The 138,575-nt window shown below is 40.4% G+C and overlaps 3 protein-coding genes and 1 long non-coding RNA gene across 7 annotated transcripts; 2 read left to right on the top strand and 2 right to left on the bottom strand.

Annotated features, from left to right (window-relative positions):
- The first annotated feature begins 19,129 nt into the window (after nt 1-19,129).
- Nucleotides 19,130-120,426, top strand: nf1a (neurofibromin 1a). Of its 3 annotated transcripts, none has more exons than XM_041994272.1 (57): nt 19,130-19,365; nt 25,652-25,795; nt 27,838-27,921; nt 28,556-28,746; nt 30,163-30,269; nt 32,258-32,325; nt 32,479-32,554; nt 34,449-34,606; nt 34,693-34,866; nt 37,745-37,873; nt 39,212-39,286; nt 39,376-39,507; nt 39,769-39,906; nt 40,080-40,193; nt 40,808-40,887; nt 41,737-41,860; nt 42,379-42,625; nt 44,546-44,619; nt 44,799-44,882; nt 46,351-46,734; nt 46,910-47,049; nt 47,294-47,416; nt 48,134-48,217; nt 48,311-48,427; nt 49,886-50,067; nt 50,186-50,397; nt 50,850-51,011; nt 51,132-51,229; nt 52,017-52,152; nt 54,569-54,631; nt 61,789-61,947; nt 64,439-64,536; nt 65,166-65,312; nt 65,407-65,553; nt 68,671-68,781; nt 86,706-87,138; nt 87,239-87,579; nt 87,813-88,015; nt 88,499-88,692; nt 88,769-88,909; nt 93,249-93,528; nt 93,644-93,858; nt 93,993-94,054; nt 94,145-94,286; nt 94,915-95,016; nt 96,825-96,965; nt 97,490-97,616; nt 98,427-98,558; nt 98,924-99,059; nt 100,468-100,628; nt 100,714-100,836; nt 100,944-101,062; nt 101,150-101,250; nt 104,356-104,498; nt 104,637-104,683; nt 117,690-117,906; nt 117,998-120,426. In XM_041994272.1, the coding sequence occupies exons 1-57, from the start codon at nt 19,306-19,308 to the stop codon at nt 118,138-118,140; spliced, it is 8,325 nt and encodes a 2,774-aa protein (XP_041850206.1). In that variant the 5' UTR covers nt 19,130-19,305; the 3' UTR covers nt 118,141-120,426. The 3 variants fall into 3 exon arrangements, with proteins under 3 accessions (XP_041850206.1, XP_041850207.1, XP_041850209.1); XM_041994273.1 differs by having other exon boundaries at nt 46,354-46,734; XM_041994275.1 differs by lacking the exon at nt 54,569-54,631.
- LOC121645685 (protein EVI2B) lies at nt 80,762-83,299 on the bottom strand. Its single transcript, XM_041994285.1, has 2 exons — nt 83,162-83,299; nt 80,762-82,562 (listed from the first exon to the last, which is right to left on the bottom strand). Exon 2 carries the CDS (start codon nt 82,526-82,528, stop codon nt 81,338-81,340), a length of 1,191 nt encoding a protein of 396 aa, XP_041850219.1. The 5' UTR covers nt 82,529-82,562; nt 83,162-83,299; the 3' UTR covers nt 80,762-81,337.
- On the bottom strand, nt 85,157-90,976 carry LOC121645687. Of its 2 annotated transcripts, none has more exons than XM_041994288.1 (2): nt 90,710-90,976; nt 85,157-86,200 (listed from the first exon to the last, which is right to left on the bottom strand). In XM_041994288.1, exon 2 carries the CDS (start codon nt 86,192-86,194, stop codon nt 85,538-85,540), a length of 657 nt encoding a protein of 218 aa, XP_041850222.1. In that variant the 5' UTR covers nt 86,195-86,200; nt 90,710-90,976; the 3' UTR covers nt 85,157-85,537. The 2 variants fall into 2 exon arrangements, with proteins under 2 accessions (XP_041850222.1, XP_041850221.1); XM_041994287.1 differs by lacking the exon at nt 90,710-90,976 and adding an exon at nt 86,375-86,693.
- LOC121645690 lies at nt 110,199-111,252 on the top strand. The gene is made up of 2 exons (XR_006011492.1): nt 110,199-110,604; nt 110,725-111,252. It is a non-coding gene; the product is annotated as an uncharacterized LOC121645690 (long non-coding RNA).
- Nucleotides 120,427-138,575: the final 18,149 nt, after the last annotated feature.

Here is a 138,575-nt window from a genome sequence, read left to right on the forward strand (position 1 = left end):
TTGACCAACAAATTTCTGACTGAGCTGAGTTCAGCATATTTAATAAATATGCAACTGTCATGTTTAACATGTGGAAGTACATTCTGACATGCAGTGTAATGCTGATATTATTTTTATTTATTTATTTATTTTATTTATTTAGTGGGGTCATCCTCTTACACCCAAACCCTCTCCATTGTTAGTTGAGATGCTTTCTTGTTACAGTAATCGACATCTACAAAAAAAATCACTAAAGGTTTTCCATATTTAAAAGAAATGTGCATTCTGTATTTGCTAATATAAAAGTTCATTTTCAGTAACATGTCTGATGTTCCACATAACAGCCTTACATGGCTGTCGAATATTATTAAAATTACAAACAAGTGAGTAAGAATAAAACACCAAACTAAATCTGAGGTTTATATAAATTCCTTCATCCAGTGTTTTTCCACTTTTTCTGGACCTTGGTTTCCTTGTTTTCCTTTATTTTCCTCAGACATGATTGCTGCAGGTAGGTTTTATCTTCCCTTCTTGGTCCCCTTTTCCTTCGTGTGTGTTGTATGTTTTTGTCTCCCCCTGCCTGTCAATTGGAGTGTCTAGGCGTGGCGCCTGGATCACTAGCAGCCTTCCCAACACAGCTGCATTCCATCAGCTCATCACCTCACAGCTCAACTACCCTGTTTTCCTCCTGCGCTTCTTGCGAGATTACGGTTTGCTCTGGTCAGGTGATGCTCAGGCGAAGCGGAGCTCATGATTCTGGTTGTTTGCCTGGATAATAATCGTTTCTTTTGTGCCACAGTTCTCCTGTTATATGTCCAAGTCCCGCCAACTTACCAGGATATTTACTTGGAAATTCCCCATCTCCATCAGACCTATTTTCCTGGTCGCAGCTCTCTTGGACCACCCATTCTGTACTTGGAGAGCTCTGACTATCTATCTATCTATCTATCTATCTATCTATCTATCTATCTATCTATCTATCTATCTATCTATCTATCTATCTATCTATCTATCTATCTATCTATCTATCTATCTATCTATCTATCTATCTATCTATCTATCTATCTATCTATAAATGCATATCTTAGTTAGATCTTACTCAAGATTCCAGTTTTTAAATGTACATAACATATTTTTATTGTGAAAGTATACACATGTTTATGTTTTTTAAATTTCTAATGAATATGTCTACAACAGTCAACAGGAAGGGGGAAACATGGACTTCCTCTGCATGTTCTTCTATGAACAGGGAATAAAATGTGCCTTTTCCTATATTAGAATAAACCTAAATGCTCTTTAACTTTTCACAGGTGAAATTAAGTTGATTTTTCTCTAAACCTTTGAGTACAACCGATCAATGTTTAAGTATTTATTGTACATGTTCTATAACAAGATAATTCACAAACACACACACACATACACACACACAAAAGTGTCTGAACCATTAAAGGAGCACTAATGTTCTGGTTCAGTGATGGCTTGTATGTAAACAGTCCTCTTCATCATCATCTTCACATTTAGACATCATCAGACCAAGACCACACCAAACACACAACTAGTTGTTGAGACAGTGACATTTCTATGTTGTGGTACACCCACCACTTTGTTAGCTTTTCTTTTAATAACTTGTTTGAGATTCCACATTCATGATATCAGTTTTTACTTTTCTGTAAATTTCACCTGAAAGTTGAATATCCCTAACTTTTTGTGAGAAGTGTGTGTCTTTGTAAAATTAAGGAAATAAATCCCTCTTTTTTAAAAAATAAATGTATGTTTGTTCTCTCCATGGCAGTGTGAGATTTTTCTAGGTTTTCCTGCTTCCTCCCACAATCCAAAGATATTCACATGAGATTGACTGGTGATTCTAACCTCATTGAAGTTTTCTTGAAGGTTTGAGTTAGTTTTTCTTTATCCACCATTCCCCTTAGATGTCTTTAGTTTCCTATCTACTCAAAGCCGCCACCTGTTCCTTGTTGCTAGTCACCCCCTCCTTGACATCCATTCACCTAATCACCCATCCTATTATACATGCTTCTTAGTTTTCCTTATCCAAGGCCATGTTGCAGCTTATTGTATCAGTAGTCTTCTGTTTTTGCTTCAGTTTGTTTTATTCTTATGTTCCCTGGTTTTCTTGTCTTTGTTGCGCATTAAATTGATTTTTAATTAAACCTTTAAAGAGCCTTCTTTTGATGTTAGATGTGTTCTTTAACTCTGTCTCATTAGTAAATTCTTGGGTTAAATAAAGTTAAACTAAGATCTTTCTGAGTCCCAAGTTAGTTACAGCAAACACACAGTTAAGCTCACTAACTGCAGGGTACTTCTCTTTTGCTTTTACTTAGTTTTATTTGTTTTTATTCTCTTTGGGTTATTGTTATTTTGTGTTTTGTTTTATTGTTAAGAACTTTGTGATTTTTATCTTGAAAAGTGCTATATAAATAAACATTTACTTACAATCAGAGCAGGGGTAAGTCAAACTGTCCAAGAACCACTGATGATATTATAATCTCATAGCAGGGATAAATAAAGGTCAAGAAAAGTGCAAAATCTCTGAACCTTAATTTTATTTGAATTAGTAAGTTCCCATTTAACAAAATAAAAAATCAAGTAGCACTCGATGCTTTATTACATATGTTTGTATGCAACATTTAGTGCAGATGTTTTTCCTAACTTGATTCAATGGTTAAATTTACATCGGTGTTGTTTATGGTCCCTTCTTGGTAGCTGTTAGCTTAGTTCCTCCATCAGAACAACTCTGATCATCAAAAGCAGCATGGAAAAAATGAAAGAAGCAGGGGAAGACAAGAAAGCAAAACAGAGTGGAAAAAATTAAAATATTCTAAAAGTTGTCCAATGTATTAGTTTTTAACAATGGGTATAAAATATTCAAAAAGCCAAGTATAGTATTGTTTCTTGTTTGTTTGTTTTTAAAAGCTTTCTAAGATCTGTAATGTCTTTGAAAGACATTAAACATTAAAATATCCATAAATACAAAAACAAGCTACTAGAATTACACCCCCCCCCCCCCCCTTATTTTAACTATGATTGCAATGATTAAAAGCTTTTTGTTTATTTAATGTTACTGTGTGTAATCGAAGCAAACCAAATCAATACAGTAAAAATGTCAATTTATGTAAAAAATTAAAAATAAAAAAGGGTTTATTTTTTAAATGATGCATGATGTACAATTTACAGGCAATGCATACATTTCTTAAACACAATTTTCTTAAACAATGGTTGAAAAAGTTTAGTTACGTTTGTATTTATTTTATTTTATTTTTAAAAAGCAGTTTCAGAAAAATATTGGGCACAGAAAAATATCAGTGTGGTGGTCATAATCACATATTTGCAGAGAACAGGAAACCTGCCATCCAGAGTTGAAGATCTGCTGGAGAAAATGGATAGAGCGTGAAAATTATAAATCAATCTTTGAAAACAAGACTAACGGCCAAATATGACAGAACCAATGTAAAGACGAACACTACAGTGGACATTTGTAACCAGTAGGTGGCAGTATAACACAACTCACAAGTTTTCTGAAGCCAAAAACCATCAAGGAAGAAAAAAATTTACCTCTCAAATGTCCTCCTCACCAGGTGGTGGCGGTAACGCGCTGTAGCGTTGTTTGCTAAATGCCAATAAACACCAGCAGAAAAAGAGAAAGGAAAGCGAAGAAGAAGAAAGTTTTCTCTGCGTACATGGCACCCGTTTTAACGGCAGTATTCCACAAGCTTTCAGTCGGAGTGCCACGTTGATCTCCGCGAGGATCAGCAGGTTTGTAATTTATAAACTGTGCTGTGTCATGTCTAACGGTTTGGAGGCGCGGGTCTAAACCTACTAAAACTTTCCCCAATTTGGAGCTTGTAAAAGAATCGTCAGCAGCGCCACAAACTGTAATTTAATGCTAACTTAAACTGATATTAATGTTCACCAACTTACTGAAGGAAAACGTGACGCGTGCCAGAGATACGCCAAAAACCGTCTGGTTTACTACATTTACGTAGATAGCAGCTAGTTATGTCTCAGTTAGCGAATCAGGTAACTACCTAACTTGTAAGGTACGTCCCACCACCCAGCTCTGCAGAGCTGTGTCACCAGCACTGCTTGTAGGATCTCAAATTAACAAGAAAAGTTCAAATAGTTGTTTTTTTTTCTACTTTTGTGATTATTTTAGTTAGCTTATTATCACTATTTACTGCTCTGCTATTTACTGATTTCTGACATGACTTAAAACTCTCCGATCAGAAATATTTATCTATATTTTCCTTTGTGCCATTTTTAGGGAATTTAACATAATTTGGCATTTTTCTACAAGGACCTGGTCGGTCTGTTTATAAAATAAAGTGACTCCTTGCTTCTTCCCCTGTCAGGTACCTGCATAAGAGTGGCTCAGACTGGAGGGACACTGACGCATCATGAGGCAGCTCAAAGGAAAGCCTAAAAAAGAAACCTCCAAGGACAAGAAGGAGCGGAAACAGGCCATGCAGGAAGCCCGACAACAGGTGGCCACTGTGGTGCTGCCCACACTGGCCGTTGTGGTGCTGCTTATTGTGGTTTTCGTCTACGTGGCCACCAGACCTGGCGCTATTGAGTAGACGTCAAAGACATGTGAACTGTCAAACTGACCAGAGTTTGAGAAAATGACAGTGGCTGCACCCAAAGGATTACCTTCGGCATGTGACAGGTGTTCACAGTAGGCTGATGACTGGTCTAAAGCTTCCCCAAAGAGTGCCTTAGCAGGATTCAAGCTGCAAGAATAACCTGCCTCTTAGTGCCTTTTCTGGATGAATGAGGACAACGTTCCATTTATTCCCAATGCTTTTAGAGTCTAAGTCACGTAAATGATTCTACATACCAAAGCAAATTGTGCAAAAATTTGTCAGGTTTGACCACATGTATTAAAAAAAAAAAAGAACTGTAAAAAATCCTTTTACAGATTGTGAAGTAATCTATTAGAAATCCAGCACAATCATACACAGCTGGATTTCTTTATTTTCCGTGTGAATGTTAATGTGTTTGCTGTATAATCAACAGCCGTATAAATATGCAATTCTCTTAAGGTGCCTTTAAAACATTTGAAACTGTGTTAAAGTTCAGTAAATGTTTCTTTGTATGGAGCTGGAGTTTGACTTGTATTGTAGAAGTCTTAACAATGCACTTTTTATGTCTCTTCGTTGCATTGTATCCAAGTATTTCATGTGTGTCACAAAGATGTCAGGCCGAATGTAACTCCAGTCACCTTGTGGTCTTTTTCTGGCCTTTAATATTTAAGTTAATCTTAAACATCTTGATGGTGGAAGATGCTGAGTTTCCGTTTTATCTTTGCTTATTATCTAAAGTTCATGTGGGATTACCTTGGTGATGTGGGGGTTTAACTTGCATGAAAAATGTTTGAGCATTTCTACAACTGCTTTTACTTACTTTACTGTTGAAGACGACAATTTAAAAATGGACTTTTTTTTGCTTAGGATGGCTTTAAGATTTCCCAGTAGATCCTCACTGTAGCTCATTGTCACAGCTTATTTACAGACACATGAAGACTATTTCTTGCAACTGAGATGTACAAAGCTCTAATGTTGCAAAATAATCTCTATTATTCTTTTCTCTCTTTTTATTTAGTCATTTTTTCGAATGAACAAGTGTACAATACACAGGAGCCATCTGCAGCGAACTAGTCAGGCCCACTTTCCCTCAGATGTCCCTGGGTAAACCTCAGGTCACCTCCACATCTGTCCGTCTGGAATCCTTTAGGATCTCCTCGTTTTCAGGGATTGTCCACACCATCACCAGCATGCTCATTTAAATATGTACATGTACACACCGTCATCGCCTAGATACTTGGAGTTTGGAGTATTTTCTCTGTGAGATAACATTTTTTCAACAAGTTCACATTTTCATATAAAGGGGAATATATATATACAGCAGAACAAAGGAAGTTTACTTTTACCTCATCTAGCATGAGTGCAAGAAAAGTACATGACACTTTTAGAGTTATACAGTCTGACAGTAGTGGAGCTATGCAGTAAAACAAATTTTCCCATATCTGCCTTAATTTATCCTAATGGAATCTCAGAGAATAAGTCTTTCCACTTATATATTTCCAAAATCATGTTATGCCACTTTTCTAATGTAGAGGTATGTACTGGGCTGAGCTATCGCATAGTTGAAGATTTCTTACTCGCTAACAGGTTCAGACCAGTAAAATATTAGTATAATGATTTATTAATAATGAAAAGTAAAAATTATATACAAACATATATACTGATGTATATTTATATGTATGTATAAATATATTAAGACTTATAATTCTATGTATACATATATGTATGTATTCTAATCACATATATATATAGATATATATCATATAGATATATATATCTTACTCTATCTTTCTTCTTATTTGTGGACTTCTACTTTCAACACTGCACACACATGCATCGCTGCATCGCCTGACAGATCTTCAGGTTCATCCCACACTGATTTTATGGACACACCACCACAAGTGTTTTTGATTTCAAACATAAGTTGTCCTCTGGGTTGTGTTTTATCTCCCATCCTGTTCTTTTTCTAGAAAAATAACATCACCTGTGACCGAGAAGGAATGACTATAAATATGCAGATGGAACGGTGGCTCACCTGACAGACAATACAGCAACTGTCTGCATATAGTCAATTTTAGTTCAGACTTTTACCTAAATATTTCTGGAGTTAAATACTGCAAATTTTTTATTTATTTATTTATTTTATTTTATTTTATTTTATTTTATTTATTTATTTTTTTTATCGTGTCACTTTCAGTGATGCCATGTCACCTATTTAATAATAAAATTTATCCATCTTATTCTCTATTAGCAAACATTTCAAGAGTCTATAAGCCTCCAGAGTAATCTGTATTCTCAGTCTGTTAAACAGATTGTCTTCTGGTTTTTATGAAACTGGCCAATCACAGAGTGTTATACGCAGTTCAGCGTTTCTTGCTCAAAGAATCTCCTCTCATATCATTTATAGCACAGAGAAATGAAGGTCTCTGCATATACACAAACAGTTATCAGTAATTACATCATTAGCTGTCTACGCATTGTTCTTCTATCTGGTACACGCTGATCTGGTTCTTTATTATCCTGAGTATGAGTGAGACATCTTTACAATGACAATAACAATCATATCTATGAAAACATGAACCAAGAATAAGATCAGCCTCAACAGTTTCCATGTCTGATCCCAGCTGACTGCAGCTTTTTTTCTAAGTCTAGAGTCTGCTGTGTTGCTCACTCGATCTTCCACATCACATCACATCTTCTTCACAGGCTGATTCTTCAGTATTGCTTCAAGTTTTCACTCACCGCCAGTTGACATGCATCTTAAAATTAGAGTTTGTAAGAATTACTGACATCTAGTGGTGAAGATGGACATAGAAATTACTTGAAATGCCAAGAACAATTGTGAATGGAAAGTGGCCGTGACTGCACTACAGGTAGCTACTTCAACATTATGTACATGCATTGTCTTCTTCTATGGTCCTGGTCCTGGTAAGGTGTTACTTCTCCCAAATGGTGCTCTAGCCAGGGGTGGAGCCAGAAAATTTTCACTGGGGTGGCCAGGATGAAATAGTGATTATTGTTGGGGTGGCATACATGTCCCACTACATGGAGAGTTGGTGTGTGAAGCAAAACTCGGCTGCAACATCATGCGGCGTCCTGGAAGAAGAACTTGTGAAGTTTAGTTTCTCAGCTTCGTGATGCTGCTGGGCTGCGACGGCTCCAGAAATGTGCAAAATAAATTTCAATAAACAAGTTCGGAGTTATAGGTTGGAAAGTTACATCATGCAACTTTAACAACAACAACAACTTGATAACAGTAATCATGATAATAATGATAGCAATATGATGACGTCTGTAACCACTCCCCCAAATATTTAGGTTCCACCAAGATTAACCGTGCACCTCTACAACATTTAGAAAGCAGATAGTGGTGGAAGATTAAATGATATCTGGTGTATCTAGATTTTTTCCCTTATTTGTGCAGATAAAGTAAAGAGAAGCTTAGATTAAACAGCAGCTCATTTTCCAGATGACTGTACTGACTTTTAATACTTTGCAGAGAGGAGATGCTCAGCTTACAGTTCATTCTGTGTATCGTCAGGAATACACATAATTTTTTTTTCTGATCATAGTCTGATCACTCTATAAATACACACAAATATAATACACAGTCTCCCATCTGATATTATATACTATATATTAAATATTCTTTACTTATCTGTAATTATCTGCAGAGGCGACTCTAGAGTCTCCTGCAACATTTCCCAGAAGGCTCCCACCAGCATAAGATTTTTAATATCTTTATAGGCTTTTTTGCTAATATATTAAATTCCTCAAACACAACTTTTGGATTTTCTTTGGCAAATTCCACTATTTTTCTTTTATTATTAATTAAACAGGGAAAAATTACTTAACATGGTTCCAATACAGAATATTAAACGATGTGCTGAGGCTCTTTTTTCATTGTGACTCTTTAGGATTAAATTTACAGTATACAGTACATAAATAAATAAATAAATAAATGCAATTTTCAGAAACATAAAGCCACCTGGACACATGGAAAATATAAAATAAACACCTGCAGACAACACACAACTTACATTTATAAACTTTAACAGTGCATTATCTAAATCTCTTGTCAACAAATTCTAACTTAACATTTTTATCTTGACAGTTTAACTGCACACAGCTCTAACATTGATAAATAAAGAAAGAGTGTTGTCCAAGATATGTTTTTATTTTCAGCCTCACGACAGCCAGGAACTCAACATGAAGACAGACTGAGCTAAATTAGCTTCTTTATCTCCACTGCCTTGATCTCTTCTTTTTGCTCTGCCTGTTTTTCTTCTTCTTTTTTTTTTTTTTTTTTTTTTTTTTGTCCAGGACAGAAAACTTCTCTTCATTTTTATAAACTCACTCTCTCCTGTTTTGTTTACATAAGACACACCACTACATGCAGCAAAACCGAGGGGTGGAGGTGGGCACCATTTAAGAGCTTCTGCTCCGGTCCACTGTCGTTCATTGCAAAAGCTCCACAATGTCGCTGCTTTGTAGTGAGTCAAAGTTGGCTGGCACCTGGCAGCCTAAGCATTTGCCAGGCATGCCTGTTGGCGAGCAGTGACTCTGATTATTTGTTGTTTGGTTGCGTCTGACAGCTGCCACTCAGAGGGGAATCTCTAATTGCACCAATCACCTGAAGACATGATGTGTGCACAGTTAAAGTGTCTGGAAGTGCCGTCGCAGCGCAAGAATGGTTCTGCATGAAAAGAAAATAAAAGCAGAGATGGCTGTGATGAGATGTTTGGGGAGGCCAGGATTTAGCTGGGGGTGGCCACAGCCCAACTACAAACCCGGCACTGTAGTTTCAAAGTTGAGAGGGTTCTCACTTCACACACAGACTTGTTTGTCCATTCAGAGACGCCGTAGTAAAAATAAGGCACAAATATGGCAGCTGCCATGTATGTGGACTCATGATAAGGAGATATAAACGCCTAATTCTAAGAGGAGAAAAACACAACAGCTATTTTAGTAAAGCGATTGGATACCAACAGAAACACAGTTTTAATGATATATTACATTTTTCTGTCATTGATCTTTGACCAGATTCCTTCTTCCTTTAATATCTTTTTTATATTTATTTATGATCGACATTGCATCCTCTCCTCTATTTTTATTGCATTTTGTTATGAGAAACTGTAAGTACAGTGCCTTGAAAAAGTATTCATTCCCCTTGAACTTTTTCACATTTTGTGACCATACAATCACAAACCTGAATATATTTTGTTAGGATTTTATGTGATAGACCAACACAAAGTAGCACATAATTTTGAAATGGAACAACAAAAATGATGCATGGTTTTCAAAAATTTAAACAAATATTAATCTGTAAAGATTGGTGTGCATTTGTATTCAACCCTTTGTCTTCTAATACTCTTGAATACAATGCAGTGCAATCAACTGCCTTCAGAAGTCACCTAATTAGTAAATTGAGTCCACTTGTGTGTAATTTACTAACAGTATAAATACACCTGTTCTATGATTTGTTAGAGAACAACAGCGTCGTGTAGAGCAAAGACCTCACTAGACCGGTCAGCGATGAAGTTATGAAGACGTTTAAAGCAGGGTTAGGTTATAAAAACATATTCTAAGATTTAAACATCTCAAGGAGCACCGTTCAATCCATCATCCAAAAACTGAAAAAGTATGGCAAAACTGCAAACTTACATGGCCACCCAGCTAAACTGAGCGAGCAAGGACAGCACTGTTCAGAGAAGCAGCTAAGAGGCACATGGTCATTCTGGAGGAGCTGCAGAAATCTACAGCTCAGATGGGAAAATCTGTCCACAGGACAGTTATAAATCGTGCACTCCACAAATCTGACCTTTATGGAAGAGTGGCAAGAAGAAAGCCATTGTTGGGAAAAAAAAAAGGCATAAAAAGTCCTGTTTGCACTTTGCGACTAGCCATGTGGGGGACACCGCAAACATGTGAAAGAAGGTTCTTTTGGCCAGATGAGACCAAAGTTTAACTTTTAGGCCTAAATCCAAAGCGCTATGTGTGGCAGAAAATTAACACTTCTCATCGCCCTGAACACACCATCCTCACTGCGAAACACGGTAGTGGCAGCATCATGCTGGGGGATGCTTTTCTTTAGCAGGGACAGCGAAGCTGGTCAGAGTTGATGGGAAGATGGATGGAGCTAAATACAGGGCAATCCTGGTAGAAAACCTGTTGGAGGCTGCAAAGGAATTGAGACTGGGAATGAGATTCATCTTCAAGCAAGACAATTATCCTAAACACAAAGCTGGAGCTACAATGGAATGGTTTAGATCTAAGAATATCCATGTGTTAGAATGGCCAACTCAAAGTCCAGACATAAATCCCACTGAGCATCTGTGGCAAGACTTGATAATTGCTGTTCACAGAAGCTCTCGATCCAATCTGGCTGAGCTTGAGCTATTTTGCAAAGAAGAATGGGCAAAAGTTTTTGTATCTAGATGTGCAAAGCTGGTGGAAACACACTCCAAAAGACTTGCAGCATGCTGGTCTGGAGAAGCTCACAATAGAAGCAAAGAGCAGTTATGATACAAAAATAGCAATGTTGCATTAAGTCAAATTTTGATTAGTATGACTACAAAACATTTTCCACTTTGCCTCAGACCATTTAGAACACAAGCTTTGGCCCAGAAAAGATGGCGCTAATTCTGAATCATACCCATATCTGGTTTGCTCTTTGCATTCGTGGATGTGATGGTGAACTGTGTTATATCTTGAAGAGTTCCTGAGCCCATGATTTCCATGACAGATTCATGCCTGCTTTTCATACAGCATCACCTAAGAGATCTGCGTTCATTTTTGGCCATGTCCATTGCACACAGAGATATTTCCAGATTATTTAAATCTCTTTTAGTTATATCATTTACTGTAATGTTCAGAGTCTCTACAGTTTTAAGTTGAGGAATATTATCATGCAATTGTACCAGTTTGCAGATGCAGTGTTTACGAGATCACAAACCTCTGTCCATCTTTACATCTTCAAGACTCTGCTTCTTTAAGATGAGATGAAGATTTTTTCTTTATGCATGTAAGTATCACTTTTTTCTCCAGCCTTCTGTTCCCCCATTACAACTTTTCAGAGACAATTCTATATTACTATTTATGAAATAGTAAAATGTCTCACTTTTAATATTTGATGTTTTTCTACTTTCTTTTGTAATAAATATTGGTTGGTGGGATTTGCAAACCCTTGCATTCTGTCTTCATTGACATTTTAGACAGCATCCCAATTTTTCTGAGCTTTTCCATCTATATGTGCAGTGTTTTATCTTCATATGGCATACACCAGTGAGAATATTTGGGGGCAATGTGTGGGGGCAGTGTCTTACCCAAGGATGCATTGACATGTGGAGGAACTGGTCTTTAAATGGCAAATATTGCACTCTTTTTTTATTAATAGTGTGAGAAAATGAAACATCAAAATTCACATGACAAGCGTTACTCAGAGATTGGTCATGTGAATGTTCTTAATTTCTCTTCAGGTAAGAGAATTGTTGTCACTTATTTCTTATTGGAAATTTGTTACTTTTTGTAGGAACAGAAGCCTGTACACACACACACACACACACACACTCACACACACACACACACACACACACACACACACACACACACACACACACACACACACACACACACACACACACACACACGGACATCACAAAAGGAAAAACAAATTTAAAATTAGTATACAGTAAGTGGGGATACCTTCTTTTTCTCTTTTCTATAAACTTCCTTGTCAGTTGGCTCTTTTTTGTGGTCTTTGTTGCTTTTCTGCTTTAATTTGTCCATTTTTTACATTTATCTTCAGGTTGAGCTTCCTGTAGGCCTATAGTCTGCATTCTCCATTACATACATTCCTTCTAAAATCTGTAACCATTGATCTTGAGTAGGAGAATCCTCTTTACGCCATCACTATCTGTCTGTGAATTATACATTTCACAGACAAAATGGTTATTTGACCACATTTCCAAAACATATGCACGATTCGCAATTTTTAATGTTCTAATTTTAATTTGAAACATGTTATTATTAAACATACTTTTGCAAATGCAAAGAAAAAAAGACTTTGGTCACATTTGATTCTTCAAGGCAGAATTTCTGGGGTTTAACTGATTTCTTCAAATTCATTCAAATAATACTGCAACTAATAAATGCATATACATATATACATATTATATTATTCTAATAAAATTGTGTTATTGAATATTGAACTCATCTTTTTTGTGGCAGCAACAGCTGTTTCAGTAGGTTGAGGAAATGAGTTATACAAACCTTAGACAGTGACTGGACTGTAATCTGTACATGAACCAGAATCTTATTGGCTGCTCCAAAACACACCAGATTTTCAGTTAATCTGGGTGTTTTTTGGTTCCAGGCCAAAATTTCCACATAACTGCTCTGCTCTCTGCAAAAGCGTGAGAAAGAGAAAAAAAGTGGCCGATGACCAAATAACTTCCCTCGATGAAGGACAGAAAAGGTTTGGTATAGGCAACCAATTCCTCGCTTTACAGCAAGATGTTGTGTAGGCAAGGCAGGTTTATTTGTATAGCACATTTCATGTACAAGACAACTGAAAGTGCTTTACATAAAACATTAAAAGCATTACAGTGGGGTGCAGGAAGCACTAAAAAAGATCATTAAAAAACAAACTTTAAAAAGAAATTAAAGAAATTAAACAAAAACAGTAAAAACAGCTAAAATAGATAAAATGCACAAAATAAAATTCCAGTCTTGGGAATTAACGGTTGTTTTGATAAAAGGCAGCAAATAGAAAAGTTTTTACCCTGATTGAAAACTCCTGAGAGTTTCAACAGAACTGCAGTTTTCTGTGAGTTTGATCCACGTGTGAGGAGCATAAAAGCTCAACGCTGCCTCTCCATGTTTAGTTCTGACTCTGGGAACAGAAAGAAGATTTGACCCTGATGACCTGAGGGATCTGGTTGGTTCATAACAAACCAGAAGATCCTGAATGCAATGACAGGAAGCCAGTGTAAAGATCTGAGGACCGGAGTTATATTATCTACTTTGGTCTTAGTGAGGACTCGAGCACGACTTTTTAGGGAGGCCTGTGAGGACAGCATCACAGTAGTCCAGTCTATTAAAGGTAAACAAGTTTTTCTGACATTGTCAGATAAATGAAAGAAACTCAAGACAGCCAAGGAAACAATGAAAAAGAAAAACATTTCTTTTTAAATATAAATAACAGACCTACTATGAAAGTTTTTTGGACTGGGTGCGGCTACAACATCAAACTGAAAGTGAAAATCAGTTAAGGCATCTTACTGATTAGCGTCACGGCCTGGACAGGTAACCTTTATCACTGGAAAGTGAATAAGTTTAAGTTATCTTATCAAATAATTTCAGTGGACCATCCAGTTAAAACTAGCATTGGACAAATGACTGTAAATATCAAAAGATAGAATCTGTTGACAGTGACAGTGTCAGCATGCAGAGTATAAGTAATGAGGAGTGATCAGAGATGAGTGAGATCATACAAATACAACCACGCCTCTACGGAGGCTAAAGGCAAACAAGGGCGGCCCAGATACCCACGCAATCAGCAGCAATCTCGGAAAACAAATCCCAGCCACCCCACCGCAAAGACAACCCCGGACACACCCAGAGGGTGGCAGAGGAAGGCCCCAGCCGACTTTGCCAGGCACCCATCGGAAAGCCTGGAAACCCCCTCCCCCTCCTCTTCACAGTCCTGCCACCTGCAGAAGTTCTTGGATAATTTTGCCATCATGGGCTGTATCAGCCAGGAGGAGGAGTACAGCAGTGTGGTGGACAGGTTTGTGGAATTGTGTGGACTGAACCACCTGCAGCTCAATGTCACAAAGACATAGGAGTTGGTTGTGGACCCGTCTGAACTCTGTTGCCATCAGGGGTATAGAAGTGGACTCTGTGGACAGCTACAAGTACCTGGGTGTCCACTTGGACAATAAACTGGACTAGTGTCCTGGGGCAGCAGATTGAAGACAACTGACACAAACAGACTCAACAAGCTCAACAGGAGAGCTGGATTTGTCCCGGGAGTTGAACTGGACTCTGTGGTGGAGGTGTCCGAAAGGAGGGTACTGAGGAAGCTCCTCAGTATCATGGATAATGTCTCGCACCCCCTGCATGCCACACTGACGTCGTGTCAGTGGTCTTTCAGCTGTGAACTTAAGCTGACAGACCGTTGACAGTCCTGATACTGAAAGATACCCAGAAGGAAACAATCCCATCCAACTATTGGTCGATAACCACAACTTGGAAGCTTCTGTCAGGCACCATAGCAACTAAGATAAGTGAGCACATGGATCAATACATAACAGAGACACAGAAAGCCATTGGTAAAGGTACCAGAGGAGCAAAACACCAGCTGCTGGTTGATAGAATTGTCGCCCGAGACTGTGAAAGCAGACATACAAACCTGTGCACTGCCTGGATTAATGACCAGAAAGCCTATGACTCAGTGCTACATACATGGATCTTGGAATGCATGAAGATGTACAAAATCATCAACACTCTAAGAGCCTTTATTGCAAACTCAATGAGGCTGTGGCAGACCACCCTTGAGGCCAACTCTGAGCCAGTTGCACAAGTCTCCGTCAAATGTGGTATATACCAAGTGCTCTGCCTCTTCTGCTGTTCTGCATAGGCCTGACACTAAGAGTGAGTGCGACATTGACTCATTGATCCACACCACCAGGATCTACAGCAGGAACATTGGAATGTCATTCAGACTGAAGAAATATGGCCGGATGATAACAAAGAGAGTGAAGGTAGTCCATACAGAGGGCATTACACTCCCTGAGGGCAGAATAACAGATGTTGAGGAGAGCTACAAGTACTTTGGCATACCCCAAGCAAATGGCAACCACGAAGAAGTCACAAGGAAAGCTGCCACAGCCAAATACATGTAACAAGTAAGGCAAGTCCTGAAAAGTCAGCTCAATGGCAAGAACAAGATCCAGGCAATTAACAGAGGGAAGCCGAGGGCTAGTGAGCATCAGGGCAACTATCCAAGATGAAACACCCAAGCTCCATGAATACATCAGGAAGATGGCCCCAAGGGATGAAGCACTGAGTGAATGCTACAGGTAATGGAACCTGGAGGAGAATGAAATGGAGGAACCATCATGGGAGGACAAGCCCCTGCGAGAGATGTACCACCGACAGATAGCTGAAGTGGCAGATATGAACTATACCTACCAATGGCTAGAGAGGGCTGGACTGAAGGACAGCACAGACGGCCTAATCATGGATGCACAAGAGCAAGTGTTGAGTACCAGGACAATGTGTGTGTGTGTATGTAGAGAGCGAGAGAGAGAAGTATATTACTGTGTTAATATATCTTAATATATCTATCTATTTATTTACAAAACAATTGGATCATTATGTTTACATATTCACTGGTATGTAGTAAATGTTGACAGGCTGGACATCAAATGACCAGCAGAAGTCAGTACTACCAAAAGAGCTGTTAAATGGGACTTTGAGTAATGAGACTTTTAGCGAAGCAATTGGCTAGAAAGGCTCAACATATTCACTGGGCTTAATCACACCATCACTCCATCCCGGTTACGTGGAAGTACTCCCTTGTGATCGGTCGGTTTGTGATTGCTTCTTGTTGACTTTTTTTTTTTGTTTTTTTGTTTTTTTTTACCCTGTCCTGTCCAGCATCCTAACATACAGAACGGTGGTCTGTGTGCCATATTTTGCTTGACAGTTTTGCTCTACCAAGGGAGACATGTTATATACATGGCTGCCCTTGATATTTTTATTATTTTTATTGTAATCTTATTTTCTTTAGTCTTTATATGTCAGTGCTGAACCTGACAGGGAGATAGAGGAAGAGAGAAAAAAAAAAAAAAGGGAGAAAAGGACAGGATTAAAATGTGGAAATAACAGTTGTCTATGCTGCCCAGAACATATCACAAAAAAAAACAAAGAAACAACAATATAAACTACCACAGTACTACAAGATACCAAAAGAAAAATAGGATGATGATGATATGAAAAATTACAATAGTCATCAAACGTACCAACACACAAACATCAGCTACATTTAGTGAGAAGCGGATGGAGAGACGAGCACGTTTGTGAGCATGCACATGTTAACATGCATGTGTGGCCATGCAACAAGGAGGAAATGTGTACCTGCAAGGGGGCCGCGATCACGCCGCACCCCGAAGCATCAGCGGGGGACGGGGGGAGCCCGAGGCCCCAAAGGCCAAGCAGTTCCACAGAGCACCAAGCCCGGGACAGCCAAAGTAGACAGAGCAGCGGCCCACCCGGACCAGAGCAGAGGGGCCCCCAGACCGGACCACCGGGCAGCCCAGGGCAATGGCGAGCAGGCCCAGCGGGTGCCGGGCGCTGCGGCGCAGGCCGCACGGAGGGCAGGTGCCCCACAGGCCCAAGGGCCACCCTTTCCCCCCAGCAGAGCCCCACCCAGGAACCCGACGGGGCCTGACCGCCCCAGGCAAAACCACCGTGGGCCACGCCAACCCAACACCAAGGCTAGGCACCCCAGGGACAAGAACATGTCCGCAGGTCCGCCCCCCCCCCCCCCCCAAAAAAAACAAACCCTTTTTACCCCAACCCTTACCCATTCATCCCCCACCCCTCCCCACCCCCTCCCACCCCCACCAGAGGCAGCCCAGGGAGTCTAGGGCCTGGTGGGCCCCAGACCCGACCCTCTCCACATACACACACCCACACAACCACATACATTCTCCCTGAGGTCTCACCAGCCCCCCGATGCGGCACCGAGGGCAGCCCCAAGGGCAGACGGCGCCCAGTAGCACCCCGCACAGGACTCCAGGCAGGCACCGAACCTCCACCCCCCGCAGCCCCGAGTGCATCCCGGGACACGAGGGCGTAGGAAGACCCCCGCCCCCCTGCCCCCCAGCCTGAGTTGTGTGTGCATGAGTATGGGCTATTTATAATGCAATTAAAAACTGGAAGGAGCCATGAGATGGTGGTGGGTCCCACTGCTGCCAGGCAGCAGGACCCCCTCAGGACTCCCTCAGTGTGTGTGAGTGTGTGTTATGTGTGTAGTGCAGTACTGTTAAATGTGGTAGTGTCTAACATGTAAATAAAATAGGGGGGAGAGAGGTCACAAAGGGAGGGGATGGAGGAAGGGCCACCTCGGTGGCTCCTGTCCGCCCACCCACAGCCCATGTGCCCATCCCCCTGAGGCCCTAAATGTACATTGATGTCTAGGTTGTGATTAAAATCTAGTGGGGTGGGCAGTCGCAGGGGTCCACCGGGGGATCCCGCAATGGGGACCCCTCAGCCAAACCCATCGCCCCGACCCGCCCCACAGTGCCCTATGTGTAGTGTGTATGATGTGGGGTGGCAGGGGAGGAGAGGGGCTCAGGGCTTCTTGCTGACTTTGTGTGGTTACCGCGGAAGAGAAACTGCAACACGATGGCATAACCCTATGCTCGAGTGCAATAGCACATTTCACCTGCGTCAAGCTGGATTGATACTCAGCTGTGCCAAGCCTACCACACGCAGATGCCACGCAAGTATAAATCCAGCTTGAGAGCACAGAGTAGCTCCAGTGAACGCCACAGATTTTTCCTACTTGAGGCTATCAGACTTTATAATTCCTTCCCTTTCAGCCGCATGGAAACTTTAAAAGTTAAAAACTTACTATTATGAAGAATTGTGATATTTATCTGTTTGTAGCTGTTCATAACAATAAATTATCTGCATATATCTGTTCATAACCATAACATGTGCAATAGTCTATATTATGGGTAACATCCTTCATGTGCAGTATCTTTTTTCTTCTTCTTGGAAATAGTTTATCATCAACGCAAATGTCTCAGTTTGGTTCATGCACTTATCTATCTTGCTACTTAAGACACATTGTAGTTGTATTTATATTTCTTATTCTCTTATTGTTACTGTTCAGACATTTTTTAGTCAATAAAGTTGCTCATATTCGTATATATATATACATATATATATATATATATATATATATATATATATGTATATATATATATATATGCGGACATCAGTTTTGTTTGTCCTTTAGAAATATAAGTTTCTAAAGGACAAACAAAACAACTAGATCCATTTTCAACTCTGAACACGGGGATACCGCTAACCATGATGTGCGCATGCGTTTCAAATCTCCCCAAGCGTACCAGTTTCCTTTCTAATAAGCGGAAGTCCAGCAGATGATCCTCCAGAGTAAAAACAAGAATTCCAGATTAGATATTTTCAGTGGTTTGTTCCTCACAGTCTAACTAGGGGTGTCATCATTTGTTATTAAAGGATGGATATTTTATTATACCACACACTATGTTTTAATAGCGTTGTAAGAAAATGCAGGATTCTTTGATTTAAACGAACGGAGCATCAGTCCGGGAAAAATGAGCAAAATCGGTGGGATTTAAAGTGTCTTTAAAAGTACTACTCCCCCAAACAACGTATTAACATTTGTAAACTAAATAATAACGAATATGAAGATTTTTTCCTGGAAGTTGTGTATTTTTTCGTTTCAGCTAACTTGATCCAACACCTCCCATCAATTTCACCGAAGAAGACTTCCGGTGGTGTGTCATGGCGGTGGCATGGTGAATCCTACAGAAAGGGAAAAATACTCGCCCCTTTCGTCCTTTCTCATCCATTCAGGACAATTTTTTTCATGTATAAATAAGCCTGTCAACTCCGGCTTCACACCTTGGACTTAGCCGCACTGTTTTGCGTTTCCCTGCGGCCGGCCATGGCGGCTCACAAACCAGTGGAATGGGTCCAGGCCGTGATTACCAGATTTGATGAGCAGGTAAGATGGGCTGATTCAGTGGATGGGTGTAGCAAGATTAGGAGAGTCTTCGAGGATCCAATCGTATTATTTGTAATTTTACGTTCGCATATAAAAATGTATTCAAGAAGCTTTCACGCCCATCAGGTGTAGTTTCCCTACAAAAGCATGAACTGTGTTGGCTGTCCTTACTGCAAAACACTGAAGATGGGCTCTATCGAGCTAGCGCCGTCTCCACGATCAATTAGCACATTTATCCAGCATTTCACCCGTGATTTGTAAGGGCATAGCCCCACGGATACATAATAATACACAATGCAGTAATGTGTAAGGGATATTTTAGGCTGCGCACACGCGTTTGTAAACAGTTTAAGTTAATCAGCTAGCATGTTGCCTCACAGCAGCTAGGTAGCTAAGTTTAGCAGGCCTAATTTTTAGATGTAAACAAATGAAGTTATGAAGTTAATGTCATGTGAGAAAACTTATTAAGTAGGAACTAAAGCTAACTCCCCTACAAGTAAACGTGATCAATCTTATCAAACAGGGTGTCTTCTTATTAAGAAAGTGAAACAACAACGAAGCTGTCTTCCTTTTGATTATCAGTAATTAATTTGTTTATACATAATGTTCATGACTTTATAAAGGTGTTATTACTTACTAGTTATATTTCTTTACTAGTGTCCACAACTATTTCAACTAAGCTGATTGTTTGTGATGCTGACAGCTAAAGTTATAAAGGTTTATTTTTATTTATTTATTTATTGGATGGAGATGTGCTGTAAATGATAAATAATCAAATGTTCAAAAAGTTTTTGCTTGTAGTGGCAACTGCCAGAGGTTAGGGTTTGTAGCTTGGATCTAGCAGCTCAGCTTGGATTACTACGGTTGGAAGAAAGTGGCTTTAGGTGTTATAGCCACTTCTTGGTTATTGTTACCCTAAGCTGCAACTAAAACCTTCCAGGCAGGTCATCTTAGTTAATCTTACAAGAAGCATTTTGTTATTGATACTAATGAGCATTAAAAGTGCATTATGAGAAAAATATTGTACTGCTGTTAGTGAACTTCATAATCTTTTAAGCCTACTCTGACGTGCTTGGTAAATTGGATTAAGTGTAGTAAAATAAAAGGGGCTTTAGTTAGTATTGTTATTATTATCATAACAATTCTACTCATTAAATAAACAGAATTGAAGGAAACTGCAGCCATACAATTTTGCATTGCAATCACTCAAAATGTATTGCAATGGAGCTGAAGAAACCTCCAAGCTAAGGATATTTGGTTGTTTAATATCTGTATATGCAGTATTGTCCATTATGTCAAGCATTTAGTTCAACATTTTTCTTTCCACAGTCAGCTCTATGGACTTTTGAGGCATTCTTTAACAGTGCGCCAGCCTGCTTTATCCTAAGTTTGTAAGAGTCACTTGCGCCGATGCAGAAATCTGACTTGTAACTGGCATCATTTAATTTCTTTTCATACTTGGAAATTTGGAATTTGGATTTTTTTTTTTTATTTGTTATTGCATGTAACAACACCCTGTTATGAAAATGTAAACTTATTTATATTATCTCTAAAAACAAAACAAAACAAAAAATCTCTATACTGCTGATTTATTTCCAAGAGGAACAGTTGACTGTTGTAGTCATGTTATCTGCTCTTAAAACCCTAATTCTTTTGCTCCATGTCCTTACATTCTGTGTTTAAATACAGCCATTCCTCACAAAACTGCTCCTACCTGCACCTTTTCCTGTTTATATATATATATATATATATATATATATATATATATATATATATACATGTATATGTGTGTGTGTGTGTGTAACAAAACAAGCTGCTCTGTTGAAGATTTCAGTCATTGTATTATGTTGGGAGAAGAAATATTAGATAGCCCCAGAAATGTTAAAGGTGGAAAACACATTTAGAAAATACAACTCGAATCGGATTAAAGAATACAACGATTTACAAATATCATTAACACATTTCATCCACAGTCAAACATAAACAACATAACATATAGAAACGGAGACATTTCACCGTTTCATGGAAAATATTAGTTTATCTTGAATTTTATTACAGGACAATTTTTCAGAAATCCCAGGACAAGACCACGTTTACCTCTATACAGCATCTCTTGTCATAATAGTCCATTACTGTACTGGGAGGTGAGGAGACCAGTGGTTGGACGTTTGGGAGAGGAACATTGTTCGATTCTCGTCTGATTAAGGGAGGATTACGTATAGTCAGGTGTGTTGCAGTAGAGAATCATTGAGAGTCTGCAGGACAGAGGGCCTTGAGGATTGGAGTCCTCTGTTTTCTCTGAGGGGAACTCGGAGTTAATCTGTAGGATTTATTTATTTGTAACAGAGCAGAGGGGATTTTTGGAAACTTTACTTTGCTGCTATATTAGTTAGTTATGTTGGCATTAAAATAGAAATCAATTAAACACCTTTAAGGTTTGTTTTTGTGGTTTTACACATATTATAGTTTTTTTTAAATTAACGCATAATTTTTTATGATGATAGTAATATTGTGATTATTTCTCTGACACTAACCAAGAAATTCTAATCATGTTTTATGTTTTGTCATTTTAAAAGTAAAATAATGTTGAATAATATGTTTTGTGTTAGAGAATCCTGGCCTCTATCTGCGACACATCTCATGTTAGATCTGTCCAACCTGCTTTCTGTTATTATCCCATAATTTGGGTCTAGTTGTAGAAATTTATATATATTTTAGTCTGGAAACATTTACAAAGTAAGACGGCAACTTAAAATTTGCGAACAGCTAAGGTTTCCAGGTCTCTGTGGTAAATCGTTTAAAAAGGGAAGAGAACATAGTGCAGTGGATGCTCTTGAAGAGGTCCAGCAGAGCGATAAACTTCCAGCAGACAAGGTGAAAACTGAAGGGATTAGCTCACCGACAAGTTGCTCCAGTCATCATTCTGGCCAGTCAGGGTTAGCATGCATTTGTCCAGAAAAATTCTGAAAACGTCCGCTAGCTAAAATGCTGTAGTCCAGTGTGACTCACATGAAGAAGGTGAAGGAGGACGAGGGAATCTCCAGATTGGGTTGTTTTGCTCATAGGTGCAGCTTGTTGAGCATGATGGGTTTATTTCACAGCGCAGTGTTAGCGATGGTTTCACTACTGCATGCAAATCTGAGCATTTTTAACATTCACAACTAGCACAGCTGCATTCGTAGGATCTTCTGACCGAATTAAAATGTGTTGCCAATCGGCTCCACGAAGACGTTTGGGCCAGACTGAGCAGCAGCTTCTATTATCAGAAGTCCTCTTCCACAGAAACGAGCCCTCTGAGCCGATACTGCAGTGTTCCCAGATTATTCACATAAATCCTGCTTCACTTTCAACACACACTTGGACCTTAAATATTTAAAAAGCAGTTGTTACTTCTGAATGATAACTATAAATTATAAGTAATTATAAGTATTGTTTTTATTTAGATTATAAGGAGCAACAGACATTGTCTTTTGGTAAACATTTAAACTCTATTAATTTATCAGTTCTTCTCTTATTAAGAAGTGATGTGCGGTTTACTGCAGCCAAATGAAGCCTTACACAGTAGTAACAACAATTATGACCAAAACCACAGTAATGTTCACATAAACTGATTTGGTGTTGGAAAAAAATTGGCCAAGATCCAAATTATCGGATCGGAACCCCAAAAAAGTGAATCGGTGCATCTCTAGACTTTTGTGAATTGATTCAGAATGTGAAATGTTGATTTCCCTCACGCTTCAGCTCCTGCATCCTCTGCAGCGTGTGTGACATGGAGCTCCAGCAGGTGGCGCCATACTTGATCCTGTCCTGAAAGAGGCCAAGTTCCTTTCTGAGTTGCTGAAGTGCATAGTATGTCGTCAGCTTTCCAGAAAGCTCTCTTTCACTACAAGCTGAAGTGTGTGCACTGCAGCAGAAGTCGGGTATGTTGTTGGTTGAGACCTTTAATCATCATTGCACCGCTGTCAGAGTGAACGAGCAGCACTCTGTCTTGGTGGTATCCCAGCGCGAGGAGCGTCTCACTGATGTGGTGCCCATCGAAGGAACCAAACCTGACCATGACATTTAAGACCAAATGTTTTCTTCTCCTAGTTATTGTCTATAAAATGAAATTTATGTAAATTACAGATTCAGTTTCTTCTGACAAACAATCTGTCAGTACCAACATGTCTCTGTGGTAATATTTCATTTTTTTCGGGGCTTTAACCCTGTTCTAATGCAGATATCAGTTTCCAAAAGTTCCCATCTTGAAACGTCTTTTTGCTGCAGCCTTTTTTCTTATTCAAGTAAGTTTTTTTTTTTACTTTGGATCAGAATTTTGTCATTTTCTTTAGCCTCAAACATCTGTGCTACAGTCGGCTGATGTGAGTTCTGCTGCATCTCCTTTTTTCTTCCAGCTGTTTTATTAGTCTGGAGGTGGTTCAGTTCAGCTGATTCCACATTTTAGTTATATTTATTTTCTCTTCCATGTTTCAACTCCAAGCTCACCAGCTTGTGGAAGATTTAGGATTTGACCTTCCCTGGTGTTTGCTCAGTAAAATACAACAAGAGCATGTTTGATTTTTGCTAAGCTATTTAAGTTGATTCAGCATTAAAAAAGGGATAAATTTATTTTGTAAATGAGTAATCAGTTTTTCCACAATTCAGTGATTTCTTTTGACTTAATCAACAGAAAAAAAGGGTCATTGAGGGAATTTAGGTAAATGTTCATCGTAAAGTGGATTTTGTTGTTCACGACAGCCAGTGTGTTGATATCCAGTTACTGGCGCCGGTGCTGTAAAGCAAAACTCAGCTGTCATGTGATAATTTGGGCTGGAAATAAAGGTTAAGAGAAGTTTGTCATCCTCGAGACGCTGCAGGGCAATGACGGCTTATTGAAAGTCTGTGTATCTTCACAAGAAGAAGCACCAAGTTTAAAGGTGGAAAGTTGGGTAGTGGTGCTTTAAAACTAGAACTTAAGCAAGTTATTTTATTAACTTAAAGCCAGGGGTGTTTTTAATATGGCGATCTAATGTCTGCTGATATCTCAAATTCTACAACATTACGATATTGTTTGGATTCAGGAACCAACGATTGAAATCTGACAATATCTCATGCTGATTTAACACAATCACTTCCATTCAGAAGAAGTAACAAACATCAACTAAAATGTGAAAATCAGATTTTCTTCCTGAGATCAATTACACATTTAAATGAAAAACAATCTGTTCTTTAACAAATCAGACTCAACACATGCTTCGAATTGAGCTTTAAAATGTTCAGATCATGTAAAAAAGCCGAAAGAATTCATTTCTATTTGTATTCAGAGTCTTAGAAAAAATATTTTTAGAAATCAGTTATAGCAATCAAGCTAATGTAATCCAACTTTATCATAAACACCACACATTTAGATGTCCACATTGTCATCAAATTTTAATAAGAGATATTGATTGTTAGAACAAAACAAATGGAAACAATCCCACATTTTTTAAAATGATAACCAGAGACATATTAAAAAAAAAAAGCTGAACAAAATAATGAAGAGAACTGGTTCAGTGCTGAGGATAACTCTGCAGCTCCTGGAGCTGATTGTCCAGAGAGGAATGCTGCACAACAGGGCTGTGCATCTTCACTGGTCTCACGATTCAGAAGAATATATACATTATTATAATCCATTATGTTTTGTTGCTGCATCGATGCAGAATCGTCCACGTCCGCGCCATGATGCTCTGTAGAAAGGATTCAATTAAAGGTGCAGGAGATGATTCCTGCCAGCAGCTCTGAAACGAGCGTTTATCACCTAATTAATTATTATTTTTGTTTAAAACGAAGGGAGAAAAAAACACTACAACATTGCAATTTCCCTTCAGGTTTTTTTCTTAAACACTTCTAACAATATCAATATTTGATCGATTCTTTCCTTTTGTATCAATGATAAGGGTTCGCTGATCATTATATCACTGTAAATCTGACGTTCATTTTCTATGCCGTTAAGTCCAATTCAGGGGAAGCTGAAGAAGCTGGAAACTATCCCTGCAATTAGTAGGCGAGAGGAAGGGACTCCCTGGACAGGTCACCAGTCCATTGCAGGGCCAACATAGAGACAAACAACCACTTTTGAGAATTAAGATAAGAGAAAAGATGAGACTTTATTAATCCCACAATGAGGAAATTTCTGTGTTACTAGAGCTCAACTACAGAAAAACAGAGCAATTAACCTAGCATATAAACTTGAAGTATAAACTTGTATGTATCAGAAACTGAATATTGTGTTGATGGTATTCTTTTTCGTTTTTGTGTTTTCCTTCAGCTTCCCATTAAAGTCGGACATCAGAACACCCACAGTAAAATCAGCACAGACCACAACAAGGAATGTCTGATCAACATCTCCAAGTACAAGTTCTCGCTCGTCATCAGCGGCCTTACCACCATCCTCAAAAATGTCAACAACATGGTGAGTGGTCATCTCTTAGAGGAAGCAGTGGACACATTTGGCCATTTTGAGAGTTTTTGGTTGCTGTTCCTACTTGCATTGTCCCCAATGAAGATCACTATGCCCTATCCACTGGCTGATGGCATTTAATACTTAATGGCCATTCTTGTCAGTGAACAAATCTAATGGCTTTATTTCAGTAGAAGTACAAATTCAAACTTCAATAAATTATATTTAGATTATGTTTTATCATTTATACATTGGATGCTCAACCTGTTTGGTGAAGTTGCTGCCATGGCTAGGTTACTAATTTATTAAAGTAGTACCTAAATGATATAACATTGTCATTAGAATTGTGCATGGTCTTGATCTTTGGCCTGAATCCATCGTTCTTCATGTAATTGATCAGATCCATGTCTGACTGTATGGATTATGATCATGTTGGTAATCTTGATCCATCACCTGTTTTTTTTTTTTTTGTTTGTTTTTTTTTTTTTTTGTGTGGAAGGCTGGGGGGTGAGAGTAGTCAGTATTTCTAGTCATTCCTTTCAGGAATTTTCAGTGTTGGGAACGTAACATTCAGCGAATCCTCGCGAATTGTCCATGTAGTTTTATCCGATCACGTTACCTGATATACAGACATCAGGAACTTAACTTTGCTGTTTTTGATTGTGAACGTGCAGATGTGTGCAAGAGAAACACAACCTGGATAATGTGGAACCGCAGCAATACACCATAGATATGTCTAGCCCGCTCAACCCAAAAAAGAGAAATGTTTAATCATCTGCTGTCTAAAATGATGTCATGCATGACTCTGTTCCAGTGTTCTGCAGGAAAGTGGAGGTAAACTGTTTTGTACCATGTGCAGCACTGTGGTGGAAGATGTCACCAATTTTCCTGCAGAAAAACACGGCTAGAGAATGTGTGAAATGTGCAAACAGATGAGAAAAATCACCACGATGGAGTTCATCACATCTGAATCTGCTGTAAATGATATATATATATATATATATATATATATATATATATTTTTTTTTTTTCTTTTTTGCGTTTGCTGTTTAAACAATAAGTTGCAGCTTCAAGAGCGCTCTGACAAATGGTGAAATGCTCTCTCTGTCGTTATTTCTATTAAAATGTTGGAATATTAGAATTACATTTTGAATAAATTAATTTATAATAAATACCCCCCCCCCCCCCCAAAAAAAAAGTTTGTTTAGGTCCAGTTAATTCATACTTCACAAGAACCATTATTCCTGGGTCAGGGATGACTTGGAAATATTTAATAATAACTTCATCCATGGCAGGGCGGGATTGCACATGCGGTGGTGTCCGTCCGTGTCTGTTGTATACATGTTCGTACATTTCCACAGCCTCAATCAGCTATACATTAAATTTCTCAGTGAAAGGGACAATTTTCCATTTCATGCTTTTCTATGTTAACCACACCCACCCCAAATGTCTGACCAATCATAGAGTACTTCTCAGAGCCCTACGAGAAGAACGTTCTGCTCAGCTGATGTGTCATGAGCAGGAGAACAAAATGAACATTTTGTTTGGTGCATGTCTGACCTTTTAAAACAAATTAGATTCGGCTCCATCTTTCTGTCTTCATATTCAACTTCAACGTCTGCTTCATCTTCACTTTCTGACCTTTGTCTTTTCATTTCTCCGCTCAACATCTCTAGTAACACAGCTGTTCGGCTGCATGTTTAGTGGTGCAACAGTGAAAAAGGTCCCCCCTCAAACAGTTTCCAAATGCACCACATTCACAACATTTTTTAGGCTGTTTTAACCAGCATTTGTGGTGTGACACAAATCCATATCCTAACAAAAAGAAGAACAGGTTTTTACCAGCCGGTATTCCTCCTCTGTGCCTGACTGCCCTCTTTACTTCGTCTCCTTTCCTGCACATGAGCCAGTTTGCCCCACAGACAGACGTCTACATGATGGGAAAAATCTGAGGCTTAAAGAATAGGTCGGACAATGAAACAGATCAGGTGTTGGGTAAGTTTGCTGAACATTACATTGTCTGAATAATGGTTTGACTGGGACTTTCTTCACAGCGGATATTTGGAGAAGCTTCTGAGAAGAACCTTTACCTCTCCCAGCTCATCATCCTGGACACACTGAAGAAGTGCCTGGCTGGGGTGAGTGTCTCCTTAACTTTTCTTTTAAAACTAGAAGTATGAAGAGAGCGCAGAGCTCCGCCAAGACCTTGTAATGTTTTCTTAACCAATGATTGTGGGTATTAGTTTTTGATTTAGGAGCTCTAAAGGCAAAATGATTCCTGATCTTGCCCAAAATCTAATCATTTATTTTTTATTCCATTTCTGAGATTTCCAGAAAATTTAATTAAAATCTGTCCATAACTTTTGGAGTTATGTTGAAGACAGACAGACAAACCAGCACCGCTGTAAAGATAACTTCCACCTTGGTGGATGTGACCTCTTTGACAAGCAGTGGCTGGATGCCTCTCGCGTTGAGATCTTGTTCTCACCCTCCAAATCTCCGTCTCCACTCCTTCTGCAATACTGTGAATTAAAACCTAGAAATCACTGAATGTCTTTGCAGCACCAACGCAAAGCTCTGTGAAAGTACTTGTCCTCTATCAGTCATACTTTGCATGTCTGGAAATTTAATCAGTTAAACAGACACTATTTGGATTAGCAGGGTTCAAGAAGAAGACAATTTTCACCACAGTTTGGCTTTTGTTTGGATGTTGCCCTATGACTGGGTTAAAGTATGAAAAAGTGCTGACCATCTTCCTCTTCCTTCCATCAGCAATCTAAGGATTGCTTGCGTCTGGATGAGACTATGCTGGTCAAACAGCTGCTGCCAGAGATCTGCCATTTCATCCACACGTACCGCGAGGGCCACCAGCACGCCGCTGAGCTGCGGGCTTCAGCCTCGGCCGTGCTCTTCTCCCTGAGCTGCAACAACTTCAACGCAGTCTTCAGCCGCATCTCCACAAGGTAACTCATTTACTCAGTGTCGAATTTGAATCTATTTCAACTTTTATTTAACACAAGTGGAAAGGAAATTATTTTCAGTGCCTAACTGTTTTATTTTACTTTATTTATTTTTTAACTTAACCTTTCCAGCAGGAATAGCAGCAGAATGATGGTCTGGCTGTCGTGCTGTGCCAAACAAATTTGCTTTGCCAAGTGGAACTCAGTAGATATAATGGAAATAAATCTTTGTCCTCCCCTTGATATTTGAGTATTCTTTATTTTCATAATTGCTAAGTTACATGTTAATTCTGGAGCTGATAAGGGGAAACAAAAGAAGTGGAAGTGTGAAGAGAGAGAGTGAAGAGAAGAAAAAAGACAGGAAGATACAACAGATAGAAACAACAGCAACAACTTTACAACCACAACTAACAGAACAATTAACAGAAAACGTCTTGTAGCCTCTGTAACAAAATGCAGCAGACAATCATAGGGAGCACCTACCGGAAGCCCAACCCAGAAAGACACAACTTTTGGCGATTAATCCTGCAGGAGGAAACGGTAACTATATAAGCATGTGCAATAGTGTTAGTGTAACATAGAACAAGTGTTTTCAGTGATGAATGCGACATCTGCTCCCCTACAACAGAACAGAAGTAGTCATAGAGGACCCCATGACCCAGGCAACCAGCAGCCACCACGGAGCACTTATAGTTTTGCATTTATAAACTATTAACAAATCTAGATTTTGGTGCAAATAGTGCACAAAAACACAGCTGGAACGGAGGCTTGTTTACTATTATCTTACATCAGATTTCGTTTTTAACAAGACTTTTTAATTGTTGACAACTTGTTGTGGCATACATGTAGAAGAGGGAATAGATCTGGACTGCAAATGTATTTTGTGCCAATGAAGGCACCGTGTTGTAAGAAGTACAGAATAAGGTCGAAATCGGCACCGACTTCCCAGGAAACTTACCATGGTGGTAGCATATGTCTTTAAAATAGCTAAACAAGCCTTTGCATCAGTGATTATTTTACACATGTGAAAGTCGGCCATGCCATGGACACTCATGTACTCCCAAACCGTCACAGAAGCGGACATTTGCACCTCTTGCTGACAAACTGGATTCTCTTTTTCATCTTTGTGACGTAGAACCTAACATCCATTTTTAGAGTTTTTCTTTCGACTTAGACCAGACATGTTGCTTCTTAGCTGTTCTACATTTGCAGGCTCTATTTCTAACTCTTAAATGACAGTTTTTCCCAAGGTGCTCTGAGCCCTTGTGGCTAAATTGATCACTGTGGTGTGATGGTTTCTCAAGCCTGAGGGCTCGGTTGTCATGCACATCCAGCAGTTGTTTCTAGCTCGGCTCGTATGTGCTCTATCACTTTGACTTCGTCCCAGGAAGCAGAATGAATGTTTGTTTGTCTCTGCAGGTTGCAAGAGCTGACTGTGTGCTCAGAGGACAACGTGGATGTTCATGACATAGAGCTGATGCAGTACATCAATGTGGACTGCTCCAAACTGAAGAGGCTGCTACAAGGTTTGCTTTTGTTGGTGAAACTGGTGTGAGAGAGCAGGCTGTAAACACACTGAGATTTTACAGACAAAATGCATTATCACATCGACACGCTGTGGAGGGTCTGTAATGTTTATTATGTTTAGCTTAATTTACGATGTTTTGCTTTTTACGGGCTCCAGTTTTGATTGCTTGACAGCAACTAAATTCTTCTCAACCAGCAAAGAACCAGATTTCTTTATCAGGTTCATGGAGTTTCTGTCTTTAATGCTGCTGCCCCAACAGAAGACTATAAAGAAAACTGCAGATGTGTAGAACAGGTTTAGCATCTAAATGCTAATACCACAACTTTATTTATAGCGCACTTTAAAAACAACAAAGCTGACCAAGTCCTACAACCTACGGCGTAACATTAAAATAAGAACAATGAAAATAAATAGCATAAAATAAATAAAAACTTTAAAATGGTTTAATAAAAAATTTCAAATCAAATATCAAAGGAGCAAAGTTTAATCAGAACAGTTACTTTATTGCATTTCCAGTTACACCCATGTACTGTATCTGTGGTCGTCCACCAGCTCTACTTCTTCCACCAGTATATAAGTAGTACTTGGTTTATTCCCAGTCCTCCTAAATTCCACAGTCATCTCATTTGTCTTATTCACATTCAGGATGAGGTGATTGTTGCTGCAGCAACAATGAAAATGCAAACGTTGAAGAAATGAATGTGAGATAAATGAAATGAGCCGTAAAATGTTAGTCATCAGACAGCCATGCACACATCTATGAAGATGGGTCAGGTTCAGATATTTCAAGATCAATCAAGAATCTTTATTGTCATTTATGCAAAGCACAATCAAATTTTGTTCAGCAGCTCTTGGCTTAAAAAACAAAATAAGACACATATAAGAAATATAAAAATATAAGAATATAAAACCAATAAAAATAAAAAAGTAGCAGTGCAAATCGCTCTATAGTGACCTGATAAATATGTTACACATATTGCACACTATTAAGTGCAGTGCAGTGGGGATGTCTATCTGTCCATCTGTAAATCTGTCTTGTCCACCCGTCTACCTACCTGCCTGCCTGCCTGCCTGCAGGGGATGCTTAGTCTATGGATGGGCAGGGGACAGATATACAGGGGGATGGAGTGATGGACTTCATAGCTCTGGGGAAGAAGCTGTGTTTCAGTCTGTTGGTATAGGTCCTGATGTTCCTGTACCTCTTCCCTGAGGGAAGGGGCACAGTATTTAGTGAGAGTGATCCATGAATGTGGTAAGAAAGTATGAACAGGCACTGAGATATAAATCAGAGCCGGACACTTCTAACAAAGTAGCTACCTGGTGGTAGAAAGGATTCATAGTTCAGCTATGCAGGGGCGGGTCTAGAAAAGTTCTGATGGGGGGCCGGTCAGGGACACTGGCCAGAAGAAGGTTGGCACAAAAAATATATTTTTTTAAGGTCTTGATTTTATGTTTTATTGAACCGATTATTACAACTAAAGTCAGTCAACACTGACTTGCTCTTTCTGTTGGTACAATGCAGAAAAATGGGCATAAAAATTTTAGGCATAGTCATTAATGGTGATTAATCATGATTAAGTAAATTGTAAGCTGTGATTAATCTGATTAAAAATTTCAATCATTTGACACCCCTTTACACACACACACACAAACACACACATATATATATATATATAATATATATATATATATGTATATGTGCGTGTGTGTGTGTTGTTTTTATTTGTATTTATTTCTGATTATGACAGCTTTAGTCCTCTGTACCTGACATACCCAACAGCTGCAGAGTCGGTTAACAGGAGTCTTGAGTTATCCTGCTAATCTGACACATTTATGTTAAAGCAAAACTGTAAGAGTCCAGTTTCCTGTGATGCTCTGTGGTAGAGCAAATTGTGTTATAGAGGGAGCTTACATCCATATCAGTGACGTCTGGAGGTCTGTTAATTTGTCTGTGAGGCTGATATTTGTGTGTTTTTTCCTTTTCAGAAACAGTGCTGAAGTTCAGAGCCCTAAAGAAGCCCGCTCAGCTTGCAGTCATCAACAGTTTAGAGAAGGTACTTCCTGCCTGAATATGTCTCAGTACAAGTCTGGAGGTTTTAATGGCTGTTTGAAGAATATATGCATATATCTCCACTGTTGCATTGTACAGTTTTCTTCAGAGCATTTTTTGTTGTAGGTGCAAATGTTGCTCTGTTTTCTCTCTACAGGCATTTTGGAACTGGGTGGAGAATTATCCAGATGAGTTCACCATGTTGTACCAACGCCCACAGGCGGACATGGCAGGTATGAATGGATTCAAATGGTCAGCTTTCCATTTAAGAGCTTCAGAATATATCCAGATGTCTTCATTATTTTACTATTTTGATAAATAAATTCTAAATGGATCAAACTCTGCAGATTTCAAAGAAATCTAATCAAACCAGTTTATTCAGTCATTCAGTACTAGTTGTCTTTTATTTCTGGTATATTTCAATTAAAGGATTATTTTTAACTGGTGAAGCCTCAGTTTTAATTTAAGATCATTTACATCAACATTAAGAGGTGTATTTCTGGAGAGTTTCTGGGGCTAAGAAAGAACTGGATGCTTGGTATTGGATAATTGACATAAGAGCCAATATGAAGGTTGAGGAGGATTTAAATGCGAAATATTGCTCTTTCAAGGTAGTTTTATGTATTTCTGAATAACATTTACACCTCACTGATAAGCAGGTATTGAATGTTTTGTATCTGGGGGAAATGTCCAGATAGGGGTATAAGCCAGGGTTAATCACAATCACATATACTTGTGTTTTAAAGCTTTTACTCTACAGATAATCAATAATATAAAGGTGTTAAATGTTGATTATTATCTTTATCATACTTTTAAATGTGCATTACTGATTAAATCCTCTGTGTACACATGTTTTTAGGTAATTTCCCTCAGTATGTTTCGCAGTAAAGAAAGAGAGGTGGCATCTGCAGTTTTCTCCACCTGATGGTTCATCTGATTCAGATGAGGGAAACACAAGAATTGTTTTGTTTCGTAGTTTGTTTTGGTGACTGGGGCAAGGATTCATGGACTGGCCAGATCTCCATCACGTGTCAGAAGTGCAAAGTGAGGCAAAATAAATTGGGAAATAAAAGCGAAATAAAAGCTGTATTTTTCTAAAACTTTCACAAAGTTCAATTGCGATTTACAGGTGTTTTCATTGAATGGCGTTTAGCGCACTTTGAGGAGGACGGATATTTCTAGTTCCTTGTAAAACTCTGCATTTCGCTGTTGTTTGCTATTAAGGATGATGCTTATATTTTTCTCTTTAATTATTTGGGAAAAAATTTCTGTCTCCTCCGGCATCTACTCATACCATGGTATTTTTACTTGAGATGAACTGGTCACGTAACCTCCTACAAAAAAAATGTGAAAACAAAGTGTTTCCATCACACTTTTGGGAAATACTTTAATATCAACATGTCTGAAAAACCACCTCGTGAGCATGTAAAAACGTTTTAGTGATATTTGAGTTCTTTTTTTTTTTTTTTTTTTTTTTTTTTTTAGAAATGTAGGTGTTTCCATTACCACTGTTTTTATTGCGATATTTAGTTCTAGGGGCTATGTAAACACAGCTGATGTTTACTTAAATACAGGAATTAGACATTTTATTTATTCAAACCCACATTTGTTTGTAGCCTTTAATACATGAAAATAACTGGTATTCAGTTTTTGTTTTTTTACCTTGAATGCAAAACATCAAAAAGAGCAATTAACTAAGTACTTATATGTTTTAAAAGATACATATTAAATATGAATATACGAAAAATGTGAAAATGTGAATGAATTCATACCCTAAATGGACATAAATCCTGGGAGATACAGGCTGTAAAATGGAAACTTAAGCTCATATTTTGCAAAAAAAAAAAAAAAAAACAAAAAAAAAAAACAAATGAAATGTAATTTTAGCCTCAAAAAATCAGAAAATACTTCCTAAATTTTTATGTTCTTGCCCATTTAAAAGCAAAGAAAACATGGATGTAAATAATCTCACTAAACTCAGGATAAAAGAATTTCCAGGTAAAAACATTTGCATTTGAAACTGATTGCTGTTTATTTTAATTTAAAACGGTGCTCAGCTCTTTAGCGACCAGCTTTGTAAAAGTAAGATGTTTGCATTGTTAACTGTGCGTTTGTTTGTCCACACAGAAGCTGCAGAGAAGTTGTTTGACCTGGTGGACAGCTTTGCAGAGAGCGCCAAGAGGAAGGCGGCCGTGTGGCCTCTGCAGATCATCCTCCTCATCCTTTGTCCAGAGATCACACACACAATCTCTAAAGACACCGTGGAAGAGAGCAAAGCCAACAAGGTGGGAGGAAACAACGCACACACATGCACACAAAACACTGACTTCAGCCTTCACGCACACACTTTATTATCCTGCTGTGTTTGCAGAAACTGTTTTTGGACAGCTTGCGGAAAGCCTTAGCGGGACAGGGTGGAAACAAGCAGCTTATGGAGAGCGCCGCCATCGCCTGTGTCAAGCTTTGTAAAGCTTCAACCTACATCAGCTGGGAAGACCACTCAACCATTTTCCTCCTGGTCCAGTCCATTGTCATGGATCTCAAGGTCTGACCTCCTGAAAAGGGCCTGACTCAGGATGTTGTTTTTCTGGATCTTTGATGATTTTCTGAACATTAGATTGACAGCAATGATGCAGAGGTTTAAGTTTAATTTTTAGGTTATTAATTTTAAAGACACCCCTATAGAAATTGTTGAATCTAATATGGGCTGTTAAAGGCCAGACATACACTGATGAATCCGGTTACCATACAGAATCGCTCTGATGCTGTTTTTTGTTCATTTTTTTTTAAAATGTTTATTTAAATGTGACACACCCACTGAAACAAGCCGGTGGAGGCTGTTCCCATCTTGTATCATACAACAGTGATCTGAGGCCAAAACCTGCCTGTCTTGTAAACCTGTAGAGCTCTACCTCACAGAGGACGTCAGCCCCACACAGCGCAGCAGAGACAAGGCTTCCAGCTGGAGGAAAAAGAAAATACTAAATAATTTTTTTTATTTTTCTATCAGCGAGTTTTTGCTGTCAGAACCTCAGAGATGTGGTAGATGTACGTTTCCATAAAGAAAATGTGAGATGTGTCCATTGTTGCCCCGACTGCAGCATCTTTCATGACAATAATCATTTTTACAGGATTTTATGTTCCCATTGAATCCAAGCCAAACTAGAGATGGTTCAAACCGGATTCTACTGCATCATCAGGCACGTCATAGTGGGTGTTGGCAGGTGTTTTTCGACCAATGTAAAAATGGCTTTATGTTATGCTCTGAATATAAAACGGGTCTGGACAGGATACGTTTTCTTAATTGATACAGATATTTTTATGTTTTATTAAATCATGCACCAAATTCACCAATCCTTTAATATTAACCCTTTCAATTCAAATGAAACAATAGAATGGAATATTTGTAAATGATTATCTAGATGCAAAACGTTCATCAGTAATGCAGTGAAGACTGTAAAAGAGAAATATGAATGTATTGCATCACATGCTGGTTTAATCAGCTGATAAATCAGTATATCTGACGGTGAACTGCAGACATGTTGTCAGACTTGAACTCTGTCTTCTGTCAACAAAAATAGCTGATCTGCAGTAGGATGTGTTGTGTTTTTGTTTCAGTTCTTTTTGCAGACTGATTAGTACAAATGGCGCAAATGCTCAACTCAACTCAGCTTTATTTATAAAGCCCTTTAAAACAACCATAGTTGCAACAAAGTGCTCAAAGCAACACAAAAAGTAGTTAACAGAGAAATAAATAAAATAATAAAATAATTGTTCATTGTTTTAAAAACTGTTTAAAAGAAACAGATTAAAACCAATAAATAGTGTGTCATGCTGGGCTGAAAGCCAAAGAATACAAATGGATTTTAAGGAGTTTTAAAAATGGACAATGAAGACGCTTGTCTAATGTGGAGGGGGAGCTCATGTCCCCTCTGAGCTTCCGTTTGGACCTCAGTAAGTCCAGGAGCAGCAGGTCAGCTGACCTGAGGCACCGAGCAGGAGTGTAGGGGTGGAGTAGCTCAGAGAGGTATGGAGGGGTCAGACCATTTCAGTATTTAAAAACAAATCAAAGAATCTTAAAATGAACTCTGTAGTACACTGGCAGCCAGTGGAGGGAGGCCAGGATGGGGGTTGTGTGCTCCTTCTTACGTACTCCAGCTAGGAGGCATGCAGATGCATTTTGGACCAACTGGATACGTGCGAGGGAGAACTGGCTAACCCCAAAATAAAGAGTTGCAGTAATCCAGCTGAGATGTAATGAAGGGATGGATTACTGTTTCGAAGTGCTGTTCTGAAAGAAAAGGTTTGACCTTAGCTAGCTGCCTAATGTAAGAAAAAGCTGGACTTCACTACAGAGCTGATTTGCCAATCCAGTATAAAATCACTGTCCATCTTAAAATTCAAATTTGAGAATGTTGGCTTTAAAAAAAAAACTGCCAAAGGGCCCAAATCAATAGAATCGAGTTCACAAAAGCCACTGGGACCAAACACCATCATTTGAGTTTTTTCCTCATTAAGAAAAAGAGTTTAGGGCCAATCAGGCTTTGATGTCTTCGAGACATGCCGGAAGAGGCACATATATCTGACTATCGTCAGTATAAAGGTGATACAGATGTTCTGCAGCTCTGTAAGGAGGCTGCATTGTTGACTGTTTTTAATAGTTTATAAAGTAGAAAACAAACACACAAAGCAAAAGCATCCAAATATGTTTAAAGCACTACTTCATAACTTTCCGACCCCAAAACTATTTCTAAATTGTTTTTGTTGCTCAGTGACATTTATTATGTAAATTCCCAGAGCCGTCTTTGCCCTGCAGCATCCCAAGGTTCAGAAACCACACGCATTACGTCACAGCTGAATTTTGATTTACACTTTACATGCCGTCAACCGGATACCAACACACTGGCCGTTGTGAACGCATGGCTGATTCAGCAAAGAACGCAAGAGGACATTATTAGATGAAGAATGGAAAATAAAGAGATGATGTGACAGAGCAAGAGATAAGACAAGAGTCAACATTGAACTGACTTTTACTGGCTGAAGATATCAGAGAAGAAACAGGATGCAAGATGGATGCTGAGTTAGCTGTCGCTAGGTGGCGCCAAAGTGTGGAAATCTGCCAAAGTTCAGTAGCACTGCTTTAAATTACTCGTAACTACTGTCGAGATGGACCAGATTACAGAATATTTGTTTTATAAATCAAGTTTACTATCTCAGAAATGTATATAAAGACCCAGCAGATGAAATTATGTTAGTGATCACTGATCACAGGCTATTCACCAGGCTTCTGTGAAGACACACTTTTTCAGCTGTTAATACAATATTTATTAGGCTCATTATTTCTCCTCTGTATTGTGCCAAATTTAAATATTACCTAAAAATGTGTTATACCTTCCATTATTGATCTCTTCCTGTTCCACCAGGCTCAGCTGTTCAATCCATCCAAGCCGTTTTGGAGGGGGACCGGCAGCCAGAACGCTGACGTGGAGCTCATGACGGACTGCTTCATCTCCTGTTTCCGTATCAATCCCCACAACAACCAGCACTTTAAGGTAGACTTACAGTTTTTAACTACATTCATTCTTAGTTGGGAGCTGGTGGGTGGCAGCAGAGATTTCATGATTCAAGATGATCTTGGTATGATTATTGTCAAAATAATAATTATGATTTCACAATTATTACTATTATTATTATGCTTTTCAGTTAACCAGCCCTATATTGTGTAAAATCACCTGAACACTCCTCATGTCTATTAGTTTTATTTATTTCTATCTTTTCATGCCAAAATAACTAACTTGTTTAACAACAGAGTTAAGTAACTCGGAAGTCTGATTCAAGCTAAATTTCCTCTCCTGTGTAAAGAATAAATAAATCTTACACATTAACTCTGATTTCTCTCAGATGGAAAAGGCTACAGGTCCTCTACCTGGACGCGGGAGGCTTCTTTCTGTAAACCACAATATAAAAATAGTTTTGAACAAGTTTCAACTTACGTAGAGAGTTTAGAAACCCAGGAAAAACATCCAGCTAGCTTTTACTTCCAGCTGTTCTTTAGCAGAATAGCTGCTGTTTGTTTGGGACATAAATAAAACTACAGTAGTGAAAATAAATATGACTGTATATCTGGAATTAAATGCCATTTCTTCTACGGACTGTGACTATTTCACACCGTTGACTGAAAGCCATGAACCTCATGTCGGGTCGATTATGTTTAAACAGCAAAACTATCCGTCCCAAAAGACGTATTTAGTTTCTTTTTATCGTCGTTTATAACGTAACGTCCAGTGAACGCGCCATGTTTCGCTGTAAGACCAACCCGAGTCGGACATAATTAAAATGTTACCTTGGATACATATTAGTGTCATTTATCCAAACTATTGTGCATTTACTTTTACTGTAGCTTAAAAAGCTGCTGGTTGTCCTGCAGGTGGTGAAACGCACTGATGTATGTCCTCTATTCTCTGCAACCTTCTACGGGCTGGTGAGCCGTCCTCCACAATGACACTTTGGTCGTCTTATTTCTTTAACCTAAAAGCAAGATAAAAAAAAAAAACAGAGTTTGTTTGGAGGTAAAAGCGCTTCCTCTGCATCCTCTGTGTCCCTCTTCTGCAACCCTCACGGACTCAAAACAAAGCAACACAAGTGGAAACACTTAGAAGTGGTGGAACGTTGTTTTCGTTCCTTTGAAGTTGCGTTGATCTGCTGATATAATTCATACATAAGATTTTATATAAAGTGATGGTTTTGAGAGATCTTTACTATTAATTAATTGTAGCGTTTTATACCATGATTAATTTTGAAATTAAATATTCGTGACGTCCCTAGACAGCATTTATTAATCTTTTTCAAACTGATCTTGTTCACTTTTACCTCTATCCTCTCCCCCCCAGGTCTGTTTGGCCGCCTCCTCCCCCTCCACCTTTCACTTTGTCCTGGTCAACTCTTTGCACAGAATAATCACTAACGTGAGTCTATTTAGCATCTTTGTGCATCGTTCATAACAGAACGTTTTAATGCTTCTCAACCTCATCCTGTGTTTCCCCCCCTCTCTCAGTCCCATCTAGACTGGTGGCCTAAGATCGATACAGTGTACTGTTACTCTGGAGAGCTTCGCTTTATGTTCTCAGACACCCTCAACCGAGTGATTCAAGGCACTGGCACTCACGCTCCACTACGCATGGCTCCGGTGAGCCAACAGCACACATGACATTACATCATTTCGCTCTCTGACTGATGATGGTGTTGCATTTAGCAAAGTAATTGTCATTGGAACAACTTAATGACCTAAATAAGTGTTGTATTTAGGCTTTGATTTGTAGGCATTCACCAGTCAGCTCTGGATTCAGAGTGAATAATGAATCATTTTAATACATCGACCTGTTTTCTGGATGTGGCGGTGCAGTTTGAAAGCAATGAACTGACCAGCTTTGTTGGTGTCCTCCTGCAGAGTCTGACATTCATAGGTAAGAAGACCACCAGCCTTAAGTTCAAAGAGAAAGCCACAGACCTAGACACTCGAAGTTACAAGTGCCTCCTCCTCGCTCTGGTCAAACTCATCCACGCTGACCCCAAACTCATGCTGCATGTACGTCCACATTCAACTTTTTTGGAATGGTTTATTCACTAGAAGTTGTTTTCAGGGATCAGTTTTTTTCCATGTTTTGATGATGTTCTCAGTTTTTTTATTTTAGTGACAGAAAAAAAGACCTTTTGAACTGAAACGTGTTGCACTCAATGACGATTGCGGTTGTGTTGTAGAATCCAGTGAAGCAAGCTCCAGAGATGCAGAGCAGCACAGCAGAGCTCATTACCGGCCTGGTGCAGCTGGTGCCTCTGAACAACACCACCCTGCTCTCACAAGAAGCCATGGAGGTCAGAAAAGTCACACACATGCTGATCATTTGAAGGTGTTTTCTCTTAAAACCAGCAGGTTGGATTGAAGAAGCAGCGTGGAGGACTTTATTACACCCACCTTACTCTTGACTGTAGGAAAAGACTCGAATCAGAAACATGGCAACGTGAAGGAAAACCTAATAGTGAATGTAATGTTGTTAATCATTTTCTTGTTGATCACCTGTAATGCTTCAAACTCCAGAAATGTCGTTCCGTACTGTGGTTCAGCAAAGTTTTCTGGACTCACGGGAGACTTGCAGAGCGTTTTAAAAGCCTACCAGGAAAAAGGGAAAATCAAACCCTTTATCAGATTAAATGCATGATTAAAGGTTAGAGTCACAATGACTTAAGATTAAGATGATCAAGTGACGAATCTAAATGTGTAAGAAGTGTCGCCTGAATGAAGAGCAATAGATAACAAAGCAGGGGGGTGTTACTGTCCCCTGCTGTTAAAGAACAGTAATTCTCTGTGCTGTTGTGATAAATGTTGGCACATATTTTTAATAAGGGCTTTTCTTTTCCTTTCTTACTGTAAAACATGACATTTTCCTTCTTTCTCCACCTGTCCTGCCCCTCGTCCTTTTAATTTCCAGGCTCTACTAGTGCTGCACCAGCCAGAGACCATAGAGCTGTGGAATCCTGATGCCCCCATAGAGACATTTTGGGACATCAGGTACGCATGTTTCTGAAAGAAATAAAGGTCCAATGAAATCCCGAAGGTTTTTTTAGAGGCATAAATCACCAGTTTGATCATGATACAATGTTATATCAAATCAGTGGACAATGAGGATGTTTGCTGATATTTCAAATTCTACCACAATGTCATTTTAATTCATGATCCAGTGATTACACACCGATTTAACACAATTTTTAATCTGGGGCTCAGTCAGACATTCAAAGGAAAAACAATCTGTTCTTAAAACAAGACAAAGCACTCTGTCCTGATTGGATGAAGTCACCTGCAGTAAACACACACTCAGGAGGTACAGTGGGGCAGATTTGTGCTTTTGAGGGTTGTAAAAGTAACACCAGACTTTATTCTTTACCTGCTGATCTTCATCTGGCGACAGACAGCAGCTTTAATCGTAGCAGCAGCAACTTAAGCGGCACTTCCTGCAGCTGCCACAACCTGCTGCTAGTCTCCACAGCTTTCCAGAGCTGCTGGAGCTGCTGACAGGCCAGCGCAACAGCGCTAACGGCTCTGACTGATACGGTTCAGGTTCAGGACCACCTTGTTCATGTGCAGCTCAAGAGATTCAGCAGCAAAAGTCTTCCACCTCAAAGACCGCTCTGTGACTTAGGTGCTTTGTGAATCTCACTTTGCATCTTGCCAGTAAACTGAGCTGCTGTCTGTCAATCATTTCTGCCCATGTAACCTGACCCCCCCCCCCCCCCGGCATTTCTCAAATTTGGCAGTGGGTGGAGTTATGCAAAAAGTAGGGGGTGTAGTTACACTTTAATCAGTTGTTAAAACTAAGTCATTTTACAGGACATGCTTCCTTTTCTTTCTTCTTTTTTGTAGTTCCCAGGTGCTCTTCCTAATCTGCCGCAAACTTATTGGCCATCAAATGGTTAACGGGACAGAAGTACTAAAATGGCTGAGGGAGATCCTCATCTGCAGGAACAAGTTTCTGCTCAAGAACAAGGTATCATTGTTCTTCTTTCCCATGGCTGTATGTTGCTTTAGCTAAGGTAGTGATACATTAGTCAGTATTTACAAATGATGCTCTGACATCCAGCCTGCAGCCATGCACATCAGAGTGGTGTAGACCAGTGGGTCCCAACTTTTTTTCCTCAGGGACCCCCTTCATGCATATAATAAAATGCCATGGACCCCCTGCTCCACCCTGTGCTGGAGCCATACTTGGTTTTAGGCTTTCAAAAGTGAGATTCTCACCATATATTTCTTTGACAAAGCTAAAGTTAAATGAACAACGTACAGCCTTACTTCTTTCTTTAAAATACAATTTGTGGACATTAATTACAATGGCTTTAATGTTCAAAGTCTCAGGGACCCCCTGTGCTCGGGATCCCGGACCCCAGGTTGGGAACCACTGGTGTAGACCATTCAGTGTCTTGATCTTGTCTCATACTGTATGACAAAAAAATCGCCACCTTAGCTGCAATTTTCCATATTTAATCAGTTCTTCTTCGGTTGTTTCAGGAGTGTGCCACTATGGGTGGGGGCATTCCCATCTGCCGGCAGGCGCAGACCAAGCTGGAGGTGTGCCTCTACATGTTCCTGTGGAGCCCAGACACAGAGGCAGTGCTGGTGGCCATGTCCTGTTTCCGCCACCTCTGCGAGGAGGCTGACATCCGCAGCGCAGCCGATGAGGTGCCCGTCCAGACAATCTTGCCCAACTATGCCACCTTCAGCGAACTGGCCTCCGTCAGCACCTTGATGGGAACAGGTCAGTTCAGGTCCATCTTCTGTCTGAGATACACCAGTGTTCAGGACAACAGCTGACATTATATTATTCCTTTAAAACAAAACATCCCCAAATATTCTTTATATCACCTCTAAATAAATAAATAAATGAAAAAGTACAAACATACGACTTCAACGTAAACAAGAGAATAATAAAGATACAGCTTGAATAAATGAAACTCTCCCTACAAGGTCAGTCTGAACAAAGAAGTCAAAGGAAAAAATATTTTTGTTTTCTTATTGCTCACCATGCCAGAAAGGACAGTGTGCCCAGCACACACACCTTCTGTAATAGCTGTAAACGATCCAGAAGATTCACTGTTACATTCACACATTTTCTCACTCGCTGACCTTCCTGGGACGAAACTACGTCGGCATGCAGGAAGTTCTAGAGCAGAATTTGTGGATCTTTTCACTCCCACATTCAGCTGCTCTGGATTAAAGCTACACTACGTAACTATCCCACCTTAAATCTGTGTTTCTGACACCCAGGTTCTCCAGGTGTTCCGGCTTCCTCCCACCGTCCAAAGATGTGCATGTTAGGTTCATTAGTTATTCTAAATTCTCCCTAGGAATGAGTCTGAGTGGTTGTTCATCTCTGTATTGACCCTTCGATGGACTGGTGGCCTGCGTAACTTGCCTCTCCCCCTGCTAATTGCTGGGGTAGGCTCCAGCTAGTCCAAACTGGACTAAGCATTATAGATGGATGGAATGGATGAATGGAATATTAATATATGGAAGGCTCATTTATGTTCCCTTTATGTACATAAATAGGTACGTCTGTTTCGAACATTGTCAAACCTAATCCCATCCATCCTTTACACCGGCATTGATGTGGTTAATACAGCCTCTAGAGGGCAGTCCAGAGATTATCTCCAAGGTCTGACGTCAGTTTCAGATGACAGCAAACATGGTGACGACGGTGGTCTGTGTGGCCATTAAATTAACAATGCAGCTTCTTCTTCTTCGTTGTTCCTAAAAAGGCCTTCAGACTACAGCAGTACACATAATCATTTGATTATAGACGGTCTTTTTTGTTTTTATTCAGTAACAGAAATGAACCCAAAAACAAAGTTTTGTTTCCTTTTTTCCTGACAGAAACTGAAAAGCTAGTAGCTCAAAAATGAATCTTAATCAGGTCTTCATTTGTAGAAGAGTCCATTGTCATCCTTGTCCTTGTAAGCGTTGGATTACTTGCTGTCAGTAAAACATTAAAAAAAAATTTTGGCAAATCCTTTCTGTGTGTCTGTGGCCTCCAGTCTAAATATAGTGTCAGAAGAGTTGGGAATAGTTACCTTCAGTACTTTCCCATTATTGTCCACACTCCAACCCACTACTGCTGAATTAACAGGCGAGATCAAGACACATGGAAATTGTTTGCAATTTGTTCTTCACAGGATCTTCAGCACATTCATTTTTAAGTGGAAATTTGTTTTGAGTAAATGTTTTTTAAGAATTAAATCACATTTATCCATCCAACCTCTCCATGACAGAGATGAAATGCTTTCCTACTGCATTGAGAATTGACCCTCCTTTTCCAATTTCTCCATTATATATATTTTCTCTCTTGAGGGCTTGTGTTCCATTATATAGTTTGGAGATTAATCTAACCCCTGGGGTTGATTTATTTGCCAATAAAATAGACCTTCAGACCACCTGACCTAACTGTCTGAATCCTCTCTCCTAAACTGGTCTCTTGGTTGTAGAAACCTATAAAAGTTATGGCTTATTAAACCTCGTTGTTTCAAGTCAGTCATAATATTTTACCATTTTTCCATTTCTTAAAGTTGCAGTCTGATCCAGTGGGATAGAAGTGCTTTTATAGTTTATTTTCTGTGGATTACAGACATGATCACTTCTGTGTCGATAACTTTCAGTAATGGGTCGTCCACTTGTTTTGCAGGTCGCTCTACTTTGCAAAAAAGAGTGATGGCCTTGTTAAGAAGAATAGAGCATCCCACACCAGGAAACATTGAGGTACATGTCAGCGTTTAGTGAGCTGTACAGTTTGTTTGCTTTACGTGATTCTTTGTTCACTTATTAGTTTAAAGTGCCATAGATAAACAAAAAAGAGGCGTTAATTATTGCTTTTTTTTCTTTTCATTTTTACCTAACTGTGTTCCTACTGCTTTGTTGGCGCTTGCTTCCACCTTTAGGCTTGGGAGGACACATACGCTAAATGGGACCAGACAACCAAACAGATACTCAACTTCCCCAAAAACAAGGCCGACGATGGACAGGTAAGCATAATTTACAAGTTAATTATCCCTTCTGTATCTTGTCCAAAGAGGTGCAGACTGGTTACTATAGCAAGATTTTAAAAGGTTGGGCTGGGTTGTGGAACGAAAAGGCGGAATCTCAGATCTTCACCTGGTGCTTGTCTTTACTTTGCTCACCTGTAAAGTGACAGCTGCAGTTGTGCAGAAGTGTATAAACGTGTAGATAAAATGATAAAACTAGAAACAAAATAGAAAAACTCCTGTTAGAGCTAGTACGATGCCATGACCAACACTAGGCCCATAGCTATGGTGCTGTTGTACAGTGATTCCCAACCTGGGGTCCCCCAAAGAGCATAGGAAGCCCCTGAGGCTTTGAACATTCAGAGCCATTGTTATTCATGTCCACACATTGTCCCTATTTAAAAAAAAAAATAAGGCTGTATGTTGTTAATTTAATTTTGGCTTTATGGAGGATAGGACTCGATCAGAATACATTACATTTTTGTGGAATTTCACTTTTGAAAGCATAAAAACAAACATGGTTTCACCACAGGGTGGGGCAGGGGGTCCATGGCTTTTTAGTATTTGCATGAAAGGGGTCCTCAAGGAAAATAGGTTGGGAACCACTGCTCTAGTAGTACCTGCTGCCCCTTAAGCCCAAGGTACAAAATCTTGGCAGTAAAGTTTCCACTCCAGCCTTACAGTGGAAGCCCCCTCCTACAAGATAAATCTGACACTGGCTTTATAATGCACGATAAATAAAAGAAAGGAATGTACATGCGGTAACACAAGTCTTTCTCTAAACTGTCATTGTAACTGCTGTTTCTTGTTACTGAACGCAACCACTTTCTGACATGTGGCACATAGCAAGACTAAAGCCGGATTTATACTCGTGAAGAAGTAATTCTCATCAACTTGATCCATAAGTTATTGTTTTTAAAAACGGTGGTTACTACACAAATTCAGCAAGATGATCCAGAGATCCGGCAACACGTGATCCCAAACTGACCAATCACAAGGGAGTACCTCCGGTTAACCGTCTGCGTGGCAGGGATGCACATCAGGTCTGGAACAGGTAGGAGTCGAACCTCTGTGGAGCTACACGGCGCCTACAGCGGTGACGTAGACGCTGCGCGAGCATAAATCCGCCTTTAGCTGGCAGCTAAGCGACTTACGTCTGAGAGTAAGAACAATACAAGCAAGAATTCAAACAAGATGGGACGTCATAATTAAGTGATAGTCAGACTGTTGTGAGTCCAGTTGGACCCAGTCATGTCATGTAATGCTAGTGACAGTGCATACTTTTTATTAAATTTTTTATTTATTTGTTTTCTGTGGGGCTACACATGACAGGGCTCGTGTGATTGTTGTGAGTAGTATAAAACATAAACATCAGCGTTACCAAAGGGACAGAGAGAAGCATTCTTGGATTGGTGTTGTGCCACTGCTGATCAGTCTCTCTGCACCCCCCCCTCCCCCACCCCCACAGCAGGAGTGGATCAACATGACCGGCTTCTTGTGTGCGCTGGGTGGCGTGTGCCTTCACCAACGCAGCACTCCTGGCCCAGCCACTTACAGCCCACCTATGGGCCCTCTGAGTGAGCGTAAACCCTCCATGATCTCCGTGGGGCCCTGCGACATGTCCAATGCTGTGGCCTCGTCCTGCTCCTCATCAGCTTCCAGTGAGACGCCCGTCAGCCGCTTCCTGGACCGGCTGTTGGCCCTACTGGTGTGTGGCCACGACAGAGTCGGCCTCCATGTCCGCACCAATGTGAAAGACCTGCTGGGTCTGGAGCTCAGTCCAGCGCTCTACCCCATGCTCTTCAACAAGCTGAAAAACAGCATTGGCAAGTTTTTTGACACCCAGGGACCGGTGAGTGCAGCCGTGTGGGGGTCGGTAATGCTTTTTGCTGCATATAAACAGCTCGGTGTTGACAAAGAATTCAGAGCTTAATCAGAATATCTGTTTTCAATTGTATTGTTGTTAATGTTTTTTTTTTTTTCCTTTGAATGCTGTTTTGACTGAGATGTACTCTGCATCTTTCCAGGTTCCCATCAACGACACTAACACCCAGTTTGTGGAGCAGACCATAGCCATCATGAAGAACCTGTTGGATAACCACACAGAGGGCAGCTCCGAGCACCTGGGACAGGCCAGCATCGAGACCATGATGCTCAACCTGGTCAGGTAAGACCTGGAAATATAAAATATGGATCATTTATTAAAATTTTAAAGGCTTCAGCAGTAAATTTTCAAATATTCTTGGTTCACATTAACTAAAATTATTTCCCATAATTGCTGGATTTTTGTTTTTATCAGTTCCCTTTGAAACTGAGGCAGTTTCTTATTTTATACTTGACTTTTTTTAACACTCATGTTTTTATTTGTAGCTGCTGCAACTCAGACAGTTTCCTATAAATCCATCCTTCAGGTATGTGCGCATCCTGGGTAACGTGGTCCATGCAATCCAGATCAAAACCAAGCTGTGCCAGCTCGTCGAGGTGATGATGGAGAGACGAGACGACCTGTCCTTCTGTCAGGAGATGAAGTTCAGGTCAGTAACACTGGTTTCATTTTAGGTGGCTCACTTTTAGCTCCGTGACACCTTCTCTACAGCTTCACCCCAGATACCTGGACAGTTTCATTGGGTTTGTTCTTCTGTAAATCTGCTGCTTCGTAAACGTGTTATGTGTTGACCAGCTAGAGGTTTACAGTTAGATCGCAATTGTGGTTTTCAACCCTAAGCTACAATGATTAAATCACCACACTTAAAGGAAGTTTCATCCTTTTTATTTGGTAAAAAACAAAACACAAATAAGACACAAGACTATTTTGTTTAATATGTAAATAATTTGGCTTTGAAAAAAAATCTAAAAACAATTGTTGCAATATTTTGCATTTGACAATGTAATTTAATATATTTTATTTTACTTTACTTCATTCATTCATTTGATTAACTTGACAAAATTATTAAAGAATTGAAAATATGAAATCACCTTGTAATTTGCTTTTCTAAAATAAATTCCTGCTAAAATCTAAAAATTCAAAATAATTAAAATGCAGTTAAGAGTGTTAAGTTTTATTTTATTTATTTATTTTCCTTCAGTATTGTTTTCTTCTTATTATTATTATTATTTGATCCTTTTTTTTTTCCAAAGCCAGTATGTTCAGCGATTAGGAAAAAACAGTTTTCTGACATGTCTGAGTTTTTGAGCTTTGTGTTTCCAGTTAATCCATCTTTAATCATGTTGGACGCCTTTTCTCTGTGTAGGAACAAGATGGTGGAGTATTTGACAGACTGGGTGATGGGAACCTCCAACCAAGCTGCCGATGATGACATAAAGTGCCTGACGAGGTGCAACTCTCTTATATTCAGTGTAACAGGAGTACCGAAATGAATTGAGTCAGCTTCCATGTCAACTTGTTGTTGTGTGCTTGTGATGTGCAGAGACTTGGACCAGGCCAGTATGGAGGCTGTAGTATCCCTGTTAGCTGGTCTACCTCTGCAGCCAGAGGAGGGTGATGGAGTCGAACTCATGGAGGCTAAGTCTCAGCTCTTCCTCAAGTAAGAACATGTGCCATCCACTTTGTACTTGAGACTCACTGACTTCACATTTTTTTCCACTGACTAGTTACATCAAGCCATGAATAAAAACAAGGTACATACAACTTGAGATCACTGATGAATGAAACTCACATGGATGGAAAAGAAAAAAGACACAATTTAGTGGGTATTAAAATGTCCACAGGCCAGTGCTTGGACTTTGGTCTGCAGAGACAACTTTAGTCCCAGCTTATTTTATCTTTTAGAAATGGTAAATGGACTGTCCTTCTATAGCACTTTTCTAGTCATATTTGACCACTCAGTTAGCACTTTTACACTCCATAACATTCACCCAACCACGCACACATACGTGCATATTTATATACACATGTTGCCCCAATGTGTCCAATGGAACCTTAACAAGGACACTTATTATACTGTATAGTCTCTGGGGAAGCATAGAGTCAATCCATCGACCTTCCGGTTGGTAGACAACTGCTCTTCCACCTGAACTATAGCCACCCCACTTTTATGTACTTTTAGGACGTGTACTATACAGTTGAGGCACTAATAACAGATATTAGTTTGTATAGCAGACGGCAGACATGGAATCTGAGCATTTTTGTTGCAGATTCAACTCCTGATGTGTAGGATAGGGACACAAGTTGTGTTTTGTAAGTTTAACAATGAGTATAGCTACAAATCAAGTCTACAAGAAAGGATTAATTCTGTGACTTTACAAATCTGTGGTTGGTTAGGGATCAGAGAAATCTGACTGGTTTTTGGTTAGTTGTGTAAAATGTGGGAGAAATGTTTTGTACTTGTAAAACTGTCTTGTATTTGTAAAACTGTCTTGTATTTTCTGACTTGGAGATTTAATCCGTGCTTGTAGATTTGTTGCTGTACTTGTTTTTACATGTACAAATCTGGAGATACATGTTATGAAACTTGTGTCTCTATCCTAGCTCCATAATAATGGAGCTTTAAATTTTCCAGGAAAATTTAGTGACAAACAAAGTTGCATAGGGTAACTCATACTCATCAGGAACCAAGTTAAATACTGATCATGTCCTGCTCTGGAGCTTACATGGTTATACTGTATTTACATAATAAGTACAGCTGATTAAAGGCACTTAAAGGCAAATTGGCTTCACATTTCCATCCTATAGGCTGCGTTATTCTTTATACAGTCAGTAGTTGTGGGAGAAAATATTCAAGAACAGAGTAACAAAGCTAACATGTACTGAACTGCACAGTTATTTGCAGCACACCAAAAGTCATTACTGTTTTTAAAAACATACATAAAGAAGACAAAATCTGACATGCACTTATGATATACAGTATTGAAAAGTACAGTTGTATAACTGAAATACTGTAGTCTCTAAGAGTTTTAAAGAGAAGACAATTCCCCAAAGGTCGAAGGAAACATGGAGCTTCATGAGGTGTAAACCACACTGTTCTGTTTGTGTTGTTGTGCAGGTACTTCACCCTGTTCATGAACCTGCTCAACGACTGCAGCGAGGTAGAGGATGAGGGCCAGACAGTGGGGGGGCGGAAGAGGGGAATGTCTCGACGCCTGGCTTCTCTTCGCCACTGCACCGTCTTGGCCATGTCCAACCTGCTCAACGCCAACGTAGACAGTGGCCTCATGCATTCCATCGGTTAGTCGGCTGCCAGTCATAAACTTTACAGACATGTTGTTGGTAAAAATTGAATTAATCAAATTACGATCCACAGAGTTTTCCTCATGAGTTTCAGCACCGATTTCCTCCTTTGCAGGTCTGGGTTATCATAAGGACCTTCAGACTCGAGCAACTTTCATGGAGGTGCTGACCAAGATCTTGCAGCAGGGAACAGAGTTTGACACACTGGCAGAGACTGTGCTGGCCGACCGCTTCGAGAGGCTTGTGGAGCTCGTCACCATGATGGGAGACCAGGGAGAGCTGCCCATTGCCATGGCTCTGGCAAATGTTGTTCCTGGGTCCCAGTGGGTGGGTAGCTCCACTTTATTTAGAGCTGATTGCAAACTACGTGACAGTTACTCCATGCATGCTTCATCAGGTCTGAGCAAAACATCCAAAGGGAGGAAAGTGTTAATCTGGTGAAGTTCATGGGACTCACACTCAGGCAGTCTGCAGCTGACTTCAGTTTGCATCCATACATCAACAGCAGTCCTAAAATTTAGATGTATGTTAGTTTATCCAACAGCAGTTTGTGTCTTTGAAAGTTTGCATACTCTGTAAAGAGTATATTAAACATTTTATTACTGCTAAACCTCCGCAAAGTCTACATTTCAGCCATGCTTTGCTTCATTTTACATTAATTACAGAGGGTTACAGAGTTGAACTTAGAATTGTATCGTTCTGCGTCCTTGCAGACCTGACTCTGTCTTCATGAAATCTTTTCCATCCAGCAGTGATTCATTTGCTTCTCTGATTTCCAGGACGAGCTAGCCCGGGTCCTGGTGACGTTGTTCGACTCCCGCCATTTACTCTACCAGCTGCTGTGGAACATGTTTTCTAAAGAGGTGGAGCTGGCTGACTCCATGCAGACTCTTTTCAGAGGGAACAGCCTCGCGAGCAAGATAATGACCTTCTGTTTTAAGGTGGAAAACACAGCACGACTCCATTTTGGAAATGTTTAGAAAAACAACTACTGACATAATTTCCTTCCTCAAACACGCTGTTTGTGTAGATATGACTGTTTATGGTGCTGTCTTCTTCAGGTATATGGAGCAGCGTACCTGCAGAAGCTACTGGAGCCCTTATTAAGAGGAGTCATCACGACCCCCGAACACATCAGTTTTGAAGTGGACCCCACCAGGTAAGTGGCAGTACCTGGGTTATGATGTCACTCTTCTATATTCAAAAATACAGTAATAAATATTTTTATGTTTCCCTTTATTTGTTGGGGAAATTGCACTTGTTACAGCAGCAAGTTAAAAGATTTACAAAGCAATTGTGAATTAATTATTTTCTTTTATTTTTAATTCGTTTTCTTTCAGTTAGTTTAACTTTTAGTTTTTTTTATTGAATATTTGTAATATTTCAGTTATTTAAACTGAGATATGGGAACTAATTTCATTTCTAGCTTTTCATGGTTTTACTTTCCAGACAGCAAGAATCTTTTTTGTGTTTTTAATTGTTGCAGAAATCAAGTACTTGCAACCTCTAATAAATGATCAAACTACTAAATTCAACAATTTCACTTTAAAACCTGTTGAACTGTATGAATTGACTAAATTATTGGTTGTTTCAAGTTATTAATATAAACTACTTTTTACCATGACGTGACCTGCTGTCCTCTTGGTCAGGTAAGCCTCGCAGAGATCTCGGTCTCAGTGGGGTTGTAATCTGGTTAAGTTAAGTTTTAATGAATAAATAAATGTTTCTTCATTCAGTGCTGCTACAAGAACCCATGTCTTAAATTTGCTCTGATAGTTGCTGCAGGGAGGCAGCAGTGTATTGCAGCACACTGGCAGGAAGAGATTCCCCAATAATGTAAATATATTTGCTCTGCCAGAAGAATATGTGCTGAGTCCTTCTAAGTTGCCTGAAGGAAACCTAAGATGAGCTGGGGTCCTTAACAAGGAGGCTTGTTGTCTCATCAGGCTGGAACAAGGTGAGAACCTCGAGGAGAACCAGAGGAACCTGCTACAGATCACTGAGCGCTTCTTCCAGGCCATTATCGGTTCGTCCAGTGAATTCCCCCCACAGCTGCGCAGCGTCTGCCACTGTCTCTACCAGGTAAGCCCTTTCTGTCCCGTCTCACCATGCCCCCCAGCTGCTCACCCAGCCTCTCTCTCGCCGTTTCCCAGTAACACATCTCAAGCTCCTGCTGCTCAGCTCTATGCAGGCTTCATCCTAGGCATCTCTGCGCACCTTGCAGCTTCTGCTGGACCGATATATCAAGACTTGTCTTTTAAGTTTCACATCCCAAAAAATTTCCACTCACTGCTAATGACCCACATTTAAAAATCCTCTGAAGTATGTCTGAAAACTTGAACTGGACCTATTTTTCGTAGCTTTTACCATCATGAGACTTTCCTCTGCATACCATGGGAAGTACAGTTTTCCACTGAGGCCAGTACCTTAGTTACTGTAGTTTAAAAATATTACGTCACTTTCATTGGCCTACACACTTTTTAAATAATTTAAAAAGTAATAAACAATTCACATTTTGTATAAGAAAATCCCACCCAGAGACTACTTTCTATTTCAGTTAATAAAATGTGAAGTCCATTTAGTTTTCTATGGATCAGCTAATCAACCTGATACAGAAAACGATGATTACTAAGTGTACAAGGTGATTCTGTTTGACCGTATAACCTGGATTTAAGTCTGTACACAAACACGCATCTGCTTGAAATATGGATGATGACTTAATGAATGTTGTTTATAAGTTATACCTCCAGTTGTGTCTGTAGATTTAATGATGTAAACTATAAATACAAGACTGAGAAAATGAACACTTGGTTCTGTTTTCATCTTACCAAACCTGTTTTAACCAGTTTCAGTGAGTCCAAACACATAATTTCTTGTCTCGTCTTTTTTCAGTTTATATTGATGTTCACTTCATTTATCAATGAAAAGCATTTTCTCTACCTCCACCTCCACCTCCACCTTTTTACTGAATTCTTACATATTATTAATTATTATTGATGTATTGGTGAAAACTAGTAAAATCAGGCTGCAGCTGAGGAAAACGTTCATATGAGGGTTGATTTTATTCTCCCCGAACACACTGCAGTGACTCCCTTTGACAGACTTGATGATAAATGGTCCAAACTTTTATGGCTCTTTTTGTCCTTCGCTTGGTTTCTATAAAGCATTTCTCATTCACACACACATTTGTCCAGGCTTTTTCTCTACCGCACATGAACACACTGGAGGTAATGTGGGGTTCATTGTTTTACCCAACAACAGAACAGCACGTTAAATAGTCGGGGATTAAACCTCTGACTTCCTGACTGATGGTGAGCCACCTGAGTGATGAAAAATGACAGCTGTGATCACACCTCATCCTGTTCAGGTCAAGACTGCTGTACTTTCATGGGATTAAATCAAAGAAAAATCATCTCACAATAACTTTTTCTGCCATATTTTGGGGCCATTTTCTCTCTTTTGTTCTGATTGTTTAGGTTGAGACAGTAATGAAATGACAGGAAAAGGAGAGTGACTTATAACACTGAAACCATAAAGCTGAAGGAATTATCAGGCACCCAAAGCCCAGCCTCTCTACATTTCCTTAAAGGGTTTTTTTTCCCACGAAACTGGTTCCAGTGCTGGTTTAGAATCAGAGCCTGACTTAGAACCAGTTTTTCCTGTTTTAGTTGCCAAATCTCCGGCTTCAGCTTCAAATAACTGGTGCATTGCTGGAACGATGTTTTTGCTGGGCCAGAGTGAGTGAAAAAGCTGTCTCTTCAATGGGAATACTTCGCTCCAGTCACTAGACTCCCCCAGACAGAGATGATCACAAGACACATTGTCACGGTCCGCCCCGAACCCGGTGCTGGATCAGGTGTGATTACAGCACAGTTGATGACAAACCGAGTGGCCCTGACTGACACATTCACCCAACAAATATTGTGATTAAATCTCAGTACACATTGATCATTTTCACCAAATGCTGAGTCTTGACTTTTCTGTCTTTTCCACCCAAATGCCCAAGTAGCATCACCCTGCTGCCACGTCTGCTGCCTCCACCATCACGCTTTCACCCGAGTGGGATCGGAGTTTCTTAGTGTGCACTTTTCTCACACTGAGAGGCTTTGAGCTTCATTTTTCAGATTTTACTAACGTAGGACGGTCTGTACTTGCAGCAATGTAGATTTTGATGGGAGTTTTCTTTTTCTTCTTTTTTTAAGCTTTTATTTTCCTTCATTCTCCATCTTGGGTTTTCTTTTGCTGTTGTGTAGGCATAAACTCACACACATGTTAATAGTGTGCAGAAGTTAAACCCAGTCGGTGCATGCTTGGTAGCGCTTCAAGCTCCCCGATCGTTGATGACTTTTTGATATTTGTGTGGTTAACTGAGAATATATGTACAAACCAAGTGGTTGAGGCTGTGAAACCTGTGTGTGTGTGTGTGTGTGTGTGTGTGTGTGTGTGTGTGTGTATAGCTGGTGCTGTGACCATGATTGTGCTCATCTCTGTTCTGTAGGCTACTTGCCACTCTCTACTGAATAAAGCATCAGTAAAAGAAAAAAAGGAAAACAAAAAAGCAGTAAGTTTGGAGAATCTATTTTCCTTCAGACACTTTCCCCCTTAAAGCAAAAAAAAGGCTTTTTTGCATTTTATTCATTTGATTTCTTGTTATTTATTTTCTTTATTTCTTCATTATCAGTAATTGGTTTCATATTTGGTGTTTTCCAAAAATGTTTCATTCTTTTCTCCACATTCAACTTTGTGTACGACCCTCTCATTGTACTAATATCGGCTTCATTCGGTTTACTTTCAATTAACAGTTCCTGGGGAATAGCAGCGCTCTATTCTCTTCTGTTTCTGGACTCTCTGTTGGCACTCCAGGAGACATTTTTTCAGAACATTTCATCTGCATCATGTTGCTCCATCTGATGATTTGAACAAATTAACGCTCATACCTGCACACAGCTACACGAGGCCCGAGCTCACACAGCTTTTTGTTTTGTTTTGGTTTTTTTAGACCAAAATTCTTCTTAGATGAAATATTCTGATAAATGATCCTCCCTGTGTGATGGGTTGGATTCTTCAGCTGTATGGTTCAGGGTTCCAGACGGAAAACACTTACAGGTGCTGTGGCCGCATTTTTTTTTTCATAAAGGTGCACCAGTGCAGTTTTAAATATATGTCCATGTTATTATTTTAATATTTCTTTTCATCAACCTCATATTTCTTATAAATTGTGTACAGGCTCACACGATGGATAATGTGAGCCTGACAACGTCCCTGCGATGAGGTTGTCATTATCTGTATGTTCAGTAAGTGCCTTTGCTCTAGATTAGTTCAAACAGAGCCTCCGTAATCCATCCACCATCCATACATCCTGTTTCTGTACCTGATCAATCCCACTCAGGGTCACGACACATCCTGTTTGGAGTTACAACCTCGACTCTAATAAAGTTTGTACATGTAAATGTAAATATAAAAGCACATTGCAATTATTTACAAATCTACTGAACCCATATTTTATTCCCAGTGGAACACAAACAACATACCAGATGATGAAATTGAGACATTCTACAATTTCATGGAAAATATTAGCTCATTTAGAATCTGATGGCAGCAACACGTCTGTAAAACTTTGAAACAGGAGCAACAAAATAACATGACTGAGTTTCACTCATGTAAAGATGAGCATAGATTCGCCAGTCTAAGACAAACCATGTCTAGAAATTGTTCCACAATTTCAGAAAAGTTCCCCCAACGTAAAATTTGGAAGACTTCAACCATCCCTCCATTAAAAGATTCAGGTAATTAGGAGGAATCTCTGTGCACATCGGACAGGGCTGAAAGTCAGAATTGGACGATGGTGATTTTTAGGCCATTAGGCAGCACTGCATTAAAAACCGACATGATTCTCTGCTGGAAATCACTGCATGGAGTCAGTAAGACTTCCAGAAGTCCCTGTCTGTGAACACAGTTCACCCTGAAATCCACAAATGCAGGTTAAGATCTGTCATCCTGTGAGGGACTGAGCTGAAGAATGAATGAACACAGTGGCTTCTAAAGAATGGGTTTAAATAAAAAATCTAAATGTGCATGCTAACAAAAAAGAGCTAAATCACTTCAACTAAGTTTAAACCAAATATGTAAACAAAAGTAGTGCTAAATGATAAACTAGCATAACTGAAAAATGTTGGTGTATGGGGGTTACTGCCTTTATCTGTGCGGCCATCACACATCCTGAAATTCCAGCAACTGCTCTCCTCACTTCCCAGACGTTTACAGACAGTTGTTAAAAGAAGAGGGGGTGCTACACGATGCTAAACATCAGCCTGGGACTACTTTTTACAGACGTGTTGCTGCCATCAGATTTAAAATGAGCTCATATTTCCCATGAAATGATAAAATGTCTCAGTTTCGACATCTGATATGTTGTTTATGTTACATTGGGAATTTTTAAAAAAGAAGGTTTTTGCAAAGTTTTGGTTCGATTGGAGATTTGCAAATCATTACATTTTGTTTTTCTTTACATTTCATGCAGTGTTCCAGCTCTTTTGGGGAATTGTAATTAGAAGTGTCGGCTGCGACGGCATCGCAGAAAATTTACACAAATACTGGATAAAGATGTTGGGATTAGGATAAAGTTAATTAAAGCCTGTTTTACCTTCATGATTTTCTTTTTTTAATGTACAGAAGTTACATTAATTATGTATTTAATGACAAAACTTTTATTAGTGATGCAATTAAAAATAGATGTAACTTTAATATTTTTTTCAAATCAGGTCCTCACATTTTGAACTGGCTGCTCCTAAAGTCCTGGACCCTCATTTATCAGTCGTTCGTAGAAACTCTTCTGAATTACATCGTCTAAATGAAGTTTAGAATGGTCGTAAGATTTATCGAACATGCGGCAGCCAGTTGTACACACGATAGTAAGAAATCAGCTGTTGATAAATCCCACATGTTCTGAATCACCTGCTCGTGCCGTTCATGGGCATTCAGAAACTCCCTCATTTAACCGGATATAGAGACTACCAAACATCTGTTTATTTCACTTATTCAAGTTCAGTTAACATTTATTTGAAAAAATGCCTCAGAAACCCACTTGCAAAAGTTTAGTACACGAGACCAGTATAATTAAACAATCCTACGAAACGAAGCACTGCGTAAAAAAGGTGAAACTAACAGAATAAATAAAGCTGCAAAGAGAAACGAGAGCCGTAAATGATCTGGGATCAAGAGTTTGTTTTTTTTTTAAGTTATTGTGTTATCGTCCCATATCAAACCTTAATAACAACAATAAAAAAAAAAAGAGCCAAAATATATATTTAAAAGTGTTGCTGCACACAGACGAGACATAGCTGCTGCTGGAGGCCAGAAACCAGCAGAATTCCACCTTTTGATTGTTGTATCTTTATCCTGTGAAGCTCTTTGGTTAATCTTGGTTGGTTTAAACATTAGTAGGAGACTTGATTTGACAAAACTTGCACACATATTTCCGGCATCGTAGCGGGACTCCTTTGATCTGAATAGTTCCAAGGAGATAAATGTGTTTTGGTCCAGAGACAAAACGCATCCAGTAATGTCCAACCTGTCTCCTGTTTCTTGTGGGGGACCAAAGCCACCTGAATATTCACTGGAATAGTAGTTAATATAATTGCTACACAGATCCCAGCTCAGGGTAGCACTCCTAACAGGATCTCTTTCAGGAAGCCTTATTTAACGTGTGATCAATAATACTCAGTTCTCACCTGCCAGGTGTCTTTTGTAAGTTTTAAAACCAATTAAGCTACACGTCGGTTTATTTTTTCCCAGTTCGACCACTAGAATCAGTGCGTGTGCACGATCGGAGCTGTTCTTATATGCAAGAATGTTTCTAAGTAAATATGCTAAAAATGTTTCCTCACAAAAATACGCTGAAAGCTGTGCGTAGGAACGGGTGGTTTGTGGAGCAGTGCTGCCTTTAGAAGCAGTTGGTCTGGCGCCCTGTGCTGTCCTGATTCCCAGCAAAGGTCGATGCATGTGGGATTTTCTGGGTTTATACTTATTTTTTGTGTCTTCTCTTTGGGCCTTGAGGGGAATATTTTCATATTACCCTCACTGGCGATTTTGTTAGCATTCAAATACTTGTTTGCTTGATTTTTGCTAACAAAAAGTGAGCTATGAAATTTATTTGAAATTTTGAAGACATTATCTACTAAACATTTGGTGGAAACTGGGGGTAAAAATAGAATATAACTGTTTGCCTGATAAATACAGAAGAAAACACTGCAAATAGTAAAAACTTTTTTTTTTAAATATCCTTAATTTTTATTCAAATATAAAAGATCCAAAGGAGTAAATGTATCTTCTTTTTCCTTTTAATTAATCAAGCAAAGAGTTATAAGATGTTGTGTCAAGTATTTCTTTTTAAATTTAATTTATTTTAAGATTTAAATTGGTTTTAGTATTTCTAAATAATCCAGCTGTAGTCAACCTGCCTTAAACTCCAAATTTTGAGATTATCAGCCTAAAAAACCCACTTCTAGTTAGGCTGAATGTAAAGATAAATGCCTTGATGGAGTGCACCTTTTTTCTTTTTCTTTCCTTAATTATTATTAAGGAAAGAATGAGATAAGTTTAATACTATAGTTATATAGTGTTGTAACTATTATGGCTAATACTTGTGGGATTTTTGAACATTTGTAGTGATGAGGATTGTTGAGTTGCCTGATGTTGCTGTCAAAATCCTCCTGGAATAAGACCCCAAAGCCCAGATCGCTGTAATCGAAGACCTTTCCGGTTGGATGGTGGTAGTTAAATGGAGAGAAAGGAGAAAGAAGTTAAAATATTTTTGTTTCTGGATTATCACGGGGAATGTTAGATCACAAACAAGTAAAATGGATAATCTTTGAGCACTGACAAGAACACAGGGAATGTTGGAAATGCATTATTATTTGTTTTACTGTGAGATGACTGCAGGAGCGGACTGTATATGGAGAGACTGTAGACAGACTGGTAAGATTAAAGATGGAGGGACTGATGAGGAACTAATAAGACTTAGAGGCTTTAATATGTTCCTGTGTGTTGGACATGCTGTGGAAAGGAAACATTCCTCATCAGTTTTACTTTGTCTGTAGAGAAAACCAGGACAAGGATCTGAAAGTCTAGATCAAGGATCTCCAAATCAGGTCCTCCAGGGCCGGTGTCTTTCAGGTATTGGATGTTTCCCTGCAGCATCACACCTGATTTAAATGATTGGGTCAATGACGGACTTGTGCAAAACTTGATAACAAGATGTTGGAGATCCATTTTATTTGAATCAGGTGTTGTAGTAGAGAAACATCTCATGCCTGCTGAACACCGGCCCTCGAGGACCAGAGTTAGTGATCCCTGGTCTAAATATGCGGTTTAAAAATATAATAAAACACAGAAAACCCTGCATATGAACTATTTAGTTGGACAGGAAGTTTACTTTTGTGTGTGTGCAGTCGTTTCTCAATGTTTTTTGTAGATAAAAGGCAATCTCCTCTAATGTTCCTCGTAATCTTGATTTTGTAACTACATAGTCTCACAGGTTGGTAGTTTAGCCAACTTGGCCATAATTTTGTGGAACATTGCACATACCTTTCCCCAAGAAAGGTTTGATCCTGTCTGATCGTTGTCCAAATCATGGAAACTTATCTTATATTAAATTTAAACATAGAATTTATAATGAATATTAAAAATGTTTGTGAATTTTGGGAAAAAGGTGCTCATTCTGCATTTGATGCCATCAGTGTTGCATCAGCTCTTTTTTATAATGACGCTAGTGCTTTTTCTTGTCTTATCTCTGTGTGGGAGAACATTTTAAGTTAAACCATGTTGTTTATTTGTTAGGAAAGAAAACTGGATGCTAGCTTATTCCAGTTTCCATGGTAAAAACATGTGCACTAACATGCACGTATTGCAGCTGCAGCAATATAAACCAGACCAGCTTGGATTACAGCACACAGGATGGTGACTGCTCTCTTAGGTAGAATTATTGAACCTTAAATCTGCACCATCTTAAATGTGATAATGTGCTTTTTTCTTTTCCTTTCTGAGACACTCAGTGTTTACACGACCCACCTCTTTAATCTCTAGACACCTGCCATGTTAGCGTGTCATTTCAATGTTAGTTTACAGCTTAAAGTTGGCCAGATTATTTCATATCTGCACCGTGTTTGAGAGTTCACGCCTTTCCAGTTTGATTTGGTTAAAAACAACTGTTTGTAACTTTAGTCTGGATCATTAGAGCTAGTCTGTTTGTTAGCATCTTCAGCAGAATATCTGCAGTACCTGAGAGCAGTGTCCATTATTTAAAACCAAATTTTATCTCCTTTGTGGTTGTTTTATTCAATCGTATTTGGGTGGCAGTTAACTACCTTTCGGAGTTTGGCATTTTAAGTGTTTAGTTTGCATCTGTTTGAAACCCTCCATCATCCCTGGGGCGATGGTGATGGTTGGGTTGGTTGGAGATGGTTCCGTGCAGGGACTCCACCTTAACACAGTGTTTGGTCGGTGCACCCACTTATGTATTGTTGCATCAAGATATTTAAACCAAGTTCTTTTAAGGTGTTGAGGTTTAAGTTTGTTTAGTTATTTGATAATAACCAAAAATTAAACAAGAATATCCTCCTGGAATAAAGTGCATCAACTTTTAGTGGCCGCCTCTTTGTGGTAAATCTGCTGTTTCTTCTCAGTTGACGTTTGATCACAACACAATCTTCTATTGATTCAGTGACTAACGATTCGCAGTCCACCGATTGAAATTGCACAATATCACAGCTGATTTAACACAAAAATAATAAAATATCAATTTATTCCAGAACATAATTAGACATTTAAATTAAAAACCTTTGTAAATGATGCAAAACAAATAAAAACAATTCATGTTTTTTCCTTACGGCATCTCACCAAGGATTCCAGCGCTGTTTGATATTTTCCGTTTTGATCGACGCTGTTGGCGCATTGCCACTCCACTTCTCAGCAAACACATAGAAAACAAAGTTTGATGACTTTGTTCTGGCTGAAGACATGACTGTAAATATGAATGGTTTCTTTTTTGAATTTAACATAAAAAAAGAAATGTTTGAAATGTCTTCCACACTCTCCTCCTAGTCTGTATGCATTGGCAGCATGACGTTACATCGTATTCCCTCTCGAGTCTCACGCAGCGCTGCTTTGCAAGACGTCATGTGCAAATAGCAGTACTTTATGGATGGTTGTCTCTGCTCTGCAACCATCCATTGCTTCTCATTATCAGCTTTACATCCATCAGTTGCCCCCCCCCCCCCCCCCTTTTTTTTTATTTGTTCTTTTTTTAATTTGTCTGTGTGATAACATCCATTTGACCTTAGTCCAACAGAGAGGTGACAGTTGGGTTCCTTGTCATGCTTTTCCTCTTCTTTCTTTGGCTGTAACTGGAGTAAGAATCACTCTTACTCTAATGACAGCACTGAATGAACTGGGAAGTCTCCCCATGTATTTCCTCCACTGTACCTCCTCCTAAACTTGTCATTTGTACTCGCCATGGCTCAGCCCACTTTGCTCTGTTCCACATGTTGACACACATATATTTTGTTACTCTCATTGCTTCTTTTTCTCTGCAATGTGCTGAAATCCATTTTCAACATTTTCTCCTCTCCTTTGTTCAAATTTGGTCCTCCTCCTCACACCTTTCTTTTCTCCTCCATCTGCTCTACATTTTCCCCCTTTTCCACACCTTCCACCATACAGGTGGTGAGTCAGCGGTTCCCACAGAACAGCATTGGTGCAGTGGGCAGTGCCATGTTTCTACGCTTCGTCAACCCTGCCATCGTGTCGCCATATGAGGCGGGAATCTTGGACAAGAAACCCCAACCCAGGATAGAACGAGGTCTCAAGCTCATGTCCAAGGTAAGACTGGCGCCATGTGATTAGAAAATATCCACTTGGAAATTCACCATTAGTGCTTTTAGTCCTAAGAATTCTTTTCTGGGACTGAAAGGTTCCTCCAGAATAGAGTTGTCTGGATACTTGTACACTTGAGGCTCTTTGGCACATTGCTACAGGTTTTTCAAGTTCACTCAATCCCTGAAGCTCACTCAGGGCTTTTAGTCTTTCCCAGTTTAACTATTGTGGATACAAGCATTAAGAAGAACATCTTAGGGTGCGTTTACATCAGATTTTCTGAATCAAATTCCAGTTTCTTGCTCAACGCCATGTTCATTTGGGGAGGTGTGAATGTGCAACTGAACTCTGCGCAAACTCTGGTCGGCCTATAAACCACAGGTCTCTGTTCACTTCAAATGAACCAAATGTAGGAAGTGGACTATGTGGCAGAAACAGATTCGCCCTGCATTAATTAATAGATTTGCAGGGTTTATCGCTGTTGTTTGTCTTTTGTTCTTCTTTAGTAATTCTTGATGCAGCGGCCCATCAGGCGAGGAGTGAGATATGTTATTCAAAAGTTTTGGTTCGATTGACTAAGGATGCATTGATGATAATAATAATAATAATAATAATAAGAATGATGAGAAAATGTTGGCACTCAAAGCGCTTACAGTGGATCTACTTGGTGATAGTAAGCTACATGTGTTAGGGATTGACTGACATATGGATTTTTCAGGCTCGATGTTGATACATGTTGAAATTTTTTCTCATCAGTCTTGGCCGATGGCTGATACTGCCTGCCGATTATCTTGAGCCGATATTTGAAGCTGATACTGCATTTGTTCCCTCAGTTTACATCATATAAATGACAATAATACCAATGTTACGAGTCTTGTTTTTTTTTTTTTTAAGAAACATTTACTAAAAATGAAAGCTCTTAATCGTCCCATTTGAGGAGCTGCAGGTTATAATGGAGGAAACGGGGACGCTCTGCATTTTCTTCCATCAGCCGGTACCGGCTCCCGTAGGTAATGATCCAGCTGCATGAACTGCTCCTCCTCATCAGTCTCCTCAGAATTGATCCGTGTGCTGAGAAATTCCTATTAAATAACATGAATAACACGTATGAGGTGAAAACGCTGCAGTCTGAACGTTGAGTGCACCACCTATGAGTGAACAGCTGCTGCTCCCAGTGCTCGCTGTTGACTTTCCCTTCAGGTTAAATCTGGAATGACAAAAATCTTTTTGTATGCATTTAACACAAGAACGGCCAAGAATGTTAATTTGGCGGGTTTAAAATTTCCAAATTTAATAATAATAACTTGTCAAATAAAATCATAAAGCCTTGCCGTGACTTTTCCTAAAACTATGTGAATTTTCTTTTAAACAGGTTTTAATATTTAATATGTAAAGAACAGAAGAAATATAATCATATTCCACCAGCAGGTGTTTTTTCCCAGAGCGCGGGATTTTGCACATCTCTATTTTTAGATCTTGACGTTCTGGATTAGATATTGTGAAAGTATTCTGTAAAGCGGAGATATGCAGAGATGATTCGATGTTGGATTTTACACCATACTGGACCTTGCAGAAATAACCGTCAATATTATCAAGAAGTGCAGTAAAACCCAGCAGCTCAGAGACGTTTCTGCAGTTAGCTGGCAGAGAAACATCCAGCAGAGATTATGAGCCAGAAAGAGCTGCCTGTGGACGCCTTTCTGTAAATTAGGCACATACGCAAATCAGCTGATGTCGATACAGGTAAAAAATGGAAATATCGGCCCGATATATATTTGACATGTGTAGCCACAGCTGCTCTGGGGCAGCCCGAAGGAAACATAGCAGCTAATGCTTCCCAGCAGCCTCTGCAACCACCACCTGACATTCATACACATCCATACACCAGCAATGCTGGTTCACACCCGTATAGTCCTGAGGACTCCGTTTAATTGGGAGGGGAATTCTGGAAAATTTTGCACCTTTACTCAAGTGGACCAAAATGCAAAGACAACATCAAGTAACAGTTACAACCGCTTGCTTGGGGTAAAATTCCCTGAATCAACTACTGGTCCAGGAAGAAAAAAAGCTGGAAGGGGAGGAAATAAAACCCGGCAGATTGATTGGCCAGGATTTTAAAACAGCTGTTTACTGTTTCTTGTCACGCCACCAGCACTAGAGAGCAATTTCTCAAATACCTCCCCAGCCCATAAAATAAGAGGTCAGGGACCATGGATCTTAGTGACCTTAGAATCCTAAAGGCAGGATACAGCTTACTGCTCCTTTGCAAACAACAGGCTGGTGTTCTCCAGCTCCAGACAGAATGCAACAATGTCCTCCTGGGGGAGACCACTCCTTGGGAGTGCTTTAGTCATGTTGCCAGGTTTGGGTGATTGGTGCAAAATGTTAATGTAGGTGACAAGTGTCAAAGCACTGCACACAATGTCTGTAATTTGAGAGGCGAAGACTTGTTTGCTGAGAATTATTTTAATGTCTTTTTTGTGTGTTTTCCCTTCAGATTCTGCAGAGTATTGCCAACCACGTACTGTTTACAAAAGAAGAACATATGAGGCCTTTTAATGACTTTGTTAAAAGCAACTTTGATTCAGCGAGAAGGTAAAACACCTAAAGCAGGCATGTCAAACTGGTCCAGCAAAAGGCCGTGTGGCTGCAGGTTTTTGTTCCAACCAAGCAGCAGCACACCAGATTTGACTGATTCAATCAACTGATCTCAGTCTTCAGACAGCTGATTGGTCAAACTGTGTGCTCTTGGCTGGCTGGAACAAAAACCTGCAGCCACACGGCCCTTTGCTGGACCAGTTTGACATGCCTGACCTAAAGCATCGGACTTGCATTTTAATGTCTGCACATGGAAATCCACATCGCTCTGTCTGCTTCACAGGTAGCAGATGTTGACTAAACTTTGTGAGATCTTGGTGAAAACCATTTGAAAAACAGTTCAATGTGGATTTATTGCTAGAAATTATGTCGATTTAACACATCAGCTGCTGTGTAAAGGGTTTACTCAACACGTCTTCTCATGGCTACAAAAAAAGTCCTGAAATCTTTTTCATCATTACCTCATAGTCCCAACACTGACTCATATTTCAGTCTTAAAACTTTGCTCTGCACCGTTGCCTGAAATGTGTGTAGAAGTTGTTTTGGGTATTAATAAGGTGGCTTTAGACATATTAAAAATTCTGTAAACAGTAATCCAGTGTAGAATAATATCCTCTTTTCCACAGGTTCTTCTTGGACATAGCATCAGACTCTCCTCCCAGCGACTCCGTCAACCACAGTTTGTCCTTCATCAGTGACGGTAACGTGTTGGCCCTCCACCGCCTGCTGTGGAACAATCAGGAAAGGATTGGCCAGTACCTTTCCAGTAACAGGTCAGGACTACCCATTTCTGCTGCTGAATGCCAGCCATGGATTTTTTTTATTTTTAATTATTGACTATTTGAAAATATAATTTATATATTCCAGGGACCATAAAGCTGTAGGCAGGCGGCCTTTCGACAAGATGGCAACCCTGCTGGCTTACCTTGGACCCCCAGAACATAAACCTGTGGCTGACACTCACTGGTCCAGTCTCAACCTGACCAGCTCCAAGTTTGAGGAGTTCATGACAAGGTAGGGTTATTATTAGTCTGTAACATCACCCACGTTTGTTTAGTTTCATTTCACATTTACTTAGTAGTTTTGCTTATTAAGGATTTAATTAAAATACAAAGGCAGTTATATGTTCACATTTTGTATCATATTGTAGCCAAACACACAGCAAACCGACACTTGATGCTGATAACTATTAAGTTTTTAAGTTTATGACAGTTCACTCTTGTTTACAGGGCTCTCCCACAAGTAGCAATTATTACTGTCTGTTTCAGGAACACCTTCACAAAATCTATCGATTTTCTCACTGAGGTGCCCACCAATGAGTAACTCAGCATCTATCTTGAGATATCTATCATGAGATCTCTCCAGCCAGTAAAAATCTGTCCGATGTTGACTCTTTGTCTTACCTCTTGCTCTGTCCATTTCTCTCTTTCATTTTCCTGTTTCCTCTGATTTTGTCCTCTTGCGTTTCTTTGCTGAATCCGCCAAGGTGTGCATTCAAAACGGTCAGTGTATTGATATCCAGTTATTAACAAGGTCCCATAAAATTAAACGCAGCTGTAACGTGGTAGAAATAAGTTATGATGTGTGGTTTCTCAGCCTCAGGACTCCGTGAATGTACCTAATAAATGTCAGTGTGCCATCAAAACGAGCCAGAAACACAAAGTTTAAGGTTTGAAGGTTATGTCAGGTCACTTTAAAGTTGCACTACATAACTTTTCACCACAATGAAAACATCCCAAAGTTCAGTAGTGTTGCTTTTGAAACGCCACTTAAATTAATTTCAACACATTTTTATTTTTTATCTTATTTTAATGCATTACTGATGACACCTTGGTTAGAGAAAACCTAAAGGAATATTAAATGACCCTTTTACTTCAAAAGAAAAACATCTCACATTAAAGTACAACCCAGTTCCAGTAGTTATGAGGCCAGAGGCAGGATACATCCTGGACAGGTCAACAGTCTATCACAGCGCCAACATTTGCATTAATCGTTCAAGTTCACACTCACTCCTAAATCACTCCTAATTTAGAAGCACCAGGTAATCTAACAGGTAATCTAGCAAGCATGTTTTTGGATGCATGCATACTCCACACAGAAATGGAAAGAAAGCAACCTAAACTAAATCTAAAAGGCGACTGTGCTAACCACCACACCACCGTGCAACCATGTTTAGAAGTTTCAATAGGCTGACATGTTCGTGTGTCTGACAGTGAACTTTCAGTTGGGACATCTGAAGAACATTTTGCAGTCAGGTGTAGTTTTTTTCAGTTTCAGTGTATTTGTTGCTGGTTAGTTCGTGATATGCAGTTGTTGCAGTTAGAGTGTGTCATATTAAAACTTTGGTTTGAGTCCGTACAAACGCTTTTTCTGAAAGCACTCACACAGAGCGGGACAGGAAATACACTTTGTTGCTTTCTTTGCATCATCTTAACTTTCATAACTGTGTCTTTGGATGTTACAACACAGTGTTTTTTTTACTTTTTGTCATTTACGTTTTATTGACTTTGTAAATAAATACACAACAACACGACATAAAACACGAGGGAGATAAAATAAAATAGTGCCTAAAGAGACTAGTAGAGACTCCGGGTAGTGAAAAGAGTGAGGAGAGTAAGCGAAAGAAAAAAAAATTACAATTATAGTGGTGATAATACCAAAAATATTTAAGCACAGTTTACCTGAAGTCCGGTCTAATGTCAGTAGAGATATTTGCAGTCCACTTCTGCCACTTTTCAAAAGCTACATGTTTAAGTATTCTCAAGTTAAAAGTAATTATTTGCATCACAAAGACACTTTGCACAATATCAATCCAATCATCTACACTGGGTATTTCCTTTTTCAGCCTTTTCTTAGCTATGGACTTCTTACAGGACACCAATAATATTCTTAATAGGTCTTTATCTTTTTTCCTCCATTCAAGTTCCTCCAGATCAACTTGATAGAAAAGATTGAAGCATAAAGTAATTTTAGATGAAAAAAACAGTGTCTAGGATTTGGTTTATTTTTAACTAAAATGGGTGCACAGTAGAGTAACTCCAGAATATATGGAAGTGGTTTGCCTCTTTGCTTCCACAGCATCTCCAACAGGCTGTTTGATTTGTAAACATTCTCTTTTGATACGACTTAATGAAGTAACTGATGGTGTTTTTCCATGCGAATTGTCCAATTGCCATATTCATAAACCTTTACAAATATCTGTAGTATTTCATTTCCAAATTAATCTTTTTTTACTATTATTCTTTTCCCAATATAGTCTGTTATTTGCAGGTATCTAAAGTGGTCCTGGTTCTGCAGGACAAGTTTATCTTGAAGTTCTTGGAAGCTCTTAACTGTACTTAACTTGACTTATGAGTGAATAGTATGTTCTAAGTCCTAAGCATGTCCATTCCTTAAATCTATGATGGTGTCTATTGGGTCTAAATTTCCAGTTGTTTGCAAACCATTTTAAAATTCAAATGTCTTTTTTAGATTATACTGTTTTAATAAGTCGCTCCAGATCTGTAACAAATTATAAATCCAAGGATGTTTGTGCAATGCTGGATCTCCAGTCATCGCATTTACAACACAGTGTTTCTATGATGAAGCCGTGAGATCTCCAAAGGCTTCTTTTTATTGTCACTGACTGATTTTTCCAGTTGTCCCACTGAAGCCTGGAAGAAATAAACTGGTTTCACAAATTTGGCCAGACTCTGGGTAACTGTAAATTCTTTTTACATAAATCTTTAAGTTCATACAAAAGTGTTGTCTTTCTCCCTCTACATGTCGCAACCTCACCTCCCCATCTCCTCCTTTCCTTCATTATATTACAGTAAAGCAGTATGGCCGCACGTACACCATACCATTCTGTGTTGAGGTCTAGAAAAAAGCTTGCCAGGCTGGAGATGGGGCTTTGCATCGAGCACGTGTTCAAGATATAAGATAATGAAATAAGTAGAGTAAATATAACAATATAACAAAGGTGTATTTAATAACTTATTATGATCCAGTTTGATCATTTTCATCCTTAGATATTCTTCATCAGCTGACCTGTAAACACGATTTACCTGCAGAACTTTGTTTCATACAGAAACATTAAACTTTGCCAGAGGAATGGATGTGTGACTGATCTCATCTCTGTTTGTTCTCTAGGCACCAGGTCCATGAAAAGGAGGAGTTTAAAGCCCTAAAAACACTCAACATCTTTTACCAGGCAGGAACCTCCAAGACCGGCAACCCAGTCTTCTACTACGTGGCCCGCAGGTAGGATGAATCCGTCTGAGTCTGTCAAAGAAAGTAATTATATTTTAATGTGCAGAAGTTCCCGCTGTCTAGGTGTAGTGCGCCTGATGTTTATTTGGCTGGCATTTCTAGTTGTAACATAGATTAACCTTTAAAATATGTTTACAGATCATTGAGGTGTGATTTCCTCTCTGGTTTTTTTCCACGGTGGTTGGCAAACAAGGCTGTGGTTAGAGTTTACCCATCAGTTTGACATGAAATGCTGCAGCCAGCAGTGGGCAACGGACCCTGTTTGAGTCAGTGATGAATAAACTAATCAGCCTGTTTATGCTGCTCATAGAAACACTTTTAATGTTTGGATTGTATTGTGATGTTTTCCGTGCTGGTATGTGTGGGGGGAGTGTTTTAACCTGATTACTAATGAAAACCTTGACAACAGTTCCTGTTGCAGTAGGTGACTGCTGCCAGTCTTTAACAGAGTGTGAATGTGTAGATAAATGTGTGAGTTTGGTTCGTTGAGGTTTTGTAGAGTGTGAACAGGAAGTATTTGAACATAACTCATTTGATCCAGCCTCATTCTTCGGTTACAAGGCAGGAATAAAATCACTTGCCTTATTTGCAGTTGTTTATATTTTTGCCTAACGTTTCACATCGCAATTTAAACATGGGATATCAGAAATCTTTTTACTTCTGCCGCTCGATGGGCCTGGTGTGCGTTGATCTTGCGGTATTATGGGGCAGGAAGTGTAAAAAGTCTTTGGTTTGCACCTAGTGGTTAAACTGCATTTTTTATGGTTTTAGTCAAAAAAGACATTTGTTGGGTTGATTCTAACCTGACCACAGCTCAAGATTGTTTGTCTTTCTATTAGCGCTGTGATGGGCTGGGTTCCTGTCCAGGGTTAAATCCTGACAACATGTCAACTGGGATTAACTCCTCGCACCACTGGCATGTTCTTAAAGTGACTATAGAAACTGAACAGATACATTTTAGTGACATTCATGGAATTATTTAGATGTGTTGTCAAATAATAAATTTGCCTGCAATTCCAATTTCTGACGCATTTGGTCTTCAAGCTGTAGTGTTTCCTCATTGTACAACACATGTTGATGCAATGAAGAGGACTTCCATTAACTACTGGGGTCAAAGTCTTCTAATACTAATGCTAAAATTGCCTTGGGTAAACAAACAGCTGTAAACACGGCAGGTGTATTTACCACATCTGGATGTGTCGGTCATGATGAACAATACTTTTAAGTGATTGTGTTAATGTTTTTAAAGAAATTAATGCGGCATGACAAGCCCCATACATCCATCATTTCTCTGTTATGACAGCAGGAAGTGGTGAGAAAAGATGAGCCTCACCTGCACTTTTCCCACGTTTTCTTTTTAAACTTATTCTGCGTTTTGCACAAGCATGTCTGCTTTAGTGGCTCTCTGTTCATCTCAGTGTTTGTGCAATGGCTGCTTCCTCCTCCTCCTCCTCATGTTGTTGCTTGAATCATGGCGGCTGTTGCTGATCAGCCGATCGACTTTTCTCTCTTATAGCATATGTTTATCGTTGAGCTGAGAAGAAGGAAACTAGCAGTTCGTAGTTCACACCATCACATATTTACCCCAAAGTAATGTTTTTGACAGGACCTTCTCTAACACAGTAGTTGGCTGGTGGTATACAGGGTTTATATTTAACTTATGCAGGGGCGGGTCTAGAAAAGAACTGATGGGCCCGGTAGGAGCACAGACCAGGACAAGGGGGGCACAAATGAAACCTTTTTTTAGGTCTAGACTTTATGAAGTATTGACCTGATTATTACAACTAAAGAAATCATCTAATGGTAAAAGGTTTGTAAAACAGTCAATGATCTATTTTATCAACAGGTGTGAAGCAGTGATAAAAGAACTACAGCAGCATCAAACACTCACACTTCAATAATAAAAGGAAAAAAACACTTGTTTATCCAGATCATCAGTTTTATCAGTTTCTTCATCACTGTTGGCTGTTTAACTTCAGTTTAACTGTTTAACGGCTGGTTTATGACAGAAATTATCACCATGGTGAGATGATGATATATAAATTCTGGTAGAGATGATTTAGAACAACACATAGAAGTACATTACATGCTGCATTTACTGACCATTGGACATCTGATGTTTACCCAAGTGAAGGTCAGTTAACAGTAAATATTTGTAGCATTATCTCCTTCTGTTGATACAATACAGTAAAAACGGGCAACTTTCAGGCATATAAAAACTCGCAAATGGTGATTAATCATGATTAATTTGTGAGCTGTGATTAATTATTATTAATTAATTTGAAAGCCGCGATTAATTTGAATGAAAATTTTAATCATTTGACAGCTTTAGTTAAAAGGTAGCAAGTCAGCAGGATGAATATCAAAGCTGTGTGAAGCTGCTTTCCATCTAAATGTAGAGGGAAGAATTTCCTGGCATCAACTGCATTTCCTGCTAGAACAGACAAAAAGTACAATTATGGTCTCAGCTTTTCTAGATTGGGAGGGAAAATCATTTTTTTCTTTTAAATTATGTTTTAAAACTTTAATTCTATGGTACGAGCGCAGTACATCAAGAGCTTTGGTGGAGATTTGGTGAAGCTGGGGGAACAAACCTCACCACAAAACTGGTTCATGTGAGCCCGTTAGGTGCATCTTAATGCTCTTAATGGTTGAGATCAAAGACGGCGGCCATCTCAGGCCAGAACCCCCCCTTCCTGTGACCCCTGTAGTTAGTCTGCAGGTGTGTTCAGAACTGGTGAGCAACAGACTTTGAAAAAGCTGCATTAACTCATGTTAAAATAATTGCCGGTGTAAATGATCGCGTTAACGTGCCCAGCACTAATACGTTTAAAATGTACTGAACATCTTTAGTTGTGCTTAGATCACATTAACACTCTTTGTTTAGTTAGTGAGTGGTAAGATCATAAATAGACAAGCAACAAAATATTTATTTATATTTATTTATGAAATTGTTTAAATGTGAGCAAAGTCAACGAACATAGATCCATGCTGCCTTAGCTGTTCAGCAAACACACAGGTTCCAGTTTGAGGGTCTCCAGATTTAATCCATCAGGCAGGGAATTTTGAAGGGTGAAGTTGTGGACATTGTCCTCCATTCCTATTAACTTAAATGTAATGAAAATGTGGTCAAGACGCTCCACTCTGTCATCCAGGCTGATACGCACCAGATCCTGTGCACTGCTGTCCGGTGCAGGAGCCGTGCAGCGCAGGTGGTCTTAACCAGTTTGAGATCAATCGATGTTACAGTAAATTCTTAGTTGCATTGTAAAAAAAATAAATAAAAATAGAGTTCTACTGAACTTCTGGAGTGTCTTTGCAAGAAATCAAATCTGTTGTAGCCTCTGCTGAAACAACAAGGGATAGCATCAAACTGCTGTTCTTTATGGAACTACTGAACATGACCCTCTTTCTACCGTTCTAATCCACCTGTTCACATGTTTTGTACATGCAGAGCTTTTTGTTTAGACACACTCTGTTGAATGTCTTGTCCAAGATGTGATGTACCCAGTGAATGTGCTTCAGAAGGTGATGAATGCTGTCATGACAACAGTAGTCAAAGTGAGAGTTTGAATCCTGACGAGGACCGCGTGACTTTTGTTCTCTGAGCTAGCTCTCTTGGGCTTTTTGGTGGAAGGCTTCGGGCGTGTCGTTGTGCTTGTGTATGGGGAGAACCTGTGGAAGCGTGTAGAAGTCGTCCAAACCAGCAAAATTTGGTCCTCAGATTCAGTCACACCTCGTTTCTCGTGATAAGCACCAGTGTCGTGGTAGCTAGACGTGACCACGGCAGTCCTTGCAGGCGATTGACTGTCATGCCCCTCAGCTCTGCTGTCAACCCAGAGCGGCCGCTCTGTGAACAGAGCCGAGTGCCGTTCCCTCCATGTTGTTCCCAGATTGGTTTGTCCACAGATTGGCGTTGTGTAACACGGGCATCCTAATACAGTTGCACGGGTTTGCTCCGCCCATTTTAGGAGCTTCGTCATGTTTTGTTCTTCTTCACAAGCCCAAGGGTTATCTCCGAGCGTTACCACCTCCAGTCCAGTTAACTTATCAAAGATGCCTTCGGATAACCAGGAGAAGCGGTTAGCATGCAGATAAAACTGGGCCAGCCTCGAAAGTCGATCCAAAGACCCAGGTAAGATCTGCATGAGATAGTTATGTGACAAATCAATACTCTCCAGGTTGTAAGGCATATTTGTAGGCACTGTCCAGAACCTGTTATGGCTGAGGTTGAGAGCTTTAAGGCTCAGCAGTGTGTTATTGATGAAGACCACTCTCTCCAGCTCATTTTCTGATAGATCCAGTACTTTTAGGTTCCAGTGGTAAGCTGTATCATTCTTGTCCAGGGAACGTATGTGGTTACCCACTGCTCGGATGTCCCACAGAGACCGGGGCAAGGCAGAGGGCAGATTCACCAGGCGGTTGTAGGAGAGGTCCAGGGTTCGCAGATGGGCATAATGGCTAAGCTGGCCGTCGAGACCCTGCAAACTGAAAGAAGAGAGTCTTTTTACGTGGTAGCCACATATTTTTAAAAGTTAAGTCTTACAGATTCATAACTGGAGATTTTATCATCATGGAGGCAAGGCTGGCTGCTAATTTACCAGTTTGGGTTATTCACCCAGGACAGATGGTAAATGTTTTTTCTCTTTTTATCCACTGCACTTTTCTCATTTCTCTCTCATGCTCACAAACCAAATTTACCCATGCACATGCAAAATTTCCTCAGATTTTCCTCATGATTCTTTTTCTAAATCCTACCACATTAACTAGCAGTTCCTTCCAGGTAGCAAGCATTTAACTATACATTTACAAGGGAATGGAATTACAGTATCTTTTTTTTTTTTTTTTTGTCTGCAAGTCAGTTTGTCTCTGTGAGATGTATGATTGTAGACTTAAGTCTACACAATTACACACAATCACACGTTGTATTATCCAGTGTCACGTTAACATGCAGATAAGGCAAGCCAGATATCAAACCGCCGTTCTTATAACCAGCAGATTATTAATCTGATTTGTTCTTCTTCTGTTTCTGATATCTCTTGTGCAGAAATCAGTAATTATCTCAGAGACATGTGGCAGAATTGCAATGCAGAGTTGCAGCTGCTTACCTGTTGAAAGACAGGTTTAGAAAGCGGATGTTGTGCTGCAGACCAGGAGGCAGCTTGGTTAGGCCTCTTGAAGAACAGTCCACCACACGATGACCCCCACTGCAGGTGCATACAGAAGGACAGATAGACACCACCCAACCTCCCAGAAGCCCACACAGCAGCAGGAGAAGCAGAAAGGCAGAACACGGCGGCATGGTCAGGGCCCTGAGAAAGAGACATGGGTTACATTACAATGTTAGCCATTTAGAGCTTATTTGTTAAAATTGAATTATTTTTTCATGTTTTCCTTAAAGTTGTGGTTGGCACAGAGGCCATGGTTCCCAGAAGATGAACCCTAATGACCAGTCCCAGTGCCTGGCTTTGATAAATATGTGAACAAAACCTGATGACATTCACATTAATCTTTTCTGCCTAGTCTAAATAACAAATGTTGAATATTCACCAGTGTAAACCATTCTCCCATCTATTGTCTATACCAGCTTATTCTAATGCAGAATCCCAGCTGCTATCAGGCATGAGGCAGGGTGCACCCTGGACAATTAGCCTGTCCATCACAGGGCTAACACAGAGACAAACAAGACCAATAATCATTCACACTTACTCCCAGACTCCTGGGGTCAATTTAGAGTCACTAATTAACTTAACTTACATGTGTTTGGACTGTGGAGGAAGCTGGAGTACCTGGTGAGAACATAAGCACACATGAGAACATGTAACTTCCAGAAAAGGCCCTGACAGACATTCAAGCCAGGCATCTTGCTGTTAGGAAATATTTGCTAACCATCATACAACAATGCATCTCCTGGATGTTAGGATATGTTGGCTAAGTAACAGCTCATAGCAGTGTTGTTTTTGGCAGGCATCTCAGTTTTAGTCTTAGTTTTAGTCTTCAGGATGAAAATTCTTATTAGTTTTAGTCACATTTTAGTCATTTCTAAGTTTGATAGCTTTAGTCCTGTTTAGTTGACGAAAACTCAAAAAGGTTTTAGTCTAGTTTTAGTCAAATAAAAAAGTATTAGTCTTTTAAGAAATTATTTTAGGTCTATAATACATATTAAAAAATGGAATCAAGGTTGACAGGTTATAACAAGTATTGCAATTCATAAAACAAGTTAACCTTAATGCTTTTGCATAATAACCAGATCCTTTACCAGATTGATAGCTCTAGACTTTCCCATCATGGGATGCAATGCTGCCGTGTTATACTTAAAGGCAGAAACCTTTTATTTCTATATTTCTATATTTCAACTTTTTTCATGAAGTGATGCCCTACACCACCATGCCCTACAAAAATGTCAAACAAGAAAATAGCAGATCTATAAATGCAACATATAGCAACACATTGTGAGGTTGTTGTTTGGTTATTTTCATCAATAATTACAAAATTAAAAGTAATGGTTTAATACTTAGAAGGTTTCCCAGCCAACAGCAACTTTCTAATCTACTTAGGGTTATGCATTGCACAGATAAAGTGCTTACTGTGGAATCAATTACTCCAAAAAAAGCAAAGGGCAACAACGTCCTTACTTTGGTAACTGCAGCTTTATCTCTGAAGTGCAATACTACACCCTGAACATACACATGCCCAAATTAGTGGACGAGGATCCCATATGCTCAACTTGACCTGGTCTGCCAGTGAAATGATGATGGATTATAGTTAAAATATGTCCATATATTGTTTCATCGCTTCAAACCACTAAACCCCTTCATCAACGCTGCCGCCATGATTCATCTATGAATGAATAAACTGCTTGTCTGTGTGCTCTGCACGTCTGGTGGTGGGCATGGCTAAGGTGCAGCAGCATTGCTGACGACAGGTCGTGCTCACAGTAGGCAGAAATATCGTGCATTTTTAATGTTGGAAAATCAGCCCTTGAACATTTTCGTCTCGTCAACAAAATCTCACAAACGTGTTGTCATGTTTTCGTCATCAGAGAGCCATTTTTAGCTCGTCACCGTCTCGTTATCGTCATGAAAAAAAGTTCATCAACTAAATAAATTCGTCATCGTCAGTCGTTGGCAAAAACAACACTGGCTCAGAGTTTTTTATTGTTCCTCTTTAGTTGGTTTGTTTGGAATTAGAATTACACTTTCTAAATACATATTTATGTCCTTATTAACCATTGACTTTATCATCTTATAAGTCCTTCTGCCTCAACAAACCTGGCCTCTCTTTTGTTTTTTTTTTGTCTGAGATAGCATACAGTGTTACTGTGGATGATTAAATACTCCAGAGTCCAGACCAGCAAACTGCCACAACTTTTACACAGACAGCCATACTTGATGTCAGCATCACCTGGTTCTTAATTGCCCTCTTAATTCCCAGAGAAGTAGTAAGGATGATTTTATTTTATTTTATTTTATTTTATTCACACTACTACTCCAGTTTGGCTTAGTTCTTGTTAAATGTTCAGTAACACAGTATAATATGACATCTGTTGTATGTACCTGATTTTATTACATGGGAAGGACTTTTTTTAATTTCTTTATTGATTTTTAGTATGTATTGGTACATAAGTCCCTAGTACTGTATTTTCTTAACACATAGTTCCTTGTCAGCGTTGATGGTGGTACCGATGCTGGCTAGCTAACTGCTGTGTGTAACTGGCTCATCATATGTCTACTCTACACAAACCATCATGACATTTGCAATCTAATGTCTTCTGCTTTCGTCTTCACTTTAGATTAAATAAGTATTACATGTGTAGTCGAGACTTGACTAGCGTTAAATGTTTCGCAGATGTGACAGCTAGCATATTAATCACAATACATTCCTCTTCCTGCATTGTACATAACTTCTGTTAAACTGTAAACAACTCTGTTAAAATTCCCATTTTACCCATGTTAATTGTTGAATTATTGAAAGAACTTAGTGTTTGCAGGGTGTAAACATTAAATATTGCAGTAAAAGAGGATGCTTAGAAGCGGTCTGCTGTCTGATTCATGTCATACCCATGACAGGAAAAGAAACAAATATTTTTGAAGACTATGAAACATCAGCCCACCCCTCTGGTCTTTTAAATGTATGACTTTTCAAACATGCAGCATTGATTCTTAAGGCAACTAACACCAACCTAAAGAGACTTATTACACAAGTCAAGTATTGTTTGAACACAAACCTTTAATTAAAAGTAAATATACCCAGAGTCTCACTGGTATCTGCTACTGTATTACCTGGGTAGTTTTTGGATTTCTTTTCTTTAAAACTGATGAGAATCATGAAATCTGAATAAGAAAGGAGGAGATGGAGACATTTAAAGAGGGGGGAAAGGGACCTGACTGGCATACATTTGAACTCAGTGTAAAGAAAAGACATAGATAACATAGATCGTTATTGCAGGACTGGATTACTGACCCTAATACACAACCTCTGCTCTCATTCCTGCACATTGTTTCCCACATGAGTGGAGATTTAGTGTAGGAGTGGCTGGATTGAAGGTCGACTGATTCACCAGCAGGTGCTGTGTCAAAATCTGCTGTTATTGACCTAATTATAAAACTCCCAAAAATACACACAGTGTTGTTTTTAGTTTCAACTCCAGTTGCATCAGATCTGTTTGACATTTGGTAATCAAGAGTGGAAATGGATTGATATATAATTTTACAGATTAGCCAGAAGTATTTTCATAAAAACAGGAACCTATATGTTAGAATTTAACTCCCTGTATACAGAAGACCACATATAACCTATAAACTGTTTATGTTTTTTTAAATGGCAGATTTGTGTTTTATAGTGTAGCACAGTGACAACAAAAGCAAAAGGTTTTTGTTTGGGATCAACTGAGCAGCCTTTCGTGGGGGATCAGGGTCCTTTACAGTCTGAAAACATGCATGTTAATTGTTATATTGAGTGCATGTGTTTATTGTTGTTTATCCCTTCTGTGACTGGCTGGCCACTTGTTCAGGGTGTACCACATCTCACACTGTCAGCTGGGATATGATGTAATCCTAAAGATAAAGCAAGTGCAGAAACTGGATGGATAGATATTTGTATTAGAGGTTACTTAGACCCAGGCTACCTGGTCACTCATCCTCTTCTTACATGAAACCTCTGGATGCATTTGTTAGGCATCCTGAATGTTGACCGTGTTGAAGTTTTGCCAGTGGGACCAGGTCTCAGGGTACTGCAGTACCGCATATTTGGGACAATACACTGTCTCAGCTAGTGTAGAGATTCTGATCTGAAGAATAAGCAATTGAATGTTGTGATCAGGAACAGAGGATGTTGAGACCTTTAAAATATGTTCCAGAAATTTCATAATGCCTTTGCATTATTTGCTTTTTGAGGGCAGAAACTGCCGTGGATCTGTCTTGCATGCACATAACCAATGTCCTCTCTGTGTGTTTGTCTCTATGGAATATTCATATCTATAGAGATAGCTATAACTTCCTTGTGAAATGTCTCAGCTCCCCATGTGCATCTATACATTTCAGGTCACTCACCTCATCTTCCTAATGTCGGTGTTTCATCTTTCCTTTTGTCCTGCCGTCTCCTGTAACTCCAGCTAAATCTCCCCCTCGTACTTTTGTCTTTTTGTGAAAGGTAATGCTCTAAGTTGTTTTTTCTGGCTGCTGTGGCTGTCGTGGTACGACTCTGAACATGCTGCCTTCTAGCCGGTGTCCTGCTCACTGCTCTGCAGGCTTGCGATGCAGCTGGTGGTCCAGGTTAAGAGACGGAGAGGTGGGGAGGGAGAGAGAAATTGCAGCATTGAGCCAGTCCAATCTGCTTCTGATGAGGCAAGCAGTATCTGAAGGTGTGTGTGTGTATCTGTGTGCTGAACAGAGGCTGCTTGTTCATTCAGCACATTGTATGCACACTTTTCTTTATGGTCGTCTTGGTTTTTATTAAATGTACCAGAGAGATCAGTCTAATACAACTTTCCTTTCTAAGCTGCTTTTAGCTGAATATGTTTGGTTATTTGTTGTCATCAGTCTTGGTTCCCTGCAGCAGCATACATAGAAAAAAAGGAAAATTGTGAAGCAGCTATTATAGATGCTTGTGAAGTGCTCAGAAAGGACATCCTTCACCAAGGCCAGTGATGCATTTTGCATTAAATATGAAAGCGATTCTGATCCACATCAAAATGTAATGGCTTCTCACTTCGTCAGCGCTCCAGCTCTCCACCAACTTCAATGAGATCTGGTTTGGTCGTCTGGCCATCACATGCTTTCACCTCTTGCCTTGGAATAGAATAATTAATCAGAGATTCATCAGCAAAATCTGCTTCATCATCATTTCTTTACTGTTTCATGGTGGTTTACAGCCCACTGGTTATCTGTCCCGCCCACATCTTTAATGATTTACTTCACAGTCAGCGCTCTCATAGCGTTATTTTCAGCTGGCGGCAGGCAGCTGTATTCAGGAGTAGATGTTAGGAAACCCATTGTCAGTGGCCTGCTCAGCAGTTAATGGCAGACGGACCCAGTTAAAGAGCAGCTGCTGGACATGGCAGGGCTTTTGGTGGGTAAAGAGATGCTGATTTCTGCAGAGTTACTAAAGACCAAATAAGAAGTTAAAAGACAGAGTATTGATCATGTGGAAACACTATAGATACGGAATTCTTTTTTTTAAGCTCTTTATGTCAGTAGACATGATTTAAAGTTATAATGTGTAACAACAACAAAGATTTATTAAAACCATGTTTTAATTGGTATCTCATTTAACGTGGAATTTAAGATGTACATAAAAGTGTGCGCACTGTGATTGTGCAGCAATTTTTATTAGAATATTATTAGTAGATTAGTATTAGATGTATGCAAGCTAAAATCATCTGTAGGGATCTACACAAAGTAGTAATATTGAAAATGTCCTGCAGAGTTTAGCAGGGCTATGACCTTTTAAAACCTGAGATTACCACACTTGGGGGGGCTTTGAGAGCAGATGGTGCCTCACTGAGCCAAAATGGCCATTCTGGGACCTCGACTAAACTGTCTGTATTAAAACTTCTCTAGCTTGTTTCTGCTTCACTTTATCAGAGCTTGTCTTTGCAGAGATGTTCACATATTATATATGATATGATACTGTGATGGAGGTTTAGAGCTACAGCTGCATCATTTTTCCTGAAACTTGTTTCTTTTATTTAGCCTGAGACTTTTTTCATTTATGCTATGTTTCATCTTCATGCATTCATTTATTCTTCACCAGTAACATATCCAATATTAACTTAACAAATCTCCTTTTACTATGACTCCAAAAGTATTCAATTGGACCTTGTAGCTATAGAGATATACTAATTTCATTATCGGTATGCAATTTTCAAGCAGAGGCCTAAACGAATAGACACAGGGCACAAAGGGTAAATGCTATTTAATGTTTGATTTCTAAATCTGATGCTGATAATTTAATCCATTAGTTTTGATGACTGGTGTAAAAAGGTTTTTATTCTCCTGAATGTTGTCACACCCCACATCAACCTCAACTTTAAACAGCTGCAGCTTCACAACTGACCAGTGTCAGTCTGGCTTCCGCTCTATACATCAAGTTTTGAAGGTATAATGACAAAAAAAGGTGCTGATTAAATACTGACTGAATCAAATGAATGGCTTGTTACCAGGCCTCTGGAGAGCTGAATGACATGCACATGAAGTAAATCAGCCATTTGATTCAGGTGTGTTGGAGAAGGGATGCATCTCATAGTTGCAGGATAGTGGCTCTCGGAGTGGACTTAGCCACCCCTGGCCTGCACTGTTAGAAATTAAGTCGTAGGACACATAAATCCCAATGTCGAGGGTCCACTGTACAAGCCATAGTACTGCTTAGATAGCAAAAAATCCAAACAACCAGCTGTAATCTGACCAGTATCATGTTTTATTTTTCAACTGAACTGAATTGTCATTGTTTATATTTACATCTGGAAACTTGCTTATCACAGATAATCTAAACTGTAGAGCATGCAAACATAGTGGATGGCATTTACAGGAATTTAATTTGAAAAAAATGAGCTGGCCTTTCTGTTGAACAGAAAACTGTTCACACATTTCCTTCTGCTTTTCTATTAGCTGCACAACACATTCAAAGACAGCCCCTTTGCACCTAATTTGTAAAGATAGATTACATCTAACTAATTTCAACAAGACAGGGCTCAAAGGAAATATGAGTGGGGAGAAAAAAAACACGTGAACAGTAATCTGTGTTAGACTATTTTACAGAGCAAAACAAAAGAATATAAAAAAGAAATCTGCCGTGGTGAGTGGTATATTTCTCACTGAAAGGGTTAAAACCCTTTTTATGAAATTGCAGTAGAAACTTTTTTAAAATGTAGTACTTTAGCACAAATAGTAAAGCTCATGACACATTGCAGTAGTCCTTGATCACTGCCTGTCATCATAATTTCCTCCCACATTACGAGTCATTTTCCTGTTTTTGTCTCAGCCTCAAAAACGATGCAAGTGTAGCAACAGAGAAGAAACTGGATCCGTTATATGGTTGAACGTGATCATCATTCACTTTTTGCCTGAGCATTTTCCTCACCTCCAGAGGGGTTTGAGGGCTGCTCAGGTTCACCTTGACTGAGGTTTGCTGCCTCTGAGTTATTTGTTTGCTGGACATTGTTGGTTTCTGAGATGCCATTTTCCTGAGTCACTGCAGGAGACCCATTCTTGGCTTGTGCATCTTTTCCATCCACTGCTTGACCAAACGTGTTCTCTTGATGTTTACCTTCAAATGTTTTACTTGGAGTCATGTCTTGTAACTCCTTATCCATTTCCGGAAGCAATGACAATCTTTTAGACAGTCTCTGAGGCAGGAAGCTGGACAGAGAAATTCGGTTAGATGACCTGAGCGTAACCTGACTGTTATCTTCGCCCGATAAAAACGGAGAAGGACCGGCCCAGTCGGTAGTTGTCTGCTGTTTCTGAAACTGTCTCTTCTTGATGTAGATGACCAGGAATCCCACCATCATCAGTGACAGGGCTCCACCTATTAGCCCTGCCACTATTTTGCTGTGGTTGCTTGTATTGTCTGAATGGTCTTTTATTGGTTTGGTGATGTGTGTGATTGTAGTTGAGGGCCGTGCAGCATCACCACCTGTAACCGGATGTGTACTTGTAGCCTGGTCTTTAGGCTTGATAGAAGCAGTGACAGTAGAGGTTGGGATTGACTGTGTTGGAGGTGAAGACCTGGAAGTCGTTTCATCTCGGCTGACTCGAGAGGTTGATATCTTTCCAGTGCTTTGGGTTTGGCTTGGGTTGCTTACCATTGGTGGTACTGTTGGAGGTGTGGTTGGGTTGCTGGCTTCATGGGTTGGAAACATGGTTGGTGTTGATATGGTTTCAGATTTGACTGTTGTTGTTCCCAAAGAGTCGTTTGAATCATGAGATCTGTTACCGATTGGAGTCCCTGCTGTTTGAGTATTCATTAGAGATCTTGCGTGAGTCGATGCTTGAGTCATGCCCATGCTTGTTTTTACATCAACGATGGTTGACGGTGTGATATTCAAACCCGAGGTCTCTGATTGCCGATCCAAGTTGGACATCTGCTGCATTGTCTGCTGGTCCTGAGAAAACCTTGTTGAGGTCACCCCACCTGCTGTCACAGTGGTGAGGTTGTGATCCAGACCAGATGTCACTGCGCTGCTTTCTTTCAGTGACAGCAGCCATACGAAAGCAAGGCACAAGAAATGTGTCTTCATTTTCCTCCCCAGTCGTCAGGCTGTGTCTTTCAAGCTGAAACAGAGGAAGTTATTTTAACGGTAAAGCACAGGAAACAGTCTGAAGCAATGCAGTTTAACGAGGAAATGACCAAAATGAATTTAAATAGAATTGGTTGCGTTTGCTGCATGATCGGTTCTGAAAGTGCAGCTTGGAGGCACGTTTCTTGAATGCATGTGTTATTTTAAGAAAAAAAATGTTGCAGTCTTATCTGAAATTATGCAAATTCTTCAGTCGTAGGTTACATTTAGCAATAGTTCAATCATAAGTAAATGGAAAATTATTTAATACGTTTGTTTGTTTTTTTTTTGTTTTTTTTTTTACCCCAAGCTTTTATATATATATATAATATAAAGAAAGTAAACATTCATTTTTGAGTTGAGAAAGCAACAAAACGTCAGCCTCTGCTGATAGGACACTATGCAGTGATATTGGGCAAGACTTTAGAGAATAAACCAAAAAATAGGATTTTAAAAGAAGCTTCTTCTTTACTATTTCATAGTTATACATTCTTCCAGGGCTAATTGGTTTGTTAGATTTGCCATCCTTGGCTTATTTTGTGTATCAACATCATTTCAAAGCTCTCAAATAATCAATATTTTAAACATACTTACCGGTATCTTTACACAGATGAGCCCGGTAGCCGTTGAGCTGTCTCATTACAGGATGTATTGTAAGCTGGCGGTGAGACGTTTGGATGCTGCCTGTTTTAAAAGCTCTCCAGAATAAATGCAGGAACTAAAGGCAGGGCAGCCCCCACTTAACCAGAATGTGGAGACTTGCTCTTGCCTCACTGACAGGAAGTGAAACATATGAAACCAATGTTTTCTCAGATGACAGCGCTAAACTTAGTAGTTCATGTTTTAACACCATCCTGCAGAACTGCTGAAAACCGTAAACTGACCGAGTAAAACCTCCAAAGTGATCTCATGCTTCACACATACATTTAGCTCCTGCACAGCTCTCTTCTGGACTCAGTCAACCACAGTAACCAGATCAGCCGCTTTATGTCCGTTCTGGTTCCTGCATAATAATACACAAAAAAAAAGGTTAATAAAAGCAAAAATTCTGAACCGTTTAACTTAGTATTTTATGTTATTTAAATCTAAGAGGGTATGATTAAGGTTTCTTGTTGCTCTTAACTGTGTCAATACAAACTGAGGAGACTAAGCTAGGATGGGTTATTGGCTGTCAGCTGCACTTTGTTCGGGCAGCAGCGGAATTTTATTTATACTCACCAAAATTAATTTGAACTAACATTTAGGGCATTGGATGTGTTAATTTAGAGTCCTGGTCATGTTTATATAAAAGAAAGCAGAGGATGAAGATTTTCTTCTCCTGGTTTCCACGTGGTCCAAAGCACTGACCGATAACATCACAAGCCAGACTCTAACCATGTGCTTGCTGACTTACTGACTCCCTGATGGATGTCTTGTTTGTTAAGGCCTCGTAAATTGTTTTATTTTAAACACTTATATTAATATGATTCAGTCACATAGACTCAAATGAAAAAACTTACTTTTTTTTTGGATCATACCAATGGTAAGAGAGATTTTTTTTATTTATTTATCCATCTATCTAATACATAACCAGATCAGGGAAAATACAACACATGATGAATTAGCTTTAGGAACACAACTAAGACTTTAGTGTAACACTCCCTGTTTCAGGGCTAGCACCCTTCACTACAGCTGGACCTCTTTTCAGGTATGAGGTACATCACATTATTGGCTCCCATCAGTTAAATCAATTAGTTAAAGTGACCACATTCAGTTATTCAGAAATTAGTCACTTTTTATTCATTTATTAGGGGGATCAGAAGCCAAATAACATACTGTTACTGTGCGCTGCAGATGATAATGTATCTGCAGCAGAATAGACATGAGCCACGTTTTCAAGTAAAAATGTTACCAGGTCTGATCTAAAAATGTTCTGGAAAGGCAGCTAATCCACACATGGTATTTGTCATTTCAGTTGCCACCACTTTAATGGAAAGCAGCACACTTTTGAAATAAGTTAGTGTATAAAAAATGAAATAAATCTTTTTTTTTGTTTCTGTGCTGTTTGGAGTATTAGTCTAATCACCTTTTAGAATTGTATTTCTATAGAACTGTAACCAATGTGAGAAAAGAGACAGCAACCTAAACAATGAATAGCTGTTGGTTTCAAACATAAGACGGATACCATGCAAAAATGAATTTATTTTAAATGTCAAAGTAAAACAAGGATTTCTTTGCCTATACAAGTCATGAAGGAGCAGTAATATTAACAGTCAGAGCTTAGTAACAGAGCTTTGTTTGTCATCAGCTTTACCAACATTTCATTATGTTTTGTGGCAGCACACATGAAATCTAAATTGAAATACTGGGTTGCCTTTGATAAAGTAACTTTGTAAACATCTTCCTGCTGTTCGTCTGTTTACTAAATCATGTCATTCAATTGATAGTCAGTAGAGGAATGTGGTCTAAATCAAGTTGGGGTTCAACAAACGTGGCAAATTTAATTGAAGCATGTCTCATCGAATAATTCATGAAAAATGCATGTGGCCTTTTAAAGCATTAGATTCTTATATTGGATATAAAAAACAAACAAAACATATAATGGACATATAATGAAACACTGGACTTTTTTTGTTATTAGACATAATCAGTGTCACATTTCTTATCAAAAATATCCCGATAGACTTAATCAATGAAAAAACATTTACTAATACTTTAGAAACAGAATGTTGTTGGATCTGAACTATTTGATGTTAGATCCATAATAAAGTATTTGTTTAAAATTTTAATAGTTCTCAGTAAAAAGAGATGAAAATACTCCTAATATTAACTACCAAAGCATACGTATTCTGTCAGCGTTAGCATACTTTCAGATTTTCATGCAAGCAGCCTTAAATTTTACTGCAACTGAAGTTACAATAACACACAATTTGCTGAGTGAAAGTAGAATAAATCAAGAGAGCTGGTTTTAACTGAGGTGGGGTTACCTCCTTAGACAACTAGGGGCATGTCTTCTATATCCCTGGGAACCTCCAAACAAGAGTCCCTGGAAGTGGAGCTCTGCATCTGATGGGTTTTCTCTTCAGGAACAAAAGTCATTTCTTTGGTCCCGTCCTCATGTCCTGCTCCAGCCTCCGCTCTTGCCTCTTGTATTTCGGCAGACCTCTCTTCCTCCATCTTCCCGTCTGCCCTTACCTCTTCAAGGATGACGCTGGTGTCACACGGACCAACTAATCCACCAGTTTCTGCTTGGTCTGTGTCCCAGTAGCCTGCACCACTCACCAAGTCCAGGTTGGACCGTGAGCTCCTGGGAGCGTATACCCGGCGCTGGAGGAGGAAGATCTGATAGGCGAGTACTATGATGGTAACCAGCAGGCAGATAATCACCCCTCCAGCTGAACCCACAGCTATCAGACCCATTTCAGTGTCAATCAAGCAATCGCCACGAGGGATGATGGTCCCATCAGTGGAGTTCTGGTGGTTACTGGTAGTGTAGCTGGGCTCCACTGTAGATGCTTGGCTGCCATCTTGGTCTTCTGTTACAGATGAATATGTCTGTATGGTTGAAAGTTCTTGGTCCGCATCAGTGGGAGCTAGCAGCATCTGGTTGAGTAGGAGAAACATACAGAGTGCTCTGGTGGTTTCCATTGTGTTCTGAAATGAAGAAATCATTTAGAGATTAAATTCAGCCTTAAAATTTAGACGTTAAGGATTAGAAATAAAAGTTTTAAGCAACATGAATGAAAAAAGCTGCCACCGGAGCAAATTTTCACTGCAAAAACTTCCTGTGTTTACTGTTACATTGTCATTATTCTGTTAAATGCTTACATGAGGTGATCTTTTGGAGATCTTGCTGTTGAGATGGAGAGAAGCACTTGTTGCAAACAGGTTTGAGAGAAGCTCTGAACTTACTTCCTGAGGTGCTATATGGGTCTTTTTTTTGTGTCTAGTTATTTCTGTATCTCTGCCTTGACGCCACACTTTTACAAAGAGAGAGCAAAATTTAAAAAAAAACATTTAGTGGTGACTCATATATAGCCCTGAGTTTTTCCGGTCTGAGTTCAAGTGTTCAAAGCACCTCAAACACAATCTCGCATCGTTTAGTTTAGATCACGTCAATTTATATTTCACCATATACAACTTTTTCTCCTTTTCTTAGGTTCAAGACAGGCCAGATTAATGGAGACCTGCTCATCTACCATGTCCTTCTCACCCTTAAACCCTACTACGCAAAGCCCTATGAGATAGTAGTAGATTTAACTCATGTCGGACCCAGCAATCGCTTCAAGACCGACTTCTTGTCCAAGTGGTTTGTGGTCTTTCCTGGCTTTGCTTATGAGAACGTGGCAGCAGTTTATGTCTACAACTGTAACACTTGGGTGAGAGAGTACACCAAGTATCACGAGCGACTGCTGACGGGCCTGAAGGGCAGCAAGAGGCTCCAGTTTATTGACTCTCCTGCTAAACTAGCTGAGCACATTGAACCGGATCAACAAAAACTACCTGCAGCCACTTTGACATTGGAGGAAGACCTTAAAGTGTTTCACAATGCCCTCAAGCTGGCCCACAAAGATACCAAGGTCTCAATAAAGGTGAGGTCGCCCTGGATTAAAACTCTAATCGTTGATTAGGTAAATGAAGAGATTTAAGCAAAACTTGGGTTTCTTTGTGGTTTTTTTTTTTTCTGATCAGGTGGGCTCGACGGCTGTTCAGGTGACCTCAGCTGAGCGGACTCGGGTTCTTGGTCAGCCTGTCTTTCTCAACGATGTTTACTACGCCTCAGAGATTGAGGAGATTTGCCTGGTGGATGAGAGCCAGTTCACCCTCACCATGGCCAATCAGGGCACACCTCTCACATTCATGCACCAAGAGTGTGATGCCATTGTTCAGTCGATAATTCATATTCGGACACGCTGGGAGTTGTCTCAGCCTGACTCAATTCCACAGCACACAAAGATCAGACCAAAAGATGTCCCAGGAACTCTGCTCAACATTGCTCTGCTCAACCTGGGCAGTTCTGACCCCAGCCTCAGGTCAGTCTCACAGGGCAGCAACCTCAGTAACTGTTATTGTAAATTCTTAGATTGCATTGGTTTAAGATTTCCTTCACTAGACCTAAAAGTCCTAAACCAGAAAGAACAGACCACACAAGAACATCTTAGAAACTTAAAGCACTTGCAAACAGTTAAGTGAAATGCTAGCTTTTTTTTTTAAAGCCCCTTAGAGAGACGTAACCCCTTTAACCTGTTGCCTGTCTTGCATCCAGGTCTGCAGCTTACAATCTACTGTGTGCTTTGACTTGCACCTTCAACCTAAAGATTGAGGGACAGCTGCTGGAGACATCAGGCCTCTGCATTCCAGCCAACAATACCCTCTTTATAGTCTCCATTAGCAAGACTCTGGCTGCCAATGAGCCACATCTCACACTGGAGTTTTTGGAAGAGTGCATCTCAGGCTTCAGCAAGTCCAGTAAGTCTGCTACATACCTTTACACATCAGGGTTGCACCAGGGCTTGAGTCCACATAGAAGGTTTCTGTGGTGGAAAGCATTGCTTCTCAACAGTTTATCTAAAGCTCCACTATTAGCCCCAAGGAACAATAGGAAACAATTGAAGGTAAAGCGCTGATGTTCAGAAAAGACACTAGCTCTTACTGCTTACTGTTCAGATAAGCAAAATGTTTGTATGGTTTTCTTAAACTGACTCAGATATTATGCAAAATAACAAACTTATGAGAAGATGCAGCTCTCCTATCCTTTCTAAAATATTCTGATTGGCCATTTTAGTGACATTAGATCAAATAAGTTTTTTTTTTTACCAAACTCAGGCCAATTGATTGAAGATCTTTCAAAAGCAAAGTTGAATAGTAATTGAGAAAATGTCATGTTAAATGTATGAATAATTGCACAATATTTGACACAGTAAAATGAGAGTTCTGTATATTCTGTTTCAGGTATTGAGCTCAAGCATCTCTGCCTTGAGTACATGACGCCATGGCTGCTGAACCTGGTTCGCTTCTGTAAGCATAACGATGACGCCAAGCGCCAGCGTGTCACGGCCATCTTGGACAAACTCATCACTATGACAATCAATGAAAAGCAGATGTATCCCTCTATCCAGGCCAAGATCTGGGGCAGCCTGGGTCAGGTGAGTGTGTCCATCCAGTGGATGCAAATGTTTAGTCTGGATTCTGCTATCTGCAACTGTCTGTCCTTGTTTTCAGATAACGGATCTGCTGGATGTGGTTTTAGATAGCTTTATTAAGACCAGTGCCACGGGAGGCCTGGGCTCCATTAAAGCGGAGGTCATGGCTGATACTGCAGTGGCTCTGGCTTCAGGGAATGTCAAACTAGTCTCCAACAAGGTAAGACATTCCAGTGTGGGCTAAAACAGATTATTAGAGCATTTACTGTATGTTGGATGGAGTTTGCAACATGATAAACATTGTCAGGCTTAATGACCAATATCTGGACTATTCCAGATTTTTAAGCCAACTTCACACCAGGTGTGTGCTTTGCATGTTTGGATGTCATGGTTTTCATTTAAGGTCACATCTTAACCAACCAACTCTTGTTATTAGAGGCTTTCTTTGTCGTCAGAGGTTTCTTTAGTCTTTTTTTTCTCCACTCAGCGAGCATAGCAATGTTTTTGTAAGAAAATCCTTGAGTAAAACATGGCATCCTATTATATTTTAGTCTTTTTTCTGTGATTCAAAATAATTATTCCTTCTCAGTGGTTCAGGTGAGTTATGGTGTACCCCAGGGCTCCTTCCTAGTCCCCTTTATGTTCTCTATTTGCATGCTGCTTCTTGTTCTGCTTGTATCAAACCATAAACTACATCACCAGATTTTCATAAATGACACTCAGCTGCAAACACTTATAAAACCCAAAGACCTCGGCAACCTGGAAAATTCAAATTGTTTTTCTGACATTAAATCCTAGGTAGCTCAAATTTTCTTGAATTTTACATAATTTTGTTTGGTACAGCTAAATCACCATGTCCAAATCAGCTGACACCAGACTACGCGCTTTATTGTTGTGACACTTGTAGCACAATAATGCAATTGTGAGTAACACAAAGTTTTAAGTTTTATGTCTCATGTAACTTTTTATGTCTGCTTGGTTTGGTCTGACTGGCGTCAACCAACATTGTACAGACTGTTGTGTTCTCTCCAGGTGAGAGGTGGTTAAAGACAAACAAGACAAAGTGAGAAACAATATTCATGGCAAAAATTTGAGTCCAAAATACTGAAATATGTGTGGATATGTTTTTTGCATATTGTTACATAGCAATACACAATAGTACTTCATTTACATGATGATATTGTAAATCTTAAGACCCCACTACAGAGGTTTGGATGCGCATCTTCTCAACTTGGCTTTGCAGGCCATCACATAAATACTCAATAATCATTCTCAGCCACTCAGGACAAAAGAAGAATTTGATGATATTTAAGCCAACATACTTACCAAGTGCTTACCAAGTCTGTTTTGGGCCACATACAGGGTTTCATTAACAAACAGTATACATCAGTATAGACTGGGAAGTGAAGGGTAGAAAACATAAGTTCATCAACAAAACAAAAACTGTATGAACACTGAATACAGGAGGGTATAATCGAAGTTTTACAAGAATTCATTTACACAATTTGTCCCCCGATGTGGCCAACATTTCTTTGGATGTGTAAAATGCCTGTAACCAGACATTTGGACTCGTGTTGCACATTCTTTCATGTTGTTTGATCCTGTTTTCAAACCTCACTTCTGTGTGCAACCCAGAGTTAACCTGGTTAAAACTACAAATTCTTGCTCACTCATGCCAAACAACTTCATATTAACATGTTATCAATAAAAGCAGAAGACCTGGTCTGACATTATCTAGTGGCAGATTGAAAGAAAATTACATTTTTTTGTTTGTTTGTTTTTTGGGAGGATTTTTTTCTGAGTCTATACTTTTTATAAAAACACTTTGTAGTACAAAGTAACTCCAAAAAAGTGAAGCAGGAGAACTTTAAAAGATTGAGAACAAACTTGTTTATCACAGAATTGCTCTATTCATTTTTTCATTAAAAGCTCAGCTTGAAAGAGCAAATCTACTTTGTCAGTTTTTTTTCCAATTAAATACTGATATGAGAAATCAGCATTAATATTCATATTTACTTACATTTTGTGGATGGAAAAAAAAATCCAAAGTTGTGAATCCTGCCTGACTCAGAGAAACAAAAGAGGCAAACTCATCCACTCACTATCCATCATCTGTGGGCTCTGGGTCCAAATTCAGCCTGCAACTCAGATAAACAAACACAACACACACAGGCAGATACAATAGAAAAGCCAGGGCCTGGCTCCTATTATAGCAGACATCAGTGTTGCACTGAATAGTAGCCATTGTGAGGACTGTTGACTAAGAAATGGCAGGCAGTGTTTAAGCTGTAGTGCTGCTCCCCTCACTGATTTAAGGGAGCTTTCCTAAAGTGCTGCACTGAATTAAAGGTATCAAATCGACAACTGTACACAGCTCTTGGACAATATGTGAGTCTTTATGCTGGTGTTATCTACTTCCATTACTGCTTGTTGTCAAGTCAGGACAACCTACTGAGCACAATGGAGGCTTGTTCTCTGGACTTGAGCTCTTTGTCAACCAAGATTTGAATAAATGCTGTTTTCTTACTGGATAGAACCAGAGCTGTTTGTCGTGTGCATCAGCTCCATAACCAAATAGGAACATGAAACATGAGCCACAAGTCTAGATTGATGTCAAACAAAAACTGGGAGAGTTTAAAATCTATACTTATGTTTGAAGTTGTTGGCAGCGGTCAAGGCTCAAAGAAGTTTTTTGTTACAAAGCTTTGAAAAGCAAAAGTTGATCTGATCGTTCTGGTGTGATCATAGACTTTCTAAGGCAGAGGTGTCAAACTCATACACAGTGGGCCAAAAAGAAAAAATTTAAACAAGCTGAGGGTCGGACTGGTTTATTTTTTATTAAAAACCTTTTTAAAATGACCTTATCGCACATACAGAACCTGGAACTAACAGCCTGTTCGTTATTGCCTATAAAACAACATTTATCATTAAATAAATGAAAAGAAAATAACGTGTGTTCAAATCTGTTGCTTGTATTTCTTATGACTATATGCATTTTTCTTTTTCAGAGTTATTTCAAGTGAAAACATTTTCTACTGGCAAAAAAATAACAAAAAACTGGCAAAAATAATTTCCTCATTTGAAAAATTAAAAGCCCTGTATATTACACACACACACACACACACACACACACACACACACACACACACACACACACACATACAGTCATATATATACGTATGTGTGTGTGTGTGTGTGTGTCATAGTTCATCATGGAAGTCATAGAATCAAATACAGCTGCCAACCTGTGCTGCCACAATATTAAATTAGTTGAGAATTTTTACTGCCATCATAAACTCGGGTTCATATTCAACATTTTCTCTTTTACAGTTTATTCTATTCTATTCTACAGTCATTTAGCAGACGCTTTTATCCAAAGCGACTTACATTTGAGAGGAAGAACAACACAAGCATGAATTCAAACAAGATGGGACGTCATAATTAAGTGATAGTCAGACCGCTTTTGAGTCCAGTTGGACCCAGGTGCTGTCATGTAGTGCTAGTGCAGTGCATATAATTTTTTTTTTTTTTTTTTTTTTTTTTTTTTAGTCATTTTATTTAAATACAGGATCACGATTTCATCACACAATATCAAGTAGGTCATAAGTGCATGATTTCATCACACAATATCATCTTGGGCATAAGTGCACACAGCTTCTTCAGTACTTGGTTGAGCCAAAAAGCTGGACAAATCTTTCTGACTCATTTAGTTAAGCTAAATGTGGAAATGCTCCTTAAACAACTGAGTCTTTAGCTTGGTCTTAAAAGTGGATACGGACTCTGCGGATCGGACGGAGTTTGGTAGATCGTTCCACCACCGGGGAACAACAGAGGAGAAGAGTCTAGCTACTGATTTTGCGCCACGTTGTGGTGGGAGCACTAGGCGTCTTTCACTGGTAGAGCGTAAGTTTCGAGAGGGAGTGTAGCTCTGGATTAAGGAGTGAAGTTTACTTTAAAACTTTTATAAACTCTGGCGCCTAAAGGGTTAATAACTCTTCTACCATTTGGAGATTCTGTTTCCTGTCCAGATGCTTGTATCTGTCGTGGTGCATCGAAGTCTCTTACACACACAGAAGACACACAGCTTTACATACACAATTCTCTGTTTTCATACTCCACTTTTAATGTAGCCATGATTTTGAGGAGAGGAGTTGTTGACAAAGGTGAGCAGCTCAGTCAGGCTGCTAGAGAACATGTGAGGTATGCGCTCGCAGCCTGTGGTTGATGTGCCAATGTACTGGCAGTGCATTGTGGGAGTTGTAGTATTATGGTGGTGCCTGCGCTCTATCAGCAGGCCAGCTCTAATAGTGATTAAATATGATCATACTGGCCAAAAATAATTCATTCATGGGCCAGATGTGGCCTGTGGGGCTTGAGTTTGATACTTGTTTAAACGGTTCGTTTTGACCCAGACGTCTGTGTTTACTCTTAAACGTAGCTCTTGGTGGTCTTTGTAGATATTAACAGGAAAGTCCATCTGTTGGCCGAGTCTTGTGTTGTTTTTCTAACATGCTTTGCCACGTTTTTTAGTTTTGGTCTTCTTCTGTTCTTTGTGGCAGGTTATTGGTCGGATGTGTAAGATCATCGATAAGACGTGTCTCTCACCAACTCCCACGCTGGAACAGCACCTCATGTGGGATGACATTGCCATCCTGGCACGCTACATGCTGATGCTGTCCTTCAACAACTCTCTGGATGTTGCAGCCCACCTGCCTTACCTGTTTCATGTAGTGACTCTGCTAGTAGCCACGGGGCCGCTGTCTCTGAGGGCCTCTACCCATGGTTTGGTTATCAACATTATCCACTCCCTCTGCACCTGCTCGCAGCTCAACTTCAGCGGTGAGGTTACAGTTTAGCTGTTTAGGCTGCAAGACATAGATTATATAAACATATGGTCCTAACATGAGTAACTAGCGTGTAATGGGGAAAAACAATGTTTTTGTGTTAATTTCAGAGGAGACGAAGCAGGTTCTGAGGCTGAGCCTGACTGAGTTCTCACTGCCTAAGTTCTACCTGCTGTTCGGCATCAGTAAAGTCAAGTCGGCGGCCGTCATCGCCTTTCGCTCCAGCTACAGAGACCGTTCCTTCTCACCAGGCTCATACGAGAGGGAGACCTTCGCCCTGTCCTCTTTGGAGACCGTCACTGAGGCCTTACTGGAAATCATGGAGGTCAGCAGAATGAATACACACTCCACATTTCTTCTTAGTTTTAAATATTTGAAATAATTTAAAATGAGCACATATACTCCAGCCAAACATGAGTTCTCATATCTGTATGTTTCTTTGTTTTATCAATCCTCCAGGCTTGTATGAGGGACATCCCAACTTGCAAGTGGTTAGACCAGTGGACAGAACTTGCACAGAAGTACGAGCCGCCTCCATCTTTTTAACTAATTTTGTACCAGGATCATAGATGTGAAACTTTTAGATCATATGTTTTGTGTTTGTGTTGCAGGTTTGCGTTCCAGTACAACCCGTCTCTCCAGCCCAGAGCACTGGTCGTGTTTGGCTGCATTAGCAAGAGAGTTAGCCACGGACAGATCAAGCAGATCATCCGAATCCTCAGCAAGGCCAGTCCTCTGCTCAGCATAGACCGGGTGAGAGCGCACACTCATTTACAAAGACCTCTCCATCAAAAAGGGCGTTAACCAGCCAGTTTACTCTTGGTTTTTTTTGTTTGTTTGTTTGTGGTTCTCTCTGTTCTCATTTCCATCCCCAGTGAGTGAATTGTGGTGGGATTATTGGCGTCATGTCCATTTGTAGTGTGAAAAGTTGACTAATCAGCTAAAAAGAAAAAGAGAGAAGGGAGCACTTGTTTGACAGAAAGAATGAGAACTTCTTTTAGATTTTTTCTCATTGAAAATATAGATTTAGATTCTGACTTGTAATCTGATTTTACTACCCAGATTTCATTGAGAATAGTCGTTTCTTATCTAAGGATGCTATGAAAATTATTGTGAAACTAATCACGAGCCATATGAATCATTTCTAAAAGGGGATGTTACACAACTTTTAAGTGTCATTTAGATTTAAATTATATAATTTATCTCTCTTTTTCACTGCCGAGTATTTTTTTATTTTTTCTAAAAAGCGTTTCTCAATTTTTTCTGTAAACCCTCTTGCTTTTTTCTTCTTTCTTTCTTTCATTCTTTCATTCTTTCATTCTTTCTTTCTTTCTTTCTTTCTTTCTTTTACCCTCCTCCCCTCTTCTTTCCATTATCACAGGGTCTGGAGAGCTGCCTGAAGGGGCCAGACAATTACAACAGCCAAGTATTAATAGAGGCTACAGTCATTGCTCTGACCAAGCTGCAGCCTCTACTCAGCAAGGTATAAAAAAGATCTATATGTACAGTCAATGCACCACAGCATGGCTGTACTGCTCAGCCTTTTCCTGTCAGTTCTAAAACTTGCTAGAAATTGGTGTGACTGCCAACGATGCACAATGTTTGTGTTTGTGTGGATTATCTAGAGGAAAAGTGACTGAAACTGACAAATTTATGCACTGGCCTAGCTAAAAGCTAAAGGATGAGCAGAAGGTTTAAGTCTCAGTATTATAAACGGTATACCAAGCAATGTTTGCTTATTCCAGACATTAATATACAAACTAATTAATCACTCTTTGTTTTTGTCAAAAGTTGCGACAAAATTTGTGGTGTATTTTCAGATGTTATCTACAGTATTAACTGAAATAACTGGTGTGTATTTCACCATTCAGCAGAGATGATTCTGAAGCTGCAACTTATTATTAAAACAGCCAGCACAAACAAACTAAATTAAATAAAAAGGGTAAACATATAGCTTATATTCAGATTCTTTCAGCATTTACAGCAGATCTGGGTGTTTTAGACTAATCACAATGATTTTCCTCATCTGTTTGCACATTTCAGACAATCTCTGGTGTTGTTCTGTAGGAAAATGTCTTCCATCACAGTGTTCCATGTTGTACAAAACAGTTTACTTCCACTTTCATACTCAACACGGGGAAACTATTTTAGGTTCTAGGTGTCTTTATTAGACTACTAGTGACAGGAAAACAGGTCCGAAAGACAGAGAAGAGGGGGGCATGCAGCAACATAACCCATTTTGGGATTCAAACCGGGGCCGGTTGCTTCAAGTAGCTGTATCTTCTGCTGGTGAGGTGCCCACTTAACCAGTTGAGGTAAACACCTTGAACACTGGGAAGGCGTCATGCACGATGCTTCACACATGCCTGCATGATAACAGTCAGAAACAGCAAAGTAAAGATCATGATGTATGTGTCAGGTAACACTGAGGATCACAGAGATTTGTTAAAGTTGCAGTGATTGGACAAAGTTGCAGGATCACCAGTTAGGTGACTTTTTAACCAGCCGGTCATGGAGGATTCTGGTTAATGGCTCCTACTCTGACATCCTCCACACCTCCACCGGCGTTTTAGCCGGGACTCCCTTCTCCTTTTAAGGAACCATAGGAAACAGATGTTGGGAACAGACCACAAACCAGTTATGCAATATGCTGTAGGACCTGGGCTGCTCCCATAACATAGACATAATAAGTCTAAAGCAAACCTATAAAGGAACCAAAACCAAAAACAGTGTTTCCCAACTCAAAAGCAAAAATAACAAAAACATCCTGGCTGCTGTGGTGGCAGCCAGGACGCTGCCGCCTCTCGGCTTTATACCCCACAGGAGTCTCTCCAGCCAATCACTGAAGAGAAGAGTGAAATAAGTTAATAATCACATGAACTCAAAGAGAACATCCACGCTGGCAGAGGAGCATCTAACAGTGTCATTCCTACTTTTAGATAACAATAAAAACGAATAACTCTTGAAAGCAATTACAATCCAGATGTCCCAATTTTTGAGTAACACTTAAATGCAGCATGTATTTGTGGAACAATTTATATGCAGAGGACGCTTTTTTAACATGAAAACAGCCATGTGTCAGGTTGAGGGTAAAAATCTATCTACAAAATCTTACTGTTTATCTCATTTGCACCTTTCATTCTGTATTTGAACCCCCACAACCCCCAACCAATTAGTGTAGTTGTAACTGTTTGTTTCTTCCTAATCTTTATACCTTGTCTTTCTTTATGTTGCTGACAGTAACAGTGTTTGGTTCCTGTCCAAACAATGCCCCCTTATGTGTGTTTGCAGGACTCCCCCATGCACAAAGCTCTGTTCTGGGTGGCCGTGGCTGTGCTGCAGCTAGACGAAGTCAACCTATACTCTGCCGGAACCGCCCTTTTGGAGCAGAACCTCCACACTCTGGACACAATGCGCGTCTTCAATGACAAGGTAGAGCCCACACCTCACACTATAAAAGGCACAAAGTCTCCTTTGCATGGTCTGGGCTGGACCCAGCCTTCTTTGCACAGCAGAGCACATCTCCATGAAAATAACAGTTTCAACTGCAGGCTCGTGAAAGTTACACCACTTCCCTCTAGAGAGGAGAAATTCAGTTTGTGTACTCATGCTTTTAAGTAACCAGACCCTGGCTATGCTGTCTGATTTCTGCCCTAGTCGGGTTTCTCTGTGTTCCTGCTTCAGAAAAGGTAGTCACTGAAACTAATACCATGTGGTGTATTATCATATTGTTATGGGTTCCCTTTATCGCAACACATGATCTTTTTGATAGACATTTTTCAAAGATGAGCTTTTAGTATTTTTTTTAATCACTGACTAATATATTACATAAATAAGGTTCGTGCACTGAAATTGTGCTTGTACAATGTGTGACAATTAACTGAAAAGGATTTTATGAAGACAACTTATCAAAAAGGAGCTTTTTCCGCTTCATTTGCTCTTTTTTACTCCCCCAGAGTCCAGAGGAAGTGTTCATGGAAATCAGGCGTCCTTTAGAGTGGCACTGTAAGCAGATGGATCATTTTGTGGGCCTCAACTTTAGTGCCAACTTCAACTTTGCATTGGTGGGCCACCTACTCAAAGGTAAAGAAATTTGTGGCGCATATATATATAAATATATATATATCAGTTAATCGCATGGAACTTTTTGCAATCAATTTCTATTAATTGCATTGTTACACGCACAAAATGTCCTTGTCCTTTAAAAGTCCAGCTATTGTAATTTTTGGTTTACAAACACTAAACACATGAAATGATTTATCAGCAGTTTCCCTGTACACAGTAACAGTTAAAATATATTTATTGTTATAAAATCAAATATTTATGACAACTGACAACTTAACCTCTTGCACCTGCTCTTTCCGCTACCGGGAGTTAAGGGGTTAGCATCCAGTTTTACGGGTGTAACGTCAGGTCTGTAAATGTTACTATAAACATGTATGGTATCCACAGAAAGTTTAGAATCTCATCTACCAGCAGTAAAACCATTTCTATTGACCAGCAAACACAGTTAAGACAGCAAACAATTAAAAGACAGGTAAACAAAGTCTAGAAAAATATGTAAAGACAAATTATGGCTCCTCGTGTCCACCGAACGGCATGAGCACAGACAAACGACTCCTCTTCTGAAAGCTCACATCTCACAGATCGCACTATGACCAAGATCCACCAAACCAGAGGTAAAAAAAGACAAAAGTATATATATATATATATAAAATGTGTATATATAAAACTGTAAAATGACACATGAATCTACTGTTAATGTGATTTCCAGTTGTTTACATTGAATATATGCACTTAAAAAGGCTTCCAAGTTTTTAGTCACAGAGTTTAAGCCAGTCAGAGATGGTGAACACTTCCATGCTAATGGTTCTCATATTTGTGTGTCTACAGGATACAGACACCCATCACCCACCACAGTGGCGAGGACGGTGCGCATCCTGCACACCCTGTTGGCTCTAATCAGCAAGCATCTAAAATGTGACAAGTTTGAAGTCAACACCCAGAGTGTGGCTTATCTCGCTGGTATGAAGCTTCATGCAACCTCGTTTTTATATTTGATTATTACTTTTTGTGAAACCTGCTAAAGACAGAACATCTCCAACAAAACCAACAAAATGTCAAAAGTTTAGTCTGTTGTGGATAAATTGTTAGTAATCGTGATTTAAGTAAAATCAAACCAGGCTTAAGAAACTAAAAACTTTTGTATGTGTTTTTAGTTTTTTAGTATGTGTTTGTAAGATTAAATTTAAGGTTAACATTTCACAAATTTGGGTTGTACACCTGAAATTAATTTTGGTGCAGTACTTTTATTGCCATGTGCACCAGTACACTGTTACCAAAAATGTATTTTAAGCCCTGAAGCTTCTGTTTCTTTTTTTGTTGTGCAGCTTTGCTCACTGTGTCTGAGGAAGTCAGAAGTCGCTGCAGCCTCAAACACAGGAAGTCACTACTGATTTCAGATCTCTCCATGGACCCAGTTCCCATGGACACCTACTCCATCCACATCAGTGATCCCACCTGCAGGTGAACTGATGAACAGGATCCTGTTCGCTGACTCATCCACACATTGAAATCGTAAAAATGTTGATTTCTATTTTCACTGGTGAATCTAGTTTACAATGGATAGGATTGCTGTGGATAGTTTACAGTTAAAAATCTGTGTAAAATGTAAATAAAAAAACAGAAAGCAATGATTTGCAAATCTCAAACTATTTTGTTCCCAATGAAAACATAAACAACACATCAGACGTTAAAACTGAGACATTTTACATTACATGGAAAATATTAGCTTGTTTTGATTCGGATGGCAGCAACAAGTTTGTAAAAAGTAGTCCCAGGGTGATGTTTAGCATTGTGTAGCACTCCTCTCCTTTTAACATCTGTCTGTAAACATCTGGGAAGTGAGGAGACCAGTTGCTGGAATTTTAGGAGAGGAATGTTGTTCCATTCTGGTCTGATGCAGGATTCTAGCTGCCCAACAGTCCTGGCCCTTGGTTGCTGGATTTTTGCTTTCATGATGCTCCAGTGGTTGTGTACTGGTGAAAGGTCTGGACTGCAGGCAGGCCAGTTCAGCAGCTGGACTCTTCTCCTGTGAAGCCATGCTGTTGTGATGGATGCAGGATGTGGTTCAGCTTTGTCTTGCTGAAATCTGCAAGGTCTTCCCTGAAAGAGACGTTGTCTGGATGGGAGCAGATGTTGCTCTAAAACCTCCATGTACATCCAGCATTGATGGAGCTTCACAGATGTGGAAGCTTCCCACACCATAGGCACTAATGCACACCCCCATACCATCAGAGATGCAGGCTTTTCACCTGTCCACTGATAACAAGCTGGATGCTCCCGCTTGTCTTTAGTCTGCAGGACACAGCATCCATGGTCTCCAGAAAGAATTTCACGTTTTGATCCACCTGACCACAGAATGGTTTTCCATTTTGCCTCAGAAGACAGCAGTGTTTCTGCATCCTGTTTCCATCTGGCTTTTTCTTTGCATGTTAGAGCTTTAACCTGTATTTGTGGATTGCAGAACATGATTTCTGGAAGTCTTCCTGAGTCCAGGCAGTGATTTCCGGGAGAAAATCAGGTCTGTTTTTTAGCCAGTGCTACCTGTGAGAGAGCCGGGACTCTAACCTGGGCCGGCTACTCCGAGGAGCTGTAGCCTCCAGTTTTGAGCTGAATCTTGCCCCCAGTGCACCGAGATTCCCTTTGATTTTCAGATTTTTTTGATGATATTACACACTGAGGATCTCATATGTTGTTTATAATCTTTTGGGAATAATATATGGGTTTCTAAGATAAGACATTCTTGTTTTTATTGACATTTTACCTGTCTGCAATTATCACAGATTAACCCAAACTTTAATTTGGCTCATTACCAAGTCTTGTTCCCCTCTCCATAATGTAAGTTACATGGTTGTAACGTCCTTTCTTTCAGAACTCTACAAGAGCCTCAGCCATGTACATCACCTCAGGTTTCAGAGCGCTTCCTGTTACCTCATCATTACCCCACGATGGGCCAAATCAGCCCACGAACACGCAAGTCCATGAGCCTGGACATGGGCCAGCCTTCCCAGGCCAACACAAAAAAGCTCCTGGGTATGGATCATCCCTTAGTTATGTACAATTTAAGTGTTAAATCTCCAGATCCCTGATGTCTATGTTGTCCTTGTATGTTGGTAAGGCACCAGGAAGAGTTTTGATCATCTCATATCAGACTGTAAAGCACCAAAGAGACCAGAGATGGAGTCTGGCATGACTACCCCTCCCAAGATGAGGCGTGTAGCAGAGAATGACTATGAGATAGGTGAGAGAATGCTGACACAGCCTTTTATTTCTTTTGTGATTCAGAGTTTTTGGTTTTTTTTTTTTAAGGAGATATTTAATGGATTCCCCCCTCTTTTATCATTATAGAGACACAAAGAATCGGAAACTCTCACCTCCGCAAGGTGTCTGTGTCAGAGTCTAATGTTCTGCTGGATGAGGAGGTGCTGACTGACCCAAAGATCCAGGCTCTGCTGCTCACTGTGCTGGTAAAGAAACACACAACTCAGCAGATATTAATGTGACGCCTCATGTTGTTGTAATTCTCTTAAACAGACTGCTGCTTTGTTCTTCAGGCGACTCAGGTCAAATACAGCACCGATGACTTTGACCAGCGGATTCTGTACGAGTACTTGGCTGAAGCTAGCGTTGTCTTCCCAAAGGTTTTTCCAGTTGTGTAAGTAGCAAGCACATTTCCTGTCCCTGGGCTGTATTTAGCTTTACAACCTGGAATCTAAACCGGTATTTGAGGTGGTTTTATTACATTTTCTCAAACTGCCAACAACCTTGAAGATGCAAAACAGTTTAAATTGTGAAGCAAACCAGAAACAATATTAAAAACCCAGTAAAGCTGAGGGTGCATTCGTCAATTATGTGTAGAGCTAACCTTAACACAGGTTACAGCTACAAGTCTTGTAAGGTGAGTTTATGGGAGCTTGGCACATTGAGCTACTGAGAAATTTGTACATTTTTGACATCAGATGGTGCCAAAATGGCCATTTAGTAGATTTTGCTAAAACCTATTATATTATCATTATAATCATTATATTCTTCAGCAGTAACGCATATACTGATATTTACAAATCTTAATACACTGACTCTAAAAGTGTGGTTGCAGGTATCCTCATTTCATTTTGGGTTTGCAATTTTCGAGCAGAGACCTAAAAAATAAGTGCGCAGAGCTGGAAGTGTTAAGCCACTCAACTGTTGCTTTGACTGAAACAGGTTTTCCTCCAGATTTTCCCCGTGTTTATGGTAAATGGTAAATGGACTTGTACTTATATAGCGCTTTTCCAGTCAGTTTGACCACTCAAAGCGCTTTACACTACTTATCACATTCACCCATTCACACACACATTCACACCCCGATAGGCACATCGGGAGGCAACGTGGGGTTAGGTGTCTTGCCCAAGGACACTTTGGCATCTAGTCAGTAGAAGCCTGGAATCGATCCGCCTACCTTCCACCATCTTTTAGCTCATTTCTGACCAGTTCGTTGTATTACAGTGATTTGACCTGGGACGTTAGTGGGACCTTCGCCCTGTTCAGATGGATGCTGGGATTATGCTGCTACTGCTGTTTTTGTTGTCTTTGTTTGAGTTTGACTTGGCCAACCACTATTTGAGTCTAGATTAGGTTCATGGAGAGCCCGTAAGGCAGGCATGTCAAACTGGTCCAGCAAAGGGCCGTGTGGCTGCAGGTTTTTGTTCCAGCCAGCCAAGAGCACACAGTTTGACCAATCAGCTGTCTGAAGACTGAGATCAGTTGATTGAATCAGTCAAATCTGGTGTGCTGCTGCTTGGTTGGAACAAAAACCTGTAGCCACACGGCCCTTTGCTGGACCAGTTTGACATATGTGCCGTAAGGGGACACTAACGAAAAAAAATTGAAATATTGGTTTCTTGTGCACACAGGAAACCATTCCATGCATTTCAGTCAGCTATGTAAAGAAATGATAGTACTTAACTAAATTAACTATGTTCTAACCTTGGACTCCCATATTAGACTTTGCAGCTTTGCTTGTTCAGTTTTCCCATTATGTTATCTCCAAACAACACTAACTGTTGGTACCAGACACGACAAATAAATCTGTATTTTACTCAGTCTCCCTTCCATTTAGTAGACTTTGATTAATCCATCTATACTAGAGTACCTACACATGTTATACACCATTGTAAAGCTAAGATTCTAGAGATGTGAATGATGTATACCATTACAGGCTACAGTCATAACTGCAGATTCAAAAAACACTTATTTCTGACCAGTCACAAATTAAATTTATCTTTGAAGCCATGCTGTACTCAAGTAGCAGATGGTACTGCAACAAACAGTCCACAAATGTTTTATCAGCCTTATCTGTGGATGAATACCACGTGCACTGAAAATGGATGGCATGATATGGATTAGAGGACATTTTACTATTAAATACTAGATATTTTAAGTCATCCTTATCTAAATTGTTTTGCTCTGTGGATTATTATTTTATGCTGTAGCAAATTCTGTTGCATATGTCAATAATCTTGTCCCAACAGACCAAGCTTATTTTATTTTATTTGTTCTAACAATGTTTCTAATTCAAAACCTCAATAATAAAATAAATCATTTAAATGACAAAAAAGTAATGGATGGTATTTTAGGAAAGAAGACATTTGTTAATTCTGCAAAAACTTGACCCACAAGTTGTTGTAAGAATGTACGACTTGGTTGGATTTTTGCATTGAGATGCCAGTATTAGATTTTTTTTCCTTCCTCAGTGTCTTCTGACACTTTCTGTAGCTTCATTCAGGATTTTCAGAAATAAAGTGTGGATGGAAATGACGAGAAGGAATTTTATTCTACGAATACCCCCTCAGTGTTGGCTAACTCCATGTTGCTAGCATTGTCGTACAAACGCTGTTCGTTTTCCTTTAGCCTTCAGTGTTCAGGAACCGTGGAAACCATGTTCAGCGGTATTTTGACACAACTTTGGTCTGCGGATAGGAGACAGCATTTCAGCACAGCTCACCTACGGTATCATCATACAGCATCTTTGGTCCTGTGCTGATGGTTTTCTTGATGGGACTGTAAAAACTCAGACTTAACTCATTCCTTTAAAATTAAAAAAAACTTAAACAAAACTGATGGGTATCGTGTTGTTTAGCTATAATCTTTGAGATGAGGCACTCTATTCACTCTTCATGTTTAGGATCAGTCTTCATTACCCATCCCTGTAATAATTCCTCCAGCCTGACTCTGAGCAAGCACCCTGGCTTTATATTTGAGTTGCAACTTCTTATTTTTAAGTCAGTAACATTAACAAAGAAAAACGGTTTTCATCATGTGCAGTTTTAAGTTTAAAAACACTACTGCTAACAGGGTTTAGCTGTAGTGTTTTTTTCCCAGTAAAATATCCTGTAAAAACATTTTTTCAATCGCCTGTGTAGAAAGAAGTTTTTACATGGAGAAATAAGTTTAAATACACATAGACTGCTGTTAACTAGTTAACACAGGCCCACTGACAGACTTGCCCTTTGGACTTCCTCTGGTTGTAGATGTGTATAATTAAATATAACCTCACCTGATTCAGCTCTGCATGGTTTTCTCTGTTCTAGCTCTTGAGATGAGAAATGAGCTCAAATTTACCAGCTGACTGTCTAATATGTCAAAGTATAAACATAAATGTGCTATTACTATAATTAGATATGTAATTTCATCAAAGACGCTGTTCAAACCGAGCACAAAGCTGAGATGGAGGAAGCCAGTTGCACCGCCTCAACCTTTAATGATTTTTTCTCCTCTTCAGCTACAACCTACTTGACTCCAAGATCAACACTGTGCTGTCCATGTGCCAGGACACCAACCTCCTGAACCCCGTCCATGGCATTGTCCAGAGCGTGGTATACCATGAGGAGTCGCCCCCTCAGTACCAACCCTCATACTTACAAAGTAAATAGGATATTTTTACCTTGTACAAGCTATATGTGTTGAAGTTAAAACCATAACTAAAAACGGCTCCTCTGTTACAGCTGTGACAGTAAATTCCTTTGACCCGTCACTTGTCTCCCTGCTTTTTTTATTTTACAGGCTTTGGTTTTAATGGACTTTGGAGGTTTGCTGGACCTTTTTCTAAGGTATGAATGATGTTTCCTCCTTTCATTTTTCTCTGACACCCACTCCCCTCACTGGACTTCAGCTCATAAAGCACACACAACAATTCTGGGCCCAGCCTACCAGTTGGTGTCTTGATATATGAAGCCATAAACCCACAAGCACACACGCTTTCACTAGCACAAGTTCAACATTCACACAGAGGCTGCTGATCATCTCCAGTTTACTTTTCATCAAACTTCACATCTAAATACTGAAGTCTCAACTTTACATTTAGGATTTTTTGGGTTGGATGTCATTGTCCACTGGCAGGCATGAGTATATTTTTAAAGCTTTGTTTTAAAGAACTTCCAGCTCATCTCTGTAGCGACCCTCCTTCACAGTCTTGCATATGACCGATTCAAGAATCTCTTTTCAAAACCTGAACAGTGTTTTAACCTCAAAAAGAATCAATACTGGATCACCAAAGGATCAACTGGAGATTGGAGCGATGTCGGCACACACAGTTGCAGCAGCTCGGTGTTTTGGCTTTTGGTGCCTTGTATGTTTTTTTGCATATGTGTTGTTGAGCTACACCAGGGATGTCCATCTTAAGATCGGTGTCCGTTTTGAGCAGAGTATCACAGTCGAGTTTATCCGCTCACACAACATCCTGAAGGACATGGTGAGGAGTCCCAGCTCCCCGTGGATTACCACTCCAGCAGGCAGGCGTAGAAGGCAGCGCAGGGAGAGGAAGCAAAAGCGTGGCTGCCGGACACGCAGACCACTGCTTCCCAGCTTTTTTCTGACCAACGCCAGATCCCTTGCCAACAAAATTGAGGCTACAGGTTGAAACAAACAGTTGCATTTTGCTGATGACAGAGACATGGCTTCATTCATTCATTCATACCGGACTCCGCTATCGAGCTAGCCGGCTACACGGCGCAGCGTCACAACAGGACACACGCATTAGGTAAAAGCTAGGAAGGAGGACTTTGTGTGTATGTCAACAAAAACTGGTGTACTAACACAGTGACCACATACAGCCACTGCTGACTAGACTTGGAGTATGTGATTGTCAAATGCAGACCAATTTACTTCTCGAGAGAGTTTACTGTTGTTATGGTAACTGTTGTCTACATACCCCCAGGCGCTAATGCTAACTTGGCCCTCGGGTTTTTACATGGTGACATTAGCGTTCAGCAGAGTGCAAAACCTGATGTTGTGCATATTGTGGCAAGGGATTTTAGGTCTGGCGACAGGAGTCTTTACAGCACAGCCCAAGCCAACTTGAAGAAAGGCATCGGAGAGGCTAAGGTTGACTGCAGGAGAAGGGTTGAGTAACACCTGAACAGCAACAACCACAGGCAAGTGGGAGAGTGTCCAGCGTCTTACCAACTACCGAACCAGTGCTGGTGCTGCTGAAGGGGATGCTTCCCCGGCAGAGGAGTTGAACCTCTTCTTAGCCCATTTTGAAGTGGACCCACCTAAGTCACCAATACAGTACCAAGCAGCCGGCCGCAGCTTCACATTCACCGTGGTAGAGCATGAGGTGAGGCGCTTTCTGCAGGTCATCAACCCAAGGAAGGCTGCTTAACTTGACGCCGTCTCCTGTCGGATATTGAAGGATTGTTCAAACCAGCTGGCTGGAGTCTTTACCAAGATCGTCAACCAGTCCCTGTCCCAGTCTACTGTCCCACTCTGCCTGAAATCCTCCACCATACTACCCCTGCCAAAAAGAAACGCACATCTCCAGCTTTAACAACTTTCAGCCAGTGGTGCTAACCCCTGTGGTGATGAAGTGTTTTGAAAAACTTACTTAAGCCACATCATGAGTCTTCTCCCACCATCTCTTGATCAACACCAGTTTGCAGGAGATCCACAGAGGATGCTGTGGCCACAGCTCTATGCTGTGCTTTCCCACCTAGAGCAGCAGGGAAGCTATGCGTGGCTCTTCGTGAATTACAGTTCAGCATTTAAGCCACTCCATCAAACTCGTTGACGATACCACAATGGTGGGTTTCATCTCAGGGGGAGATCAGTCTGCCTACAGGGGCGAGGTGGAGCATCTGATGTTGTGGTGCAGGGAAAACAACCTGCTCCTCGATACAGCAAAAACCAAAGAGCTAGTGGTGGACTTCAGAAAAAAGAAAACATACATTACACTACTCAACATCGGTGGGGACTGTGTCGAGATAGTGTCAGACTTCTGTTTCCTGGGAGTCCAAATGAAGGAGAACTTGACCTGGTGCCCAAACACCTCTGTGTTGGTCAAAAAGGCCCAGCAGAGACTGTACTTTTTCCATGGAAAGCATTTTAACCCATTGTATATGTGTATGGTACAGCAGCTGCACAACTTCCCAGAAGAAAGACCTCTAAAGGGTTGTCAAAACTGGCTTCTGTCAGTGGCTGGCTTCTCCCCACACTGGAGGAACTCCACAGTACCCGCTGCCTCAAAAGGGCTTAGAGCATCCACAGTGATGCGCATAGACCTGTCGCGATATGCAATAAGTCAACGCTAAGGGTGAATCCCATTTCACCCCTTGGCCCTACCCCTTAGCCCTTCCCCTTCGTTTTGCGCGTTCACGTGAAGGGGTAGGGGTGTCCCAATTTCTTTTAGGACCGAGGGGTAGGGGTAAGGGGTAGGGCTATATACCCCTTCAAACGAAGATTTTTCAGAGGCACACTTGAAACGGAGGGGTATGAAAAATTTCCTGTTCTATATGAGAAAGCAAGTGTTTCTACGCACATCACGCTTTCTTGAGATGCAGGACAACACACACTCGCAAAAAAAAAAAAAAAAAAAAAAGGCACAGAGAAAAGGGCGTATACCAGCACACACGATTAATTTTAATGGCATGCAAAATTCGTACTTTGCGTCCTACATATGCCTGTCGATAAGCAATAAGTCAATTAATTGCACGGTAACGAAAAAATGAGCGCAACAAGTTTGCCGCCGCGATAGTTTTCATTAGCCCCCCCCATCTTACTGCACCATAGACTGTGTATGACAACAGGTTTCACTATGCAGTATCTCGACTGAACGCTGTTGTGGAGTGATCTCTCTCATGTCATGTTTGACAGCAGCATGTAGCAGCACGAGACCGTGGTGAACCACTGTGCGAGCCGGTACGCTGCGTTTGTTTACAGGGCTACTCTCACGCATCGGCCGTTAGTCTCGTGCATTTGAATGGCTTCTTACGCTCTCACGCTAAACCTCCGATTTCTCACGCTGGAATACACTTTAAGAATACACTTTAAGAGCAATGCCGGCTAATATTTATTGTTTTTTTTTATTTAGTTTCTTCCAGTATCTGTGTAAAATGTTCTTTAGTGACTACTGATGACGTATGTGACTGTTGAAGGGGTGTCCCAATTCGTAGGGGTGGACTTTTCAGCCCTACCCCTTCTAGCTCCGTTTTAAGGGGTAAGGGGCAAGGGGTAGGGGTAAGGGGTAGGGCCAAGGGGTGAAATGGGATTGGGCCTAAGTCAACGTTTCTTGTGGAGTGATCTCTCTCGTGTCATACTTGACAGCAGCATGTTGCAGCACGAGACCAGGGTAAACCCACTTAACTCGTGCGAGCCGGTATGCCGCATTTGTTTTACAGGGCTGCCAACTCTCACGCATTGGCCGTGAGACTCACACATTTGAGTGGATTCTCACGCTCTCGCGCTAAACCTCCAATTTCTAGTGCTGTAATACACATCAATAGCAATACCGGCTAATCAAGAGGTTCGGGAGGATTCTCGGTGGGCCGCATTACTTTTGGGCCTGTGTCCCAGCATATGTCGAAAAGCGCAGCGTTGCAGCAGCGAATTCACTCACTGCTCATAGATCAGTCTAACACGCAGTGATGAGGGGAGATATTTCAGCTTCAGAAACAGCAACGATGCGCAGTATTTCTTTTTTTTTTTCCTAGTTTTTTTTTAATGGTACTAACTGGTAGTTTTACCAGGTTTACTTGTCTGAGCCCCATGTTTAATATTTTTTTATATATTTTTTGAAGGGTTAGGGTTAGAACAGATACTTTATTATTTCTCACGCTTAAATTTTTTTTTTGTGCGTGTATTTGGTTTTTATTTATCGTTAATGAGACTGAGAGTCCATTCTATTTATTGTTTTTGTTTTATTTTAAATTTCTTCCAGTTCCAGTGTAAAATGTTCATTGATCTTTGGAAGGGTGTATTTGCATTATTATGGCATTGTCATTATATTAGTTGAAAATGGTCTCAATATGAGAACACATGACAGTTTTGCGCAATATTATCGCTTGTCGCAATAATTTCCGAGAAAATTTATCGCACAGCAAAATTTGTTATTGCGACAGGCCTAGATGCGCATCCCACCCTGGACACAATCTTTCTGAACTGCTGCCATCAGGCAGACGATTCCGAAGCTTCGAAACGAGGAAAACAGGCTTAAAAACAGCCTTTATCCTACTGCAATAAATGTTCTAAATGCTGCTAAGGCATAATACACATACTGTACATATTGCACATATGCATGTGCCTGTGTATATATAGGGATGTATGTGTATGTTTGTGTGTAAATATGTATGTGCATATATGTGTATGAATGTATGTAAATGTATGTGTGAATGTTATGATTGAATGCTGAATGTTAAGATTGATTGCTGAAAGGTGCAGAACAAAAACCCTTTTAAACAAAAGCCTGTCCTGAGCTTTGATAATTATGTCTGTAGAGTCTGAGATGTAGCTTTCTTTTTATTTCTCTGAGTGTCACATGAGCCCCTTTCCAACTGTAGGAACCTTTTGCAGTTCCTATAACCTTTTCGGGAACTAGGCCGTTTTTACGTGCACTTGGACATATAGGAACAAGAGGTCAAAGCCCTCAGTTCTTATAACCATTTTAGCTCCTACACCGAGGCAGGGTCTTTTCGAGGTTCTATAGGAACCCTCGTGATATCATTGGTAGCGACGCCCCTTGTCAGTTTTCCGTATCTTGTGTCCCCACCATATTTTAAAAACACGGTTGCAGCTGCGGATGACAACAAAAAGAGGATGCCATACATGGACCGACGAGGAGGTCAAAATTAGCTTCTGACCGTCTACACCACAGAGGATATTCATTAAAGTTTTAAAGGTCGCAGCGGAATATAAAAATATTCGTGACGAATATTCTGTTCTCAGTCAGAGAATGTGGGGATAACGCGAAGAAGCGCATGTAGAAAACTCACACAAGACTACAAATAAATTAAGGACCACAACAACCGGAGTGGGACGAACCGAAAAACCAGTACATTCGACAGCCTGTACTCAGGCAAAGCCCCAGCAAATGACTCCTGCGTGCGGAGGCGATCATCTGCAGTGAAAACATCTTCAGAGGAGTTTGAAGGTTAGTAAACAGGACAAGAAGCATTAAAGCTTCTATATAGATCTATGAGTTGTTATCAGATACCACCCAGATAGCTGAGCTGATCTACTTCACCTGTTTCCATCTTTTTTTGTATAAAATATGGTTCTAAACCACGTTTACTTCATCAGAGACGGAGCCGAACAGCATCCTGCTCGTGCTGCCACCAGCAGCCCTCGCCGCATCGATCAGCTAAAGAAAACAGATTTAATGCACATAAAAGTATCCGCTCTTGATTTAATGAAGATAATAACGTTAAATGTAAACCATGTATGCTCATATACAGATACTTGATTAAATGGATAAAGGGGAACTGATGGAGCCACACAGAACAGATTGTAACAGCAGACTCAGTCATTTCAACTGGACTTAAACTTTTTTTTTAAATGTTTAATTCCAGTTTAAATGACTGCTATTACAACTTGTGCACTCCTGGACAATTGAGAATTTTACACTATATATTATAATGAAAAGTTGGCTTTATTTGCCATCCTTCATGTTTATAACTTGTATTTTAATTCTAAAATGTTTATCCATTCAGCAACTACCAGAGCCAGCGTCAACCATCAGCCAGCACCAGCCAGCTGCCAGGTAAAAACATCCTATTGCATTGTACATGCATTTTATTGAGTGTCAATATTACAATTCAACATATTTTATTGTAGTTGCTGTGTGTTAAGTATCTGTCTCCACCCCCCCTGTTTTTTCCAGGAAATAGGAAAAGGGCCGACACTCTTCTGGCTGCTGTGCAGGACAAGCTGTTAGATGCTGAATAGCAGAGGCAAAACCATCCACACTTCAACACCCTGAAGTCTTTCAGGAACAGGCACAAAGGAGGCAGAAGAGTGAGCAGCTTGACAGGCAGAGGTGAAGCAAGCAGAGATCTGTGATGGAGGGTCTCTAGGTGTAATGGATGGCAGGAAAAGCCAGTGTGATATGCAGAATCATATATGCACATGTAAATAGTTATTTTTGCACTGCTGTATTCACTATAATAAAAATAAATGACTTTGTAAAGAGTCTGAATTATTGTTTTTCTCAGATGTGGTTTGACCAAATCTATGAAATGTTAGCTACTAAAAATAAAGTAGTTATTAACCTATAATAGCTATGAAATATTAAATAATCCATCTTTGGTCGCTACATTTCAAGTCTTATCCATGGGTGTAAATTACATTATCAACTTTTTAATATGCACCATATCACAGGACGAAGTTTATCATGTATAACGAAGATCTGGCATCAAATACTTGTGGACACAAATTACACACCTGTAAACATTTCACCACCCCTTTCTATATTTTTACCTTCATATACGCTAATTCTGTGTGACTATGTCCTCATAATTCTAGACCATAAGTCAGACACAACCAAACATTCAGTGATGCATTACTCCTTCACCATCAAGCACAAGCTTAAAAGCAGGTGATGAGATCTTTATTTTGCATGTAACAAAAAAAAGAACAAATGATGCATTTTCTATGGAACATTTTCTCTTTCAATGTGTACATCATGTAAAGGCAAAGGCAAATTTATTTGTATAGCACATTTCATGTACAAGACAATTCAAAGTGCTTTTCATAAATCATTACAGCACGGTGCAGACAAGTGCATTAAAAAAATAAATAAAAAATAAAGATTAAAATAAATGCAATTAATAAAATAAAAGCAGAAGGAACATGCTAAAATAAAATAGATAAAATGCAAGAAATAAAGTTAAAGAAAATATTAAAACATGATTCCAGCTTAAAAGAACCAAATGTAGATTTTGACTTCTAAATAAAAACTATTGAAATGCAGAAGAACACAGGTATTTCTTCTATACATGTGTGTTCTGTTTGTCGAACTTCCAGAACATGATGCTTATTATGAAGAGGTGTGTTGTGATTAGCTGGAAGGCACGAGGTAAATGTAATGTGTGATTTTAGAGGTTCGTGGTGGTCGGCAGATGAAACACACAAAGTCAGAGTGCTAGAATAAGTGTGTCAGGTTTATTCCCCGCAGCTCATGACACTCATCATTACATCTCAATGGGTTCAGCCTTATAAGCATAGCATAGCATAGCATAGCTTGCCCTACCTTTGACACGGACTGGAGAGCCAACAGTCCCGGTAGAGTGGCTTAGAAAACCCCGGCTGGGCGTTCGTACGTAACCCGCAGCAGACTCTACCGAGATGTGGGATTTCCCCGTCTTTATACTTATTTAGAAAAAACACAACATCGCATGAGAGAGAGGATGGCCGGTCCTTCCCACAGGCGAGGATGAGTCCTGAGATCCTGTCTTGTAAACATATTTACAAGACACCCTTTTCTCACCCTTCCAAAGATAGGCAGTTACACAGTTCCCAAAACAAGCAGAATAATATAACATGCAGGTGGTCACTTGGGAACAAGCAGTTATATAACACCAATAGTATACAGATGGTCATTTTAGGACACAAATTAGATATTCCCATATCATTCCACCTCTGGCCTAAAATGGCCTTAATTCATAAAACCTTCACCTTCCCAGATAACATCATCATCTTCAGTATGGCCAGGAGCATGTTGATACTCCTGGCAGATAGTATTGACCCAATGACACACGAAATCTAACAACTCCATTCGCGTGGCATATACATCATTGTGCACCCATCGATCTTGATTACTCCAGTGCATATAAGTGAACTGATCTACATCAGTATCTGTATCCACAGTTACATGATAACACATCGTTCCATAAGGTCCATCTTCTGCTAAAATATGTATGTGCATCATATGGTCCTAGACAATCGTTGTTTAATCCGGCGTATATAAAGACATGTTAATACATTGCATAGCGTCAATACACATAAAATAGCCACAAGAATCAATAATGGTGGAGCTACATATGTTCTAGCGGTGACAGACATTCCTGAAAAAATGTCCCACCAGTGATGAGCACTGTCCATCTCCACCATCCTTGCTGCATGCAAAACCTGTTCCCGGTTAACTAGAGTTGTTACTAAGGCACGGGTAACATTCTGAGAATGGCTAGACATAATATCTTTAAGATCACGGGAGCGAGACAGTGCACTTTGGAAACGCTCCAGAGAAATTCGCCATGGTAGGTGTAACACTTTCCACTGGACAGCCGTCAGATGAGATTCTGTGGTAAAGTTAGTCAACCTGTAAGTTACATTGTGCCAATGCCATAGGTGTAAACCTTTTAAACAACCTGAGAACGGTACAGTAGGCAACTGAGTATGGTTGTGAGTAGTAGCTACGCAAAGGGTGTTGGGGCCCACTTGCCATAGCATGTCGCTAGCTGGTTCTATAAACCATTCACACAGTGCCGTGTCTCCTGTAAAGCATGGATTTCTATACCCTTTAGATAAGAGGCAGGCTTGGCCTCGATCAGTAGTTTCACAGTCCGTCAGGTCATACGTGTGATTGGTTTGGGGACTAAACCATTCACCGTAAGTTCTCAAAAACATATACTTATTATGTACGATCAATGGTAATACCTGAAACTTACAGATGGTGATTACTTGAGTAACATTCCACTGTATCCAACTTACTGTACACATGGTCATATTACATCGAGTCTGTTCAGGTTTTATTTGTAACCATAAAGCATCAGATATATCAAACAATCGTCTCCATTCATTTGGGTTAGGTGTAGTTATTACCCGTACAAACCTCTCCTCCTGTAGTCGGGAATATATCACCTGTAAACCACACACAGTTGCATCAATAGCTTTGGTTACATTTATTAAAACATCGGCAGTGTCATTAAACAATCTAGTTTGCCATTTCAACTGTTGTTGTAAAATGATTGCAGTCTCTTTTTGTGGTCCTATAGGGACCGGCATCCAGTTCCCCAGGCGATGAACGGCCTGGCTAGCTTTATTTCCAGTGTTGGGCAACATTGTCCAAGTGATTTCTCCTGTTCGAACCACAGCGTGTGCTTTTTCCTGGCAGGTCGTCACCAGTGGAGCTGTATGATTTTTAATTACTAGTTCCTTTGGCAATGCGTCCACTGGGTAAATAAAAGGGTTAGTCCGATTATCTATGGTTGTAGCATTTCTTAACTGATAAATTGGCAATGTAACAGGCCTCATTGTTGTTGCGTTCCTCCAGCCCATTCGAAACTGAACCACTTCCTCCATCGACTGGTGGGGGGTCATCGCAGTGACAGTGAGGGCAGCTAGCAGCATGCCCCAGCAGGCAGCACCACCAGGTCTCAGGCGGGCCCTAGCGAGGATCCTTCTGCGTCCCCTCCTTATTGGATCTTCCGATCAACCTCCTCCACTCCCACTCAGACATCCACCAGGCACACCAGGCTGAAAGAGATACATGACTTCAGAAGAATATAGCACACAGCATTAGTCTTTTAAATCCAAATCCCCCTTGACCTCTAGTAGTAAACACCTGTGGTGTTGTTATTTCTTGCACCATTGTCATATTACATGGTTTTATTACCAGCTGAGCTATTTTGTCACCTTTAGTGACCACAAACGGTTCAGCAGCTATATTTACTTGTCAGGTCCAAAACCTGCTGAGTCGTGGCTCGCAGTGGAATTTAGCATCATTTTGTTTTTTCCACATTTTAACACTTTCGCACCATGACCATTTGAGTGAGTGGTGTCACTCCTTCTGCAAGGGGTCTGTTATTAATTTGTTTAACCACCTCTGGTAAATTGCGCTTCCAATTATCTAAACTATTATCACCTGAGGCTTTCCTCAGTGAGGATTTTAATAATCCATTTAGTCTTTCAATTAACTCATAACTCATCTACCTCTGCCAGAGCCACGATCACACAACTGGACTAAGTCAACCACTTACTGCAACCTATAACTGTCGCTCTGATACTATATATCATATAATTATACAATATTTGTATCCTTTGCACATCATTCAACATTCTGTATCATCTTTGCACATCCTTTATTTACATAGTCATCATCTTGCCACTGCACTTTATCTGCCAATCCACTCTGGATTTCTATCTTTATTTTATTTCTATTTTTATTCCACTTTTACTTCTATTTTTTATTCTGTCTAACCCTGCTGCTTGTGGGTGATATGGAATGTGATAAATCCATTCTACATGGTTTTCCCATAACGTTGCCTTTTGATTACTAAATTTACAGGGGTGAACTATCAATACTCCAGAATAAGTATCTACAGCAGTACATGCATATTTACAGTTCTGTGAGACTGGCAATGGTCCAGTAAAATCCATCTGCCAGATTTTCTAATTCTCTTATCATCCCTTGTACAGCAGAAGCAGGTCTGTCTACAGCATTTAACATTAATGTCAACACCAGGGGTCTGTAATGTGGAGGACTGGTTTTTATCAGCTGATCCCGTACTGATTTGGGCACATTCATATCAGCCCATGCATCAGCCGTTCCCAGAAACACTCCTTCCCTCATCATTAACTGAGCCATATCCTCAGTCTGGCGACGACGGGTCACTGGTTTTGCCTGATACCAGTCTAACCCTTCAGCCTCGTCCCAGACATCCTCATCCCACTTCATGGGATCCCAACTAGCATCCTCCCGTACCCGTGCAGCCACGGTACGGACTTTGGCAGGGTCAGTACGGCGGGGCGGTCTCCTCCGCATTTGCCACCGAGTCTGAGCCAATCCCACCAAAGCTTTGTTCAAACAGTGATTCAGTGCGTCTTTCTCTGCCTGCATTTTCATTACTTCTTGCCTGGCTAAAGACAGCTGTGTTTCCAACTGTTCTTTTTTCTCCTGCGATACACGCCATGCTGATGCACAAAACCACGCACGCCTCTGAACCCCCCCCAACGGGGATGTCGGAGGAACAACAATTTCTTTAAGCACAGGCAATGCAGCCGCTAGAGAGCCGTCCTTTACAGCATCTCCCCACGGCTCGGGACGACCACCGCCGTCCCGCAGACAGAGCGCAACTTCACTCCATTCGCCAGTCCAACCTGGCACATCAGATTGCTCCACGGCGGGAGGCTTCTTATTATGTTTCATAAACATTTCTGCAGCCACCAAATAACATCAATTACAATGTATTAATCCTGTTCGTGACGCCAATAATGTCATGTGGATTTTTAGAGGTTCGTGGTGGTCGGCAGATGAAACACACAAAGTCAGAGTGCTAGAATAAGTGTGTCAGGTTTATTCCCCGCAGCTCATGACACTCATCATTACATCTCAATGGGTTCAGCCTTATAAGCATAGCATAGCATAGCATAGCTTGCCCTACCTTTGACACGGACTGGAGAGCCAACAGTCCCGGTAGAGTGGCTTAGAAAACCCCGGCTGGGCGTTCGTACGTAACCCGCAGCAGACTCTACCGAGATGTGGGATTTCCCCGTCTTTATACTTATTTAGAAAAAACACAACATCGCATGAGAGAGAGGATGGCCGGTCCTTCCCACAGGCGAGGATGAGTCCTGAGATCCTGTCTTGTAAACATATTTACAAGACACCCTTTTCTCACCCTTCCAAAGATAGGCAGTTACACAGTTCCCAAAACAAGCAGAATAATATAACATGCAGGTGGTCACTTGGGAACAAGCAGTTATATAACACCAATAGTATACAGATGGTCATTTTAGGACACAAATTAGATATTCCCATATCAGTAAAGCATCCAGGCTGTTCTCCATCTCCTTTAGTATCTGCAGCAGGTGGTTGTGTCCATCCTTTCCAGTGCAGCTTCAGGCGGCCACAGATGGACTGAAATGTCTCCCTGAACATACAGAAATTCTCTGTCTACTGCTCATCAGTAAAATTGGGAACAATCTTTTCCCACCAGTCATCAGCTATGCTCCGGACCAGCCGGACAGTGAGGAGTGTTGCTCAATGAGCCGCAGCAACGTCTGAAACGCAGAGCACGAGTTACAATACACCTGCCATCTGAAATATTCACATATTGTAATATGCTCAACGCAGACAGTAAAAGAAAACCGTCTGAAATGTTTACTCATAAGACACGTATACAATCGGCGCATGTTTAATAAGTGAAACTTACACATCGTCTCCTTTGTCTGCGGCGTATCTCCTGCTGCTGGATTCTTCATCTTCTGACTTTCAGGAGCCTTCCAGTCTTGACGTGAGACGCCTGATTTTATCGTCCATCAGTAACATCTCCATCAAGAAGCGCATGAACACAGCGATCTCTTCGTTCTCCACATTAGCTTGCCAGTGTTACTTTGTGCTGTCTTGTTTTTCACGGGTTTTGTTTTGTTGTTGTGTGGTGCTAAAGTCACACGTCACTGTCGCAGACGGTTGTGTCACATCGGTCCCGCTACCGCCCCCAACTCATGTACGAATGCAAAATGAAACTGTTCTCCTGGGGAAGGGCAGTTCATAAAACTAGGACAGTTATTAGAACTGCGTTCTTAGAACTTCTCTGTCCGAATGCACCTATGGTCTGAACATGAAATGAATATCCTGGGAAAGTTGGCAATGGTGACCATCTGTCTGTAGCATGGTGGACTAAATTGCTTGGCAATGACATCTCACCCCCTCTCTTGCTAAAATATTCAGCAACAGTTGTTCTAATATCATTGCTAATTATTTTCCTCCTTGGCATCTTTTTAACACACCTGTAAGTTAAAAAGATCAGTCACTCACCCTGAATTGGACTAAGCGGTATAGAAAATTAATGATGAATAAAGATTCACTAAGTGTCTAATAGTGTCTCTCCCTTTTCTACCCTGCAGCAAACCCAGATACCAGACTACGCTGAACTGATTGTCAAGTTTCTGGAGGCACTGATTGACAGTTACCTGCCGACGGCTGACGAGGAGCGAGGGGAGGAGCAGTCAAGGACCCCCACCTCCCCCTACCCCCCCACCAGCCAAAGCCAGCTGAGCATCACTGCCAACCTCAACCTCTCCAACTCCATGACCTCACTGGCCACCTCACAGCATTCACCAGGTCTGTTTTCTGTTTTTTTTTTTTCTCCAGGGGAGGATTTGGAGGCTATAGGGTTGTCCTGCTGTGGTTAAACATATCTGTTGTCCTCCAGGTGTGGACAAGGAGAACGTCCAGCTGTCCCCCAGCTCTGCTCTGTCCAGCGGGGGGCGCACTCGCCACGGTTCAGCAAGTCAGGTCCAGAAGCAGCGCAGTGCTGGCAGCTTCAAGAGACCCAGCATCAACAAGATCCACTGATCAGCTGCTCCCTGCAGAGCTGCCAGGCCCCATGCTGCACTCCGTATTTACTCTGTTTTTTTCCCTCCATGTTCTTCATAGTTGTTGCTTTGGCGAAAACAAAGGGTTCTGGATTTTTTGTCAAGGAATTTTACCAAGGGCAAACTTGAATTCTGCTGCTGGAGATTTCTTTTTTGAATCTTTGGTCTTAGCGCGAGGTGATGGAGAGGCCTCTGTGTAAATGTTCCTGCTCTCCTCTGGATTCCATATGGAAGGCTCTTTTTCTGCAGATGGGAGAACTGTAAAGATTGAGTCTGGATGTGGCATAAACGTGTCTCAGACAGTTGGGATGGGACAGATTGTGACTTTGGGATAAAGTTAAATCTGCAGCATGTCTCCTGGCTTGTGTTAATGAGATGGACCACATAACAGGACCGACTCCCTGGACCTTCTTGGACGTCTCGGCTCCCCTCTGCCAGTCCTGTACATATTTAACAGAGACAGAATATGTATATCTAGTCCTTTGTGCTAATGTAGATGTTGCCGTTTTCTCCATGGTGTGCCTTTGTCAGGGTTTTTCAATGTGTACAATTTGTAAAGTTAAGTCAAACCTTGCTGGGGACAATGAACAGGTACTAATTATGGAGGCGAGCTGTTCATATCGTCACAAGTTCACCCAAACTGTGTAACGCCCCACCTCCGATGATAGTCGAATATACAGGAGACCAGAAACCCCCGTTGCCTGAAAGTATTTATCGTGTATGAGTAGATAGTACTACACAAATCTTCCTCTATGTACACACTTTCCAAAAAAAATTGCTTTTCAAACACTTTCACCATGAAATTTACAAAAAACACTATGAGAAACGCAACCATGTAAATAGCTGCAAGCTTTTTGGGTTACTTTATTTAGCTCTCCTCTTGTTTTTACTATTACTTGTATTTTCTGCAGCACATTTGAATTGGTTGACACAGTGACAAGGAACATTGTGAAATGGGCAATAATCCTCCACTGTCAAAACTCCATTGTGAGCCACAGATTTTTATTTGTACAACGATGAGAAAACACATCTGTCAGCTCGGCAAAATACAAGCCAACTCCTAAGTTTGCCTCTAATTTGGCAGTTTAACTGTGATCATTTGAAAGCAGAAAGGGGATAGTTTTATGTGTGCTCACATCTCAGACATACACTTTTCACACATATAATGCTGCAAAGACGACACCCTTGTTGCTCACTGCTGCTGATCAAGCTGAGGCGATGTAGTGATGCATCAGTAATTGCATCAGTTTGAAGCAAACTTCATATTAGATCCTCATCAGGCTCATTTCCATTCATTGCTAGTGTGTATGAAGGTGTTCAAGTAGGTGACAATATAGTTTAATCCCCAGATGACAAATAAAACAGAAGAAGTAAAACTTAGAAGGGAAAGATATGAATAAAAACCAATGGCCTTCAGAAAAAAATTTAAGTGTTCAGGAGTTCTTTGCAACCGTTGTAATGTTCTTCAGAAACTGCTGATCTGACACTAATGTCAGTTGCAAAACTGACTGTGTTTGCCATTTCTTGCCACCTCAAAAAAGTCAGGTACTTTTACCACTGGTGTGTGGCATGTTTGTGAGGTGGCATCAGAGAAGTGATTGCTTCATCTACTGGCTCAGAAGAGCTTTAACCCCCTCATTCCAAATCTGTCCATTTCAAACAGTGTTTGACAACAAAAATACATCCACCCTATTGAAGCAGGCAGTGTGAAAAAGGCTGTCTCAATAACTTGAATTTGTCCCAGTTAAGAGTCTGAGCTCCACCCAGAAATAACAGCTATGTCTCCTGGCTATGTCCAGATCCATGAGTATGAGCATCTGTTTGGGTCTCTTTTATAGCAGTGCAAAAGAGTCCAGACAGTCAGTATGGAGTACTAGTTTTGTTTGCAAATCGATTTGGAACTGACAGAAACAAACCAGTGATTTGTTTTAGAAATGCATTTGTTAATGGTACTGTGTGAGGTGTGAAATGAAACTGTGACCCATCCAAATGCTTTAATCCTGCCATGACATCTTTACTTAAAAACAGTTTAGTATTGTACAACGCTGACTTGTCTCTGCGCATCTCCATCTATTAAGTGTTCTGTATGGTCACATTTGCCTAATCAGATAAAATCTGACGTAACTGGACCTGAAAGTAGTGATAAGTTCAACTTACACTTGAAGGTCTACTGCAGAGGTCCCCAACCCTGGTCCTCAAGGCCCACTATCCTGCAGGTCTTAGATGTCTCCCTGCTGCAACACACCTGATTCAAATTAAACAGCTCTCTGACAGGCTCTGCACAAGTCTGCAACTGAGCCATTCATTTGAATCAGGTGTGTTGCAGCAGGGAGACATCTAAGACCTGCAGGATAGTGGGCCTTGAGGACCAGGGTTGGGGACCTCTGGTCTACTGTGTTTCTGCCTGTTAAAATATGATGTCACAAGACCAACCTTTTCCTGATCAGCCACATTCACCTTTGTCACTTTATGATACTTGGTTTGCAAAACTCTGAGGTACTGAACCCACCGATATGATTGGACGATCATTGTGTTAGAATCCTTAAATGCTCCTCCATGTTAGTTCCATTTTATCACTGAGAGGTGGATTCATGTTATTGGCACATTGGCCCTACTTCTCATGTAAAAAGATGAAACACTAGATCAGACTTGTCCATAAATTTTAATCACCTGTTCATTGTTTAGGTCCCTTTTTTTTTACTGTTCTTTCCAACCAACAGAAGGTTTGATGCATTGTTGGATTGTAGGAAATTCCTCAGAAGTAGCAGTTAGAAGGATGGGGCTGTTGAAGTTTGAGAGTTGCATGTTTATTCAAAGTTAAGTCACCAAAACAGCTTCAGTCTATGCTCCCAGCCGATCACTTTTCTTACCAACAACTGCTGATGCTACGCTCCCTGGTTTCCTCTCAAAACATGTCTGTGTCCGTCCTTTACCCAGGAAAACCCGATGGGAAGCTCCGTTTAGTTAGCAGATCGACTGCAGACAGGATGATGCATCCAGAACCTCTGAAACAAGTGGTTGACTTGCACTAATTTAAAAACAGTCATGGGTTTGTAAAGATGAAACCTCAAAATGTGGCATGATTTATTTGATGTTATGCAAAATCTAATGTCTGTAGAGTATTAGTCTGAGTTTTGTTTTTAATGCAGTATATGTGACAATTTGTAAATATTTTGTGTACAATTTGAGATCGTATATTTACTACACTGTACATACCTGTGATATTGTATCATTTTGTTTTTGTAAAGCAGTTAGTTTCTGTATAATAATACACAAATGGAACTATTACAGTGTTAGTAATAAAATGTTTTGCTCTTCGACTTCTGACACTGTACTATTTAACTTAACAAATTCATGAGATATAATGTCTAGGGCCCACTCAGTGAAAGGTTGTTACTTATCAGTGTCCAGGACCTCCTGATTGCCTACCTAACTCTTCATGTACAGATAAAGACAATCCACTTGTAATTTCGCTAAAGGGGCTGTCCTTTGACAACAACCTAATTTGCAGCAAATGTGTCGAAATTATCAGATTTTTGAAGATCCAAGACTTCAAAGAGATCAAGACTTTGACCTCCGCGATGCCTGTTTTTCCACTCCTTGTGGAAAATATCACATATGAGTCATCACGCTATTTAAATATTTGAGTTTGAGTATGGATTTAGAATGTACTGCAAGCTCTGAGTCTCTGGAATTTTAGAGTTAAGTGATAATGACATAATGTTTCTCTGTGTTGGCCCTGAAATGTACTTTATACTAAAATGAAAACAGCAAATTTGGAACCATGTCACCCTTTTAGTTGGTTTTGTTATTGCAACGGTATTTATTTGTGCGCTTTTTCTCCATGAGAAAAAGAGTAAGAATTGGAAGGATTTGTGCAGGAGTTGAAACCAGGACCTTTCAAACTCTATGGAAGAATTGTACTCCTAGACCAACATGCTGAGGTAATGGTTATATCCCACATAGCAGGTTCTGAACAACTGATGAAAATAAATTAATCATTGCATCAATCTATTGTTGAGGCAAAAAGTTACTCTGTCAAGGATGAGGAGTCTGGTTCTGAAGTGAAAAATGATTACAAGTTTATTGAATACAGAATTAAAATACAAAGAATAGAATTGCAATTCGAGAGACTGTTCAGAGGTCTGACAGCACAGAGATCTGAAGAAAATCTGATAAGACACATACAGGCAGCATCTTTTAAGCAGAATGATCATGTCACAGCACATCATATATCTTGTAAGATAAAAACAAAGAGATTGTCTGTTCCTCACACAGGATTAGACACTTCAACAAACCTAATGAGCTTTTGCATTTATTGAGCACATAAACAACCCCATTGACATTAAGGCAGGATGCCCTGCTGGGTTATCCTGAAGGTATCTGGCTAGTATCAGATAGGTCCACAGGTCAGTGTGAACTGCTCTAAGGAAACGCATCAACTTTAAGATAGCAACAGGCCACTCAGCATAATCTCCGGTACCAAGAACTTAAACAATCTGTTTACCTTGAGAATGATCAGTATAACACAATATTAAAGTAAATATATATGAAATTTCCACAACACTATACATCAATTTTCTTTAGAAAATTTTCTTTTTATTCCAATTCATGGTCGCAGGGAAGCTGGAGCCTATACCAGCAATTAGCAGGAGAGAGGCAGGGTACACCCTGGACAGGTTGCCAGCTGGCAATTATCTATCAAATTTAATAGTAATCAAGAAAAACTAAGAGACTTAGTATGATGGAATTTTGTTTAGTACAGAAGCTGTCAGTTACATTAAGCACAAAGATAGGAAAAGACTTGAGGGATAGTGGCTGGGATCCAAGGATGTCAATCAGTTACCCCTTGCTCATAGGCCTACCAAAACTCTTTGTATTAGGCCTCTGGAATCTCTACCTTCCATCTGACTGGATTTTTTTTTACAACAAATACTTTGTCTCTCTCTTTGTTGGGTCAGATTCTTAAAAGATCCCATGCCTCCCAAGAAAGTCCCTAGTGTAGACATGGAGGACATTGATCTCTGCTATGTCTGGTTTTCCACCCTTCAAACCCTTAGCAAATACCGCACTCCCTCCACAAAAGAGCAGTGTCTGATTTCTACCTCTGCTTGCTTGGTTTTCAACCTCCACAGCCCAGTTCAAGGGCTCCTCCACTGAGGTGCGTTTCTGAACACTAAGCAACTTTCCCTCTGTCTTGGTAGTGTTCCTTATCAGTAATTTTCCTTTTTTGTTGATTTGCTGTATATGTGTGTTTGTGATGGCAAATATCTGAAAAAGAAAAGCTGATCAGGATGGGAAACGGAGTAATTAAAGTGAGTGGCAAGAATCTAAAAATGGCCTTCCAGCTTAGGAGGAAAGCTTCGCTGAAGAATGGCACAGTGATTTAAGAGTCACTCATCTAGAGAGGTTCACCTACATGATCATAAACACAGTAGCATCTTGAGGCCCACTTATGTTAGAGGCAGAAGCAGAAAATGTATGGACACAGATGGACTGACAGTTTCATCCATCTCCTGGAGTGCTGGCTTGTTTCAGCACTGGATTGTGTTGTGCTGGGACTGATAGAGGCATGAGGATGTTTGGTCTGTAGGTGTATTCATATTGTTGTGGTATTTTTGCAAAAGGCCAAATGTTGCATGCAATGCATACATTTAACCCTTTTCTTCTCAAAGAGTTCCAGGTGATCCCAAACAGCTGACCTGGGACACTTTCTGCTTCCTCCCATTTACAGACAATCTTAAATGCTGACCACAGTCCCATTAACCGCTGGGGAATAATGAGAGTTAAACCAAAGTTGGGAGAAACATCAAGTCGCTTTGGAGAGGCTGCGGCTGAAAGAAACCCAGGTAAACAATTAACCGACTTTTGAAAACAAAACTAAAAGAAAAAAAAAAATCAAAGCTGATGGTGATCAGAAGCGAGTGCAAACCAACTGTCGAGGAGGACCCCACTGGTTGTGACGGTCCTTTGCAGCTCCAGACCCAGGCATCCTCCCCCAGGGCCCCCAGACCTGGGGGTGCCAGACACGCGGAAATTAGGAGGCAAAGCGCAGACCTAGTGCCACTGGCCCGCTGTAGCGATGGAGTAAACCCTGCCTCCATTGTTCCAGAGCAACCGGGAGGAGCACATTTCTCTCAAATAGGCAAGCGCTGACCAGTAACAAACGTGACTGGGCTGACTAGGCTGCAGGGCTCGCTTCTGCACCTACAGGGTAGTTTGCTCTGCTTTCTCTTCATAGTGCATAAGTCTTGTGCTTTTTGCTAAAGATATCTGTGGAGTGTGTGGTTAATGATATGATCCAATTTTGGCAGGCTTTGCCTCTGGCTTGAGCCTTTCCTGTTTGTTCAAGGTAAGGGCTGCTTAGCTGCAGAGCCTCTCGTGGAGTGTACTCTCTCTCAATTTTGTCACGGATTTTGTGATATCCAGAGGGGTAGTGTTCTAATCTCTTGTGTAAGGGTTGCTGGCTGCAGAGCACAGGAGTGCAACACCGAGCCTTACCCAGTGTATTAAGGAGTGCGGGCTGCATTGCCTGGATGGGCGGAGGTGCAAATTAGCCACTCCCAGTGGCAACACAGGGCAACAACACAAGTGCGCTACGTGCCCACAAAAGGGAGTCTGGTGCCAGACAGGAGAAAGCTATTGCTTCTTGGTCTTTTGGCTGGCATGAGGAGGCACCACAGCGTGCGCTTCCTCTGCAGACAAAAAGAAGGGAGACTCTTGGAGATGTCTAGATTAGACTTCTCCAGGAAGCTAATCCAAAAAGGACTGAATTTCTCCTCAAACAACTTGAACTGTATTTTGAGTTTACCAGCAAATTGGGGATTTGATTGCTTCAGTGACTTTGTTAACAGAATTTTGGAATAGGTTTGATAATATAAAGGCCCAATTCTCTGCCTTTACCATTGAGAAACTGACAATAGCTACAAAACAGTTATTGTCAGAATGTTCAATGAAACTGTAAATGCAGAGGACATATGCGTATGGTTGGGAAGATTTTGCACTGTCAGAGGCCAGGCTACCAAGGTAAGAGATGTGGATGGCACCTGGAATTGCACCTGGAGGGTCCCCATTCAACAATGGCAAGACCCTCAGAGATTCCAGGGCCTGAAGCACTTACCAAATATGATAGTACTGGGTGAAAACAGGGGCTACATTCACTACCAGGGACAGCCCAAGCTCTGCCGCAAGTGTGGTGAGCATGGGCACCTGGTAGAGGCATACGATAAAACGTTTTGTGGAAAATATAGAGAAATTGGGCACACTTTTGGAGAGTGTACCAATGGCAGAAAGTGTAACCTCTGTGGGGAGATAAATCACCTCTTCAGAGATTGCCCAAGGTCCTTTGCCAACAAATTAAAAACGGAAAAAATGGTTAAAACAAAATGGAGGACAGCCAGAGTCAGGTGGACAGTTAATTGAAGAAGCTGGTCTAGAAATTTCAAATTTCTAGATTCAGAGTTGTTGTCAGGCTATCCAATAATAATGGAGAAGAGGGGGAAGAAGTGGTATCTTGTCATGCAGTTCATCTGCAGAGGAGCCCAGAATCTTTCCCCCTGACTCGCCAAACGAGGTCTCTTTCCAAACGCTGGCTGTGTAATCATCCATTTAGGACAATAAAATGAGCTGCACTCTACAACACAGGCCTACTCCAAGAGTCCAAAAGGGGGGCAGAGCTGGAACCCTTCCCTTCCCATCTGTAGAAGTGAAGGAAGAGCTCTGCTCACATGAAATTACATAGGTACTGCCATTGCAAACAGAATGCCTTTTGTAAGCCAACCTTAAAATGTCATACCTCTACTATGTTGCCATACTTATAACCCTCACCTTCTCAACCCTTAATGTGAGGAGTGTGAAGTCGGAAATTAGAGCGCAAACTGTTTTATCTTTTCTAAATTCCCTTAAATCAGACGTGTTTTTATTGCAAGATTGTGGCCTACCCTTTTATAAAAAATATACAAAGATGGAACAAAAGTGGCCACACACGTCTCTGGAGCGGGTCAAATGAAAACAAAAACGACGGAGTGGCCATTTTAATAAAAAACCCTTGGGTGATGGTGAAGGGAAGCACTGTGGTGAGAGATGGCCGGACACTTTTAATAATAATAATATTAATAATAAATTTTATTTGTAACGCACTTTACATTCCAAGGAATCTCAAAGTGCTACAAAGGATTTTAGTAACATACAAAACAAACCATAAAATATAATAAACAGTGTAAAGGATAAAAGAACAACTATTAAATTTCACTACAATCATTCACATATATTAAACCAAGATAAAAGTTTAAAAACTAGCAAAATGCTGGTTAGCAGAAAGCTTTTTTAAAAAGATAGGTTTTCAAGTTTCGTTTAAAGGCATTTAGAGACTATGAGCCTCTCAGATGTTCTGGTAAGGCGTTCCAAAACCTTGGAGCAGCGGCTGAAAAGGCTCAATCACCCATGCTGCGAAGCTTAGTCCTGGGGGCACGGAGGGTGTTTGTATAGGCAGGCCGAAGGGTACGTGAAGGAGTGTGAGGGGAAAGAAGTTCCTGTAGGTAGGTAGGGGCATGTCCATGGATGCACTGGTAAGTGAGGAGAGAGACCTTGTATTCGATTCTAAACGAGACGGGAAGCCAGTGAAGAGATTTTAAGATGGGGGTGATGTGGTCTTGCTTTTGCACCCTCATCAGGATCCTGGCCGCGCTATTCTGAATGTATTGTAGTTTCTGAATGCTCTTGTCAGGGATCCTGATGAGGAGCGCATTGCAATAATCAAGCCTAGAGGAGACAAAAGCACGGACAAGCTTCTCTGCATCCACATGGGAAAGTGTTGAGCGAAGTTTTGCAATGTTCTTAAGATGAAAGAAAGAAATCTTACAGAGGTATTTGATATGGGCGTCGAAAGCAAGGTGTGGATCCATTTTAATACCCAAGTTTGAAACAGATGTGGAAAGGTGTATCTTTTGCCCAGAGAAGGTGATGTTGGAGATGGTGGTGGAGGAATGGAGCTGGTGTGCAGTACCAAAAAGAATGGCTTCTGTTTTTGAGCTGTTTAACTGAAGAAAGTTCATCTTCATCCATGCCTCTATCTCCTCCATGCAGGCAGTCAGGTTGGATAATGGTGAGGGAACAGAATGGGTAGTGGTCGTCTTGATATAGAGCTGAGTATCGCCGGCATAGTAATGGAAAGATATACCATGTTTTCTGATGATATTACGGAGGGGTAGCATGTATATGGTAAAAAGAGTGGGACCAAGCACAGAGCCCAGGGGGACACCACAAGTGACATTATGTGTCAGAGATTCTGAGTTCCCCAGGGCAACGTGTTCAGTTCTGTTTGTGAGATATGATGTGAACCAATTGAGGACTTGTCCTGAAAGTCCAATGGTATGTTGCAAACGTTGGAGAAGAATGCTGTGGTCCACCGTATCAAAAGCAGCTGTTAGATCCAAAAGAATAAGTAATGATGGGGAACCATTATCTGCTGCCATCAGGAGATCGTTTATAACCCTGACCAGTGCTGTTTCTGTGCTGTGGCCAGGGCAGAAACCAGACTGGAACTTCTCATATAAGTTATTGTGTTTAAGGTGGGCATGAAGTCGAGCCGCAACTATTTTTTCCAGGGTTTTTGACAAAAAAGGAAGATTAGAAATAGTCCTGTAGTTGGAGAGAACTTCCGGATCCAGGGTGGGTTTTTTCAGCAGAGGTCTGATGACAGCAGTCTTTAGCGCTGGTGGAATATGTAGAGTCAGAAAGGAATGATTTATAATCTTGGTGATACGTGGAGAAACAGCAGAGAAATTTGCCTCCAATAATACAAAAGGGAAAGGGTCCAGGGCACAGGTAGATGGTTTCATTTTCTTAATGGTGTCCATCACCTCAGTCTGTGTGGCTGCAGGGAAAGTAGAAAAGGCCTGGATGGTCGCCGATGATGAGTCAGCAGTATGGGAAGACAAAGCCCCTGCTGTGGAGAGGTGTGAACGGATGTTATTCACCTTCTGTTTGAAGAATGTGATAAACACATTACACCTGTCCTCAGTGGCCTCAAAGTAGGAAGAGAGAGAGGGTGGTTTGATAAGGCGATCTATTGTTGAGAAAAGTCGTTTAGAATTATTGGGACTGTTGTTTATGATTGCAGAGTAGAACCTGGACCGTGCAGCCCTCAAAGCTTCTGCATATGTCCTCTGATGTTCTCTGTATGCCTGTTTGTATACAGTCAATCCAGAGGCTTTGTGACGACGCTCAAGGACACGCCCAGCAGTCTTCATTTTCCGCAGCTCAGAGGTGTACCAGGGTGCTGAGCGTGTAAATGAGACAGACCTAGATGTTAACGGGGCATGACATTCCAGAAGACTGCTCAGGAACTGGTTGTAGAAATCCACTGAGTCAGCAACAGAGAGAGAATCAGTTGGACAGGAGGAGAGAAGGCTAAGTTCCAGGGCCAGAGCTTCTGTGTTTATATTTTTGAGGTTTCTAAAGTGGATCTGCCTCTTTGATTTGATGCGGGAGGATGAAAAAGGCAATTCCATTGCCACCACCTTATGATCTGACACACCAATATCATACACCTGCAGATTTCTGATAGGAACATTATTGGAGATGACCAGATCAAGTTTGTGACCCTTGGAGTGAGTGGGGACATCAACATGCTGTTTTAGGTTGAGGGAGTCGAGCATCTGAAGGAAGTCAACAGCAAGATGGCAGGAGGGAGTGTCAACATGTATATTTAAATCACCTAGAATTATAATATTGGCAGAGGTAGTACAGAGCGTTGTAAGGAGATCTGACATTTCTGGAATAAAGGCAAAGTTTGGTTTTGGGGGTCGATAAATGAGAAGAGCAGTCATGGGAAAAGGGGGTTTACTTTTAAAAGCCAGGCACTCACAGGATGATGTTGCAGGCAGCGAGATGGTGGAGAACTTCAGGTCCTGACGGAAGATGACAGCCAGGCCACCACCACGGCCAGTGCTGCGGGCTCCAGATAATTATAGCCGGATGGACAGGCTTCATTTAGGGCAGTGTATACTCCCGGCTGGTGCCAGGTTTCAGTTAGACACATGAAGTTAAGTCCCATCTCCCTGATGTGCTCTTCAATCAAAGTGGACTTATTATTGATGGATTGAGAGTTAAAAAGCTCAAATTTGACCAGTGACTGTGGGGAGAATCTCTGTTTGGGTCATAGAACATTTAGATCAACTCCCCAGTGCCTTGCGATGTTTCCTCCGTTGGCCAGCGGGGAGCACACGACTCGTCCAGCGTTGATAGTTGCCGATGCAACAGTGCTCTGATGACGTGTTGGATGTGCGACGGATGTCCACAGAGATGGGATGCCGGTGGCCGGGCAGCCTGAGTTGTTGTGGAAGCTGAAATTTCGACCAGAGCCTCTGTGGATATAACGAGGATGGCGGAGAAGCCCAAGTTCTTTAACGATGGGGATATTAAGTCCAGGAATGATCGCAGAATTTATTCAGTGAAGTTGTGAGCTGGAATAAATGAGCGCCATGTTGCCCTGAAGAGAGAGGAATGCCAGCCGGGTAGAGCTAGCATCCACCAGCGACTATGACGCTAGCCTTGTCTGACGAGACGATGTGTCTCAAAGGGGTCTAGGGCCCTGGCCACTACGTGTCAGATCCCTGCTTTTTAAGAAGGCTCAAGTTGGCAGGCATTGGTGGGCCATATACCAAGCCAGATCTTTATGCATGTTACTTAGCTGTTTGTAGTTTACATTATCCCATGTCAATTCGCACTGTTCTTTTGTTAGTTTCCCCACTGATGTTAAACTTTGCGTACAATATAATTTTTCTTCTACTTTTTGTCTTGTGACATGCTCTGGTGGAATCTGTGCTAGGTTATGTTGTAGATTTTTCTGGACTATTTTATAAATATTAGGGCTGTCTTCTGAATAGGGGGTGTTTAGACTCACTCTTTTTCCCCATCTTACCATTGTTTGCCGACCCGTCTAGAATCTTGCAAAGAAGGTCTAAGCGGGTCCATTTTCTTTGTAGACAGGCTTTAAGAATCGGGGTCAAGAACATGGCTTTTAGTTTGGATTCAATTTCTGGGACTGCTCTTCCTCCTTTCTCTAATGGTCTGTACATAATTTCTCTCTTTAGTTTCTCATGTTGACTGCTCCATATAAAGCGAAATATTATTTTCCTGAGTGTAGCTAATGTCACATATGGTGGTGGAAGGATAGCTGCTAAATGGGCTAATGATGCCACAACTTCTGTTTTAACCACCAAGATTTTACCCAGCAGTGATAATTCCCTTTCTTTCCATCGGTAAAGTTTCCCTTGTATTTTTGGAAGTTTAGCATTCCAATTTTTTATTTCCATGTCTTTGCCTATATACATTCCCAATATTTTTATAGAATCTTTTTTTCCACTATGTCCCATGATTCTTTGGTTTCCTCCCAGTTTAAATACAGCATTTCACTCTTTTGTTTATTTACTTTCATTCCTGATGCATTGGTAAATTTTTTGCAGACCTTCAATGTCTCTTTAATGAAGTTATTGTTAGACAATAAGAGTGTTAGGTCATCCATGTACAAGCTTAATTTTACTTCCATTCCTCTGCTGCCTGGGAGGATAAACCCACTTATCCTATCGTTCCGCTTTAAAACACAGGCCAAAGGTTCAATAGGTAAAACAAATAGGATTGGGAAAAGAGGGCACCCCTGCCATACTCCCGATTTTATATCCAAGGGTGCCATTAAAAAAAACTTATGCAACCTTCATACAAGGTGAACAACCATTTTTTAAATCTTTCTCCACAGATCACCTTTTCCAGTGTTGCCTTTATGTATTTATGACTAATACAGTCAAAGGCTTTTTCAAGGTCCAAGCTAAAACTACTGAGTGGTAGCTTCCTCTCTTGGCCATACAGGAAGGAATCTTTAACAAGGGCGAGACTGTCTGTTATCTTGCGCCATGGGATGGAACACGTTCACACAACGCCTACTATTTTATGAATCACAGCTTGCAAACGGAAAAACAGTGACTTTGCAAGTATTTTAACATCAACTCCCAGTAGATTTAAACTGTGGTGTCCGTCAGGGTTGTCCGTTATCTGCACTCCTGTATGCTACCTGTATAGAACCCCTGGCCGAAAGCTTGAGAAGGTATCAAAGAATTCAGAGTGTGGGAGTCCATGTATAAAATTACTTTATTAGTCAGTCCCCCAGACTGACTAATAAAGTAATTTTATACATGGATGATGTAAATATCTTATGTACTGATATTTTATCAATAAACAGGACTCTAGACTTAACAGACTGGTTTGAGCGAGCCTCAGGCTCAAAGTTAAATAGGGAGAAAACTCGAGTGCAATTTTATGGACCATGGAAACCAACAGCAACCCTGGGACTCCCACTGACAGTGACTCAGACTGACCAGAAAATACTTGTGTAGCCTGGACAAAATATGAGATGCATTTAAGTTCATGAAGTAAAAGTAAATAAGTAACTTAGTTCATAAATACATAAATAGGTTAAAACGAGTAAATTCATTTATTCTTCTTTTATTAAAAATGTTCATGTTTATTTTTAAAATGTGACTACAATGTGTTAAAAGTGTTAAACACGTTTATATTTTATTTTATATATGGTACGTGTGAGAAGTGTATTTTCCTATGCAGAGATAGTACTTGAAAGTACTCGCGTTTGGAGAGGGAGCGCAATGTGAGAATCCTGGGGAGATCCGGTTCGGCCGGCCATGAGTCAACAGCTACCTGTAAAAGTTCGCTTGTCTTTGTAATATAAAAGTAATCTGTGCCGTGGTTTGTCCCTACGATAACCCACTGTGAGTATTTGTGCTTAAGTTTGTGGTAGAGGACGATTAAGTTTCCACTCGAAAACTTCTAGACTGTTTTGCCGCTAGCTTATAGCATAGCAAGTAGCCGATGCTAGCAAGCTCGGTAAAGGACTATAGGCTGCCCCTCGCTAACTCAGCTGGACCTAGAAGCTTGGAGGATCGTTACCGTACTGGACAATGAGAGATTGGACCCAGATAGCACTCTGAGCCACCTGGAAGCGCTCAGAGTACCTCTGGCAACGTTGGAACAAGGACCAGGAGTTCGTGACCGGGTGTGGACCACGCACTTGGACTACCTTTGAAGTTGGAGCTGTGACTGTGAGTGCCGCGCTGTGTTTTTCGCTGGAGACGAGGACAACACAGAAAGGAGTGAATCTTTGGAGATTAATAGTCATCTTGCACAAGTGTACCTTAACTTTATTAGGCCCGAGCACCGAAGGCGGTGCGAAGGCCTGTTGTAATTGCTCCGTTTTTTCCGTATTCTTCTTATTATTTTTCTCCTCAAAAGTAAATTGCCTGTTAGGGGACCTGAACATGCGCGAAACGCGTTTTAATTTTGCGTACCCCCCCAATGGAATGCGTAAATTTACGTATTTTGGGGTGCTTGGGACTGGTCGGAGCAAAATTGAATGAGAGCGCCACCTATTTATGGTGCCCCGCCACTGCATGTCATTAATCTTTATGAAATTGCTACACTTGTTCTGAATGTTCGGGCAAACAAAAAATCCTCTTGGAGCAACAGCCTACAACAAACAGGAAGTCGGCCATGTTGGGTCAAAGTCGCCATTTTGACGTTTTACTGACATTTTCAAAATCTATCTCCTCCTAGAGATTTCATCGTACCGCTGCCAAAATAGCTCAGGATGTCCAGAAGGCATGTGTCTTTAAAAGTTATTGAAAGTTTTCTAATAGGAGAAAGGGCATGGAGGGGGCGGGGCCTCAAAATTTGATGTGTCGCCATGAAGAACGAAAGTGATATAACTTCCACATAAAACAATGTATCTGAACCAAAATGGCCATGTATGATGCCAGTCCCATCCTGAACACATCTACATGTCAATATTTGGGTTATGAATTGGCCACGCCCCCTGGTGACAGGAAGTCATGGTTTTTACTTGGAGACCCACTTATCTGACGTTTTGGACACAACCAGGTCCAAACTGGGTCAGACAGCAGAAAACAAGTTGGTGATGATATCCGGTGAAAACTGTTGCTCTACGCTGCAGGGCGAGACCGTGGTGCCATGGCGAACTTCGATAAGACGCCATGACATCATAAATAACTATAAATCCCTCAATTCTGATCCAATCCCCATCAGACTTGCAGGGATTAATCAGGATCCGGCCCTGAACAGATCCTTATGACCAATTCCAGACTAGCCCTAAGCCCCGCCCACTTTCAACAGGAAGTGCTTTTTTTCAGACGCCGGGGGTCCATCTCCTCAGGAATGAAACTTACGCACTTGAAAGTGCTTCACAACAGGTCAAACCCTTTCATGACACCACAATAAAAATCTCAAGTTCCTTCGCCAAACGTAACCTTGGCGAATAGTGGTCCGACGCCATCAAACAGGAAGTACTTGTAACTGACCCATTGTAACATTGATCTCCACCAAACTTGGCAGGGAAGGAACGCGGATCAGGCCGGGAACTCAGCCACATTGACATATGCTGCAAAAATTGTAATACGGCTCTTTAGCGCCCCCTACAAATATTTAATTGATCATATCTGCCCACTACATTGACCAATATGGCTGAAATCCAGTATATTGATAGAACATGGAAGGATGTACAAAAAAGCCTCTTGGACCTATATGATAACTTCAACAGGAAGTCGGCCATTTTGAAAAAATTGTCATTTCCGGGGTCATTTTTGCATGTTTCTTTGCCTTGCATTTGAACGAACTCCTCCTACAGATTTATCGTATTTACCTCAAACTCAGTCTGAACACTCCAGAGGCATGCGTGGTTCAAAAGTTATTGAAAAATTTTCTAATAGGAGGTGGCGTTCAGGCGGCGGCGCCTCATCAAGTTTTGATGTTTCGCCATGAAGCACGGAATCCATTATTTCTGAAATACAACACTCATTTTGTACCAAACTGCACATGTTTCACTTCAGTTCCATGCCGACCACATCTACATGTCCAGATGATGTCATCTGGACATTGCTCAATGCTGCATGGCGAGACCGTGGCGCCATGACAAGGTTGGATAAGATGCCATGACATCATTATTGAGTGTAAATCCCTCAATTTTCATCCAATCAGCATCACACTTGCACTGATTAATCAGAGTCTGCTCCTTAACAGATACATGTAACTACTTCTGGTCTTGACCTAAGCCCCGCCCACTTGAAACAGGAAGTGCCTTTTTCCTGCAGCGGGTTCCCTCTCGTCAGGGATTAACCTCACACACTCAGAAGTGCTAGAGATCAGTTCACACCATTTCATGATATTACAGAAAACAAAACTCAAGTTCTTTCCTCAAGCAAAACATGGCGAATGGCGTCCACCGCCATGAAACAGGAAGTACTTGTAACTGACCCAATGTACTCCTGATCTCCACCAAACTCGGCAGGGAGGACAGTGGTCAGGCCTGGAACTGATTCAAATACACATATGCTGGTTATGTGGCTCTATAGCGCCCCCTATAAATATTTAATCTATCAGCTCCAACCACTGCTTTGAACGACATGATAAAATGTGGCATATTTATGTAACATGACAAGACAAACAAATATTGCCTCTTCATGTCCTTATGTTCTCAACACCATAGCCTCACCCCCTGGGAATAGGACGTCCCACCATTTTAACCTTTATCATATGTATAACTAATTCTAACTCATTAATATCATCCTTCATGAACTTATGGTTGAAAATATGACTGACGTCTTCCAGCATCATGATTAAAATGGCTTTCTGTGATGGTTTAAATCATTCGCCATTATACAGGAAGTGGCACTAACCCTGCTGTCAGTTGACCAATTGAGCTAATATTTTCCTGTTCTCAGAGTTCCAACCTGAACATGGTCCTACATTAAAACAACTTTACCACCACCTAGTGGCCACGTGGAATTTTCCTCTTGATAAAACCATGCTCCAGTTTGTGGGAATTCAACACAGTTTGTAAGAAACAAGGTCATGAATGCTTCAGATGTCATCACTGGAAAGGCTGAGGTGCAAGTTGATCCTCTCATGAGAAAAATCACCTCTTGATTGGAGATAAACTCTGGAAGAATGGGTATATGGCTGTGGGCGATAGCGGCTGTGCTGCGGGAGGGAGGTTGCGGGGTGATGGGGCGGTGCAATAGGCCGAAGCGGCGCCAGAGGTGCGAGGGCCTCCAACGCTGCTTGCAGCTTTAATTAGGCCCGAGCACCGAAGGCGGTGCGAAGGCCTATTGTAATTGCTCCGTTTCTTCCTTATTCTTCTTCTTCTTGTCAAAAGTAAATTGCATTTTAGGGGACCTGAACATGCGCGAAAAACGCGCCTAATTTTGCGTACCCCCCCAAAGGAATGCGAAAATTTACGTATTTTGGGGGTGCTCTGGGACTGTTTCGGGCAAAATTGAATGAGAGCGCCACCTATTTATGATGCCCCGCCACTGCACGTCATCAATCTTTATGAAAATCACTACATGCATTCTAAATGTTCGGGCGAACAAAAAACCCTCTTGGAGCAAACAGCCTAAAACCAACAGGAAGTCGGCCCGTTTTGGTCAAAGTCGCCATTTTGGCGTTTACCTGAAATTTTCAAAAATCTATCGTCCTCCTAGAGATTTTATCGTACTGCTACCAAAATAGCTCAGGATGTTCAGAAGGCATGTGTCTTTAAAAAGTTATTGAAAGTTTTCTAATAGGAGAAAGGCATGGAGGGGGTGGGGCCTCAATGTTCAACGTCTCGCCGTGAAGAACGAAAGTGATATAAACTACCCACATAAAAACAATGTATCTGAACCAAAATGGCCATGTACGATGCCAGTCCCATCCTGAACACAGCTACATGTCAATATTTGGTTATGAATTGGCCACAGCCCCCTGGCGACAGGAAGTCATGGTTTTTACTTGGAGGACCGACTTATCTGAAGGTTTGGACACAACCAGGTCCAACTGGGTCGACAGCAGAAAACAAGTTGGTGATGATATCCAGTGAAAACTGTTTGCTGTACGCTGCAGGCGAGACCGTGGCGTCATGGCGAACTTTGATGAGACGCATGACATCATAAATCACTATAAAATCCCTCAATTCTGATCCAATCCCATCAGACTTGCAGGGATTAATAAGGGTCCCGGCCCTGAACAGATTCCTATTCACCAATTTCTGGTCTAGCCCTAAAGCCCCGCCCACTTTCAACAAGGAAGTGCCTTTTTTTTCAGACGCCGGTGGTCCATCTCCTCAGGAATGAAACTTACACACTTGAAACTGCTTCACAACAGGTCAAAACCCTTTCATGATACCACAATAAAACTTCTCAAGTTCCTTCGCCAAATGTAACCATGGCGAATAGGGGCCCGACGCCATCTAACAGGAAGCACTTGTAACTGACCCATTGTACTGCTTAATCTCCACCAAAACCTGGCAGGGAGGAGCACGGACAGGTCGGAACTCAGCCACATTGACATATGCTGCAAAAATTGTAATACGGCTCTATAGCGCCCCCTACAAATATTTAAATTGATCATATCTGCCCACTACATTGACCAATATGGCTGAAATCCAGTATATTGATAAGAACATGGAAGGATGGTACAAAAAAGCCTCTTGGACCTATATGATAACTTTCAACAGGAAGTCGGCCATTTTGAAAAAATTGTCATTTCCGGGGTCATTTTTGCATGTTTCTTTGCCTTGCATTTGAACGAACTCCTCCTACAGATTTTATCGTATTTACCTCAAACTCAGTCTGAACCCTCCAGAGGCATGCGTGGTTAAAAGTTATTGAAAATTTCTAATAGGAGGTTGGCGTTCAGCGGCGGCGCCTCATCAAGTTTTGATGTTTCGCCATGAAGCACGGAATCCAGTTATTCTGAAATATCACACACTCATTTTGTACCAAACTGCACATGTTTCACTTCAGTTCCATGCCGACCACATCTACATGTCCAGATGATGTCGATCTGGACATTGCTCAATGCTGCATGGCGAGACCGTGGCGCCATGACAAGGTTGGATAGACGCCAATGACATCATTATTGAGTGTAAATCCCTCAATTTTCAATCAATCAGCATCACACTTGCACTGATAGATCAGAGTCTGCTCCTTAAGAGATACATGTAACTACTTCTGGTCTTGACCTAAGCCCCGCCCACTTGAAACAGGAAGTGCCTTTTTCCTGCAGCGGGTTCCCTCTCGTCAGGGATTAACCTCACACACTCAGAAGTGTTAGAGATCAGTTCAAACCCTTTCATGATATTACAGAAAACAAAACTCAAGTTCGTTCCTCAAGCAAAACATGCGAATGGCGTCCACCGCCATGAAACAGGAAGTACTGTAACTGACCCATAGTAATCCTGATCTCCACCAAACCCGGCAGGGAGGACAAAGGTCAGGCCTGGAACTGATTCAACTAGACATATGCTGGGAACATGGCTCTATAGCGCCCCCTATAAATATTTAATCTATCAGCTCCAACCACTGCTTTGACAGACGTTGATGAAATGTGGCATATTTATTTAACATGCCAGGACAAACAAAAAAAGCCTCTTCATGTCCCTGATGTTGTCAACGCCATTGACGCCGCTCCCTGTAAACAGCAAGTCCCACCCCACCGTTATTATCGATTTAAAGCCTGTAAAACCAATTCAAACTCATTAATATCATCCTTCATGAACTCATGGTTGAAAGTTGACTGACTTCTTGCAGCATCATGATTAAATGGCTTCCTGGCATGGTTATATCATTCGCCATGAAATAGAAGTGGCTTACTCTTGCTGTCAGTTGACCAATTGAGCTCTTATTTTCCTGTTCTCATTAGAGTTCCAACGTGAACATGGTTCTACATGAAAATGATGATATCGCCACCCAGTGGCCACATGGAATTTTGCTCTGATGAAATCATGCTCCAGTTTGTGGTATTTGAACCAGTTTTTAAGAAACAAGTTCATGAAACACTTCAGATGTCGATCACTGGACAGGCTGAGGTGCAAGTTGATCCTCTCATGAGGAAAATCACCTCTTGATGGAGATAAACTCTGGAAGAATGGGCATAAAGGAGCGCTGTAGAATGGCTTGCTCCGTGCAGTGTATGCCTGTTCTGTTTGTGTCATCTTGGATGGGTTGTACTGAAAACATGAATTTTCCCTGCAAAGGGATTAATAAAGTATTTTTCATTTCATTTCATTTCATATGGGCTGTGGGGAAAAGCGACCGTGGCTTACGGAGGAAGGTTGCTGGCTGAGGGGGCGGTGCAATAGGCCAAAGCGGCGCCAGAGGTGCGAGGGCCTCCAACGCTGCTTGCAGCTTTAATTAGGGCCCGAAGCACCGAAGGCGGTGCGAAGGCCTGTTGTAATTGCTCCGTTTTTTTCCCTATTCTTATTATTCTTCTTCTTAAACATTGCAGGCATTTTTGGGGACCTGAACATGCGCGAAAACGCGCCTAATTTTGGCGTACCCCCCCCAAAGCATG

This window comes from Melanotaenia boesemani, chromosome 9, assembly GCF_017639745.1.
Source record: "Melanotaenia boesemani isolate fMelBoe1 chromosome 9, fMelBoe1.pri, whole genome shotgun sequence".
Classification (NCBI taxonomy): Eukaryota; Metazoa; Chordata; class Actinopteri; order Atheriniformes; family Melanotaeniidae; genus Melanotaenia; species Melanotaenia boesemani.

Excerpts from the sequence above, each read along its gene's own strand:
- nf1a (XM_041994272.1), top strand. The coding sequence starts at position 19,306 with ATGGCGGCTCACAAACCAGTGGAATGGGTCCAGGCCGTGATTACCAGA. Across the intron at positions 32,326-32,478 it reads TCATCAACAGTTTAGAGAAG|GCATTTTGGAACTGGGTGGA; the intron begins GTACTTCCTGCC and ends TTCTCTCTACAG. Across the intron at positions 99,060-100,467 it reads ATCAGTGATCCCACCTGCAG|AACTCTACAAGAGCCTCAGC; the intron begins GTGAACTGATGA and ends CCTTTCTTTCAG.
- LOC121645687 (XM_041994287.1), bottom strand. The coding sequence starts at position 86,563 with ATGTTTTTTTTTAAATTTTGCTCTCTCTTTGTAAAAGTGTGGCGTCAA. Across the intron at positions 86,201-86,374 it reads TCTCCAAAAGATCACCTCAT|AACACAATGGAAACCACCAG; the intron begins GTAAGCATTTAA and ends TCTTCATTTCAG.
- LOC121645685 (XM_041994285.1), bottom strand. The coding sequence starts at position 82,528 with ATGAAGACACATTTCTTGTGCCTTGCTTTCGTATGGCTGCTGTCACTG.